Genomic DNA, 144,179 nt, shown 5'->3' with positions numbered 1-144,179 from the left:
TCTGTACACCTCATCCAGGGACTACTATTTTTTCTAACTCGAAACAAAGCCTGAAGTTTTTGAAAGTGTTAGAATTTAGGAAAAGTGCTAGAATTTAAGAAAATGAAGATAAAATTATCCATCTCTGAATTCTCTCTGCAAGGGCTGGGTCTAAAACTAGGCTCTGGATATGTCCAAGTTTAGGATGGCTCAGTCACAGTCCCTGAAATAAGTGTGCTGTTTAAACTCACATCAGTTTCTAGAAGCATTACTTTACAATGCTTTTAGTCTAATCAGTACAATTATGTAAAATTTGATTATATTTATAATCTCAAAGGAAAAAAATGTGATAAATGACCCATGTGGCTTTAGAGTGAAGGACATAACTAAGAATAATCAGTGCAACAGTACCAGTCTAATAAAGGGGGCCTACGAGAAAGCTGGAGAGTGATTCTTTGTCAGGGAATGTAGTGATAGGACAAGGAGTAATGGCTTTAAATTAAAAGACGGTGGGTTTAGATTAGATATAAGAAGAAAATTCTTTACTCAGAGGGTGGTGAGGCACTGGTACAGGCTGCCCAGAGAAGCTGTGGATGCCCCATCCCTGGAGGTGTTCAAGGCCAGGCTGGATGAGGCTTTGGGCAACCTGGGCTGGTGGGAGGTGTCCCTGCCCATGGCAGGGGGTTGGAACTGGGTGGTCTTTAAGGTCCCTTCCAACCCAAACCATTCTGTGATTCTACTACATACAAGAAAGATGCTAATAAGGTCTTGTAGGGCTGTTGAACACCACTGCCTTCACAGAGGTATGGCAAGGAAAGAAAATTACCTATCTTGGATAAATATAAATAACTAAATAGACAGCAGAATGAATCCAAATGCTTTTCAATGTGCTACAAATATATACATCAAAAGTTTATCTATGACTTCCCTCTAATGAGTTGTTATAGTCAGACATTCATAGGACTAATGACAAATGTGTCCAATCTGACAATTGCTTACCATGGATTTACCTATAGTCCTTTTGGTCCCAGAAGAACCTAATGATTTATATCTGAGGTATTTTTTTGTACATGAAACAAGTACAGTGGTACTTGTAACACATGGCAAATTGAGTCTGGCGTTTGAGGAAAGGAACTTAGGCTGACTTGCATGTTTCGTTGTTCTTCTTTAAAAACAAAAAAGAAAGCAAGACCAACACATTAGAAGACTTTTAGGGAAGAAAAATGCTTGCATTAAAGGGAACTGCTGGAACAGCTAGCCGAGATAGGACTGGGTCTGTCCAAAAACCTTGGTGTTTCCTGAGGTCTGTACAGCCAGTCACCTTGGACAGTACCACCATCTGCCCTGTGATCCTTCACATCCTCCCAGGCAACATGAATCCTGGTGAGAACTGGGTGTAAAACAGTGTCCTCTAAAAGACAATAATGGAAAAAAACAGGCTTCAGGCAGAAATTAGTTTTAATTTAGTCGTTGTAGCCCTTTGTTTTAGAGAACATGGGAACTGCTGTGTTACATACTGAAGAAAGAGACCTGATCTATTCTGATCACAGTCTGACTGTATAACTCACACTGACAAATAGATTCTTTTATACTAAACATCTGTGGGAAAGGCTGCTTCCCATGCTGGCCACATGCCTGCTAAATAAAACCCAGAGGAAATTGGCCAGGCAGTTCTGCATGCCATTGTGAGAGAGGTTAAGGTTCAGCAATGACCTCTGGTCTCTTGCCCCTTGAACTGATGGGGCTAGATGCACCATGAAGTTGGCTTACTAAGTCTGTGGTTTGCTATAGGATTGCCTTGACCAGTTAGGTTATTCTTTAAAGGGATTAGCTATCACAACTTTGGGAGCATGTTTCAGATGGTCAAAGTCCTGCTTTTCCTTCCCCGTCAATAACACAGATTGCAAAAATGCAGAGTACGAAAATATTAGAAATGTTAAAATACAGAAGCTAGACTGAAATATTTTTTAAAGCTGGTTGATTTATGGAAGGGAATTTTATTAATAGTAACTTACCAGTTGCATAATTGGTTGCATGCAGAAATCTGTGAAATTATAGACCAATAATCTTTTTAATAAATGCATTCATCCCCATAAAATTACCAGCGATCAACTGTGAAGCAAATACTAACTGTACTCTAAAGACAAATTTTAGTGATGAATGATCCAATTAACCATAGTGCAGAACTCTTTTAAAACTCCTTTTTCACTGTTGGTGAAGTATCTTGGTCCTTTTATTACATGTCCTATAACAAACCTATCAAAGGGACTGCAAATAGAAAAGTCACATTGCAGTATGATTTTGCAGTGCAGTATTTGATGATGGAGAACATGGCGTGCTCAGACACATTCAGCATACCGAGGAGGATAGAAAGAATTTCAAAGAAGTAATGGAGTATTGTTGTAAACTTAGTGGCAAAGCCTCTGATTCTTTAAATATTTGGAGACTCATTTAACTTTATACACCAGTAGATCAGTTTAAGACAAATATGCAATAGTTGAAGCTAAACTCTTATATATATTTTGAGATGATTGGGTATATATTTGTATGTGGTTACTCCCAAAGTTGGGTAGTTGGAGGTGGTGGTAAATGAGAAATTCTGCTTCATTTAATTCAAAAGATATAAATCAAATTTAATAGCTTACAGGTCTTCAAAGAAAGGAGGTCAAAAATTGAGGAAGGGACTGTCTTGTTTGAACAAAACAGAGATTTCCTTTGTCTGCCCTCGTGCACATTTACCTTGATATTAGCAAATTGTTTTTCCTGCAGAGAAGTGCAAAGAAACAGAACATTTTAAAGAGATTATTTATGGAAAGTAAATATTGAAATCCTTAGTACAAGAGCTTGCTGAGATGCTTGAGTTTAAATGTCACTCAGCTCTTAAAAGAAAAAGCCTGTTTTATATGTCATCCTAAATACAAACCAAAGGGTGTTAAGAATACTGAGTACTTATTAGTCGTTGCAAGTAATCTACTAAGAGTGGTTCACTTATAATATAATTGGTGATGAATTTTAGCTACACTTGTAAAAAGTGGTCCTATTCCAGGCAAATGAAACACCTAACTTGAGCAATTGCAGATCTTTGTTGGTTCAGATTAAAATGTAATGCTTCATTCAGCAGTGTTGTCCAATTCATAAGACACCAGAGAATGCAAAGAAATGTGAGTTTTCTTGTCCTTCTCTGACTGTCCTTGTTTTTGTGGGTATTAGTCAGACCTTAAACAATGTTTGCTTTTTTTATCAAAGATAAGCTCTCAGGCAAACAGGAAGAGAGGGTGTAGTAAAAAGTGAATGTAAGCCATACACTGGAACTGCTGGCATCCAGAGATTTTATCAGCCTTTTCTTTTTTATTATGTCTCTATTTGCCATGCATTTATCCATTGTTTTTTCTTTTCTTGCAGAGCTGTCCCTTAGTGCTAGTAAATACTGTATAACGCAGGGTATTTTCATGTCCAGACTGAAAATTCTTATGCAGCATTCCTTTTGTCTGCAGGGCCTTTATGAATTTGCACAGTTTGTGTCATATATAGTTGGCTTGCAGGTGATGGCTTCAGGAGAACAAACATCATGAGGAAAATTCAGTCTTTCTGTGCATTTATTCAGCCAAGTAACAACAACCCTCTGTGTGTGTTTCACATATGGTCTTACAGTAAAACTCTACTGTTAACACGTGTGATCTGAGGATTTCAAAGCAAATCAGCTGATACAAAAGCAAATATTTTAGCTTCAAAAAAGTCAGTGATATGCAGAAACACTCATTGAATCCATCAGTAAGGCACCTTTTAACTTTGGCTTTCCCATACAGACTACAGATACTGTGAAATAAACCAAATCCATCCAGAGGCTAGAAATAATTTGGCCCTCTGAAGAAATCACTTGGGTAATAGAAACATTCAGCACATTGCCATCTCTTAATTTGTGCCTAATTTTGGCTCATCCTATTTCTCTATGAACAAAACCACGCCATCTCCCAGAATTTTTTTTTGATTTAGATGCAAGACAACGTCTGCCGTAGCCCCTTTCTCTGAAGGCAGAGCATTATTAGTAATACTTTTTTCCCATCTTGTTTGTTCAGACTTATAATCTCTTTCAGGAAGGCTGTCTTTTATTCTAGGTTTTGTTTTGTAGTGTTTAGCACAGTAGTTCCCCAGGTTCAGTTGAAGCCAGCATATAGTATTGCCATATAAACAGAGTTCTGTGCTTTCATCTGCATAGTACAAAAGAAAAATTAAAAAAATAATAATAAACCTTTAAAGCAGCATTGGAATTTGGTTGTTTAAGTTATTAGCATCTCAGAATATATTAAAAAGTTGCCCAAAAATATTGCCTGCATTAGTTGTCTGAAAGTTGTCTTCCTGACCCATTTTACCTCAGTGGGAATTGTATTGTGTGACAAATTGTGCTCAGAAATGTCTGGAGCAACTTACCTTGATTTTGTTGTCCTGAACATGATTTTGCTCTCAGTGACGTGAGGTATCTGCAGGGCAACAGAACTGTACTAAGCTCTGTTGTCCTGAGGTAAGTCCTGAGGTCAGACCTTATATTACCCTTCATTTTCTAGCAGATGCTTTGTTGTTTTCTTGAGGTTGCTGCTACCACTTTAAAAACAAGCATCCCAGGAATTTTCTTCTAAAACAGGCTTTCCATTTCCAAATCCAATTATACTATTTCAGCTGGGTCATTTTCAACCCCTGATGCATTTTGGTTTTTTGTTGTATTGGGTTTTGTTTGTTTGTTTTGTTGTGGGTTTTTTTCTTCTGATTTTATTTGAAAAAAATATATATATATATCCCTGCCATGCGGAAAGCAAGAGGAGTTTTCCCAGAGCTGACACATGACTGTGCTCCAGCAACCCTCATGGCCACAGTTGTCTGTGGTGGGCTCCCACTGGAAACCAGCAGGGATGTGGCGCCGGCTCCCCACTGCTCAGCATCACCAGAATCCCCAGCGGCATTGCTGCCACCCCACCACCTCAATCTTTAAATTAGCATAAGCAATTTGGAGTTAAGGTTGACATTTAGCATTGCCCTTTGATTGACCTTGCATAGTTTTTGAGCAGAGGGCATGATGTCAGTGCGGTGACAACAGATGCCATAAAATGTGTCCAACAAGCAGTGACTCTGCGCTGTGACTGCAAAATGTAGTGCCTGCTTGAGGTGCATGATCCTGGGGAAAGTACCATCAGCAGCAGCATCAGAATTTCATAAAAAGGCATTTTGGTTTGAAGGGAATAATTGTAGAAGACTTTATTAATAAAAGAAAAAAAAAAAACTTTGAAGCATTTCCATACAGTTTTCCCTCTAGCAATATTACCCTCAAGTGTCAATTATCATTTGTGTTGTATCCATCTATAAAGACCCTCTTGTTATGGGTAGTGAAAGAGGACAATAATGAACCACGTCACTGTCTTCAAAAAAAGTGGACATCTGTTCCTAAATACATTTAAAAAAAATATATGGAATTAAATGTAATTTCTTGCTTCAAAATAAAGTATAACGTAGTCTTGTGCAATTTGCGTTTTTGCTATCTGCAGAAAGTTGTTATCCAGGATTTATGGGGATTACTTAATACAGATTTTTGTTTTAAAGAAACCCTTACATTTGTCTTTCAAAGGCTTCTTGGTCTTTCCTAACAGAGGCCTCTGAGCAGCTGCAGAGGATGTCACTGCCGCATTCCGCGCCAGCAGGCACGAAGGCACTGCTCATCTCCCGGCCAGGCAGGGTGACAACGAGCACTGTGCACAATGAGATATTGTGTGAGCCTTTCGGTAAGCCTGGAGGCGCCAGTCTGTGCCTGCAGAAGGACTTTAAAACTGGGAGGATGCCATTTCCCTACTTAGGTGTCCTTTTGTTGGAACGCTGGGCAAAGGCCTTGTTGTGTAACAGTTTGCATTGCAGCCTGGCTTTGCAGTCAGCAGTGTGTTGCTCAGCAGAAACAGTGAAACAAATCAAGTAGAGAGGCTTTCAGGACTGAAACATGTATTCACTTCTGTTGTGAAACACCGCATAAATTTTCTGAACGGTTGTGCCACACACAGTGACAGAGGGCGAAGATGTCTGTCTCTGACAGCTATCACTGTTTCTTGCTTCAGCTACAGTGCTTTATCTCTACAGCTGGAAAGAGGCTTGAGGTTTATAAAATGCCTGAATCTGGGTCAGGAAATATTTCTTCTTATTGCAAGCTGATTTCCTCATCTGATATATGCTGGAGGTGTAGAGAGCAAGATTTTGCTGCACAGTTCCTCTCCATTCTGATACTGAGCTGCTGGGAGGCCAAGAAGAAAATTCTGGGGCAAAACAGCAAGGCCAACCAGCAGCCTGCTCTATTACCTGATATTTTCCTGTGCTCCTATCATTACGTAAGTGTTTAACCTGAAGAAAAAGCACACATCACAAACACGCATATCCGAAGGGGCACCTACCAGCACACGGGACAGGAGAGGGACATGTAAAACACAAGGTGTGAGGTTTCCCCATCAGTTGTGGGTTGGAGTCCCTGGTGTCCCATTTCACTTGTCCCTTTTCTTCCTCTCTTACTACCACATGGCAGCATGGTAAGATATTGTCTTCCTTACCAATGCTATTTCTTACACTGCAGAGAAGTGGGGCAATAGATCCAGCTGGAGAGTGAGCTGGTGGGAAGGAGATATGGGTTATGGAAACCGCAGGTAGTGTGTGTCTTAGAAACATCTTCCAGGTAAGAGACCCCATTCTTTAGGGGTCTGGCACTCTCATTGTCAGGGGAGGTGTCACCCTCTGAGCTGTAGCAAAGCATCCCTAGGAGTTTCACCTGCTATTTTCCCAAGGAAAAGATAGTTTTGCATCTCTGTTCCCTAGCTAGATCTCACCATTGTTGGAGCCAGAACAGGTGCCAGATGAGGAAGAAGAGTTACTGGTTCAGGAAGACTGTCTGCCTTTGTCTCTGCACTGACAGTGTTTCAGGTTAGTTTCGGGCCTAACAGAGTCATCCCCAGTCCTATACCACAGAAGTAGATGTTGCTGCATACAACATCTACAGTTACCATCCCTGTTGTTCTCTGAGACTTGTTCTTACTGTCCTAATCTGCACTCACTGCTTCCCGTCTCAGGGGTAGCCGTATTTCACTACTGAATGAGCTGCATGTTTTTATTTCTGTTCATTTTGTACATCATTTACCTCTTGGGATTATAAAATACACCAGAAATCAAGATTTGTAATTGTTGTTTTGATTGTTTTCCTTCTTACAAACTGCAAACATTAAATCGCTTAGTCTCATTTAATAAATCATGTCATCTAAGTGTCTATTTTTTTAATGCTCTTTTTTAGTTCACCTTGACTCTCCTTTCTTTCCAATTGTATTAAAATATTTGAAATTATACACTGGCTTGAAAATAGGACATTTTTCAAAAAGAAATCTTTATTGTCTAGTCTAAGAAGAAATAGTGCTGCATATGGATGTTTGGTTGCATGTATATTAGAACATCATGTTGAAATATATTTTGAACTTAGGAGAGTTAAGAGTCAGTCTTTACAAAATCTTTTATTTTTTTTAATTATTATTACGTTTTAAGCAAAATTATCTTTTTAAAAATCTGTGGCACAGAAATGCAAGGAAGCTGGCTTGTTTGGGGGTTTTGGTTTTTGTGCTTTTTTTGGGAGGGAGGGGATAGGAGAGGTTGTTTGCTTGTCTGCTTCTGTATTTGTTTTTTTCTCTTCCTTTTGTTTCCCTCTGTCAGATATATCACACGAAATATGATTTTGGCTCAGTCCCCTTCACAGGTCTAGCGAAGTTAAAATATAACACAGGTTATCAATGGGATTAGGAAAGCTGTACTTCAAAGTGGTCAAAATATCATTAGGATACTCTCTAAAATATGGAAACCTCAGATGTAGCAAACGTGACAACAATATTTGAACACAAACTTCCCAGATGCCCTGCTTTATGTTGCAGAGGGTTGCCTCTTGTTTTGTGAATGGAATCTTAACTCTGAGCGTGTGGCCATGTGGCTGTGTCAGGACTTTTGTTTATGAGCTCAGTCACTGTTTCCATTTCAGAAAAAAATAAGATAAATCCTTTTGACATTCCAGCATTTTCTGTTCTTGGCTGTAACTCATGGTGAATAGTTCAGATTTGGCAAAGAGCATTGTCTGCCCTAAAACTACGTTTTTCAGCAAATAAATGATTTGCTGGTAGAAGTTTGCCAACTCTAGTCAGGATTGCAAAGTTTCTTATCCATTTCAAACCTGAAGAAGAGCCTGTGTGAGTTTTTTTTCCAGCTGTCTTTTGTTCTAGTAAAAGATATGGCCTCTTTCTACAAGCCTTTTATATCACCATAGATACTCATGGTTCTATATCTGCACATATTGTGCATGCCATTATTTCTGTAATGACCGCAAAATTTTTACCACGTACTTTGCTTCAGCATTTTAGAAAATTGTGGAGGTTTTGGTTTTTTACTTGTTTTGTTGTTGTTTAAGACTTAATAAATAAATAGATGAAAGTTTTTTACCATAATCTGTTAGTCTCAGTAAGTAAATGGCTCTTGAAAAATCATTCCTCTAGGATATGCATGTATTTTATGGTTATCTGCATGCTTCAGAAAGTTAATATGAGAGTTGCTCTTTGCATCACTAATAAGTTAGGGCAGGACCATCAACTCACCACTGTTAAAACACTCTACTTTGGGCAGCAAATTCTTCAGGCAGAAGCACAGCAGATCTGTATCACTAATTTCTTGTTCGTCTTTTTCTTCTTTCTTTTGGAAATTCCCATTACAGACTTTACACCTAGACAAATGCAGTGTTTTCCACTTATATTCTTTATGAGGTAGAAGACATTACCCATGTGATAGGAATAAGTTTTCATAGCAGAAGCTTATTCATTACATAAAGTTAAGGAATTTATTCAGAATGATATATTCTATGTTAGCTGAGGGAAAGGGGGGCGGGGGAAGAGGCTTACTTGCTTCTGCCAAACATTTTCATGCAGTAGGCATGAGGATATGAATGTGATAGAAGCAGTACACCCAGAGACATATCCGACATGGATTTTGAAGGAAAGTCCTACGTCATCATTTCTGTTTTAATTGTGACAGACTAATATCTCACTCGTAAATTGAATGAGGCAAACTGCAGAGAAAGAAAACAAAAAACTGGAAAACAAGAAACAGAGAGAAGGAAAAAAAAAAAAGTGCTGACTTCTTGGATCTGTTGAGAAATACCCACACATGCACTCATTTTTGTTCTGTTTCTTTTCCTTTCTTGTTCAGTAACAGGCTTCTTCCATTTTTTTAAGTGCATTTGAAAATGAAGATCCTAACTTTTACAGTAAGAGCCTTGGAGAAGTCTGTTTCTTCTGAAAGGAAAAATTGCATCTGTTAAAATCTAAGCAGTATTTTATTAGACTTCTCTATACAGCTATTCATCTGCAGCCAATAACAAAAATTGTATATATTATTTTGGATGTGAATATCAATTGCTGCAAAAGAGCAGTATAGGATGCTGAGAATGCATTGCAGCTTCTGAATGATTTAAAAAAAAAAAAAAGGAATAGATAACATCAACTGTTTAAGCATGGACTTTGAGTTTTTAATTTTGTAGATATAGATACTCATACATCAAGGACAAGCAAAGTCATCCATGCTCTCTTTTCAAGAGAGAGAGAAGAAGGAAAATAATGAGGGTTGTACTGCAGCTTTGTGTTGGTTTCTGTCACCTGCGTGCCCTTGCTCAGTGACTTTTGTTGGCTGTGTTACTGGGTAGTGAGCAGTGAGGGAGGCAGCAATGCCCCTAGTACAGGGAAGCCCAGCTGGCATCAAGTAATACATTCACTAACAAATGGAAGTTGGGGAGTGAGTTGTTCACCCAGGTCAGACTGATGAAACATCTGTGAATTGTACATAGGCAGCTTGCAAGTCCCTGAAGTTATTCATGTCCCTTCATTCAGGTGTGAGACAGGGAATGCCTTTACCTTTCTCTCTGGCTTCAAAGTACTTCTCAGAAAACCTGTAAACAAGCTGCTCAACAACTAACCTAAAATACAGGGATTCACGTGGGTTTGGGATGAATTTTCAGACCAGCTGTGGGTTTATCACACTGAACTTCAGTAGAACTTGTGGCTTGAGATGTTCACTCAAATGAAGGTTGAGCAAATTTGGAAATGTTGGTTGGTTTCCCCTCAGACAGCAAAACCCTCTCTAACTAACCAATCAACATGTGCATGGCAATCGTTGTCTGTTTAGGTGCAGTGCCTGTTTCAGTAGTGCCTTGGTCTTGGGTGCAGTTAATGATAAAAACACTGCTGTAGACAGGCTTGCAGGTTTTGAAAAGAGCTTCTGAGCTTTCTGAGACAGCTTCATCTGCTATTGCCAAACAGAGGATTTGTCATACTAACCACTATCAGCAACTACTGCTCTTTCTCTGTAGCTGTTGTGTAGCATAATAATCTGAATAGAGGGTATTTGGTAAACAACAGCATCAGCATCTGATATTTATTTTATCAAAATAAAAACTCCATCGTGAACTGTAAAACTGTAAATAAAGCAAAAGGATCCTCTGCATTGAAATTTGATTCATTATTTGCTTGAATGACTACACAAACAGTGCAAAACCCTTATGCCTGAACACAAAGCGTGTAAGACAGGCAGATGTTCTATTAGCTTCTGTTCATTGGCATCTAATTGCTGATCTGGTTGCTCTTCAGCCTCCGTTTGAGGTAGTCACAAGAAAAGTTCATGGCAGCAGTATGGCTTTTAAATCAAACACAAAAAATGCTTTACTTGCAAGGTGGGTATCCAGATTTTTCTTGTTAAGTTTCAAGTAGGTCCCTCAAATCACTGACTAGTTGTATATTTTGACTTATCTATTTTGATGCAAAGTAATGAAGTATACAGTCACAATTGTTTTCTGTTATGTTGATACATAACTAATAAAATATGTTACTGCAATGTCTGCATGACTAGAAAAGGAAAGTCCAGGGAAGTTCTCATGACAGATAGTCAGTGCACAGGTAATAAATTCTTACCCGGGGCATCTAAATGCACTGCAGAGAGCTTGCTGAAATGGGCCCAGCTGTTGTCTAGTCAAGTGTGGTTGCAAATGGCTGTGATGCATTTAGCTATGGGAGGGAAGAAAAAAATCCTAGAAAGCCACAAACACAAGCATATGCACACACACAGCTGTATTGGTGACACATTCACCGTTTTAACCTTCTTTAATCTGTAGAATAAGCTAGATATCTCAGCAAATGAATCCACTCATTTCTCTTTCTAATTAAATCAGTACAAATTTAATTAATCATAAGAAATTATAAAATACAACATTTACATGCAGAGAAGACGTTGATAAGTAACAGGTTCAGCTTAGAGATTTGACCGTTTTTTTGTTGGTGGTGGTTGGTTGGTTGGTTTGTTTTGTTCTGTTTTAACAGCAACAAACTTGTGCATATACAGCATTTTTACATTCCAAAAGAAGCTGCCGAGGAGAAGGCTGTGCATTCAGAGTTATATGATCAGTGTCCCTGGCTCCACATTTTTCTTCTTCAAAGTGCATTGTTAATGAACTAAAGACAACCTCAGCCATTCTGAGAGAGAAGGTACGAAAGCACGAAGGAGGAGGAGGAGGACAGTGCTGACTCATTCAAAACGTTGCTGCGGAGTCTCGGAGTACTCGAAGCACCGTTTTCCCGGGGAGGACACGGCAGCGGCCGCGGGGTGGCACACGGGGCTCGCACACGGCTCGGCACGGCACGGCAGCGCAGCCACCACGCCAGCCAGCAGAACCCGGAGTCCTCCAGAAATCTTCATTTGAAATAAAAATCGCACGGGGACTGTGACGGTCTCCAGCACGCCAGCCGCCAGCCGCATTTCAGAAGCTGTTGAAATGAAGGCTAGGAGTAATTTGAGTTTAGTCGATGTAGAAAATTGATAAACATCACATGCATTGAGTAAATTTATGTGCATGCTCACAAAGGATAAATAAATGAATTTGGACTTTCAGATGTTAAAACTGAAACTTTAATTTACTTGATGAGAAGGCAATCCATTCATTCTGCTCATAAAGACGTTTTTCAGCAAATCTTTTCCCACAACAATGAAATCTAAGATGTAGTACCTGGTATCACTATACCTTTGGGCATGGAAACAAAAATCCATTTTTATGTTACTTTGTGCTGAAACAGAAATGAATGAAATTAGTTTTCAAAAATGACTGACCCACCACAGGAAGCCCAATGACACCTACGTACTCAGGGCGCAAAATAGATGCCAAAGCACTGTGACCCTCCACACTCCAGGTGGCACCCTCCTAACCAGCAGCCTGACCCCTGCTACAATTTCCCTGCCCCAAACACTGCATATTGATGGGCACCAGACGTGAGCTACCACCTGTCTTTGCTAGAGACAGTTTGGAGACAAGGCTGCCCAGGAGGAGACCAGTGTTGTGGCTGGCCATGCCTATCAGCAGGTATCCCAGTATAGCCCCAGTCCCAAACCAGGTGGCTATGGTGGATGCCCTCATTTTGCTGCCAACTATGGGAGGCATGGGCCCTTTCCCAGAGAAGTAGATCCACAGCATCTTAGCAGGACAGAGGGAGCTGGTTCCTGTCCCGCTACTGGAGGGCAGAGGAGGAGGGCCATAGCCACCCACTAGAAGCTCTGGGCCCCAAATCCCGAGTTCATGAGGGCTTTGCCCTTGGTCTCTGCAGGACCCCAATTTCAGCTTGCAGTGGTGCAGAGGAGCATGGCAGGGGCTGATACAGGGCAGTCCTCTTCCATGTCCATCAGTCCCTTCAAGACCTTGACTGACATGTTGGGCTCAAAGGGTGATAGTAAATGAGGTTACATCAGACTGGTGACCAGTCAGTAGTGGAGTTCCCCAGTGCTTCATTTTATGGCCACTTCTCTTCAACGTTTTCATAAATGACCTGGACACCGGACTCAAAAGTAGGTTTGCAGACAACACTAAATTCGGAGGAGCTGTTAACTCCCTCAAGGGCAGAGAGGGCATGCAGCGAGATTTTGACAAATCAGAGGGCTGGGCAATCATAAACAGCATGAAGTTTAACAAGAACAAGTGCCAGATTCTGCACCTGGGATGAAGCAACCTTGGTTATACATACACAGCGGGGACAAGAGGCTGGAGAGCAGCCTCATGGAAAGGTATCTGGGGATTCTTGTTGACAGCAAGTTGAATATGTCCAACCATATCCTGGGGTGCATCAAGCACGGCATTGCTAGACAGTTGAGGGAAGTGATTGTCCTGCTGCACTGTGTTTACTTGGCAAGGTTTTGGTAACAGGAGGCTGCAGGGGCGGCCTCTGTGAGAAGAATCCAGAAAGTGCCCCATGTTAGGTAAGGGCCAGTTTCAGCCAGCTCCAAAGGGACCTGCTGCTGCCTAGAGCTGAGCCAATAAGTGATGTTGTTTGTGCCTCTGTGAGAGCAGACTTAAAAAAGGGGGAAAAAAATGTGGCACAGCAGCAGCCGGGAGAGCCAGGAGTGAGAACCAGCCCTGCAGCCCCCAAGGTCAGCGCAGAAGGAGGGCAGGAGGTGCTCCAGGCATGGAGCTGAAGTTCGCCTGTGGCCTGTGGAGAGGCCCTTGGTGGAGCAGGCTGTCCCCCTGCAGCCCATGGGTCCCACATGGAGCAGATCTCCACACTGCAGTCTGTGGAGGAGCCCCCGGTGGAGCAGGTGGATGTGGCCTGGAGGAGGCTGCAGCCCATGGAGAGCCCCTGCAGGAGCAGGCCCTGGGCCAGAGCTGCAGCCCGTGGAGAGGAGCCCACGCAGGAGCAGGGGGTCTGGGGGGAGCTGCCACCCGTGGGGGACCCGTGCTGGAGGAGTTTGCTCCTGACAGATGGACCCCGTGGTACGGACCCATTTTGGAGCATTTCTTGAAGAGCTGCTGCCTGTGGGAAGCCCACGCCAGATCAGTTCGGAAAGGATGGCATCCTGTGGGAGAGACCCCACATGGAGCAGGGGTAGAGAGTAACCGTGAGGGAGCGGCAGAGATTAGGTGTCAGGGACTGACCACAGCCACCATTCCCCATTCCCCTGTGCTGCTCAAGAGGAGGAGGTGGAAGAGGGTGGATGGGAGGAAGGTGTTCTTAGTTTGTTGGATTTTTTTGTTTGTTTGTTTGTTTTGTTTTGTTTTTGTTTTGTTTTGTTTCTCATTGCTCTAATTTGTTAGTAATAGGTAATCAATTACATTAATCTCCCTATGCAGAGGCTGTTTTGCCAATGATTATAATTGTTGAGTTATCTCCCTTGTCCTTATCTCAACCCTTGAGCCCTTTCCATCGTATTTTCTCCCCTTTTCCCTTTGAGGAGGGGGAGTGAGAGAGCAGCTGTGGTGGAGCTCAGCCGCCCACCCAAGTAAAACCACCACACCTGCTCTGCATTGTGCTGGTGCAGCCTCACCTCAAGCACTGTGTACAGTGTGTACAGTTTTGGGTGCCACAGTATGAAAAGGATATAAAACTATTGGAGAGCATCTAAAGGAGGGCTACAAAGATGGTGAGGGGCCTGGAGGGCAGGACATATGAGGAGTGGCTGAGGTCCCTTGGTTTGCTCAGCCCAGAGCAGAGCAGGCTGAGGGGGGGCCTCATGGTGGCCTTCAGCTCCCTCACGAGGGGAGCGGAGGGGCAGGCGCTGAGCTCTGCTCTCTGGGGACAGTGACAGGACCCGAGGAAACAGCATGGAGCTGGGACAGGGGAGGGTCAAGCTGGGGGTTAGGGAAAGGTTCTGCACCCAGAGGGTGGTCAGGCACTGGGCAGTGGTCTGGTACAGAGCCTGATGGAATTCAAGAAGTGTTTGGACAACACTCTCAGACACATGGTCTGATTTTTGTGTGGTCCTGTGTTGAGCCAGGAGCTGGACTCAGTGATCCTTGTGGTTCCCTTCCAACTCAGGATATTCTATAATTTTATGACCCAGTGAGACTCTTGGCCTGAGGTTGATGGCTGCTGCTTGCAACCCCCTCCCTTGACACCACAGGAGGTGAGGACCAAAGGGTTGGGCAGTCAGTTTTCTCTCCCACCAAAGGAGCAAACCATGGGGCTCAGTGACCTGGCAAGTGAGAGAACCAGGCAGCAGCTGGCCACCCTGTTGGCTTTAGGCCTTGAGGCCACTGGCCTGGCTCATCACACAGGTAGTAAATTACCATGGAAGTGTCTGGCAGCAGCACAGTCATGGCAGGATGCCTCAGTTACTCCCTGGCACAACCTCTCTCTTTGGCCACTTAGTGACTGCCTTTTGGATGATAAATAACTGTCCTTTGAGACAGGGGCTGCCTTTCTCTGTAACAGCAAGGCATGTTCATACCATGCCTGCAAAAACAGAGACCCACCAGGCTGCAGCTTCAAAAAGCTTGTTCAAGGCACACGTTGTTAAAAATAGTAGTGCTGAATGTCAATGCATATGGATTTAAGTTAGACTCATAAATTCATATCTTTAATACCGACCAGGATTTTCATGGCTAAATAACATGGCCTTCAGTTTAACACAGCTACTGAGTTCCTCTGAATTAATTTGTGCTTCAAGTACAAAATGAGGTATAATGAGATGATATAAAACTGCATAATTAGATGGCCCATTTCATCTTAGAGAAGCCTCCTTAGCCCAGCTGAGTGAATTGACTAATTAAGTATTATAGCTGATTGGCAAGCACGGACTTTTGGGGTTTAGTTTACTTTCTCCATGGGTCATGCACAGTAAAAATGTAGTAACTGTATACTATTTTCAATATTTTTGCTTTTAGAAGTACTAAAATCACTACTGCTGGGGAGAAGAGAAGTATCTAGAAGAGCAATAAAGTAAAAGATGTAGCAGTACCCACCTAGGAGATCCAAACCATATATGTGAACTTTGAAGGGGCTCCAATCCTAAGTGCTCTGACAGCTCTCTGTTACATGAAGACAGGGAAAGTATTTAGGGTAAAGGACCTACAAAGCTGAGCGACAACTCCTCCCCTCATCAGTTTTGGAGTAGGTTATGGATTTGTTTATTTATTGGTGCATCTGTGTTGCAAAATAATGCATGGTGGCATGTGCTATGGTAGCTATGGTTATGAGAAAGGCTCTGCCTTTCTGCCAGTTTATACAGTTTTCCAAGCTTGAATTTTATAAACAACCTACAGCAAGAGACACTTAAAATGTGTTTGTGGGTTTTTTTTTGCTGTTGTTGGTGTTGATGTTTTTTTGTTTTGTTTGTTTGTTTGTTTTTAATGATATTTGGTAAAATAATCTCAGAATGTTTTATTTTCACCTTCTCATTGGTGCTCCCCACTAACTGGTGGTTAGGTGCCCACCAGTCAATCTGCACCTTCCTTCCCCAGCATCTATTTCTGTCTGCAGATGATCTTCTCTGGAGTTGTAGGAAAAGGTGACTGAGTGATAGATGAGGCCTACTTTCTTGCTCGAGTGGTGATTTCTTCTATACAGAGATGTTCGGTAATAATTTATCATTGGACTAAACTAATCCATCAAATTCTTTTCAGCAATCTACATAAGGGCTGCCAGGCTCATCGCCGTGAAGGAGCTATCAGCATTGACACAAGGGAAACAGAACTTTTGCTAAAATGTATAAGATGCAAAGTTTGTCAATAGAGCTGGATGTCCCTGATACATACCCAGCAGTGGTAATACTCAGGGGACTGATGTGTTCTTTCTACAGTGCTACAGAGATCTGCAGGGAGAGAAAAAAAAAAAAAAAAAAAAAAAAAAAAAAAAAAAAAACACGTTAGCACTAGGGGGGATGGCTGCGAAATGCCAGAAAGTGTCAGTTGTCTACCAGGAGACCCTTTTACCCCTGCCCACCTCTCTTCACTGCCAAAAGCAATGCTAGTACCAATTATCAGTTATAAGAAAACTGTGTCATGAATTCAAGGTTATTCATCATTTTCCAAATATTTTATAATTATAGCATCCTGTCACCCAATCAAGAAAGTTTGGTGTCTTGTGCACTCTCAAGTGCTTGATTCAGTCTGAACTGGATGACTCTGGCAATGCCTGTTCCATTGGGGAAACTTCTCTAATTTCAATGTAATGTTTTAAGTTTTCTTATAATAATCACTTTTCTCATCTTCACACTCCAATTGTTTACATCAGTGGAGCTCAGAGAAGTCCTTCCAAATGTTTTTATAACTTTGCAAGTGCAAAGAGGCTGTTATATTCCAGACTGGGAGGAGCAATAAACTCTTTGCTCAAGGAAGAAACTGTCAGTTTGAAGCTGTCAGGTCACGTCTAGTCCTATTTAATAATTCAAAGGGTTGCTTGCATGCCTTCTAAACAAGGGGAGATGTAAGGCTCCCAGTAAAATTCCCACATGGGTGAGAAAAGACGATTGTAAACATAATGAAATAGATGCTAAAGATATTTGGGGGGGGAAGAGAATTTGATAGGATTGTGGAGGAGAGAAAGTTAAAACTAATTAATTTGATCCAGCTAATATTGAAAACATACATAAGGATATTTTTCACAGCTGTTTGTTAGTAAAATGGATGATTAATTTGATCAAAAGGCGAAGCTTAGAAGAATGAAAATGATGTATTTTATGGAAATGGAAGAAGTAGCATATACTTCTGGGGACGCATTTTCACAGGACAGTTAGCTGATTCTCTTGGAAAATCCTGAAAAAAATCCCTTGTTTATTTCTGAAAATCTTCATTTCCCGTGGTTTCAGATGAAGGTTGAATTTATTTTAGTTTACACACACACTGTGTGTTACAGGAAGGTTATTTTTATAAACTGAACTGATCTCTCATATTCAGCTGATCACAGGAAATGCTGTGCTGAGTCCCACGGCCTCCCTTGCAGAATGTCTAATACCTGCAATTGCTTTCTTCTCGCAGAGAAAAGCACGGTGGGAACTGTGGATTTAATGCTTGCTGAGATTAATGAAAACCCTCCCACTGATATCTGGACTAAGGATGAGCCTCCAAATGAGTTCAGCGCAATAAAAATGAACCTATATTAGTAGGTAGATGTAGTAAATTTCATGCCATATCAGTGGAGATAAACCAAGTCAAGTCTCTTTAATTTCATCAGCTTTCCATCCCAAAGAGTATATACATTTTCCAGCTTCACTGTAGCAACACCTTTCTGTGATATTCAGTGTATCACACACACCAGAGGATCAGAGCATTTGAACGCTAAGGTCCCAGCATTCAAACTTGGATGAATGCAGTGAAACACAATCCCATCACTCTCCCCAGAATGAGACCTGTTGCTGCAGGGGTCAATAGAGCATTAAATATCACCTCCTATCACAGTGAATGCCAGATAAATACCAGGAGTGTAGTGCAACCTCAGCTGGTAAATATTGTCCGCTGAATTCCTTCAAATGAAACGAGTGATCTCAGAGACCATTTTAATTATGAGATCTCTACAAGTGGTCAGGGGAATCAGCAATATGGGTAAATCGGAAATTAAAGGAGCAGAGAGAAGAGCTGTGCTGAAGGCTGCGCACGGCTATGGCAGCGCGTAGGTGTGCAGCATGTGCTGGGCTGCGTGACAAACGTGAGCACGGCTCAGGACAGCAGCAGTGCCCTTGCAAGCAGATTTCACGCTTGCTTCCATGCTTGATCTGCTGTATTCAGTGGGTGTGGGGGCCACCCCACATTTCAGTTTGTCAAGCCACGAAGGAAGTAATTTGAGTAGAAACAGAAGTCTCCAATGTTGGTAAATGTTTGCCCTTCCCTGTGGGGTGGGCTAACTACAGAGACTACAGCCTTATGTGAGCAGTGGCAAAACATGCTTGCCTGGCTCAGCCATGCTAGCATTTCTGTGCAGCCAGTCGGCATGACACAGCTTTATCCATACCTCTCTCCTGCCTGATGTTATACAGAGATTTGCATTCAAGCTGGCAGAGTTCTGTTCTCAGTGTTTCTACTGCTGTAGTTTCCCTTCTTAAAAATGGTCTCTCCTGAAATTACTGTAATTTCATATGGAAATAATTGGATTGATATTATTAGTACCAGAATATGTTCAGCTTTAGATATTCACTGCATTAAATGATAGCATTTAGCACTCGGTTGATTGTTTCTGAAGAGGCAGCTATCCTGTACTGCTATTTCTTCAAAAGATTGAATGTGTCTTTGTAGTCACCTCATATACATATTTTATAGTAAACGATAGTCTGTAAGTAAACATGTGGCAGTTTGTGCAATAAGGATGAAGAAACGCTTATTAAATATAGCATAGCCTCTGACTATGTTAGTCATTCAAAATTCTTCTTGCAAAATGGATCCTTTGTAAAATGTAAAGACACTCTTCCCTCTATTGAAATACTGCTGAATGCTCAGTGTTACCTGGCATTGTACTCCAGTGGAAAGCTACTGAACATTTCAGAGAGATCAGAATTTGGCCAGGGCTTAGAGTTTTTGAAAAGCTTCATCAGAAGAGACCCATGTACTATTTAGCTCATTTATAGCTGATACTGTTCTAAAGTTTCTGTTTAAAGAGGGGATGAGCCAGAAGCAGGTTAAATCTTGTTTTATGTACCTACCATTGTACTGAGGTATTTACATGCCTATCATTCTGATGTATCATTGGAGTTACTTCATTACACAAGTGCTTTACTTTATTCATATTTTATGGCCATTTTCTCCGCTTTGCCTGAGCATTGACAAAATGAGTTTGGCAAGTTCCTATTTCAAGGTGAGTTAAACATTGTAAAATGCAAAACTTTTAAATGTTTGGTAATGGGAAGTGCATCTGTTGGATGTTGCCTCTCGAGTGCCATCAAAAGTCTGTCCCTTTATCTTCACTGGCTGTGGGCTTTGGATGGACCTCCCTCACCCTTTTGTCTGATCCAGGGCTGGGCTGCACCTTCCTCCCTCCCCTTCTGCAGCTCCCAGCCATGATGAGCTCAGCTGGTCTGGCCTCAGCTGCAGGTTTGGCTTTTGGAGCTCTGACAATTGGCCAGGTGGCATAGACAGCTTCTTCAAAACCAAGCAGAACAAAATCAACCCAACATGAAAAAATAAGGTTAATAATTTCCTTTTCTTAAGATGAAGTCCCCAGCAATAGCTGAGGCAGGTTCTCCCTGCCCCAACTCTGCCTCTAAGCTCACAACTGCCTCCCCTGGCAAAACCTCTGCAATCTGCTGGATTATACCTGCATGTCCTCTTCTCTGCAGAGCCAGATTTTAATGAATGACTTTGACCTTCTTCTTCTCAGGTAAAACAGGATGGTTGCAGCACAAGACTGAGGTTTTCTCCATTGTTATAAGCAAATGGTACTATATTAAGGGAATGCTTCTTTTGGAGTCCATTGTTTTTTACTGTTCCAAGGGGTACACATAGGTGATCCTGCACAGTCTCCTTTCATTTAACTCTGTTCATTTTGGCAAGGGGTTGTACAACACTTAACAGTGCAATCAGATCAGATGCGTTATTCCTAAAAGCACCAGAGAATTACAGTACTTTTTTAGTTCACCTGAGTGCACATGGGAAATCACACTACTTAATTTTGTAAGTACACCTGCTGTTTGATTGACAGTACTGTGACTGACTGCCAATTTTACTGAGTTTTATGGCTTCACTTTTTGCTTTGATATCATACCTGCTGGATCATGTGGATATGAGAATCTTACTTATAAAAAAAAAGATAAATTTCCAAACCTCATGAGTCTGGAAGGAAACTGGAAAGTAAAAACATATTTCAATGTGTAAATGGAAATAGAAGTACCAGGAAGCTACTAATTTACCAAAAATAATCACATTTTCCTTTTAAAGACAATAAGGAAATGTGGCAGTAGGAATGCATATATTCATAATTTGGAATATTTGTAATAAGACCAAAGTAAGGTGTTTCTCAGAGCTGGGTGTTGGGTTTTATTTGCCTATTCAGAAAACAAAGAGAAAGTGGGATGTATGATAATACAAAGCTAGGTATGGGAGGGTTGTGTGTTTTTTTTTTTTTTACAGTGCATGTCATTCTTATGCAAGTAGCCCAAGATAAACTACAGATAGGATTTTTTTTCCTTTAGTGAGAGAGGTATCTGAGAAGACATGAAAGAGAGGTATCTCAGGAGGCTATGCACAGAAGACATTGAAATGTCTATTGATTGATGACCAGTCAGTCCAGAAAGTAATTGCATTGAATCCTCATAAACCTCCCGAAAATATCACTTGAACAGGGGGAAGAGACAATAATGATTAATATCTGGTTGTCCAGACTAGTATTCCACTGTAGCTTCTTCACTATTTTCTCTGGAGGTCTTACCTGTATTGGCTTGGGTTAAGGTATTGAAAAATTTTCAGATGTGTGTTATTACTTCTGCTAAAGGAAAATTGACTCTATTATTTGAAGGCTTCTTCCCATGACTTTTTTTACAGGTCATTAAAGAAAAATACAGGCAGAAGAACATAAATACTTATGGATACAACTTCAGAATACAAAACTGAATCTAAATAGTTGAATGAACAGAATTAGATGTTATGATTTAATTTTCTAGATGTATGCGAATTTCTCTGTAGTAAATAACATATCAAACTATATTCAAATCCCATCCTATTTTACAAGCATTGCAATATAGATTTTTTTCTTTTAAATGACTGTGCTGGCACGGCAATATAATCAAGTGCAGAAATATGTGAAGTTTACCAAAGATTTTTCATAACTGGGCATAAATAGAGCTTTTGGAGAAAGTTAATTGTGTCACAGACATGTCAAAAATCTGTGGTTTGCCTGTTAATTTTTATCTAAAAAATCAATTTTATAGACATAAGAAAATCCTTGCAGCATACATTTGTAGTATTATATGCACTGTTAGTGGTAAAAGCCAGCCTCTAGTCTTGCAATAGACTGTATCCAAGCTATTATATGATTTTTTCAGAAGAGCCTCCGTTTATCATCTCCTGATGTCTAAATCTAATATCACCATTTATGGCATTGCACATTTTTTCCAGGAGATACTTTTCCTGGAGGGAACTATCTCTGGCATTATCAAGCAATGACAGATTAAAAATCTTCCACAGTGTTTCTGCAAGTAACAGTCAGTGCGGTTGCAAAGATGAACTGATATAATACAACTGCCCCCCTTCTTTTTGGTTTGCAGAACTTCTGCTGTTGCTTTTTTTATGACGACTTTCATAATGAGGGTGAAAAGAAATAGAGTATGTGTGTGAATACAAAGCGGGAACGTGAAGTATTAGATTTTCACCCAACTCCACCTATGAAATGATTCAAAACAAAAAGGTAATTGTGTTTTGATTTGTGATGAAGATTCTTATATTCTGTGGCTTTGGTAATTTCAGTGCCTGTATGTCCTGCATTTCTGATAGCAACCAGTACCTTTCTGAAATGTGTGTGTGTGTGTGATTCATTTCTTTGCCGTTTCTTCTTGCTTTTGCTCTCATGCCTCTTCTTCCGCCCCCCCCCCTCCCCCCTCCCCACCCAAGGAAGTGAAGAGAAAGTGAGGTAGAAGGGAAACCATAAAAATGGACCTGTGGTAGCTAGCACGGAAAACTTGCTAATTTTTTCTTGTTTTCTCTCTAGTCTCAATTGGAAAAATTCGCCTACCCAAAATGTTCACAAAGATTAGACTAAATAGGATGTGTTTTCAGAACTCTAAAAACTTGGCTCTCGTTTCTGTCTTCTGTGGTACAGAGAACTGATATTACACACGTGTTCCATATGCTAGCTTTTCATTCATATGTTTTTCTCAACCCATTTTGGCAGGTTTTGAAATACATTCTTTAAAAGACCACTGCCATCAAATATGCAGATCTGTTCAGAAGAGAAGAAAGAATGCAACCTACATGATGTTGTTGTGTTCTTACAGTCCTAGTGCCATCTTTCCATTAAACAAAGTAAGATTCAAACAGGTGAGGTGATGTGGACATCAGTGGCTTGAAACTCCACATCTTTTTACCCATTCTCTTCAGAGGTCTAGTGAGGAGACACACTGGAAATCATTAAAAAAGGCCGAACAGACCTATGGACCCATTTATCAGCCTGTGATTTCTTGCTGCATTGAAGTTATAGGAACACAAAAGTTCCTTGTTCCATGCTCCCTAGAACAGGTTTTCCCAAACCCTTAATATGTAACAAACATTTTTAAAAAAAATTCGAGAGGAAAATTCAGGTCTTTCCAAGCCACTACCCAAGCTGGCTGGTGGCAGCCCTGTGCCTGCTACGTGCCATATACTGCCCCTCATCTTCCTACAGACTAAGACTTGCCAAACTCCCCAAGGTGGTTACTGAGGGTAAATGTCAGAGAACCGCCAGCTTTTTTTTCAGCAATCATTAGCAAAGGAGCACCATTTCCAGGTTTAATTTAAAGTTAGCTAGAACATACTGCAAAGCATTTTGTAGGAGTTCACATACCTATTGGTAACTTCACTGAATGCTCCATGAATTATCATCTGTAGAGTGAATCTCTGTTCCATATAGGCTAAGACTGTGATACCCTTAATTATATGGGAACGATGGGATATGACACACTTTAGTTGTTTTGTTCCACTATAGAGTAATATGACCTGGTTGGAAGTAAGTAACAGGACTCTGACCTGTAATTCATAGCAGAGTGTAAGTGTACACATATTAACTGGCATGTAAATAACCTTTTCCTAGCTTGGATGTTATGTCTCATAAGCTACACATATAAAACAATTCTTTTCCTGTGCAGTTATGGGGAAAAAAAAAAAAACTTCTGAACTTTCAAGTACTTTTTCCCATCTGAAATATTTGGATCCCAACTCTGGATGCCCCACATCACTCTTCCTCTATCAGACAACTCAGATGCATGGGATCAGACCAGGCTACACGGGTCTTTCTCCAGTTATCTCTTGAAAACCTCCAAGGATGGAGCCTGTGCAGCCTCTCTGGGCAACCTGTCTGACTGCCTGACTGTTTTTTGTGGGGGAAAAGTTTCTTCTTATATCCAATCTGAACCTCTCATTTCAATTTGTGTCCCTTTCCTCTTGTTCTCTTGCTGCTCACTGCTATGAAGACCTCAGCTGCATATTCTTGGTGGCGCCCCATATGTACAGACTTGCTTCCCCTGCAGCCGGGTTGCAGACAGGTTCCCCCACAGACACCCTTTCTCCAGGCTGAATGAGCCAAGCTGCTCCCACCTCTTCTCACAGGGCAAGTGCTCCATCTTGGTGGCCCTCTGCTGACCTCACTCCAGTTTAACAACATCTTTCTTGTACTGTGGGGGCCTAAAACAGATGTAGTATTCTATATGTGAAATGATAATTGCTAAATAAAAGGGAGTAATCATTTCCTCGGTCTACTGGCTAATATCCTGTTCATACAACCCAGGATGCCATTGACCTTCCTTGCTGCTTAGGCATGCTGCTAATTCAGACTACGTTTGTTGTCTACCCGGACCCCAAGTGCTCTTTCTACAGAGCTATCCCTCAGTGAGTCAAACCCCAACTTGTATAACTGAAAGGAGTTATACCTTCCCAGGTGCAAGAATTTGCATGTATCCTTGATGAATTTCATGAGGTTCCTTTCAGTCTATTCTTCCTGCCTTGAGCATATCACCTGCTCCTCTAAATTTGGCGTCATCTGAAAACTTGATGAGAATATACTCTCTTGCCTCCCCCAGCTCATTGATAAAGTTGTTAATCAGGACAGGCCCCAGGACAGAACCCTGAGGTACTCCACTTGTTACTGGCATCCAGGTGGGATACGACCCACATGACACTCTCTGAGTTCAACTGTTTCACCCATCCAGGAAACAAGATCCCAGACTAGATACTGGGTGATGTGGGATTAAGTTGATGAAAAATCTTGCTAAAGTCAAGATAAATAAAGTCCACTGTTTTCCCCTCATCCGTATCACCTTATCTGTCACCTTCCCATGCTAGTCATTTTACCACAGAAGCCATTCAGGCCAGTCACACACGACTGATCATACTCTTGTTCAGCCCAAGTTGACTTTTCCTTAACATCTTCTCACCTATGTGCCCAGAAAAGTACTTGCAGATGACTCACTCCTTGATTGTCCTGGGACCGAAGTGAGACTGACCAATCCATAGATCTCTGGATTTATTTTTGTTTGCTTGCTTGCTTCTTTGTTTTTTATTTGTTTGTTTTTGACATGTGCATTGTGTTTGCCTTCATAGTTTTTCATGGTTTACCTCTCCTGATCTCCACAACATTTTGAAGATGACAGAAAATAAACTTGCATAGACACTGGGCAGCTCCTTCAGCTTCCTCAGATGCAGCATATGTGTATAGTTCAAGTCCTGTCAGGTAGTCACTGACTTTACTCTCATCCACTGCCTTGAATAAAATTCAGGAGTTTGAAGAGAATTGACATTTCCTTTCTTCAAGCCTGCCTCTGAGCACAGATGCATAGGAGACCTTCCTGCTGGAAAGTGAATTAAAGAAAGCATGCTGTACCTCAGCCTTATCTATGCTTACAGTCACTAAATTACCGGTCCCATTCATCAATGAACCCATGTTTTCCTTGCTCATCTTTATGTTTCTTAATGCCAGCTACCTGGCCCGTCCCTTCTTCAGCTTCCTCTACACTCCATTTCTGCATTGGAGCTCAGCCATGAGTTCCCTGTTCAGCCAAACTGGTCTCCTTGTATGTCTACCAGGATCTGTGATCAAGAGACTTCCTTGAGTTATTTAAAGAAGGCTTTGTTAACCTTACCACCACTGCAACATACCCCTGCTAAGGTGCCATCCTTGCCAGCCTCTCCTGATCCTGACACAAAAGCTCTCATGCAGGCTGTTGTCTGGCCCATAGGAGAGTTCACTGCATCTGAAGTGCTCCCACACGTAGAGGGCAAGTCCCACTTGTCCTCCTAGCCTGTCTCTCCTGAAGAGCTGGTATCTGCCCATTGCAGTACAGCAGTCCTCTAAGCAAGCTATCTCATGACATCTCAGTTATCCCAATGACATCATAGTTTGGTGGAGCTCTGGTTCCTCCTACCTCTTTCCCAGACTGCAGATTGAAGTGGGCATCCTTTTGCCCTGTTTTACCACTCCTGAGATCTCCCCTGTCACTGTCACCCAGCACTCCTTGCCTTCCAGACCTGACCACCACTACCTCACCTTACAGTGAGTCTTAATCTCTCTACCTTGTCTTTCCTAGTATAGAGTCCCAGTAGCAGCAAACCTGCAAAGACAGTAAGTCAGTTCAGCAAATGAGTGTCTAACTATTACTAATTTGCATAAATGAAAATTTAAAGTTCCCAAAGCTTGTAAAAAGCTACAGAGAGAGAAAGCATTGTAGACACTTAATATGATTCAGGAAGGGAAAGGAAGTTTCCTACAAAAATGTCTTACTTTATTTCATATTTTTGCTCACATTATTTTTAAGATAGTGCTAAAACTGGGGCAGTTACACAAAGCAACAGTACACAAGGCCACCACAACACAGATATAAGTACTAAGACAGTCGGAGGAAATTACTTTTTTATCTGATTACTCTTTTTTTCCTCAGCTGGGTCAGGTTGTCACTATAATTCTGTTTCTCTCTTTCTCGGTCTCAAAAAGGAGCTTTGCTGATCACATATGATAGGATAATCAAACTTGTGAAACTGAGTTGTTGAAACTTATGCTATCTTCTGATAAATTTTACTTGAACCTGAAATGCTTCTTAAACAACTCGAGAAAGTCAGTAAGCACTGGATACAGATAGGTCAAGAAATCTCTAATAAGAGTTTAATAAACCATTGTTAGCTCATAGATGAGGTTTGATCTTGGACAAAACTCTTCTTCCCCTCAAGTAGAATTTTTCATACTAGTCTAATAACACTTCAGTGAAAATCAGCTCTTCTGCTCCTTAGGTGTTGGTCTGTACTAAAAGCAAGGCCGTGTTGAAAATGTAAATTTTCCTTTCAAGTTCTGCCATTAGCACTTCTCAAGTGTGGAGTTTCAAAGAAAAACCATCATGTTTTCCCTTGCAGCCTTGCTATGAGGACTCATCAGTGCTTGAGAAAAAGAGGGATTGATTTTAAATTTACAGGTAACAAGTGCTTAAAAGCAGAATTGAAAGCTGATTTGAAGCTTCCAGTTCAGCTTCCTAAGAAGACAAACTTCAAGTGAATTTCAATTGGCTTGCAGGAGTTGCTGATTAAATCTATAAATCACTGATTAGAAATACATAGGGATTTTTTTGTGTGTGTGTATCTGTTCCTCATACTCAGAATTTTTATATTCTGTCTGTCTGGGAAAGATGAAATGTCTTTGTCCCATGTAAAAAATGATGAACAGGTGTTCCAGAGCCTAACTTCTCTTCCATTCCTCCCATTCCCGGTCCAATAAACAGAACCAAAAAAAAAAAAAGGAGAGAGAGAGAGAGAGAAAATAATCACATAAAATGTCATAAATGATAAAAAAAAATATATGAAGAGAGATTGATGGTTCCAATATGAAATCACATGCAACTAATGCAATTTGCAAAGCCAGAACAAGCAAACAGAAAGATCAGCTGAGTGCCATTTAAGGTAAAACAACCTGGTTTAGCAGTGCTCAGTATGGTGCCATTTGGTTTGGATTTTGTTTGTCCAGACTTTAAGCATTTCATGTGCACTGTTTGAACTGTCTGGGGTTCTTGTTTTAGCTTTTCTTTCATCAAAAGCCTTCCATTTAGGTCATTTAGTACAGCCTGTACTGAAAAAAAGATACTAGGAAATGAAATGTATGGTTGCTGTAGGCTAGTGATTGCTGTGTGATCTTTTTCTGAAATTAGTGCCATAACTATTATTTGTGGGATCATGCCATGTTCAACAAGTGAATGTGTTTTAAGACTTAGTTGTCTGCACAACAGTGGCATAAGTGAGAATCAAATGCTGTGTTCTTATACTGTGTTCTTATACTAATGTGAAGGCAAGAGAAGGGTAATGAATATAGCCAGGGATGAAAAGACTCAGATCTGAGACTGCAGAATTATTATATTGTTTCTTTTTCCATTTTTATTTCTGAATCACTGTAGCAGAAGCTATTGCACCAGCAGATATTCATACAGCTATTTAGCATACGCAAGACCAAACTGTAGTATAGACAACACTTTGCATATGGTGATAATGAGAAATAAACATTAGTTATTTAATGTCAAGTCTCCGCAAATCTCTAACTCTTTGCCAATGAAATAATTTGGCATTTTGGAGATTTAGTCCACATAGCAAGAATGGGAATCTAATAAATAGGCATTATTATTTTATTCCCTGCACCCAAAATGGCACACAGGATAAGCAGTGCTAAGCAACGTTGTGCTGTTCCTCCAATGCCTTCCTCAAAGTAATTTCTTTCACTTTTCTTTCTTTCCCCTACTGCCCTTCCTTACCCCGGTGGTTTTCTATTGTGTGGTCTTTCTATTGCAGCAGCCACCCATGGGCGCTAATTGGTAGCAGGACCTACCGTGCTGGGCATGCTCATACAGGTGAAGAGCACTAACAAGTTAGTCCCTGCTCTGAAAAACTTGCAGTGTGTAGAACTGACTGTTCCCTATTTCTATTCCTGATTTCATTCACGTCTTTAAGAGTAACAGGGATAGCTGTTAAGGATGTGTGAGATGAGTGAAGCCCTGTATGAGCTATAAGGGATTTTGGAAATTTCTAGTATGCTGCTGGAACTCTTTTATAAACACAGGAGTAGAGGCAGCCTTTTTTGGATAGCCTTTGTTTTATGTGAAATTATCATCATAATAAATCACCTTCTGCATATTCTCCCATACGCCTTTCTTTTTCTAACCTGTCTTCCCCATTTTTCTTTCTGTCTGGTACAGCTCTAAACTTGCATGGTATGGTTAGCATGATTGCTTGGGGATTGTGTAAGGCGCTTTGCTTATGTAGCATGGAACAGATACTTGCTAGTAATAAAGCTCATGACAACCAAAGGGTTTAAACAGTTGAAAACAGATTTTGCCACAGTGTGCTTTTTAAAATATGTATTAAGGCATTGGTAACTACAAGTGGAATGCAGGAATGTCCGAAAGAATAATTTCTTCATCCTCCAGCTCTACAGTCTAAAAGTCAGTCAGAAGGAGAAAACACTCACCTTAAATGCAATTTCACACAGAGGACACAACCTTGTCTGTATCTTTCTGCACTCAGCCTGTGGTATCTCAGACACATAGAAACACTAGGGCATCATTGAGACAATAGTTAAGAAAGCAAATAAAAATCAAATGACTGAAATTACTTCTATTTGTGTCTGATGCCACAGCTCAGAGGACAGGATTCCCACTGTGGCTGGCTTTGTGTGGCAAAGAAACAGGACCCCAGTGATGCCTTCTAGTGTTTGTAACTCCATTGACCTGGTGGCCATGGACAACTTCTTGGAGATGCTCTGGTCAGGTCTCTCACACAGCAGGATCCCTCTCAGACAGGGATCACAGCAGAAGCAGGCAAAAGTGTGCTGAAATAAGACTGCCTTTTGATTCCCTCATCATATACCCATTATCTGTCTCTACTACCATCCTCATGTCCCTTCTACCTGGATGACCTTACTACATGAGATTAGACAGGCAGATGCCCTTACGCTAAGGCCTCTTCCCACCCACACAAACACCTCCCTTGGACTGTTAGCTTCAGTAGAGCTTCTTGGCCTCTCTCCTCAATTGAGATAAGAGATGTTCTTTGTTTGAGATCTGCATTTTGCGAATAAGCAAATAACTTTTAAGTAACTTTCACAAAATGTCACATAGAACAAAAGAAATTTGACCACCATAAGGCTGAGAGACAGCAAGTGAAAGAAGTGGCAGGGATAGAGGAGAAGATAAAATATAAATAATACATATACATGTTAATCAGCAATAGTCATGGGCAGAAAGTGACCATCCTCTCACTTTTCCCAGGGGAAGACCTCCTTGAAACCGTGTTTTCATACTGTAGTTGGACCAGCTCAGGCCTGCTCTGCTCCAAGGTTAGATATTCAGTTCCAAAGCTATTAAGGAGAATCTTTTAAGAGATTTTAATCTTAGCTGCTGTGTTTCCTGGATCGTTATTAAAACTTCTGTGACAGAGTTAATGAGAAAAAGGGGTCATCAACCTTTATGTTTGGTTCAAAATGATGATTTTCCTCCCACCTCTCTCAGTGTTGCACAGTGCAGTGATTGTCACAGTTAACTTTGTAGAGATATTGCCCTCCATTGACAGGGAGAAATTAGCCGATGGTAATAGTCCGGGACCTTCTAGGATGAACTGTAGAATTAGAATAAAGCATTGCGAGAGATGTATGACACAATCCTTAAAAAATAGACATGGCCCTTAATGATTTTCTCAGAATCATCAGTAATGCCATAGAGGTCGGTGATGTAAAGGAAAGACAATTATATTTGCAAATGACATCCTATTTTGTAAAAGGTATCAGTACTCAACACTGTTGTATTATAGGTTCGGTGTTAAAGTTCATGCCAAACTAGAACTCACCTACAAAGCTGACAAAGAGAGAAGATTGAAAAGTGAGGAAATTTAGTCAACTTTACAACTTTCCTCAGTCAGAAACACCTTAGGATACATTCAGTTCTTTAATTTGGGAAGAGGGCGTGTGAGAATAGGTTTGAAAGCAAAAATCATCCTAGCACTGACTGCCTGACTGATACTCAGATTAATTTCAGTAAACATAGTGAGCCTGTGGGAGAAGAGATGAAGTCAGGTATGACTAATCTCAATGTCTAGAGATAATAACTTGTCCCTAGTTAGAGGAGTGTGCTTTATCCATTCCTCCCTACGTGATGTTTTTACATCAACCATTACAACTTATTGTTATTATTATTATGCTTTTATATACCTGGATATGCACAAGACACCTCACACTATTAAACCTTCAAGTTGCTGCTGCTTGCCAATTCAACTGTGAAACACAGAGCAATCATATCAGTGATATAAAAATTATATGATGTTTTCTATAATCTATTTATATGGAAGAATAAAAATCTTCATAATAAAGTGTTCTGCTCTCTTCTTTCAAAAGACAATGAAGATCCCTAGCAAGAGGAAGGATTTGCATTAACAAACAGGGGAAAGAGATCATTTTGAAGATTTACTATTTTAATTTGGTTATTTTTGAAGACCACGAGTGAGAGGAAGGAAAAAAAGATAATGAAAATGGAAGTAAGAATGGAGTTCATAGCTCATGAATTGGTTAATACAGCTTTTAGATGTTTTTAATGAGGTGGTACCTTTAGAGATATGGCCCTTGTCTTCCTTCTTTCCCTCCCATCCCCCACATCCATAGGATTAGTTTTTTCTCTAACAGCCAAGGCCCTGATACTGCAGGCTCTTGCTGGCCTAGCAGTGGTGCGTCCCAGTGTGGTGCAGGCCTGGAGCCTTGCACAGCAGAGGGATGTAAGGAAAAGAAGGTGCAGAAGGCATTTGCTCACCACTCTCATAAGCTGGGAAGCTCAGAATCAAATGCAACATAAAAAAAATCTTGCATAGATGAGCACCCCAAAGCTCGGTACTGGTTGATAATTTCAGTTTCCCCCTCAGTGCGATACCAAACATTTTAGTGCTTATCCATTGTCAAATTACCAAATGCAAGACCTGGGAAAATCCCTTTCAAAAATGAAATGGCTTTACCTGCATTCTGATGTTTGCATCCATTAATATTCTGGCAAATGGGTTTACAAGTGGGAACAGTCACTGTAGCACTGCAGTTAAATGCAGTTATAAAAGATATCCAGAAAAAAAGTGATGTTTGAATTCATAAATGGCATTAAAAAGACCAAAAATTACACTTAACAGAAGAGCAAAGAGTCCCTGGGGATAAGCATCCAGTATGGACTAAGCAGTGTATGCCTTGATCCTGCATTCAAGTCTCCGTGGCCATAAGTGTTTACCCAAGTGGTTTCAGTAGTGAGATCCAGCACAACTGACTGAATTTTGATTGTAAGAGAGTCACAAGAGACTGCTTATAAACTGTCTGAGAGAAAGCTGAATAATGAACAGATTCAAGCAAACAGCATGCTGTTCTTAGAAAAAAGAACCGTTGCCTCCAAGCTGAGGTACCCTTGTGGCCAATGTTGCTTTTCGTTGGCTCTGCAGGAAAAAAAATAAAAAGATGATAGAAGCAGCTGGCATAGATTTTAATTAGTTAGATTACTCTTCGTTATTTTTACATTACATCATGAATAGCTTTTATTATTTTACAGACATCAGTATTTCTAAAACAGTATGAGAGCTCTTTCCTTATCATGTTTTTGTAATCTTCCCCATTGACTCCCCTGTTGTAACTCCAGCAAAATCGCTGCTGATTTCAGTGCGAATCTCAATAAGAACCCCTACATTTGGCTTTATTGCTTAGGGCTTAATCTGTGCTCTTAGAAATAAATATGTTCATTTGCCATTCGTATAATTAGTCTCACAGACTGAAAGTTGCAAGTAATTTCGATCTTACCACAAGTAAATGCTTTTAACAGTGTGATTGCCAAGTTGTTCAATCTGAAATACTAGAACCTGAAATTTGATGGCATATGCATGATTATGCCTTGCCTACATTAGAAGAAAAGACACATTATTTTACACCAATTCAATGTGCAAAGATGCTGCAAGTTTCTGGTGTCATGACTGTGAAAAGTGTATTATCTGGCTGTTTAGTTGCAAAAATACAACTAAATTCATGCCATATTTGATCATTTGCCAATTTGTTGTTGCCTTCAGCAATGAAGTGGTGTCAGGATTTTTTGTTGGTGGGGGGGTCTTTGCTTGGTTGTGTTTGGTTTTCGTTGTTGTTTTTGTTGTTGTTTTTGGTTGGGCATAGCCATGCATGTAAAGTAATTAAGAAAACAGGATGTCATGAAGTTGTGTTACAAGCATAAGACTCACTCTGAACTACCAAACTGCAAGTCTTTCTGGCATCCTGATGTGATGGCACCTGATCCATCTTTCCCATTTCTACTCAAAAGTCACATGTACCAGGGATGCACTTCCAGTCTGAAGAAAGAGAAAAAAGGCCACCTGTAAATACAGCTGCTCCTCCTGCCAGCTCTACTCCCTTCCCTGAGGCTCTCTTGGCCTTGCATGACTGATATGTTGAAAGAGAAGTCCTCACTTCTAATTCTGATTTTGCAGGAACACTGCAGCTGAAAAAAAAGAAAGCAAAATTTATGAAAATTAAGTTGACTTTAACAAAATGATGGTTCTGACCTTCTTTGTAAGGCTTACTCTGATCCCAGAGTGAAAACTGTGAAACAGTCTACAGAAATGGCTAGAGTGCCGTTAATGCTTCTGGCCTGTTCTCTGTCGCCGCTCTTTTTTTTCTTTTGAGATAATGTAAATCCAATCCTGTGCAGATACTAGTATCCAGTTCAAGGCACAGTCAGGGAAGGGTTAATTCAATTTCTGTTCAAACTACAGTAATGCTTTGTAACACTTCCCACTGCACTTTATCTGTCTCTGCCTATGCTAACCATGGAGCTGGGCATCCAGTGGAACACAGTGGAGCAAGAAGCTGTGATGCCTAAAGCAACTAGGATGATCCAGCTCTAGTCTGAGCCAACATTTTCATTTGCTGTTTGGCTTAATTAAGGTGATACATTGTGTTTTGATTATCAGATACCACACTGGTACGTATAGCTTATGAGCTCCTCACTGTTCCTAAAAGTAGCTGCATCTTAGGAGGCAATATTTGCCTATGAGAAGAAATGTCCCAGCAATGAAGTAGCATTTCAAAGTAAAGGAAGAAAGCATTTTTAAATGTTTATGTAATGTCATTTTAGTTGCAAAGCATAAACATACAAGAAACAACACCGTACTTTACAGAGTCCTGCTGCTTGCCCAGTTATGAAAGCCCCTCAGTAGGGACTCCGTGTTGTACGTGCAGTGAAGCTTTTTTTTTAAAAAAAAAAAAAACTAAAAGTATATTATGATGAGTTTTAAGTTCACTAGCTGACACATGACTTTGAGGTTAAGGAAAACGTTAAACTAGAGAACTGTCTGCCACTAAGTAGTAGAATAATCCCCATAGGATGCATTGCAATAAAGAAATATGAGAATACTTTATTCCCATCTGTCTGTATTTGGCTTATCCAGCTGAATTAACAGTTTACAGGTGCGTCTTTATGCACTCCTTATGCAGAAAAGACCAGGGGGGCACTCATCCTGCTGTGGCTATTACAAAGCCCTCATCATGGATCCTCAAAGTATAACCTGAAGATCAAGATTATTTGAGGTGAAATTATGCCTGTTCAGTGTCAGCAGCTGCCCTCAGACACGGGGCCCAGGGTACGGTGCCCACTGTCCCACTTGGGGCACCCTGAGAGCAAGTCTGTGCCCAGAGGATCAGTGAGAAGACCATGGTTTAGGAGGTGCAGCAGCCCCTCTCAAGCAAGCAACACCACACTCAGACTACAGCAGAGCAGTATTCCTTGTCTTTTTAATGCTGCTTCTTTCCTCTCAACTCCTAAACTTCTCTGATACCTATGAGAATTAACAGGGTACCACAACAGTAAAAGACGTCATTCTCAAATATTATGCTGACGGGGGGATTAAAAATATAAGGTTGAATGCAGAAGGAAAATGAATGAGGCAGACTGCTTAGTATTTGTACTTTTTAACTAGTCAGTCCTATATGGTTATGTTACAAACAAGCCCAAGTTTGATCCTAGGGTATGCGGACCCATGAGCTTCTCTCCCAAGGAATTAGCTGCAGATCACTTCCCTTTGACTGCACCCAGAGGCACATTTTATGGGGACGAGCCAGCAGGACTCTGGCACTCTTTTTCTCTGACGGCTGGGTTCTACACTCTTCATTCATCCCAGTAGTCCCTATGATGGATCAGGGCTTTAAACATTTTGTTTCAGTGAAAGGTTCATTGGGCACCTAAAAGACACATTAAATGACTAATGGATGCCCTTCTCTTCACGTCTTAAGGGTAGCAGTGCATAATGTTATCAAGGGCCTCTCAGAGTGTATCTTATTAGCATGGGCTTGTAATATTAAGTATACTGTTAACTTTGATGGACTTGCACCATTAACATTTACAGAAATATTATCAGCACTTTATCAGACCATATAAGGGAGGGTGACAGGGCCTTTTTACACCCAGGCCTACATTTTTAACTCATGATTTCCCATGTTTTTTTGTCACTCATTGACTGTGCAAGCCCAAGGCTTTTTTTGTAACATACATGGTTCTCTGCTATAAGCAGCAGGAGAGCGGCATTTTTGTTTGGAAAGTTTGTTTCTTTCACTCCCTAAAATACAAACCATTTGGCTTGGCAGATCTGGATTTGCAGTCACAAACAAAAGAGAAGAGGGGAAAAGATCTCTATCATGGTTGTAGGCAATGAGTTTGGGTTAAAAAGTGTGGCGTTGGGGAGGGAAGCCTTAGCTTTCTTCCATTTTATGGATTTTTGTCATCTTAACTGCAGGGTTCAAGGCAAGCAGAGGGATATCAAAAGCTGTATTTTATTTTCTTATAGTACATTTTAACAAGAAGAACCCGGAAAGTGTCACAGAGTAGCATGTTGCTTCAGAAATATCCTTTATTGGAAGTAGTAGCTGAAAAGAAGAGTCACCTGGCAGCTGGAGTTATGAGAAGGGGGCTAGAAGATTGGTCCATTTCTAAGATAAGGCACAAAACAATTTCATCTCTTAACCTTCCTTCCCCTTCCTTTTCTTTCAATGAAAAATAATGAAGAATAGAGGGGATTAATAACATTTTCATTTTATTGCTCTTGGAACCAGAGAGAAGAAAATGAGCACTGAAAGTTCATACTTTCTATGCTTTACTATATTTGTTCTCTGGTTTTCAAGCAGGATTTAGTGCACACAATCTCTGTCATAATTCATGGGACAGGAATAAATGCAGCTGGCAAGCAATGAGAAGGCCTGTGCTGTACTGCCATCCTTTCCAGGTCTACGCTCAGCATCAGCTAATCCTTCTGTCTTTTCACTAAGGTCTTTTTGTTCCTTAATTTCTGTGACTCTGGTTGGAAATTAACAACTTTAATTTTTTCTCAGTTTTGTAAATAAGGGCTTTTTGTAGAGAGATATTTGATGCCTGGATAGTAGAAACTGAAAACCAGAAGGCAAATAAAAATAATGCTGTATTTATTTTATTTTTTAACTCTTACCTTCTTGTGAAGGCACGTTTAAGATGTTTGAATAGTTGGGTTGGCAAAAAGCAAGAAACCTTCAAAGATTTTGAATTTTAGCCTACTGCCTCTAGCATGATTTCCTAAATACAGTGTACTTTCCAGGTACAATCCACATGACAAAAGATTGCAGGACTGAGTCATGAGCTGACATGCATGATTGGACCTGTTATTTCAAACAGAAATGTATGTGGGACAACTGTGGAGGGAGCAGGATTCCTTGGGAGGCTTTTCCTCTGTCAGCTCCATACAGGGTAGTAACAGAAAGATATAGTGTACCCCGTGTAATCTCCAGGCATGAGCCTTTCTCTCCTTCTTCATGGTTGACACTAATGGAGGTGTTAGTCTTCATTTCCTGGTTGATGGTTGATGACCTCCTGAGAACTTACAAAGGTTGACCCATATGAATTCTAGTGCTCCATCCAGATACCGAGTCTGCTCTAGTGAGTACTGCACTCTCTACTTCTGGACTCATCAGCGAGGTCTTCCTCTCCCCTCTCTTCCCCAGCCCTTCCTCACATTTAATCCCAGGCTCCTTTTGTGAGAGTCTTTCCCTTCTCTCTTATCTCCTCATGGGTCATTAGGCAGGTGAACATTGTCATGCTGACAGGGTGGGAACTGCTGAGAGCACAGAGCAAACACTTTTGCAGTCTCCAAGTTGCAGTGGGGAGTTTCATGCAGCACTTGAAGGAACTACACTACAGCATAATCTTCAGCAGATGGAATTAACAGAGATTAGAAGCAGCCAGGTGCTCTGATGAGCAATATGAACTGAAGTTCCTAAACACACATAATTTGGCCAAATTTGGGTAAGATTTTGCAGGGGACAACTCACAGTGTGTGAATCATTCCTGCCATGTTTCAACTTGCAGCTGCAGAAATACTAGAACTGCCACATGCAGTATTATATAGGGAATTTTTTGTATAAAACAGGAAATGTGTTTGTTCTCCATAGGAATAACTGACTTTTATTCTAAATGATCAGGTGTAGGTGATAGGTAGACAGCCAAGCATGTTTCAGCCCAGGAGGTCTAAATATGCCAATACTGTGACAGAAAATTGTCTTATACCTAAAAATCTACCTTTCTCCAACACTTGGACTACTGTATTCAAGTTTTTTGAATTTATTTACCTAATTACAAACTTCCTCTACAGAGTTTTTCTGCAGCTAAAAGTATGAATGTTTAGGAACCTGATCCAGTCCCTTGGTGTTCCCTAAGGTGGGATCCATCTGTTTGATTATACAGGAGTTAGGCATTGAATCTCAGTTAGTCAAGGGAGAAACTGGGAGGCAAGCATCCCCTCGCAGTATGTTATGTCTCAATGGTCAGCTTCTCCATTGCATGGAGTAAATCTCCATTGAGTGCTGCCTGTCTCTGCCAACTGACCAGAGCAGGTAGACAGTGGATAAGGTTAGATGTCCAATGTGGAAGTGTCTGAAGTGAGGTGACATAAATCCTGGCAGAGGAAGCTTTCTGTTAATATAATCAGAGTCAGAACAGGCACTACAATATATTCTGGCTTTCCATCTAAGTTTATAACACTTTGAATCTCAGTCTTATAACTAAGCAAATTAAAACTCAAAGCAGACTTTAAGAGAAGATGGGGAGAATGGGGGAGGCAGCCTTTCTGTACCAGAAGAAGCCTGATACCATCTTGTGTGATGGTAAACCCAAGCCAAGATCTATATCTGGCCTGATGTCTTGGTAGGGGAAAGACAGGAGACGATACAGGGGCCTGTTTGTCACTCTTCCACTGAAGAAGCTAATGTGGCTGAACGAACAGGAGATGGTTATAGCTTCTTCCTGGTATACAGTCAAAGAAAATTACCTTTCATAGAGAAAGTGAGAAAGACAGAGAAGTTTATGATTAGCTCCAAGAAGACAGTCACCACCTTCCCTACACAATTGTCACCATGGAAAAAGTGCAGGTCTGTAGGACTCCAGGGTTCAGGTGCAAAAAGGATGCTAAAATGAAAAAGACCCAGTAGGTTAGCACATATTCTGGGTGAGCTATAAAATACTATTTCTCAAAAGAGTATTTTTATGTATTTGGGGGGTTGATCTATTTTTTTAAAGTTTAAAACATTATGAAAGAACATTAATTGAGTCCAGAATACTTAATCTCTGCAGGAGGATGTACGAGTCATATTTACTTCCAGCTCAGAGAAACCCAGTCTTAGTACAGATAAAGATAAGCTGCTCTCAAACATAGCATGGGGAATACCATCTTTTTCCAACCTTTTTGGACAGGTTAGATTGAAATTGTTTTAATCTGTATTATTTTCTGAATATTTGAACACTCCAAAGGTTACAAGGGGTATTCCTGCCTTCTAATTTCCTTTATTCATATTCCAAAAAAAGAGTGAACTGTAAGCATAATGGGTCTATTAATGTTTGTATTTGTCCCTTCACAAAATTCATCCCCATATTTAACCCTCATACTGTAATGAACAGTGACTCAGCTAACATTTAGCAGAGCAATTCTTTCCTTTAGATTTATTATAATTTGAGAATCACAGGTCATCAGCCATTGACTGCTCATCTGCGACAGGCTGAATATCTTGCTGATGTTTAGTGGCAGACAGTATCTTCAAATAGTAAAACACTGATACCAACATTACTGTGACATAGTTGACTGCTCTGAGCACTTAAGCATTGCAAGGTTGAATCAAGGGCACACACTTTTCACTACAACAAGGTCAATTATCACTAATAATCTTTCCTAGAGGTTTGAGAGTGATAAACTATTTCATAGGGATCCTATGGTTTGGATCAGAAAATCCAATATTATCATCCTGATTTTTTTTTAAGGTAAGAAATTAAGATTAGTGCTTTGGGTAGATTCTGTGCTGTTACTTGTATATCTGTGGGTATAAAACCAGCATAAATTATGCTTTTGTTGCAATAATGATACTAAAGTAGAGGGATTGGCAGGAGCAGAGGAGATGAATGCACTGTGCTACAACGCCTCCAGGGGGTGGTCTCTACAGGATTATAATATTGGTCATGTTCTGGGAGTGTAATAGGGAAGTTCATAGCTGTAATAATTTTTCTCCTGTTCTCTAGAGGAGCTCTAAGGAATATGTTGAAAAAGAGAGGGCTGTTTTCCTTTCTGAGAATCTCCCTGCATTCAAGCACATCCTTTGAATTCTTGCTTGTTAAGCAAAGGAATAGTAGCTAGTTAGTTGTCCTTTATGTGTGCATCATCAACTGGGTATTGGTAGGATATAGTTTATTTGGTATCTTTAAATATAAGTATTAAATTCTTCATAATATGTATTACCAAATTCTGCTTTACTTTATTTTCTGGGCCAGACTGGTTCATCTTTTTCCTGCTGTGTGTTATTGCAGACCATGTCTGAACAGATTCTTTTAAATTTTGAACAGCATTACATTTAAAGCACATGAACTTAACACTTTATCATTTATTTTAACACTTTGTAAGGAAATATACAATTTTGAAGGCAAGTGGTTTGCCTGCCCCTGCAATTTTCAATGGAAGAGAAGATATACAACATCCTACATTCACAGCATTAATACAGCAATATTAGAGGTAGTTTTAGATAAGGTAGGGCAAGTTCTGGAAGCAGGCAACCATGGTAGCATAGAGGTTTGTGTGTTCTAATGTGGTTATTTTTTTTGTTTAAGAGTAGCCAGTGTCCCCAGTACATTGCATATACAACATGCTGCAACCTGTTGTATAGGTGCTGACTTCCTTTGACCTCTGAACCCCTTGCAAAATCAGATACAGTAAGTCTGTTTCTTTACAGTTTTTTAGAATTTATTTCCAACCTATAAAATCAGGAAAAGGTGGCCATCTATACAAGATACAGGATTTGTTAGTAATGTAGTTAGTAAGATGCTTTGTTATACAAGTTGGAAAGTTTATCAAATAGTAGAGTTTTGGTTGATCGTTTTTTGTTTTTGTTTTCTGTTCTCAATTGAATTTTGTAAATTGCATGGTAAGAAACTATTTTTTCTAGGTTGGTTTTGAAAGGAAACTTACAGGCAAAAAGAGTGTTAGAAATAATTAATCTAGAACTACGTGTTGTGCATGTAATTCCTAGAGTTTCAGAAATAAAACCAAGATCAGTGAGTACAGTCAAGATAACTTAATAATGTGAATTCAAAGTATATTTTTTCTCTCTAGATTACAGCTTTATGCTTCAGCAGATTAATAGGAAATATATAACTGAAATTAATCTCAAATGATTAGAAATGGATTATGAATTCTTATATCCAGTAAACTGTAAGATTTTACATTTTAATCTGACTTGTATTTTGGTGAAAGCCTGGAATCTTTTGCAATTTGCTAGATATCAAGGGATTTGGGACATTAAGTAGGCAAGTAATCTTTTGTGCTCATCATTTCTTTTCTTATGACAAATAATAACTTTATTATATTTTAATTTATATTATATGAGGGAATTTGATCATGCAAATATATAGCAATTCTCTTTATGTTTTCAACCAGTCAAGGAGCATTAATCAAAACTATTCAGAATGTCTTAACCTGCAACAGTGTCAAGCACTATATTAATATAGTGTTCAGTGGACATGGGCAGGTTTCCACATGACAACATGTTTATTGGTGTTTTGGAAGGACTGAGGTTTTGCATGATTTCCATTGTGGGAAAAAAGAAAAAAAAAAAAAAAAAGCCAGTAATAGGTATAGAAAAAAACTTGAAACAGATTCTGAACTTTCAACCCAGCACACAGAAAAAATAATAGGGCAGGAAAAAACATAAGCTTCTCTTTGCTATTGAAATTTCTTTAGCCCCAATGTAGTGAGGTTGGTTTTGAGACACATTACTCTTCCTACCTCATTTGGCAGGCTGTCAGTGCACATCTACATTACTCATGGACAGAAAGCTGGAACAGGCGATTTCTGTACAAAATACCTATCAGGACTTTACATGAAATGTTCATTTAGATTGCTTTTTGCTTCATTTTTTGAAAAAAGTGCTGAGCAAACAATTCCATTTTCAAGGGTGTTTTAAGAAGTCAAGTTTGGAAGACATAAACCCCAGGTTCGTTTTCTAGATCTGTTATTGATTTTGCTTATTAACTCAGTTATAATAGTCGGTGCTTCTATTTCTCTGCTTACTTACTCAAGATATTAAAGCATAGCTCAGAAGGGTAGAATAAGGTTACGGTACTTTTGAGATCCCTGCCTTGAGGGTGCTGAAAAAAATACAGCTATTGTTAAGGCCCATTGGCCTATTCCTGCTTCTTTATTAAGGTGTTATGATGTTCCTATCTGCTCTTTTGTGGTCTACCAAGCTCTTATTACGGTATAAGGAGGTACATGATCATTCTTTTGAACCTGCAGGGATGTATTTACCCTTGCGTGGTTGTTACTTCAGTCTCTGAGTAATTAATGACAAAAAAGGAGGAAATGCATTTACACTATTTTCTACCTATGGTCCATAACTAGTGTCCATACGCTCAAATAGAAAGGCAAACAAACCTTGCTGGTCTCCAAAGGAGGACTTATTTGGATCCAAAATATTAAGCTTGGTTTTGTTTTCCACCATCATAGTCCATTAAGTAGCTTATCTCACATGCACTTCAATATTTTCTCCTAGTTTTTTGTCTCCTATGAATGTATGTGGCCATACATATCAATGGCTCCTGGTGTCATGCACTAGCTTGCTAGTCAAAAACCATGTCTGGATAAAGACTATAGTTATACACAGAAGATTAATAGAGAAATGGGTTTACACCTTTGCCCACAAATTTTCTGATGAGATTCCTGTAAATTTTCTTACGATTTTCTTTTTGTTCATGAGGCAGGCTGTCCATCCTTATCCCAGCTGCCTCAAAGTCAGGTTGCGTCTCCACATCCCTATTTAAACATGACAGCTCCTTCCCATAGGCAATTTAATGTCAGCTTCCCTTTCATACCTGAATAGCCCTGCATGCTTGATTTTTTTGGTCGCTTTTCCCACAGATCTTCTTCCATCCTTGGCTAACCTTGTAGTTGATGTTCTTCAAAACAGTCTTTTGGAGGCATAACAGAGTCTGATTCCTTAGAACTATTGGAATTTAGTTAGTGGCCTTATTTATTTTTTTAATCAGTGAGGAATCGATTCCTTGTTCCCTGAAACACAGTATGATAGGAAAATAATAAGAAACTCTTACTAATATGAGGAATAGAAAAGTTGCTATTTCCTTCCTGGAACCATCCCCAAAGATTAAGGGGGTGATGAAGACTGGCAATATGTAGGTGTTTCCTCTCTAACAGAAAGAATCCACCATGAGGAAACGGCACAATGCTGTGCTCTCAAAATAATAGGGCAGCATATGTTTAATGTGCAAGCTCTGTTAGGTATTTCCCTTTCCAATGTAACATGTTCATGCCAAGTACACAATGAGTAAATAATACAAAGCATGACTGTGACTCCCCACTAAAACCATGAAATGCAAATAGGCATTTTTTCCTACGTTGTGCAATCAACCTATATGGAAAAACATAGTGCAGTGTAGCAAATGCTCTCTGCTTACACAGAATCATAGAATTTCCTCAGTTAAAAGGAATCCACAAGGACCATCGAGTCCAAGTCCTGGCTCCACACAGGATCACCCAAAAATCAGACCGTGTGTCTTAGAGCGTTGTCCAAACACTTCTTGAACTCTCTCAGGTTCAGTGCCATGACCACTGCCCTGGGGAGCCTGTTCCAGTGACCAACCACCATCTCGGTGAAGAACCTTCTCCCAGCATCCAACCTGAACCTCCCTTGTCACAGCTCCCTGCCATTCCTTCTGGTCTTATTGCTGGTCTCCAGAGAGCAGAGCTCAGCGCCTGCCCCTCCGCTCCCCCCGTGAGGGAGCTGCAGGCTGTTCAGCCTGCTCTGCTCTGGGCTGAACAAACCAAGTGACTTCATATATCTTGCATGTTTAGGCTTTGCTTAATTATATTCTTGATTATAACATTTGTGGTTGCTTTTCTCACTCAGACATCTACTACACATCTCCACAGTGTTTTTCATCCAGTTGAAATTGCACATCATTGGATCTCAGTTTGTTATTAGCTCTTTTACTACATGGATGCTTGTCACTTCATTAACAGACCCATTTCAGTATGAACTTCCAGAGAATACTATGCCCATGCAAAATCTTTGCGTTAAACCATTGCACACTTCTTTGATTTGTGGAAAGGTTAATACATAAAGTTAGAAACTGTTGAGTTACTGAAGTGTGCCCTGTGAAAACCTTTTCCTTCTCTCCAAGGAGCTATAAACCTGCAGGGAAGGGAGAAGTTATTCCAAACAGGGTTTAGACCTTATAAAGATTAATATTCTAATAAGAGGCTGCTGTCTATATAATCACCACTGTTCTGTGGGAGATTTTCCTTTCTTAATGTGCCTCTGCCTTACTGTCAAAGATTTTTATTGAGGAATACTTTTTATTGTTGGTTTTGGTTGGGCAAAAAGCAATTCCTATCACATCGTTCTGCAGTAGCGACTCTACGCTCCATTCTGCCATCACCACATGTGCGTGAGCATGCACATCTTAATGATGAAGTACACACTTCTGTTTACATGCTTCATAGTTGAGAAATGAGATTTATCCAAACATATGCAGTATTTGCATGATCTATCCTGAACAAGCACACTTAAGATACTGAAAAACAGTCGGATTGAAATTTTCCTAGACAGTTTGAAATAAGGTTTACAGACACTACTTCTTTTTTCCATTTTTATAGTTTCAGCAGTTCAGTGGTGATGACAAATTTCTGCAAATATTCATTAACTTTGAAATCGAAAAGCCTGGACAAAAACTGTTTTTAACACAGAGCCTTTGTTCATAAAGCTGACCCTGGGCCTACATTGCCAGAGCTCTATATGGGTCAGCAGCTCCCTGGGGACCAGGGCACCAGGAGCAGCAGCGGTTCCCCTGCAACACGTTTCACCACGCCATCCAGGAGCAGGGCACCCAGGGGCACTGGGCAGCCCCAGCCCAGAGCACTGGCACCTCCCTGGGACAAGGCTCGGACGAGGAGGCCTGGCCTGGATAAGGGCCCATCGGTGGGCCCAGCTGGGCTGGACCATGCCAGGCCGGGCAGGGCTGTGGGGAGCTGGATCCTGTCCCTGCTGCAGCGTTGCTGGGGCAGGGTCTGATAGCCCCAGGGCTGGTGTGGGGTCCTGGGCCCTGTGGCTGTCTCAGGAAGGGCCCAGACATAAATTTTCTGAGTGACTTCTGACAGGACTTACTCAGTACCTCTCCTGGATTTGAGCAGGAGTGGCTCAAAATGACAGAATCACGACTGGGATGGCTAATGGCTTCTACCTGCAGCAGTCAAGAGTTTGAATCACTGGATAAACTTGTACAAAAGCCTGTTGTTACAAACTGATATTAAATGAACAGCCGTGATCATGGCAATTCCAGTTGCTTCAAAACTTACATCAGAGGCAGCACTCTCTTTCTAATCATTATAGTATGACTCAGTTCTCTGCATTTTGTGTCCTGTGGAATCATTTTGAAGAGATTTTACTCCCACTAAAAATAGAATTATGGGGTTTTTTCAGTGTTGCTGTTATCACGATTCTCCTTTTGACACATGCTGATACTGTATTTGATATAACAACAGCTTTGTGATAAAAGAACTTAATATTAGCCCTAAAATTACATTTCTCTGGAAGCGTATCACACAGCTCAGGGAGGATGCTAAACCTAGCATGGGTAGACCTCTCATGTGGATCTGGAGGAACTGGTCATAGTTCCTCTGACTAGTGATTTACTCAAACTAAAAACTCAATTCAAAATTTTATAAAGAAAAAAAAAAAAAGGAAAACAAAATCCATGACCTTTCTTCATCTGTAGAAACGTGGCAACAACCTCTTCATCTCTGCTGGTACTGACTTGCAGTCTTTTGTGAATATGCTGTGTATCCTTATTGCTATTAAAAAAAGGTGCTGAAAGGCTTTCAGACCTATTTGGAGCCACATGTTACAAATAAGATATTTTATAATGGGTTTTCCTAACTTAGCTGTCAGTATTGCAGCTGGAGTTCTTTCCACTTAGCACCCTGCCAACAAGAGAGGCAATATTTGTATCCTACATGCATGGCTGGGAAACCAAGGCACAAAAAAGACTCAGTGAGATCTCTAAAACCTCCAGATCCAGGGAAAAACAGACAGGAAATCCAAATCTCTTGCATCTGAGACTAGTGTTGCACCTACCCAAAGACAAGAGTACGGCATGTTGTTGCAATGGGAACTGCGTCTTCCTCATCTCAACCCTCTTCTATCGCAATTATGGGAGAATCAAGTAAAGAGAATGATTGGGATGGTTTCCAAATTATGTCAGGGTGCTGAGCAGCTATAACAAAGCAAAACAGAAACTTTGTAGTCTGATAGCCTAATTTAGATTGATACAGGAATTTGCGTATGGCTGTCCTGTGCTGTCAGCATGAGAGAAAGTTTTCATATACTTTAGTCTGTGACCCATAAAATACAAAAGGATAATGTATTAGAAAAGGATAACAGCATGCTATCAGAATTGAACTGGCTGTTAAAAGTAATTTTGAAATAAGCATTGTACAATCTTTGTGATTAACAGAAGTAAGGGGAGATGAGAGCTTAAAAAGGACTTCTCTGTGAACATCAGAAATTCATCTCTAATCCTTCTGAGCTCTGTGGATTAATTGGAACAGCCAAAACTGTATTTAGCCATGTGTGTTCTTACCACTTTCAAGCCAATCAAATAAAATGTACCAAAGCTCAATTATCAACATTATTCTGTCACTGCTTTGTCATTGTCAGTAAGCTTTTTGCATTACACAGTGTCTGCTCAATAAAGATGTTCCTTGGATCTTGGAATAAACAGTCCAGACCTTCCTTTGCCAGAGAGACTTTGCTACTTGTTGGATCCAGCAGTCTCCTTCCTCCTCAGCATCCAAGAATGCAGAGCTGTGTCCAAGCAATGGGATCAATTGCACCTGTTTTTCAGAACCCCTGCAATGAAAGCAATCGTGTTTACTCTGCAACTATATACATAAGAAGGGAGCTGAAGAACAGGACCCTGTTGTGGCAGATGCTTTTCTCAACATCCTCCTAGGTTGTTCACTCAGTGAACCGTCCACTGTATTCTACTACAGTGACAACTCACTTAGAAAACAAAAGTCCAGATTGCTAAAGAAAGCAATAGGTATGGAAAAAAGCAATGGGAAAGTTAAGGAGGAAATTCATGGTGAGAAGAGCAAACATATAAAGCTGTAAAATGCAATGCATAGCTCTGGGAAAATATAAGATCCATATTGCATTCATGAATGCCTGTCAGCATATTAGAAACTGATTTTATCATTATATTTTTACTCATAATGATTGTTTCTGCCACAGAGTGTGCTTTACTACTGTCTTTTGAAACTATTTTGATGCTGTAAACAAAATCAAACAGCATTAGGAACTTCTTACCCCTATTGGTTTTTAAAGCAATTTTTAAATGGCTTATAGGTTTCAGCAGAAAATTTCAGCAGTGTTCCTCAGTTGTTTAAACTGTGGGAAGGAAGGAGAGGCAGGGGACAAAAAAGATCGGAAGGAAGCTTGATGGTTTCCTGAAAACTGACCCATCAAAAAAGAAAAGATGTTACTCCTGTGATAATACTAGTTGCTTCTACTTGCTGTTTGGCAAGTGACGGGTTATTGCTGTCATATACTTTCAATAAAATAGTTCAAATACCATGTGTATTCATATACCTCTACTATTTAGAACTGAATCCTGATACTTTTTCTTCCACTAAGTGTTATCTTAATCCATGAATTCCCCAGGAATTCAGATAAATACTTGAGAAATAAATGATTGTGAATGAAAGTAGCAGTATTGGGATTACACTTTTGAAAAGTAAAACCAAAATATCCCACGTCTTTCAGATGACCACTCTGTGCTTGGAATCTTAATATAGGTATATACCACAAAGTGAAATTGGACTAAATACAAATACAAAGATCTTGATAGGAACGTTGTCTTTAACCCACACCAGAAAAATGTGGTGTTTCTTTGAATTTTTGATATAGCACATGGGCTTACACAGGTCTATTTCTTATTAAATATATATATATACTTTTAAAGACATTATAAATATTGTTAATAACTAGAACATATGGAGGTAATGTATTTAGGCTTGTGCAATTTGCCTGAGTGGATACTATTCTGTATTTTGGTCAAGAAATTAGAATGATTCAAAATCAACCTGGTATTCACTAAATGGATAAAAAATGGCCTAAGTGACATATCTCAAAATGTAATTGTAAAAATGGATGACTCGTGGGGTTGCAGGTTCTCTCTGAAAACCTCTCTATCAATGGCCTTGGCTTTGTGCTATTTAACATTTGAAATGTGACCTGCAGGGGTCTATTAAATCATTGCTAACAAAGTTTGCAGTAAGCACAAGTGCTAGGACAGCAGCCAACAGCAAAAAAGACGAAGTCACTGATTCAGAGTTGCCTGGGTAAGTGGGAGGCAGGCTAGCAAACAACCTTCCTCTCAGTACAGCATAATGCAGTCACACATCTGTGAGACAAGACTGGAGGTCACACTGCAGTAAGAGGAGACTACCAGGAAGATAGCAGCTGATCAGCTGAATGTGCAATCATGTCAGTGATGTAGCAAATTCCATCTTTGACTGTATCATCAGGGATAGGGGGGAGCAGGAGATATACTTGATTTGATTTGATTTGATTTGATTTATTTTATATTTTATTTTATTTTATTTTATTTTATTTTATTGCTTAATGCCCAGTTTCAGTGTCAATGGTGTTTGCCAATGTGAGGTGATTTGGTGATTTCCCAGCACCCCAGCAGCACCAGGTCAGAGCTGGGCAGAGCCTGGGGCAAAAGCAAGGAGAGGCTGCAGTGCTTGGGTGCTTGGGAGGGGGCACCAGTGTCCGCAAGGGCAGAACTGACAAACACTGACAGCACTCAGAGGTGGGTATCTTCTGCTGTGGGGCATTTGCAATAGTTAACAGTTGTGCCAATTTTCCTTCTAAAAAGTCTGATCTGCCGAAATAGGGAATCATGCAGGAGAACCTAATTCAAGATTAGATTTAAAGCAGAGAGGATTTAGGTCTCGCGAGCATGATGTAAACTACATAAGGAAAAAGCTGGACTTTGGGAAAGCCATGGTCTCTCTGCAGTCCTACCTGATACTGACTTCTCACATCAGTCTGTATGACAGCTCTGGTTTGTTGCTCACAAAGTAAAATTTGGTGGCCGACACGGACTCCCTTTTAAAGTTCACTGGTATTATCTGGGCATTTGCAGTGTAATTGCCAACAGGCTACTTGGGTGCTGGAATGGTCATGCACTTTCCATGTGGCAATGAGAGGCACAAACTCTTGCTTCTCCTTCCCATTAACTTTTGTGAGCCAACAACAACAAAAAGAATGACTTGTACCACATAATAATCCATTTGCCCCCAAATTGAGCTCTCTACCTGCAATGTTTGGACAACAAATGCTGCTAATAACCTTTCTGTCTAAATGCATGACAAGAAGATTTGATTCTATTGACAACTTTTTCTTGCAAGTGAAAATGAAATCTCAAAACTCTTGTCAGTAAAAGTCCCTCAGATAGGAAAGTCTGTCCTATCACTTATTCCATATGGATCATTGTAATTAGTCTCACACGAGGTGCCAGACACTCTGTGGCTGGCTCTGGTTGTTTACCAGATCTTCTTGTAACTTCCTCCTCTGCAGTCTAAGACAGAAGGAACCTCAGAAATTAAATCAAAGATGATATGTAAATACAGGGTATGTACATTTTGTGAGAGACACTGGGTTATGACAGTCTGGGCAGGTTGCAGAAATATGAATCTGACGTTTTAAGCTTCCTAATGGCTACATCAGAAGAGCATCAAGAGCAAACAAAAGCTGTATGTTTGGTGTCAAATTATGGTTACCTCAACAGCACTCTAGTCACAGAGACACAGTCATGGATGCAAAGACACTCCTCCCCTCTCTCTCTCTTTCTCTCACTACCAAAGGGGTCCACAGAGAATGTAACTATAATATTAGGGTCCAGCACACCTGAATGCAGCTCTGTGTGGAGAGGCGTGACAGGACATCTAGAAATATTCATTTCCAGGCATTCTGTGCTCTTACAATACCATTGTTGCAGCCAACATAGGGGTCCCGTGCTGATGAGACACTGAGGCCACCTGGCTCACAAGAACTGCTATGAAGACAAGGAGCAGCAACACGTGTGCCAGCCACATCATCTGTGGGCACATCCAATCCACTAATTTACCCATAACATCAGAGAGCAGGGTTTCAGTTAAATGAAGTGCTCCTCAAGGTCCAGAATAGAGGATTACTCTTTCAGTCTTAACAGATAGGATGAACAAAAAGTTGAAAGCCAGAGGGTAAAAACAGACTCTCTGATGATGGGGAACTGCAGCCCAGAAAGCCTGGCGCCAGTGTCTTCAAGGTCTTCGGGCACCTTTATTCATTGGGCCCCTGGAAACTGAATATATGGGCCACAAGATGCCTACAGGAAAGCCAGAAGTTGAGATTGCATCCTCTGTTTTTCAGTCCAGCCCCTACTCAAAAGGCTTCTGTTAGAAAGCCATCTGTTACAGGGAGCAGAAGTGGCATGTCATCTCAAGGTACGTTTTTACTAATAGCCTCTTTGATGGGCTCTGCCTATGGCAGTGCTGTGGCTTGGTCTGGCCTCTCTTGTGGCCAGAAGTGCTAGAAGTGAGTGCTACTCCTGAAGTCTATTTCCTTCTAAGTTTACTTGATACATTTATTGTAGATGTAAAACTGGACCACACGTTGAAGGGAAAGCTGAGGACTGCTTACCCCAATTAGTCTCAAAAAATAAAGTTACAGGGATGGAGTGGCATAGCTTTTATCAGTAGCTATTTTTCCTGTATTTCCGCTTCAAAAATAGCAGATAAGATGGAAGTATACAAGCAAAAAAATAAATTTTGTGAATGCTGGAAGCTCTACTGAATATCAGATAGAATATCAAAGAGTTTGAAAGGTGATGTCTTCTAAGTTTTTTACAGTTGTCCTTAAAGTCTGCCTGATTTGTACCTTAGTTTATGTCTCCACCAGGAAAAAAGAGAACATTAAGTAAGTTCAGCATGAGAAGATTATCTTTCAGCATTTTAGCTGAGTTCATTAACATGAATTGAGAACATAAATTACTTTCTACTGACAGCATGCCCCCGAATGTATAAAACCAGAAATAAAAGGGTTTTTGTCAGGAGACAGTCTAATGGCTGTTTATTTCAAATTCCTGAGTAAAATGCTAAGGGTGTAAAAATTTTAACAGAACCTTGATGATTTATACAGAACATGAGGTGCTGAAATTAAATAGGTGCTAACAAAAATGAAACAAAAATTACTTTTAAACAATTGTGTTGAAACCCTATTTCTTTGTAATATCTCTTTTTCTTGTGTCTTGTGCAGTCATGGTTCCATTAGTTCTGCAGCAAAAAGAATCATCCAGTCCAGGCAGGATCTGAATTCCTAATGATAGACACGATGAAAACAAAACAAAACAAAACAAAAACCTAAGTGGCTTTTATATATAAAGCAGCCTAACTTTGGTCCAGTCTTAGAGAGCATCTCAAATGTAAGTAAAGTATCATCCAGAACAGCACAAGAATCTTTCCTATAACTTAAATTCAATATCCCCTTTCTTCATCCAATGGTTCTTAAATATCAAGCATTACCTTTTTTTTCCAAAACATTACATTGTCAATACAACATGTTGCTTTTGATGATAATGTCTAAACAACATGTTTACTTATGTCATGTTGGGTAAAGGAAATTTTCCAGGTCAGATATCGGTAGGTTAGGTAACTACTAAGCTATCAATGAATCAATTAAAAAGACATTTTCATATCATATATGACAAATTATTACAGACACTACAAGGAAAAGAAGTATGGGGAAGATGCCATTTTGTGATTCATCGTTTCCAGCTTTCCTCCTGCTTTGTATGCATCCTACCGTAAGTAGCTGCAATTGTGTTGCTACTGATGCATTTTTCATACAGGCTGTATCATGGTCTTTGCTTGCAGCAGTGAACACTGTATTTGTATATTTTCTGCATTGTTTCAGAGATCAGGAAACTTTACAGATTTGCATGCTTTGCTCTGTTACACAAGGCGTGCATATTTACCAGAAAAAAAAAAAAGAAAAAAAAGTCTACAAAAAAGAAGAGACTGTCTTGTAACTCTCATGCAGATAAAAGGAACTGAATTCTTCTACATTAATTACACCAGTATTCAAGGATGAGAAGTCTCCATGGCAACCTTATTGTCATATGGCACGCATAAGGCTCCAAGTATCCTACGAAACTAATATTTACCTTTTAAAAATATTGAAGTACAGGGGAAAAGACATATTAAGGTGTTCTTCAGTAAACATCAATACATAGCGGTGTCCATAAATAACAGAACAAATCTGAAGTGTTTGTTGTGTTGTTTGTTTTTTTTAATCAGTTTTCACATGTGAAAAACTTTTATTCGTGACAATGCAGTTTTGGATCTGCAGGAAGACTCTGAAATCAGCCATGTCCTTGGATGAGGAGCCATCTCACTCTTTGTATTAACTACATCTCACATTATCATGGTAAGGGAGAATAGCTATTGTAGCACACTACCAAATATAACACAAGGGATTTGATATACTGGGACAGAGAACTTACCAAAGATGAGTCAGAGCAGAAAACAAAACATGGCCACTTCTTTTCCCTAACTGCTTTTAGCAGCAGCATTTTTGTTGTTTCTTCTTTTTGTGCTGGCAAATGAAGACATGTAGGCCTGATAGCAGTGTAGGGGCAACTGACAGAAAATGTGTTAAAGAACCAAATTCATAAATGCACTGCCAAATATACCATCGGGAAAGATCATGTTATTTTATGTGGAGAGAAGTCATGCCTCACAAATCCATGAGTCCTCTGAAGTGGACTGAGGGGACTCAGCACACAGACAAGCATTACAGGCCTATGCCTGTCTGCTTCCTCTCCAGAAGGCTATCAGCAAGATTTCCTCCTCCCCAAGCAGAAAGCTCCTCAAGAGGCTCAGTTGCTAAGGACTCAAAGGAGAAAGTCCTTTCATGGATTTGTAATATGCTAAAAGGCATGAAACAAAAGGTAGAAACAAATGTAATTTTTGCAATCAGAAAGAGGTTACAGAAATTGGTGCTAGGACCTACACCATCTAAAATAACCCTAAATGATCTAAAAATAAGTAGAGAGTGTAGTGACAATTTGCAGATGATACTAACTTATTCATGGCAAAGGTCAAAAGAAAAGTAGTCAACTATGACAAGCTGCAGAAAGTTCTTAGAAGAATGATGGGTGAATAAAACAGCATATGAATTTCACTGTTTGTGAGGTGATTCACAAGAGGAAAAACAACCCTCACTTTGCATACAAATTGAGGGGCTCTGAACTAGCAATTACTGTTCAGAAAAGAGATCTTGGAATTATAATAAATAGTTCTGTGAAAATGTCAGCTCAAAGCTTGGCAGCGGTCAAAAAGGCAAATAGAACAGAGAACAAAAGAACAAACGTCACCAGGCTGCTGTATAGATCTAGATGGTAGCTGTATCCTTAGTAGGATGTGTAACCCTCACCCTCTCCATCTCAAGAGAATACCATACTGTTAGGAAAGATGCAGCAAAAGGTAACAAAGATGGTTAAGGTGTGGGGCTTCCATATATTAAGAGATTAAGCAGACTAGAACCATTCAGCCTGGAAGATAAATAAACTTTATGATATTTATAAAGCCATGATAATACAGAGATAAATAAAGGATGATAACTCACTGTTTCCCAGTATAAGGACAAAGGGTCAGCAAATGAATCATGAAAGTAACAGGCTGAAAGCAAACAAAAGGAGTTATCACCTGATACAATGCATTGCTCAGGAGTGGAATCCCTTACTGCTGGAGGCTGTGAGTGCCATAAGCATTCTCAGGAGTTCAAGAAGAAATTCAGACAAATTCATACACAAAAGGCCGTTCAAGAATTATCAAACAAAACAAGCCTGAGTCTCAGACTGAAGAAGCATTGCCGTGTGTTGGTTTTTTTCTCTTCCTTAGGCTCCGTTCTATGCATCCCTTGTTAGCCACAATCAGAGACAAAGTACTGAGCAAAGTGGACCTCCAGCCCCACCTGGACCAGGCATTCTTATTTTACCATTTGTTACTCCACCACATTAGAAGTGGAAAAATACATACATCCAGCAAGTTTTCTTCTGTACCGTGAATCTGTACTTCCTATGCAGACAAGCCAACCATCTGTATCCCAGTTTTGTGTATGCTTGCTCATAAGAGTTGTCAGTCTTCCCTAAAAGGTCTTAATCCTTGCACTGCAAATTCAGTTTATTACTTTTCTGGTTGGTGAAGGATATTCCTAAGTTTCTGGTGCAATTCTTTACCAAAAACATGGGAAGAGGTATTTCATTTCAACTTTGCATTCTCAACAGCTTGGTTGTGAGTGTAGAAGCCAATCCTCCATCCACTGCCTTTAGCCAGCTACTGTCAGTATTGTACATGTCATTCCACAGCAAACTCTTGTGAAAAAATAGTCAAAAGCCAGCTGAAAATATTCACCTTCTATTGCCCAAATGTATTTTTTACTTGACACAATCTAGATTTGGACTTGAAATTGGACTAAAAAAAAAAATCTTAGTGCATGCCTTCCTGATGATGATGGAGGGACAATTTCATCCTCCTGAGCTTCTGTTCAGGAGCTCACACTCTTGGTCATGCAGTAGTTTTTCATTACAGAAATGACATATGTCCAAGGTTGTGCGCTTAGATAGAGAAATGTACTAAATGCACAGGAAGGGTGGCATGCTGCATTTTGCAATTATAAATTGCTGCAAGGATTCTTTCTGTCTTTCTCTTCACATTCAGTATGAAATCATGGTATAGACTCAGGCTCTGTTAATGTGCCAAAAACATTTATGATTTTTTATCCTTATAATCAATTTGAAGAGTATGGACTGGGTGGATGAACTATAAAATGGGTGAAAAAGCTAACAAGAACATTGGGCTCAAATAATAGTAATCTGTGATTCAAAATCTAGCAAGCAGCTGATTTCTGGTACTGGTTCTCAGGATAGACTACAGAGCCCAACTGTTTGACACTTTGCCTGTGTGACAGAATTCAGCTTTGTAGGTAACACCAAACGAAGGGTAAGCAGTTGACAAGGTAGAGGGCAGCACTACACGCAGAGAGACCTCAACAGGCTGGAGAAATTGGCAGGAAAAAAAAAAAAAAAACCCTCCTGAAGTTCAACAAAGTCTTTCACCTGGGACTGAACAATTCCTGAATCAGCATGGACTCAGAACTTACCATGGATGAGGAGCTTTCCATGGATGACAGGTCATGCTCAAAGGGTGATAGTAATAGGGTTACATCAGGCTGGCAGCCAGTCACTAGTGGGGTTCCCCAGAGCTCCATTTTAGGGCTAGTTCTCTTCAACGTTTTCACAAATGACCTAGACCCAGGACACGAATGTGTACTAAGTTTGCAGATGACACCAATTTAGGAGGAGCTGGTCACTCTGTTGAGGGCAGAGAGGCCTTGCAGAGAGATCTTGACAAATTAGAGGCTGGGCAGTCACCAACAGCCTGAAGTTTAACATGAACAAGTGCCACATTCTGCACCTAGGATGGGGCAGCCGTGGGTATATGTATAGACTGGGGGATGAGTGGCTGGAGAGCAGCCCCACAGAAAGAGATCTGGGAGTTGTGGTTGATGGTGAGTTGAATATGAGTCAACAGTGAGCCCTGACAGTCAAAATGGCTACCGTGCCCTGAGGGTGTATCAGGCATGGCATTTCTAGCTGGTCGATGGAAGTGATTGTCCCACTCTGCTCTGCGCTGGTGTGGCCTCAACTAGAGTACCGTGTGCTGGTTTGGATGCCACAATAAAAAAAGGGCATAAAACTATTAGAGGGTGTCTAAAGGAGGGCTACAAAGATGGTGAAGGGTCTCGAGGGCAAGCTGTATGAGAAGTGGCTGCAGTCACTTGGTTTGTTCAGCCCAGAGCAGAGACTGAGGGGAGGTCTCATGGCGGCCTGCAGCTTCATCACAAGGGGAGCGGAGGGGCAGGCGCTGAGCTCTGCTCTCTGGGGACAGCGACAGCACCCGAGGGAACGGCATGGAGCTGGGACATGGGAGGGTCAAGCTGGGCGTTAGGAAAAAGTTCTTCACCAAGAGGGTGGTCAGGCACTGGAACAGGCTCCCCAGAGAAGTGGTCACAGCACTGAGCCTCACAGAGTTCAAGAATCATTTGGGCAATGCTCTCAGACATAGACTGATTTTTGGGTGATCCTGTATGGAGCCAGGAGTTGGACTTAATGATCCTTGTGGGTCCCTTTCAACTGAAGATATTCTGTGATTCTGTGATTTGCAGGGAAAGAGCTGGGGGTGCTGGTGGCCAACAGGTTGACCATGAGCAGCAATGCAACCTTGCAGCAATGGAGGCCCACCACATACTGGGCCATGTTAGTGAAAGTGTAACCAGCTGGTTACAAGAGAAGTGATGCTTCCCCTATATGCAGTTCCTTTGAGACCCCAGATGGAGGACTAATAAGAGAAATACCAACACGCTGTATTAAGTCTGGAGACACACCACTAGGACAGTAAGGGGCTGGAGCACATAATATACAAGGAGAGGCTGAGGTAACTTGGTTTGTTCCGCCTGAAGAGATGGCTTCAAGTGACCAGGAGATTGCCTTCCTTTGCTATCTTCTGGTATTTACAGAAGAGACAGAGTCAGAAAGGCTGGAGGTGCTCAGCAAAAGGACAGGAGGCAATGTTTACTAGTCACAACTAGGTAAATTCCAACCATAAACTAAAAAGATGACAATAACAGAGTTTACGCACTGGTACAGGTTGCCCTGTGGGTTATCAGAACCTCCACCCTTGGAAATATTCAAAACTTGACAGTATAATGCCTGATCAACCCGATCTGACTGTGAAGTTAGCCCCATTTGGAGCAGGGTGTTGAATTACACTTGTGGTACCTAGCTGTCTTGGGATGCAAAGGGATGCCAGGTATTTCTCTAGTGTATTCAAAGAGAATTCAGTGTACCTCCTGTGTGTGGCACAGGTTAGTGTGGAGCTGCTTATGCAGCTGCTCAGAGCATCTGGAAGTACTGTCTCCTCAAGTTGTCTCTTGCTGTCTACCCGAGCCCCAGAGAAATAAATATTTTGCATCTGGCAAGCCCATGTCTCCTCTGTAGCACAATTTGTCCTGTGAGGAAGGAAATTACTTTCTGGCTCTTGGAATGTAAAGGGGATTTCTTTCTCACCTGTGGATAGTTATAGCTAGAAGACTGTATTTGGGGAGAGCCTGGAAAAGTGTTATTTTAATGCTTTATTGTCTGTGAAATCTTTTTAATGTTTTTATTTTTATGTAGTTATTCTAGGAGGTAAAAATACCTTATTTTGCCATTTTTCTGTATTTTTTATTTATTTTTATTATTATTCTTTCATGCTTAAGTAGAAAGCAACAACTCTTACACTTCATTCAGGAGACTAGGAATGCTCCATCTTGGGTAAATACATATTTATTCATACTTAATAGAGCAAAATTACTCCCAGTGGAGCTATTAGTCTATCCACTAAGTATGTAATTAAGCTTTTTTAAAGCATATTATGTACTCAGCAGACCAGAATGACAATACAGAAGTTACTCTAGTCTATCTGGCAAATTGGCAATTATACCTTTTATTCAAATTTTTATTTACCATTTGTGAGAGTCATTCAAGTCCATTAAATTCTCTAGAGACAGTACTCTTGTTCATCTTTACATGTAACAACATATTTCATTTCTTCAGCTGAAGCAACTGAAGTGGGGTGTGCCTGAAGAAATATATGTTATCCAATCTGTCATGAAAGTCTTAGTCATACAAAAAGATTGCATCGAGGCTGCAACACTTCTTTCTGTTGCTGTCTCTCTTGGGGCTTCTCCAGGTTTTCCAAATCCCTTCCAAGAAGCATATAACAACATTTTGAGAGTTATAAAAATCTTCCACAAAACCAACTTGCCTTAATATGAGAATGAGATGTAAACCTATGGTATTCCTTTCCTGACTAATGATAGGATAAATATGCAATACCTAACAGCTAATAGGAGCTGGATGTGAATGTCTTACACTATGGAAAAAGGAACATACCTGCTATACCTCTGAGCTCTTCCATTTGTTTTCAGGACCATTTGGTAGAAGATTTTATGAATTAAACTCATCCTTATTTAGCAAATGCTTTCACACATTTTCTTCCTTTGAAATCAACCAACATTAAGCATGGGTTTTCTTAATATAGTTTCTACAGTTATTTTACCTACAAGTGACTAGCCTGGTAAATGAAGGGTGTGCTGTGGATATTGTCTAACTGGACTTCAGTAAAGCCTTTGACACTGTCTCCCATAAAATTCCCATAGATAAGCTCCTGATTTTTGGGCTAGATGAACAGACAATGAGGTGTACTGAAAACTGGCTGGTCAGCTGGTCCCAGGGGAGGTCCTCTGCTCAGCACTGATGAGGCCACAATGGGAGTGCTGTGTCCAGTTCTGGGTTGCCCAGTACAAGAGAGACATGGGCCTCCTGGACAGAGACCAACAAAGAGCCACAAAGATGATGAAGGGACTGGAGCACCTCTCCTACAAGGAATGCCTGAGAGAGCTGGGAGTCTTCAGCCTAGAGAAGATAAGGCTCTGGGGGGATCTTTTTGGTGTATATAAATACCTGAATGGAAGGGGCAAAGAATATGGAGACAGCCTCTTTTTAGTGGTGCCCAGTAACAGCAAAAATGGAAATGGACACAAATGAAAACACAGGAGGTTCAGTCTGAACATCAGAAAGCACTTCTTTACTGTCGAGGTGACTGAGCAATGGAACAGGTTGCCTGGAGAGGTTGTGGAGTTTCCCTCCTTGGAGATATTCAGAAGCCATTTACACAACCAGCTCCAAGTAGCCCTGCTTGAGCAGGGGATGGGCCAGAGGACTTCCAGAAGGCCCTTCCAACCTCAACCATTATGTGATTCTGTGAATTTTGAAAACATCAGCACTGAAGAACCTCTTTTAAGTAATTTCTAGAATCTTCTAAAAATGTATTAATTTTACTATTTTCTATATATATGCCTTTATATTAATATTATATATATATTTAATTAAAATGCCTTTAAATGACACTTAAATTAGTGTAATTTTCTATAAAATATATAGGACCTCCATTGTAGAAGGACTAGTTTATGAGCAAAATTTGAAAAAAGTAAATAATCTTGTAAAACTTACAACATTTAAGTGTTGATCCAAGAATGCTTTTAAGCACAAGCTTAACTTTACCAAAGAACTATACCACTCATACTACTGGAAGAGGTTGGACCACCCCTAGAAATATAAAAAATGAGGCTTCTTCATCTTTTTAGTCTTGTAGAGTATGCTCAAATCAATGAAAGCCTAGATTCATCATATTCCAGAGACCTGTAAATGGCTTACAATTAGACAAGGCATTTCCTGTCAAGAGTGAGAAAAGTGTGGGGATTTTTTTTTTGTCAAACGTGGCAAATATCATTATAGATTTTTTATATTGCCCTTTTTCAGCATAACCAGCTGCATTTTTTATAGTTATTTTTAAAGGGTTTTGTGGAACCTTTGTGAAATAGAATTTAAACAGGAAGGATTTTCAAAACTAGGGTAGTGGTGGTTGTCTTTGTTGTAGAATTTAAAGAGACTGAGCAGAAATCCCTGGGCTCAAAGTAATATGTTTTTTTTTTCCTTTACTCAACAGAGAGAATGGCAATTAAAAAAAAAAAAAAAAAAAAAAAAAAGCTCTCTCAGGAAACCTTTAAAATCCAAGCCTATTAAAATCTGTAAAATGACCTCTGTTCTGGAAAAAGTAGATGGTGCTGATTCTCTTTCTTCCTTCAAACAACAAATGGCCTTGGACATATTCAGCTGCATTCCAGCCTCAGCCTTCAGACACGGATGCTATCATGAACTATGCATTCACTTGCACAGCATATTAGTACATACTTCTTTTATCCAAATATAATAATGGAACAAGCAATAAGAAAAGTCTTAGAATCGTCATTTTTACATTCTCTGTTGGCAGGCAACCAAAATTTTTCTTCTCTGGATTTTGGTTATGATGTTTCTTGCTATAGAACAAGTTAATCAGTGAACTTTGTGTTATCAAAAAAGTTCTTCTTTCTTTTACTCTCATGCTGACAATGCTAAAAGTGTTATACATTTAATTTTATTACTTATTGATTTATTATTCCTGTAGAATTTGAGTGATAAGATATATCTCACCTACTATTGTAGATTCTATTGATGGTTTTCAATGGATCTTGCAAAACAAGATCTTGTGGGTAGCTATTATTGTCCAATTTAATTTATGGTTTGATAAACAAGGAATACAAAGGTTAGGGAGCTCATGAAGGAAATCCTTGCCATTTCTGAGAAGAGCTCTCATTTTTTGCTAACTTTCAGCCTTCTGTTCCTATTATTCTTTCAATTTCTCATTGTGGCTTCCAAAAGTTATTGGTATTTGATCTTGTGGTTCAATACCTTCTCAGTTTATGAGTTTGCATTTGTGTTCTCTGGCAGTTGTACCTTCTGCAAGCTTTGTGCATAAACATCATGAGCCAGATCCTTATTTGCTGTAGAGTGGTGTAACTGCTCAGATTTCAGTGGTGATACAGCAGTTTACAACAGCAGAGGCTCTAGTCAAAAATTACAAATGTAAATGGCATGTTTCAAATAACTTTCATGAATTCAGAGGATTTTTTTATCTGAATGCTAAAGTAAGATTTACCTAACCCTCAAGAACACTACTTTTTAATAAGCATTTTCTATTTCTTTTTTGATTATCCCATGTGCCATCATTCCATGTAAGGATCTCTCTGTCAAACTGGAGCAAGAATATCACTGTTTCCTGAAGAGGTCACTCCTTGACTGCTTGGCATATGGATACAGATAATGTTGACCAATGGCATTACCTCTAGGAAGCCAAAACAGTATTTATTTCAAGAGTTATGGTTATGAACACATATGTATTAATTGTGCCAGCTTCCTTCTTATATGTTTTAGTAAAATTGTATTTGGCCAACTGGTATAATGCAGTGGTTATAATTAAGATGTCTTTTTTTTTTTTTTTATATATAGGTAACAATATTTTCTGCTCTGAATAGAGAAAATATCCATCTTTGTGTGATAACTGTCTACAAATCCTAATTTTCTTTGACAATCACTTTATTGTAACTGATGACATGTTAACTTATGCATAAGCTGTGAAACGTCTTTGAGATTACTTATATTCATTCCTCTCCTTTTTTTTTTTAATCAGTATTACATTGCTAGCTGAGTACTGAGTATGCAACTAAAAAATAAGAGACCTTTGGAGATTTTCAGGAGAGGAACTGATTAAAAATGACCTTTTAAAGCTTGTGTTTTCCAGCTGATTTCCTTGAAGTGACCCTCATTGGTTATCAACCAGTTACAATAATTACCTCTGATCACCACAAACAAGTGAATGGAATTTTAAACTCATGCTTTATCACAGGAATGTCTGACAGGAAGAGAAATTATGAATACCATGCAGAGGGCCAGTATCTTAGACAGACAGACTCCAGATACAACAAAGGAAATGGATAAGGATATGGTCATTATATACATTGTGCCTTGCATAGACATCTGACAGCATCTTCCTCTCAGAAAATCACCCAACCAGAAAAGTTAGAAATACATATATAAATTAAGAAGGAAGCAATGGTTTACTCAGAGCAGTTTCCCAGCTCTGTTCACCAGGCAATCCAACCAATTCCCAAGCCAGAAAAAGTGAAGGGGATACAAGGAGCAGAATAGCAGCACAGGTGGATAAAGAAGTACCTTCATTTGGAGGCAATTGTGGTGATAGGTATCCGCAGGACAGAGATCAGTTACGGATGTCTGTGTTGACATAATGCCACTGTTTTTCACTGGAATTGTCCTGAGCTGCTAGGAAAGTCTAGGCAGTTCTCCTGCAAGTGAATTACATGACTGCATTGGTGTGTTCTTCGGAAAAACCATACCTCCTAGGTTTGGCACATGGACAAGCTGGATGCCTAATAGCTGTAGAGACACAATTTTCAACACATGAATAAAGAGCTTCACAGCGTCCTTTCATCCTCCATCTCCTACCTTCCTGGCACCCTAACTAAGTGGACGGACTGTTCCTTTGATGACATAGGGAGGACAAAGCCCCATACTGGAACTGTTTTCATGAACTGACCCATTCAGATATCTAATAGGAGCTTCAGAATGTCTCTAGTGGTGAGGGTTGAAGTACTTGATAAAATGTTGCCCCTGCAGCACCCAGTGCATGTGGATTAGTACAGGAGGAAAAAGCTCACTTTTTCTGTACTTTTTATAAAAAAATAGATACTAATTGTATACCAGGTAATCCATTGTGTGATGCATTATAACAGGATAACTCTGGATAGATGCAACTAAATCAAAATGAGCACAGAGATGCCTTCTCTTTTGATTAAGTTAGTAATCTCTTGGCTTTACTCCTATAATCCATTTTACTAAGTATTTCATCACTCTGAAAAGATAATTTTTCAGTTCCTAAACTGAATGTATTTGGCTTGATTATAACTACCCCCTTGTGATTATACTCCTGTGTTGTTCCAGCCCTTTGCTTTTCAGTTGCACATCTTGTGTCACCACATGACGAACTCTACAGAATACAATTAACAGCTGTTGTGCTGCTGGCAAGGGGGACATCACATGCAAGCTGCCTCCCAATTCAAAAGAAAAACCTTAAAAAAAAGTCAAGAGATTGAAACCCCTCAAGTTAAAGCATAGCATGAAAAGTGGAACATTGCTTGAAAATGGGTCACCTGAACTATTATGGTAACTGACCATTAAATCTCTAGAAAATGTTTTCTGCTTCAGAAATTATTCTTTAAGCAAAAGCATCCAAGGCTCAAACACTACAGAAGAGAGCATGACCTCCAAAGACCCAGTGTTTGGGAAGAAAGTACATTTGTCATTTGTTAGACATTTTGTTTTTAACAGTATTTTTTAATTGTGTTAACAGCTTTTTGATTCCAGTAAGTCCTTCTTATGGCAAGAAGCCATTGTGAGATGTCTGTGGGGCATTTCTCAGAAGGGTGAGCTTTAATCTCCCATTTATTAGTCCTTGGCACTTACTTCCAAATCCCTGGACTTAATCTGTGTCTCTAGCCCCAGGACTTGATGCCTGTCAACTGTGTCAGATCTCAGGGTTTGAGAAGGAAGTCTTTGGATGTCTCATGTAAGGATCAAAACACAGTGCCACTATGGAAGAGCATAGGGAGAGTCTTTGGTAAATGCAGTTTCCTTCTCTGAATCCAGTGCTTCCCATGGATGTTGCCTTTTAACCTTAGCTGGGAGCACTGGGTCTCCACAACAAGCATCTTGTGCTGCTCTTTATCAGAACACAGGCTCATTGCCTCTTGATGTATTTACATGTATGTGTGTGTAGGTGTGAATATAAATATATAGATGTACACGCATATATAGGTACGTATGCATGTATGAGTGCATTTACTGTATCACCAAGAGCAACGTGCATATAGTTTTTATAAGGAGTTACAAAATCTCTGCATTTGGAACCACAACAGACCCATAGTTCTTGAAGCAGCTTTTAAAATGTATTTGTGTGGCCAGAGTGTGATGCAAGATACGGCCAGATTTGTCTTAAGTTCTTCACCAGTATCTGTTGATGAAACTCATGTACCTAGTATTTCTAATGCTGTATGCAGGGCATCATTTATGACTGCACTTGAAGGAGGGGCTCAGGATCATTTAGGTTCAAATCTTGACTCTGTCACTGACTTCTCATGTTGGGTTAGAAAAGTCAGGTAGTCTCTTACAGACCAGGGAGCAGAACACCACAGTAAGAGTATTAACAATATTTTTATTATAATGTCCTATATGTCATGGGGATTAATACAAAGATGTTTGCATACAGCATGGAAAATAGAAGACACAAGTTGTTCAGCTGAGCTTTTTTGGGAAACTGAAAAGATATCTAGCAATTTTAAGGATGGCTTTTTGTATGAATACAAAGCACTTGTTTCCATTGCTAGTTCTAGTGAACTAGAAAGCTGCCAAGGTGCTAATGAGTGTGCAGTCTGAATAGTAATTCCAATGTCACTGGTGATGATGATTAGGAACATTACTGAAAATAGATGGTGCTGCCTTGACCCCTATCTCTGCCTCCACTTTGAATGAGTTCTACCCTGCTCCAAAAGATTTTTCATCTTCTTTAACTGAAGAGTTTAGAACATTTTGTTTTGTTTCTCAATAAAAGCATGCTGCTGCTGCTGTCCTGCTTATCAATTTATGTGAGAATTTGAGGTGTGGCCATACAGGACAAAAGAATTTTGAAAGGTAAGGCACTAAGTTACTGGACTCAGGGACTGGGTTCTTTCTTGTGAAAGAGTTTAATAAATGTTAATATTTTATGTTTTAAATACTATTCTCCTGTTTCAGTTTGTGGAACAGGATACCGAAGAGAATGACACAGGGTCCATTAGCACAGGGTGTCTGATAAAGGCATTCCATCACCATTTCCATGAGCAGCATGTCAGACTGCTCTCTTTTCAAGCCAGCAAGGTCTGTATTGCCCTAGGCTTCAAGTGGAAGAGTTATGTTTTCTCCAGTATAATGGCTCCTGTCAAGTCAAGCCACACTGACAAAGCAAAACAGAAATGTGTATTTTTGTAACCATGAGGATTAAAAGGATGCTATAGAAAAAATAGCACATTAAAAAACAGAACATAGTTATGTTTGCCCAAGCAAATAGATAAGAACATAGCATTATAGAAGACTATCTGTTGAAGTCTATCTGTTTCAACCCTAATAACTGTAGAACAAGGACTAAGGGATCAGCAGAATAACAATTTCCTCCCTCCTAAATACAGCAAGCTACAGTTCCTACCTACTGTGCTCGTCTTCATTTGCTACCCATCTTTGCTGGTTTCTGCTACCTTTTATTTCATTGTTAGTCAAGTAAATAAGTGTAGTTATTTGTAATCCAGTTTATCCACAGACTGAGATGGATAAACCACAGTCTGGCATTTGTTCGTTTTTGGTTTCTATAAATTGTTTTCCTACATAGATCTCTTTGGCAAGAAAAGTAGATTTAGTGACATTTTTCACAAAGTCAAAGTTCTCTGAAGGTCACAAGTACCAGCCAAGCATCAATAATTATAACAGACACTGATAGGAGAACTTGAGGCTATTCACCCTGCATGCTGGATGCTACAGGAAAAGGTGACATTTGGCTGTTTACACTGTACATTCCTCAGGAAAAATCATTTTAGTAGGTTCATTATATGAGTGGGAGGGGAACAGAAAGAAAAAAAAAAAAAAAAGCCCTTCCTAGCACCCCTTCAATTCTGCTCTTATCATAGGTGGTAAATAAAGACAAACTGAGATAACACATGATGTGTTAGGTAAACACAAGACAGCGGACTTTGTAAGAGAAAGTGTACAATAGAAGACAGAGCTCTTCTTTAGATACGAATGCATCTTTCACCAGCAATTGCTGAACCAATGAGACTTTCATCTACCTATCCTCAACACAAGCTTTTAAAACCTCACTCAACTTTGAATGATAGAGGCATTGTGCACGTGCTCAGAATGATTCTGTTTAAAACTAAAAACGCATTCTGCCTGGAGCAGAAACTTGAAGTTCACTGAGCTCATTGTTTCTTTAAGCAGCTTCATCTGCTTCTTGAAAATAGTTACTTAATTTTAGACTCTGACATATCTTCAGGTTTTGCTTTGTTTGCATTGAACCTAAGAGAGATGTTCACATGCACTTCCTATGAAATTTACAACACTAATGTATAGTTGTATGCAGTCAACTTCATTAAAGGGGAAATAATATTCAGTATTTTCTAAATATTTTCTACCTATTTCTATTTTTATATTTGATACCATTTAAAAATTCCAGGACAAAATCTTATGTCTAGACATTCAGCTTTGAATCAACACGCGAGAGAGCTGTAAGTCATATCCATGGATCCCTGAATCCTGCGCTGTTGTTTTTTTCTAAGGCTACAAAACTAGTTTTAGAATAATGGTAAATCTTGGTTACTGGTAATACCCCCTGACAAACTATGGAGATTTACTTGGTTCCTGGGTTACATTGCTTTTCCTTGCACTGAGATAACAGGGTACAGAACTCTCCATCCTATTTCAGTGTTTTTCTGTTTAACCAGAGATTTGCCTGATCTGCAGAAGGAATGTGAAAAATAACAGCAACTAGGCTGTTGAGAACAAATTTTGGTTTGGTAATCTCCAGCTGGTTGCTCATCCACTTACATATCTTCCTCACCTACTGTCATCCTAAAACCAGATACTACTCACAAAAATTTAACATTGTCCCCTAAAACCATGCACGGGATAAAATTTGCAAATTCCAAAAATAAAATAAATAAAATAAAATAAAATAAAATCTGAAATTTTATTCAATTAATAGGGAAAAAAAAAAGAAAAAGTGGATTATTAGTCAGATGATAAACTACCTCTCCTAATACCTTTTACTTCAAGTTAACTCACTTTAACCACAGAATTTATGTCATAGACCAGTGTTTAATGGCTAATGGAAATGAAAGTCTAGTTTAGATCAACTAATTATATTTCTGATCTTGATCCAGTCAAATCATACATCCTCAAATGCTATATCATTATTTAAGAAAGACTATTTATTACCCAGATTCTAAATTTTCATATTGAATTATGAAAAAAATGATTGTTTGTAGAGAGAGGGTGTTTGGAAGACAAAAATCATCAATCTTAATGGCTAAATCCAAGACTTCTGCAGTTAGTGAATTTTCCCCAACGTTGTTATTGTTTGCTAAGCTTCACCAAGCACTACTAATTAGTTTATTAAATAAATGTTTCGTTAAGGAAAGCAATAAAGCACACAAGTGCCTGTATTTTTAACTAGTGTTGTTCAAGTCTGAATGAGAGTTAGCCTTTCAGCAGATAGATGCTGCCTGCACAGACTTATAAATCACTGCCTGGTGCTCTACCAGAAAGGAAACAGCATTTTGGGGACACACTTTGCTCTTAGTAGAAATAATGCTAAAGATATTCCATTATTTCCTTTTCTGTAGACAAATGCTTGATGTGGCATAAGAGATGGTGTGAACAAGGGAAATGTCTGATTTGCAAATATTAAAAAACAGCCACCTATTTTCTCTGCTGCCCTGAGCTTTTCTGTGTGCAAAATGTAGGCAAGATTTCTCTAGCTTTTACACATGCTTACAAAAATAAAGAATGCGTTTATACCTGAAGAATAGTTCTGTTCCACAGAATATGAATATACTCTATAAAGTAGGGATTATATCTACCTTAACATGGTAGGTGTAACTGAAGGGCCCATGTGATGTGTTGCTTGCTGCATCTGAATTACAGCATTCCTGCACCGTGCTTTCTGTGAGCTTCACACAGCAACACGCAGGAGTGTTTGCACATCCATCATGTGACAGAGATTGCTAGTCTGTGTGGAGAAGAAAAACAGCCTAGTAGCCCAGTCTAGGAGCTTTGTGATAAATTCTCCAATGTCACAGATAGTGGCAGAAATCTGAAACCCTGAAAGAGATAATAAAGTGGCTTGTGTGGAGATAAGTAGCAACGTAATCATAGACAACACTTTTGAAAAAGAAAGCAAGTATGTACTTTTTGTGTTAGAGTCATTAATAGTGTGAGACTAACTACCTGCCAATACTGCAGTAGACCTAATGCATGCTAATGGAGTGGTCAGGAAAAGATGTGGCACTTTGTCAGAGAAGGACAGAATTTGATATTGAAAATCCATTTTAAATATTGCATTTAGTGTTCATGCCATCCTCAGAAAAAGATTTAGCAGAAATTGCATCCCAAAACGGCAATGAAACTGATTAGAAGTGTGAAAAGATTTCTATTTAAAGAAGGATAAAAGACTAAGACTTTTTGACCAGCAATGAGATAAGTACAGGGAAGCAGAACATAACCAGAAATTAAAAGCCAGGTCTGGCTAATGTGGAGTCACTGGGAGGCCTTTCATTAACTTCAGTGGAGGCTGGACGACGCCCTCTGTCAGCTAATCCTGGTTGTACTTTCGTGATTTAGGAAAAGAGAAGGTACTAAATGAAATGCATATTTGTAGTGGCAAGGTTTTGGTAGCAGGGGGCTGCAGGGGTGGCCTCTGTGAGAAGAATCCAGCAGCTGCCCCATGTTAGGTAAGGGCCAGTTTCAGCCAGCTCCAAAGGGACTCACCACTAGCCAGAGCCAAGCCAGTAAGTCATGCTGTCTGTGAGAGCAGATTTAAGAAAGGGGAAAAAAACTGCTGTGCCACAGCAGCTGGCACAGAGAAGAATGAGAAACACCCTGCAGCCCCCAAGGTCAGCACAGAAGGAGGGCAGGAGGTGCTCCAGGCATGGAGCTGAAGTTCCCCTGCGGCCTGTGGAGAGGCCCCTGGTGGAGCAGGCTGTCCCCCTGCAGCCCATGGGTCCCACATGGAGCAGATCTCCATGCTGCAGCCCGTGGAGGAGCCCCCGGTGGAGCAGGTGGATGTGGCCTGGAGGAGGCTGCGGCCCATGGAGAGCCCCCGCAGGAGCAGGCCCCGGGCCGGAGCTGCAGCCTGTGGAGAGGAGCCCACGCAGGAGCAGGGGGTCTGGGGGGAGCTGCCGCCCGTGGGGGACCCATTTGCTGCTGACAGATGGACCCCGTGGTACAGAGCCATGTGGGAGCATTTCTTGAAGAGCTGCTGCCTGTGGGCAGCCCCCGCAGGCTCAGTTCGGGAAGGATGGCATCCCTTGGGAGGGACCCCACATGGAGCAGGGGCAGGGAGTGACCCTGAGTGAGTGGCGGAGATGAAGTGTCAGGGACTGACCGCAGCCCCGATTCCCCATTCCCCTGTGCTGCTCGAGGGGAGGAGGTGGAAGAGGGTGGATGAGGGGAAGGTGTTTTTAGTTTGCTTTATTTGTTTCTCACTTTTCTAGCTTGTTAATAATAGGCAATAGATTTCCCTAATCTCCCTATGCTTAGTCTGTTTTGCCCATCATGATAACTGTTGAGTGATCTCCCTGTCCTTATCTCAATCCCTGAGCCCTTTTCATCATGTTTTTCTCCCCTTTCCCTTTGAGGTGAGGGAGTGAGAGAGTGGCTGTGGTGGAGCTTGGTTGCCCACCTGAGTAAAACCACCACAACAGTGAAATCATATTTGCTGTCTGATGTACATTGACTAATTGTCTGGTCCTTGAAACAAGGAACCTGCAGGAAAACAAGGGTGATAGCTATTCTTCTGATAGGTACCAAAGTGTATGCAAGCATCAATCATGACTGAGAACCAGTCACTCAAATCTTGCAGAGCAAGGAGGAGAAGGAGCTCAGAGGTGGCTAACAAACAGAAGTTGAGACCATGCCTCAATGGTGTTACAGGATAACATGGGGCAGAGCTCAACAGGAGTGCTTCTGGCCTCCCCTCGTTTCAGAAACAAGAAGTTTGGCTAAATCAACGGCTCTGCTGCTGCCACAGGGAATGTCCAGGTATTTCTGGAGGTGCTGAGAAGCTGCATGGCTGGTTACATGCTGGAAAACATCTAAAGGACTTGTCATTCCTCATGCTCAGCCAGCTTCAACAAGAAACATCTTCAGCATGTGTAAACGATATGCTGGTAAGTGTTCTGAAGTGATTTCTCTAGAGGTAGTCTAGAGGTAAAGAAGTCTAAACGCTTGCCTTAAGCATATGACTTTTTCTCTATTAAGTTTCCTCTAGTGCTCTACGTGTGATAATTACTGTTTCTAAACTGCTAATTAAGCTTCTGGAGACTGAAATGCCTGATTATAGTGAGTTTCAAAACACTAGTGCACTGGGAGTGAGATTTTCTCCTTGAATTGTGCCTGAAGATTAACACTTCAGGGCTTGTACACATCATTTTATCAATCCCACATGCTATTCAAAACCGTATTCCAAAAAAACATTTCTGATAAAAAAATGATTTTGTCATCACATGTTGCTGAGTTTTGTAAGACGTATCGTCATGGCTAGGGCCTTAGTTCTCATCTTTTGCTGTTCTTTGCTGTGAATCTGTCTTCCTTTAAAATCTCCTTCTGAGCACATGGAACTGTTTTTGGTCCCAAAAGGCCCTTGCCTTATCCCAGCTGAAACAGAAGTTACTGCCTTGGCATCGTGCTTCCTCTTCTCAGCCTTCTCGTAATTTGGGCTGGGGAGCATTAGAGAGGCTCAAATGCTGACATAAAAAAGTGGCAACTGCAGAAAGTCCATAAGCTTATTATGTGCAAATCAGTACTGAAATCAAGCATGCTATGTTGGTCTATAAGCACTGGGCAATTTTACCCAGCATTTTTGGGTAACAGTGAAATGTGACTTGCTGTGAGATCTGTGAAGGGGAGGGGGTTACAAGGGAAGGAACCAAGAAATAACTGAAATTTCCTTTTATTCATTTAATTCAGGCTGTTACATAACTAAGGGATACACACTGCAGGGTAGTTAAAAACATAAAAAGTTGTTTCTCTTTGTTGATGATTAGATTCTGGCATATATTTTTAAAAAATAGCTGTGTGCTGATAAACAAAACAACTGGCATTCAAGTGATTTGACTTGGTGCTTTGGGGTTTGCTTTCTGTTGCCGCAGTAGAATAGCAAAATCCTTTAAAAAAATGTCATTGTATGTTTTTGTGTCAGCCCTCCCTTCTAAGCTGCCAACAGCAGGAAGCCCTTTATGAGCAGAAACACCTGTGGATTTTTCTCATTTTTGCGTGCATACTTCAGTGCTTCGAAGTGCATTCCTTGACTTGTAACTCTACACAAGGTCAGAGCTGGCCCTATTGTTTTGTGAGAACATAGGGAAAACATTCTGGCCTCTGGGCCCTGTCGATGGGAACTCTGGCACAGGGCTAATTGCCGCAGCATTTGAACAGTTATCAAAAATCTCCCTTGAAAAATACTTTAGAGAGTATGGTTCCAGCCGGGTCACGGAACAACTTTAACAGTGGACAACACAGACAGGTTGGCTCAGGAGGTTTTGCAGGCTGCTGGCCGTGCTGTACCCTCTCTGTGCCAGCTCAGCGAAGGCTGTGTTCCCATGGGGCAGCAGGGAACCTCACCACGCTTGGAGAGGTCCCATTTTGCTGTTGGAGAGGTCCCATTTTGTTGTCGCTTGTGTAGATGGTATCTCATGTTCACTAGGAGGTGCCATGCTTTGATGCCACTCTCGTGGTTACAAACAGGGCATTTTAACCCCAGAGGAGAGAAAGGAAGAAATGTAACAACTCGGAAACTGCGCTTGCTGAAGGAAGAAGGAAAACAAGCACGGCCGTCCAAACCCCGTTGGGGGAATGCACACTAAAGATGCTGCTCCCAGCTCGATCTGGCCCCAAGGCAGGAGGCAAAACTCTGCGAAATCTTTGGGAAAGGGAAATGCGTCTGCCCCTGGGACACCCGTCGGCGTGTGCAGGGGGCCGGTGCGAGAAGCCTTCCCTCAGCGCAGGGGGCCGAGGGGCTCCGCCGAAGGAGCTCCCCCCTTCCCTCCTCACACCCCCGACGGCCGGAGGGCCCGGGGCGGACAAAGGCGGGGAAGGGCCAGGGGCCGGGCCGCGACGGGGCGGCACCGCCGCCACACACGGCGCCGCTGGCCCTGCCCGAGGGAGGCCCCGGCTCGGCGGGGGGCAGCGGGCCCGGCCCGGCCCGGCCCCGACGGCGCCGCCCGCCCCCGGCCTCAGCCCCGGCCCCGGCCCCGGCCCGCCTCCGCCTCCACGACGGGGCGGGCGGCGGCGGCGGCTCCGCACCCGCTGCCGGCATGGAGGCAGCGGGGCGGCGCGGGCGGGCTCGGGGGGCGCTGCTGCCCTCCCTCCTCCTCCTCCTCCTCCTCCTCCTCCTCCTCGCAGGTCAGCGGGACAGCGGGCGGCCGTGTGCGGAGCGGCGGGGCTGGGCGCTGCGGGGCGGGCTCGGGCTAAAAGCAGAATTTCCCGGAGGTTTTCCTTTGTGTCGCAGGGGGTTGGGGGTGTGCGGAGGGGGCTGCGCCCCAAAAAGCACCGCCGCGGGGGGGCAGCGCCAGCGCCAGCCCCGGGACGGCTGGAGCCCGGCCGGGGGCTGCTGGTGCTGGGGGAGGCGCTGCGGGGCAGGAGCCTGACCCCTCTCGGCGGGCTGGCCTCAGGCAGGGGGTCGGCTGTGCCATGCTGTCGTGCACATGCCTTCCTCCAAAAAGGGGCATTTAGGGTGCAGGTGTGCAGCCGCACGAGCCCTCGCCTACCCTTACCTTGGTGCTTGTTCTTACGGGACCAAGCCTGAGCAGGTTGAGGGAGCTGACCTGTTGAAACGTAACCAACAAAATGAAGGTGATGAGCTTCAGGATGGACCAGCAGCATGAGCAGTTTGCCACACGTTCACACGCAGGGGAGCCTCAGAGCAAGGTGGGGGCTTGCAGCCGGGGATGGGGCAGGAGGTGGCCGAGGAAGCAGCTGAGATGAGGTGGGCTTGCCTGGGTCCCAGCAAGCGGGGCCAGTGCAGGTGAGAGGTAGGAGTGGGAGTAAAACCTGCAGGGAGAGTGGGAACCCCCCAGAGAGGTCTGCTGCCTGGGGAAGAGGAGCCACAGCTGGTCAGGAATGCAGAAGCATGGTTAGCTGTCTTCGTGTCTAGGTATCTGCTGTGGCAGCAAGCGTGTCACCAAAAAGGTGAGGCTATGTGGGGCTGAGGCTTCATTTGTGGTCATAAGGGCTACAGGTGAGCTCCTGGCAGTCGGGAAGGAGAGCCCAGGATGAGACACAAGAAATATGGGACCCATGTGGGTGCTTTTGCAGGACAGTGCCAGCACACAGAGGCTGTACTGTAACATTTAGCTGGGGGGACCTGGCTTGGGGCTTCCAAAACACAGAGGAGCAACAGCTGTGCTGCAAACAAGCGATCGATAGTTTCAAAATAGCTCCTCGATACAATAAAAGGACGTGTTCTTCCACACCTCTCACTTGTAAAGAGCTCCCTTATTGTTATTTTGCTGTTGGAGTTGCTCATCAGTCCTGAGGAGCATCACTGCTGAAGCCATTCCTGGCCCGTGCTAGGCAGAAGAGCCCTTGGGGCAGCAGGCAGGGCAGTGCCAGGCAGGGCCGTGCTGTGCAGTGCTGGCCGGGGTCCAGCTGCAGCCGGAGCCGGATCTAGAGGTGGCACAGAGCGAGGGCAGCGCTGCCAGCTGGCCAGGGCAGCTCTGAGCTCCAAACCCTGGTGGGCTGCGCCAGGCAGGGGTCCGGGGTCAGCCAGCTTGCAGACAGCTTCATTCTCCTCTCCCTCTGCCCAACAGCACGGCACAGGAGGCAGCCTGGCCTCAAGGTTTTAATCTGGACTCTTTGTTGAAGCATAAAAAAGATCATCCGCAGTGACTTGACATTTTGAGATGCTCTTTTTTTATTTTAAGCGATTAAATATGAGAAGGAACTGATACAGCCAGCTACAAAGTACCTGTACACAAAGCACCTAAATCTGAACTTCTTACTGAAATTTTGAATGAGTGGGAATTGGCTGCCATTTGGATTACAGGGTCAGGTCAAGCCTCAAGTGAAGTCCTGTGATTGTATAAAATTAGTAGATTGCATTTTCTTTAAAGCTGTGCTGTACAGATTTTTGTTGTTGCTGCTGTTTGACCGCGTGAATGTTATTTTTATTCAGCAGAAGATTGTCTGGCTCAGTGTGATAATGACTGCAAGGCTTACTGCTGTGATGGGACTACTCCCTACTGCTGTTCATATTATGCCTACATTGGGAATGTCCTTTCGTAAGTATATTTGCTCTTCAGAAAAGCTGATGCACTGTGTTCACGGACTTGGTGTAAACTCAGGTTTCTGGAAACTATGTTTTGGCAAGAAACAGTGGCAGGGTTTGGGTTCTTGGAGTTTTAGTTCTTTTTTTTCCTTGCTAGTAACAAATATTGTTATTTCTGTAAAGTCTCCAATTGCATACCTTTTTGAAGCATGCTTATACCTAAAAAGCTTGCTAAAATTGAGAGTTAGCTTGTGTACATTGGTAGAGCCTTTCGAAGCAAGCTGTAGAGATGCTGAGAACTTTGTTTCAAGCTCTTCAAGTGAAGAGGACTGTGAACAGAAAGCTTGTATTTTTTTTGTTGAAATGCTTTGTTACAATACCTGAGTCAAGCCACTATTCAAATGACTGGGATTTGAGATCCTTTTTGCTTTGGGTACTTTTTTTCTTTTCTTTTTACTGACTTGTTTGTTTTTATTAAATGGCGTTTTGGCTTTTGGTGGAATATATTGAATGGATTCTAGGTGAGGGTAATCTGATCCTTTAATACTGTGGTATGAGTAGCACCTTTCACAGTGCTTAAAAAAAAAACCACAGCAGGTGGAATGGAATGGGTATGAATATTTCCTGTCTAGAGAAAAGTATAGAGGTGAACTATTGATAAAAAACATGGTCTCCAGTTCAAGTGTTAGCTCTGTATCGATGAGGAAGAAGAGAAGCCTGCACACTAGTGGACTTGACTCCAGGCTCTGGGCTTCATTTAAGTGACAACTCATAAGAATTACATTTGTGCGTGTGGATAAACCTTAACAAAACATAAAATGTTCTAAAGGTAGGGCATCTTAAATGGTGTTTTGTCAACCCCATCAAGTACTTTCCTTAATCTTTAGCATGCAGTCCGTGATGTGGTTTTGGTTTGTATTCTTGGCTAAAACCAGAGAAGGAAGATGAGGCGTGTCATATGAACTGCCCAGTGCTTGAGGAGGAGTGAGTGCGAAGGTGGTAGTTGCCTTTTCTAAAAAGATTCTTCTGTTGCAGGTTTTGTTTTAGCCAAGGTACCTGGGGAATGTGTTAGTGTTCCCTTCAGTGTATTATATAGCACTTTGAAGGAGTAGGCATAGTGACGGCATTTTAATACAGAATTGATCCACAGCATTTATACCAGATCAGAACAGTTCTTGGTTTAAGGTAAATGAAATGGTGATAGAGCGCCAGAATACTTCATTCCTCTGGGAATAAGAAGGCATGCATTCAAGACTGATTACTGTTGGAGAATGACAAGTGATTTTGTTTTCCTCTCACTTAGGGAATGTCTGCTTTGATATTTTTTTTCTTTTCTCGTTCCAAGATTGCTTTCCTATTTAAATGCATGGAAGGAGGTACTGCTTTTGAATAGCTGATTCCAGCTCATGTGCAGTTAGGAATGATGGACTCAGTAGCATAGGATATTGCATTGTACAGAGGCTTCCCATAGAGCATTAAAGCAAGTGGATTTCGTCTCCCACTTCCACATGCACATCATTGGCATTGGTGTAGCCTGATGTCAGAGCGGTGCTGTGGAAAGGATCGGCCAGGGGATTCTTTAGAGCTGTTGCTGAAATGTTCAAACCATGGCCTTAATACCAGGTTCACACTTAGTCTTTTGTATGCTTATTTAACCAAGGTAAACAGCTATTGAATTAGAGCTGAAGTGGGAGTGACACTGGCATGTTGGAAAGGTTTGGGTGTATCTGGATGATTTTGAACACCGGAATGGCTCTTACAAATGCTGTTTTTTGCAGCGTGACTTGAAGGAGACATTTGATTCTTCTGATTTTTTTATGGTTAAGTACTCCAATTCATAAACTCAAAGACCAGTCAGGAGTCATTATACTCCTCCGACCTGACATTTTGAACAACTGAGCCACAGTTTTTTCCCTGAAATCTGTGTGGGGTGTGCCTTCTACAAACACGTGTAATATCGTTCTGAAAACTTCAGCCATTAATGAGTTCACCGTCTGCCCTGGTAAACTCTTCTGTAGTTCATTTACTAATGTTGCTGGAAAATTTTGCTGGGAAATGAAGGCTGAAATTCCTGATGTCAGCTCTTAACTTATCTGTGAGTTTGAAATGTGGTCCTAAATAGTCATCATGACAGCCTTCAACCTTATCGGTAAGTTGGGCGAACTCTGTCAGCCTCATATGTAAGATTTGCTTTGTTTTGCTTTGCCTTGCCCAGGGGTCAATTCTTTGGCCTTCCTTTGAGCACCCTCTAGTATTTTCACTTCCTTCTAAAAATGTGTCTATCAGAGCTGAGCACAAGGTTTTGACAGAAGCCTTACCAAGATTACTTTTTTTCTATATCTGAGTATCTAGGTTTGGGTACGTATTTTGAAGCACTTGTCTATAGTGATCATCACCAAAGACATAAGTGAACTTAGCAGTTTGTTCCAGGTCTAAGTCCTTAAGTCACTGTCCTCAAAACATGTCTGCTTCTTTAAGCTTACAGGTTGTTCTTTGCTAGGGGTAGCAGCTTTAGTTTAATTACAGAAGAGTGATTTTAGATTGCAACTTCGACTATGCTCCGTAACAATAACCATCGCTTTTCATTATTTGGCACTATACCGGGCTTTGTTTTATGCGACAGCATATCCCACAAAAGTTTCATGTTGCCTCACCCCCAAAGGACAAACCTGCGAAATTACACTGTGAGATTCTGTGGAATCTGGAAATCACCACTAGTGACCTTTCTGCTTATGTCTTTCTGTGAACAGCTGTGTGTTGAAATCTTTCAAAGAACTGTTTTTAATCCAAAAACATATGTGCCCTGATAGTTCCACATAACGATGTCCTTACAGTATCCTTGTTTTCTTGTATCATCATTCTTGATCTTACTGCCTGCACCAAACACCAAGCGGACTTGATCTGCTCGGCTGCTTTTAGAAGTGCCTTTTTACTGCCTGAACCACTGTTAGTAATCCTTAGTGTTTTATTGGCTCCTCTGCTTCTCTAGAGGTTCCCTATGCTTCTTCATTTGTTTACCACTCATTTTTCTCCTCTCTCCATTCTTTATACACTGGCATGTCTTTCTGAGGTTTCTGTTCTTTATCTTCTGCGGGATGTTTTTTTCACAAGCATAACTCTGCCTTGCAGTTTTGGAAAAGCATTTCAGCGTGTGGTAGGTTCCTTTTAAACAGCTCAGTGTTTTGCTTTATGTCTCTCACTGTTCTCTTTCTAGACCCATATGCCAACGATTGTGCAAACAGAATATAAACTCCAGGCAATAATGCACATCCTAATTTTAAAACAGAGTCACTGTGACTAGATCATGATCATTGATACTTAGGCAGCTTTTAGCTGTTCGGTGATTAATTAAGTCTCTTCACTCGTTAAAATGAGATTCAACTTTGAGATATTCCATGTAGGGTTCTAGAGTTTTCTGTTTTAAGAAGTCATCATCTTTTTAGGACACCGGGGAATTTTTTTTCTTTAGTCAGATGAGGTTTTCAGCAAACATCCTCCAGGCTGTGTGCATCTGTGATTAGCCTGTTTTTCTTTCTGCATATGAAAAACAGATGCAGAGTTATCAGCTCACTCTAGTATTAGGACTTCAGGGATTTTAAGAGGTGTTCCCATAACACCCTCTTTAGCTGGACCACAGGTATAATCTGTAAGTATTCAAGGTCTGTGACTGAGTCACTTGTAATCCCATGAGCATCTCTAATGTAAAGTAACACATCCTTCTTCCTCTTTCTCCCCCTGCTTTTCATGATACCGTTTCAGAGCAAATTGTTATAACATTAATGTTCCAGCTATATTTCCCTTCCCACTAGTTTTCAGTAGTTAAAGCCTGTCATTATTTCCTCTGATGCATGTGCATTTCCTCCTGTTTATCCACTAGCCATCTAGTGCTCAATAGTTGGCCATTCTAAAAATGTTTTTTTCTTGGACAAGTTATAGATTTATGTTTGGACTTGTGCAAGGTAATGGAGCTGTTTCTATGCAATGAATGAAAAGATGCAAGGATGCTTGAGTGGTCAGACTGATCCTCCTGATCAGCTTTTCACTCCTCACCAAAAGGCAGTGTGGAGGCACCCTTTCCAGTCTTCGGCACCATCCCAGCCCTTTGAGGCAAGAAACTCAAATTCCCCTCCTCCTCAGAAGCAAGTTTCTATGCCTGTTGAATCAATGGTGACTGACCTTTTATCAGTTTCCCTGTGTTGTGTCTACTTCCGCAACTTGCTGCCTGGCTAGGGACTGAGAGGACTGCAGTTGTGTTTTCTCTGTGACAGATGCTCCAGGTTTGCCCCCAGCAAAAGTATTTTCAAAACCAACCAACGAGCAGCGTTTTGCATTCTGTCACTCAGAGGAGTTGGAGACATCTGGTTACTGCCTTCAGCTCCAGCCTCAAACCCCCGTGCTCCTCAGAGGCTCCAAATTTGCATCTGTGAGTGTTTCTGCCAGCGCTCTATGTATTTTCTTCTAAGGCCCCAAATTGTCTGGTCCACATGCTTGGCCTGGTGGCTGCTGGGTTTTCTGTGGGCTAATTTCCTGCTTAATTTTCTCACCACCTTGTGCCTTGTGTTTATGGTGGCTCACATGTGGCTTTGGAGCCGCAGGGAGGTCCCTGGGAGGAGATGTCAGCAGTTGCATGCTGACAGGACACGCCCTGGATGCTGCTTTGCCCTTTCACCCTTGCCAGCAGCCATCAGTTGGTGTGGGATAGTCCCAGCCTCCAGGTGAACAATGAGGCAGAGAGGACAAATAAACCAGCTCTTATTTCAGATGAATGTTGCTGGGCCAGTTGGATATTCGGTGGAAATGAAGGGACTTACACCCAGATTTGGCCCACAGTATTTAGGAAAACTCATTGCTAAAGTATTCAGCCTTAGTGATTAGGCCGTATTTTCCTGGGTAAGGCTTGAAAGGGAATAAACTGGAATATTGGCTAAAATGGAAGAAGGAAGTTAAGATGCAGTGGTGCTGCACTAAGTCACAAAGTATATGAAGTTTCTTGGTAAGTGTCTTCACAATGACTTACTCTAAGGGAACTTTTAAAAAAAAATGGTTCTAAGGACTTTGAAAATAACTGGGGGGAAAAGTAAATAAAAACTTTAGGGAACTGTGATCTCATTACAGGTAGTGGATGGCAATTTGTAAGAGAGTAGGTGGAATAAGTCTTACCAGAGATAATGAGGAAGCAGCAGCCTATTCAGTGACTGCTGAAACAGGTGCTATTTACATGAACTTAAATGTATGTTGGAAAGCATGATTTTTTTGCATGTTTTTTTTTGTTTTGTTTTAAGTCCAGGAGCTGCACAATGTGGCCAGGAAGGAAGGAAGGCAGACAGGGAGAATGGGAGGAAAAGAGGCAGAGAATATATTTAGCATAAAAGTCACATGCAGGCCTCAGCCTGTAAAACTGAAGAAAAAGGCGTGCGTAGTGTATGTCAGTGTGGCATTTGACGTGAAGTACTTCATATCCAGTAGTACTACGAGAAGTGCAGATGACCTCAGAGAATACCAGTTTTGTTTGTGGAAGAAAGAATGTCCCTTAAGCTGATTCACTTAATATGGCAGTTTGAGATGGAGAGTGGGTATGGAAGAGGAGTGCACTGAAGGGCAGAATTAACATTTTAAGAGTTAGGCATATAGAGATGTAGCCTCTGGGCTTCATAGTGAATAATAAAATAAAATAAAAAAATCAGGAAGCTTAGCATTCACTGTATATTCCAAATAATTAAAATTAGATATTTTCAGGCATCCCACAGTAAATATGTGAAGCAGCATATGGGTTGGGGATGGTTCTGTGTCTGCACTTCAGCTGTTTGGTACTCCGCTTAAAATAAAACTGGGTTCCTCTTTGTCACTGCAATGTTCAGAATTTTCCACAATTAGAGCGCTTTTGGACAATATGTAAAACTGCAGTTCACTTGACAATTACCATGGCATTCCTCTGGCTCTGTGACTTCTGATGCGACGCTGGAAGGAGAGACAAAGGCCTGTTTCAGTAACTATTTTTTCCATTTGGCTTGACTTGTGGCTTCTGGTCAGGAGAGCCTCCCTGAATGAGCATACGGAGTGCAGTTTGAACTGCGAGGTGACGCGGGCAGAGCCTGAGGACACTTGTGTTGAGCGCTGGGGGCTGGCTGTAAACACGTCATCGGTAAAGGCAAGGCTCCCGTGATTGGACTAAAACTATTTCCCTTTCATTCTGTGTAAGAGGAGGATAGGAGTTCAGCCCTTTAATCCCTGTCTTCAACATCTGCAGTACCTGGGGAAGTGTGCTATTCATGCTTCAGCTTGGGAAAGCCTCCTCAAGAGAAGCATCCAGCTTGCTCTGTGCAGGGGGTTGATTAACTGCAGCTTAGAGAAAGACCTAGGACCACGTTTTCATTGTAAGATCTGCTGGAGAGGGAGCTGATATTCGAAATGTGACCTTTGCTAAGCAATTGAACTTCCAGTTGTTTTTTGTTCCATGCCTATTGTTCCAGCTCATATCCTTCAGTGGAGAATGTGCGATCAGATTTACGACCAGAGCAGTATCTGCTCTCGACGACGGATGCAGAGGAAACCCTTGTCAGCACCAGAATTAAAACGTAGGGCGTCTCTTCTTTAGCCCTTTGTGTTTTTATTTCTGACCCTGTGTTGCAGCTCAAAATGGAAAAAAAAAAAAATCTTGCCAAACAGAAACTCTCAAAAGATAGCTCCCACTTCAAGTTTCCCACCTCTTTTTCTTTTCTTTTTTTTTTTCCTTTTTTTTTTTTTTTGCACAGGGCATCTGACTAACTGTTTTGAAATGTTTAAGGCCAGTGGGACTGGGACTGGATTCTTTTGGCTGTTTGTTTGTTTTCAGAAGTTTAGCTGTTGTCATTTATTTATTTATTTATTTATTTATTTATTATTTAGTAAGTAGCTGTAAGAACCAGAATACCTTTTTAATGAAAACTGGAAGCCTTTGTAAACATGAAAGATCTGCTGTTCATGAGAAAAAAGGCTACACATGGTTGTGTGAAGCCCTGAGTTCTTGACATCTCTGTGGATCATCTGTTTTTCATCATTTGGAAGATTGCTAGAATTTGGCCTGCAAATGGATGCATTAAGGTATAAATCACTGAAATGCTGCCTGTGGCTTACAGAAAACTCACTGGAGGGGGGGAAATAAACATTCTTAAGGAATTCAGTGCAATTAACTTGCCTTTACTGCGCTGTTTGCTTTTAAAAGATTTATTCAGTGAAAGGTGAGATAATTCTGTATTTATCACTTGCAGTTGTCTGTTTTGGAAGCTTGTAGGATTTTCCCATAAGGTTCGGTCATGTAAAAGATGAATTTTCTTAACACTTATTAAGACTGGCATAAAGACTGGGCCTGGGGATTCTGTTGATCACAAGCACCCTGTCCTTTCTTATAAGAATTTTATATATAAAATATATATATAAATATATATATAAATATATATATAAAATAAGAATTTTACCTTCTGTCTGTTATTTTGTACCCCTCCCCTTTTTTTCCTTTTTCCAGTGGGGGAAAGGTACAGCCCTGAATTTGATATGAAACTGTAACTTTGTTAAGCCATCTGTACATCCAGAGCTTTCAAGATAATTCAGATAGAGTGCTAGGCACCAGTTCAGCAACTAGTTAAACGCACGTGTAACTTCAAGGCAGCGAGTAGATGCAGTGTATCATTCACCCTGTTGAAATCAATAAGCTAATTACTTCAGTGGGGATTTCATACACTGGCTGTAATGGGACAAGTTGTAAGCTCAAGTACGTTGTTGAATCCAGCTGTTAGAAAAAAGACATTTTTCTTTCTTTTTTTTCCATTACCACGGTACCTTCCATGCTCTCTGCCACTTCGTGCTCCCTTGCTCCCACTTCAAGTGGGGGGAGGTCAGGAGATACACAGGACAAACCCCACCTCCCTGCACTAGCTCCCTGCATTTCTCAGATAAATACATGCCTTCCCTACCCTTGGCTGGAGAATTTCTGTTTTATTGGCTAATTCTGAGATTTCACTGAGCTCGCAGGATTCTCAGGGGATTGGTCTGATGAATTTTGTACTGGTTCCTCTGGAGTAAGTAATATCAGACTGACTCAGGCTAGGGTTATTAATGAAGATACTTCTGGGTCAAAAGCTGTGCAAGAGGGCCATTTGATGCTGTGCACACTGTAATTGCAGCCAGTCCAAATAACACCTGTAGCACTGGTTCAGTATTTGAACAATATTGTCCTAGAAAGACAAACTCTCTAATCTTACATGTGCCTCTTTAAGGGACAGAAAGAAAGTTTGGAGTATATAAGTGAGTTATTAAAAATTAAAGGAAATGAACTATTAATTCACAGGGCAGCCACAAGTTCCTTTGAGATTTATAACCACCACGTAGATGGAAATTTCATAGTTAATATGATCTTTAGAACTTCAGTGAAGGTTTCTTAATTTTTCTCTATTAAAAAATAATAAAAAAGTGGTGACATTTACTTTTGGAATAACCTATGCTATCATAAAATCCTTTTTTTTTTCTGTAAAAAAAATCCTTTTTTTTTTTTCTGATTTATTTTTGTAAAATACAAGATTTGTCCTGGGTCTTACTCTATATGTGTTTAGTATGGGATGGCAAGGCAGTAATACCGCACACTGGGCAGGCATGTTCCATCATCCTATCTCCCTCTGTTGGCTCATCCACACAGATAAGAGGTTTTTACTGCTATCATTAAATGAAGTTATTCCTTTTGCTCTCAAGGGAGGCTTGGTTTAATGCTGAATGTTCCAGCTTCTCTTTCTTTATTGAGGACCATGGTACAGTTTGTGACAAGCACAAGAGGAACTAAGGATCTACCGCTATTGTTGAAACATCTGTTCATGAGCCAAGATGCAGAGAACCTTATTTTTGGATACCTTGTGGACTTCCTACACTAATTTTGAAACATAAAGGGACTGTATAAACTCTCTGTATTCCAGTCCTTCTTACAGACCATAGTCAAGGTGATCTAATGAAGGCATAATCTGGGTACTGCTGATCTGCAGCTATTTCCAGCTGCTGTGACTTTGGTTATGATTGTGAGTGGGGAGAAGGGAGAAATGCTGCAGAGCTCATGTTCCGGTATCATAACACCTCTGCAACAGGCCCCTTGGCGTGGAGCAAATGAGAAACAGAAATACTTTGATAACATACTGAGGAGAATTCAGGGACAGAAGACAAGCATTGGAAAGACCCCAAATTAATTACTCACTTAAAAGCAGTGCTTATAATATTATAGTGTTTATATGATACATGATAGCAACTCTTAATGCTGTTTTTTGGATAAAATCCTTCAGCAGGTCCCTGAGCTTTAAGGCCTCTCCTCATCTGCTGCTTTGGAAATGTAAAACAACAGGAGAGAAAATAAGCAGCCAGCATAAATTTATCACTTACTTTTTATTGTTGGGACTAAAGCAGTGCTACTCATATTTTATACCAGACATTGGTGAAATATATCTCATGGGATATCTGAGATTTTCCTGGAAGAGTAACAATAATTTTGTTAGTGCATTTTTTGTATAAAAGACTGCAGCTTTTTTGTAATCATCTTTGCTTTCCCCTTGTGTAGCATATTATCATCCAAAGGCTCCAAAACACAGTCTTATCCTGTCAGGCAAAGAAACAGTGTCTGGGTATTGCTTGCCTGCCATCCACGTGGCGGTGGGCTGGTGATGGGCTAGTCAGTTCTGAATGATCTAGTGGTGTCAATGATCACAGACAAAGGTAAATTATTTGGGCTCTGGGCAGAATTTTGATTATTTGGAGCCAAAGTTTGACATCTAGATGTGGACACTGAATATGTCATGGATGAGCACGTTGAGATGAAGACCTGGGATAGAGAGTGTGAGGAGCCTTTTATTGCCATGTCCAGCACAAAAGCTCTTGCAGTTGTGAATGAGATGCCTTGGTGCTGATCTAATCAGAGGAATTAGTAACCTATTCTGTCAGAGCATCCGATGTGCAAATGTTGCGTTTTTCTATGGCAGCTGTTATTTTTGTCTGCCTTTCTGTTTGCCGACAGCTCTGCTCCAGGGCACAGCTTCTCCTGCACTGTAGTGTGCCAGCCGCTTGCTATGCCACATAGTCCTTGTCCCCACAGACCTCAGTGAGGCTGTGTCCAATGATAGCTAATATATTGACATGGCTGAAAGCTAATAATGCTAACTCAGCCCACTGTGGTAACTCTGTGTTTGGCTTGGCAATAGATGGCCTATTTGCATAAAGTGAAATTATGAAAATGGCTGACAGAATCGCCAGGCTGCTTACCTCGCATCGCTTTCCTCATGTGGCTCCTTGCAGAGATAATGCGATATTAAATTCTGGTGGAGAGCAAAAGGATAGAGCTTCAAGGGGCGGGGGATGGATGAAAAGTTATGGCCCTCATTCTCCATTTAAAATTGTTTTAAGTAAAGTGCAATGCATCTTTGTTCCTGAGCCTTCATACTGTTGAATGAAGCTCAATGATTGAATTAGCATATTTCCAGAAATGTAATAAAATGTCAGCTTGACAGTAACGCTTTCAAAATTGCGCTATGACGGGTGCTGTAAACATAGCGGCATGTCTGGTGTGTGTTTCAAGTACTACACTACATCAAGATAATAAGATAATGTGCTGAAATTAAGAGGGAAGCTATGGTATTTAACATTTGTATTTGGTACGCTTACATTGTTGCTACCTTCTAACATAAGCCATTTTGCATTAAAATTCCATATCAAGAAAAGGGATTTTTCCATCTCTCTCCCCACAGCCTCCCGTCACCCTTCCTTTCCAGGCAGGTGTGTGAGGACGTGTGGCCTGCTCACAAAATGGCCGGAATGGTCTGGCTGCCTGGCACAGCAGCGAATGGATCTGATGACCTAGGAAGGTCCCTTTGCATTAGCCACAGAAGGAGGAATTTGGGATCTGGACTGTTCATACCATCTGAAGCTCTGGGCAAACTGCTAGATAGAGGGACCCTCTCTTTCTCTGAAGTCAGAAGCTGACAGTAGCTATTTACAAGCCAGCCTCCAGGTTGGCTTCAGCGTATGGCGCTGGTACTGTTTATCTAGCAGGCAGAATTACCTCTGAGGGTGAACTGGCCTCTGCTCCGCTCCTGTGGCAGCCCTGGCTTGTGTCACTCCTATTTAGCAAGTCATAAAGCAGCTTTGCTTTGTTTTTTGAGTAGTGCATCCTTCTTTAAAGGAGAGCTTGTTGTTTTTTTCCTCTACACGGGAGGTTTTGTTCTGCACGTCCATGAATAATTACCCAGAAGGATGCTCAGGGGGCGTCTGAAGAGCCCGAGGTCCCCTCCAAAGGGCTGGGACTTGGTCCTGAAGGACCCTATGCAGGCAGGGGGTGGTGGGAGGCTGCAGGGAGGCTGCTGCTATTGCGAGCCAAGGAGTGCTGAGTGTTCACTGGATTGTCAGGTATTTAAACGAGTTCAGGAAAGTAACGTCTGCAGCTTATCTCCATGTAATTTGAAATCTGTCTTAGGTTAAAGTGAGGTTATTTTGAGACAGCATCAATTAAGTTGCTGTATACTTCTGCTTTATTTTCCTTCCAGAGAGGAGCTGTCATTTGCAGAGCTACTTGAAATCCCAAATTACCCCAGGAACTTGCAGTGACTAGGCTAGGCTCTCATTAAACATTGACTCGTCTCTTCTACAAGAAAGTTGTGTTACTTGGAGGTTCTTGGTGCTTAAAGTGTTGGGAGGTTACTCCTCCGTGGGGACATTTGGAGGCTCATCCAGAAAGTCACCATGGTGCAGCTGTCTGGACTCTGTGTGGGCACGGTCCTGCCTCTGGTGCCGTGCTCCATGATGAGCACCATGTGGGGCCTGTGGGCCCAGCCTGCTGCTCAGCCTCTTCGCTGAGGTAGGGGTGAACAAAATGGTCCCCGGGGAGGCTGGGACCTCGACGGGAAGGACACAGGCCTTGTGGGTGGCAAGGACATGCTCTCACAGCACAGGTGCCTTCTTGCACCTTCCCAGTAGCCTCCCAAAGCCACTCCGTGAGGACACAGCCTTGGTGCTGAGAGAAGGCGCAGTACCTCTTCTAGCCAATCTGAAAGCAATTACTTCTCTGCGAGACCGGTAACTGGAAAGCAAATTAGGAGTTAACAGCCGTTGTTTAAACCTGAAGGAGCTGTGCCTCCAGTGAGGGTTTTCACTTCAGCTTCGTTACGTGTTGGCAATTTAATCTACGTTTCAGGTGCCGATAGGGCTTGGAAATGAGATGTCATTGTTTTTCTAGGCCGCATATTTGCTGTGCTCACACACACAAAAACATGATGTGTGGATTTGTGAAACAAGCTAGATGATTTATTGCTGTTAGCTGTCACTTGCACTGAGTGGTTTTAATAACTACCAGAACTAACATCTCCTTCATAACCACCAGTAGCACTGCTATGGCTGCTGCCATATTTTTATCACTGTCATTGTTTTTTCAACTCGTGTCAGGAGATGCAGACCGCCAATTAACTGATCAAAATCATCAAGTCACTTGATTTGCACTGACATGCACTGACTGAAAACAAAGTCCAGTGTGAGAGGGGTGACCAGATTTTCCTCCCAGACTGGCCAGCAGCATCACTCGGGCCATATCTCCATGGCCATAAGGATTCCTGGTGTTCCACTGCCCGCACTCAGGCTTGAGAAGCACTTTTTTTTTTCCTGGTAGTGTCAGCAAAATCCTCATACCAGCTTCACAACAGCAACACAAGCCCATCTGTCCAGGGGCCTGAGCTATAAAACAGAGATTGGAGGCCCTCACTCACCCTGTGAGTTCAAATCTTACACTTTGGATTTTGTGGTCTAATCTACTTAAGAAGTTGCTTGAGGCTGAACTTCAAACTGGCCCCTGCTCAGCAGCCAAGTGTTTTCAGTCCTGTTTATTCTGAGGATTTTAACTGCTTCTTCCTCACAAAATAGCCACCTTATTTTACCTTTATCTCTGTCCACCTGCCTGGCCTGCCAGTGGGCTTGGAAAGCTCTCGTGACAACTGCAGTGACACAAAAACCTCGGCAGTGAACACGTTGCTTAGAAGAGCTCCCCTCACCAGGCTTTTGCTCTTCTGCTCTAGCAGCTCCACACAGGCCCAGAAGCCAAAATAAAAACAGTTTGGGCTAGACCGTGCAGCTGTTCCCCAGCGGAGACGATGCTGTGCTTCTCGTGCTTCAGGGATGCACGCGGCTGTCCTGAGGCAGATCAGGCCTCAGCCCCAGGTGGGAGCTGTCGCTGCTCCCGCCAGCAGATCTCTTCAGAGGAAATCCTGCACTGCAGCAGTGTTACTCCTCTGCCCCCAGTGCCTGCAGCTGCTTCTCCCAGCCTGAAAGCCCCATCCTCCCAGAAGGTGTTTGGCCAAGAGCTGCCCATCCCCATGAGCAGGATCCGAACCCTCACCTCCCTGCCGCGTGCCAGGGAAGCGCTCTCCAGGGACAGATCGGTGACCTTCCACGGGATGACGCCGTTGTGTAACTGCTCCTTCATTAAGAAGTTAAAAGGATTAAGAACTGGCTGACATGTCAGAAAGTGGAGGCAGCAAAAGAATTACTGTGTAATAAGGGTTGTTTGCAGCAAAGTTCATTGGGGATTAGCACTAGCACTGAAAATTTTCCGATGCCAGTCAGAACCTAGGATGTAAATGCAAAATCCCTGGTCAAAAGTGTGTGTGCATGTGTATGTGTGACAAAGCTACATCTTAAACGAATGCACTTTTTAAAGTTCTGTGACCTTAATTTGTTCCTTTTCAGTGTATTTTTGAGGTGCAGGCAATTACATGGTTTTCACAGAGCAGCAGGATTATAACATTTGAATGGCTTTCACAGAGGTATTTTCAGTGTACAAGGGCATGTACCTCTCTATACAAATTTAAACTTGGCCCCTTAATGCATATTACTCGCAGTAGCGCAAAAGAGCCCCTCTCTGATCTTGATATGGGAGATTTCGGAGCAGTAAGTGGCTCAGGCCAGTAATGGCCAAAATTCTTCACCAGGTCTTGACACTGGCATCCAGCTTATTTGGAGTGCTGTCCTCATTCCAGCTATTACTGATTACAACCAAAATTTGTCACAGCTGATGCCAGATGAGATATTAGGTAGATAGCTCAAAAATGGAAATGCAAGGGACAGGGAATAGCTTGTGCCCTATCCCTGCAGAAGTAGTATGTCCTGGCCAGGGCAAACAACACCTAGCAAGACAGTGCAGGAAACAAGTGATTTCTTGTTTTCTGAAACATACATTTTTTGAACACAAATGAGAGTCCCTTCTCTTATGATGTTAGCACGTTAAGAAAGGACGATAAAAATTTCAGCCTTCTAATTCAATGCCATTTTTATGGTGGTGTTTCAGGAATTCAGTGACAGTACAAAGAGAGGTGATCTATGCAACCTAATTAAAAACATAACAAACTGCTTTACAGCCCCTATGTTCAGAAGTGCTGTGGGATCCCTGATCCTGTTTTCATGCATCCAGCAAGAGGTTCACTTCCAGAGAAAAGGCACTGGGAAGTCTCAAAAAACTCAGGTTTTTTGCAGGTGGTCTCCTGTGGGTAAGGACATCCAGAGCCCCCCCTGGCTTTTGGAGCACTTGCTTTCCATGACCAAACTCCCTAGTGTTGGAAAACTGAATGTCTTTGTGTACGCTGACTTTGGTGCGCTTCCTGACTTTCTAGTCTTAGCAGCATGGTTCTTTCCTGTTCCTCTTAAAAAAAAAAAAAAAAGAAAATGCACACACAAGTATCTCAAAAAGTCCTTGTATTCTCTGCTTGCTCAATTACTCTGATTCTTGATCCTTTCAGACTTTCCACTAACATTGTTACATTATTTCTGTTAAACCATGAAATATAATAAATAAGCTCTTAATCAGATGTGACTGCATTTCTATTTCTGAAAGCTGTCCAAGATGGCAAATTAAATTGGGGGGCGGGGGAGAGGGCATTGCTCTGTGATCTCTGATAGTTGAATATAGGTTGAAAACTCCTTTGAATTAGTGCCATCAGATACAATACAAAATATCTGGAGTTTCAGGGCATCTTCTCAAATAAAGGTCAAGAAGAGAGTGAAAATAAGCTCTATCCTGTTTGAAATAGATTTCAGTAACAATATATTCATTCTCTTAAGCTAGTTAGCATATTTTTCATAGCAAGTGTTATATTTAAGCTATGAAACAGGATTTTTTAGTTGCATTTTTAGCAAGATATTTTCAAGACTCTTTAAAAAATGAATCTGCCTTTATATGTCTGTCTCAGGCTTAATTTCTACAGTCTGAAAACAGATTTGCAGTGGTCCTGAAAATGCCAATTTGATTTATCCTGAAGTCAGTAGGAGTGTTGTTGAGGCTATAGAACCGGACTGGTAATAAATGCTTCTGGTCTGTGCGCACAGCGATGGTTGATGCACGGTTCGCACGTGCCATTTTAATCTCCAAAGTAAATAGGCAGGAGTGATGGTTGGAGCCCGTTTGTTGCAGCAGTGCAGTATCAGTGTAGTGTCTTATGGCATTCTTCCTTCTCTTTGTGAAGCAGGAGGTCGTACCATCCAACTGAGTGCAGGGGAATGGGCTGTAGCAGGTTGTCCAGTGCCCATCTGGTGGAGTTTGCTCCATGATGCAAAGGTGCTGGCAGGGCTCAGCAGGCAGGTATGAGAAGTGAGGGGTGATGGTGGCACATATCTGCCCCCTTCAGGGGTGCTTCGCATTTGAGGAGAGGCAGGAAAGGGGTGGCAGAAGTTGTCATCCTTCAAGAAAAAGGAGCAGTTCCCAGGGATGTTTGTTCTGTGTTGTGGAACAACCTGCAGAGTGTGGGAACGGAAAGGGGTGGCGGAGGAACATCATCTGCTAATCCCTCTCCTTCTGGAAGCCTGGTCTGTTCTGGGGCTAAGAGAAAGTGGCCGGAGCTGTTTTGTGAATCAGCTCCTTGTCCTGCCAGATGGCTGGCATGCTACCTGCACAAGCAGCATGTGGTGGCATACAGGAGGGGATGTTTCCTGATGGCCCATTGGGGTGGCTCTCACAAGGAACGGGACATAAGGAAGAAGCATTCACTGCTAAATACATGGTGATGTCTGGATATAAATGTTACCTTTCCAACACCGGTACAAGCTTCTGAAAGAATCTGTGGTTAGTGGGAGCTGGAGTAGCTTTATACTAAGGAGTGTTGTAGCATTTCCTGAATCGTCTTACAAGGGCCAAAGTGTTGTTTACAATAGTGTTTATTTTGTAAGTACAAGTGGTTATGCTGAGAGTGTATGGATTTGCTGTAAACCATATAGGCTATTTCTTTTTTTCTTTTTGTTTGTAATGACCTTCTCTTGAAAAGTGCCTATTTTGTAACCTGTGTCCCAGTCCAGGCCCCCGGGGAATTCACCAGAAAGTTTCACACTGTATTTCATGGGCTGTGATAGAGGAGATCAGAGGACCATCACCTTTGTGGCGGTAATGCTACCATCTCCTCCTCCACCCACACAGCAGTGGCATTTCCTTCTCAGTCTTACTGCTGAGCTGGCCAGTCAGCATCATGGCTGGCACTGGTTGTGGTGGCTTAATAGCTGGTTATGGTTGTTGGGAGCTGGATCTCTTTCAATTCAGGAGCAGACTGAAGCCATCAAGCAATTTTGCTGCTGGTCTTACAGCAGTGGCTTCTGAACTGATCACGTGGAAGTATATTTTATTACAGCTCTCTTGGATGTCTCAAGCCTCCCTTAAGCAGCACATTTAAAAATCAGTGTAATCTCCATTTAGAACCTGAAGCAAAGTCATACGCTGAAAACAGGGCTGCGGAGTTTGGCTCCAAGAGAAGTGCTTTGATGTAAAGCAGATACATTTTGAATCTATTAGCTTAATGTCAGGAAGCAGGACGGTGAATATTGCAATGTATAGTCCATGTCTAGAAGTTTCCAGCAAATTAGTTATAGTGCCACGAAGAAGGCAATGTGTAACAAAGACAACGCTTGCAAAAATAGCTAATGTGCCGTCAGCTTTAGGGCTCCCTTTAAAAGGCAGGGTGATAATGGAAGCACATAATGTTGCTCAGGCATGAATATCTACTGCTGTGATCTGTAGGTCATACTGTAGCTGCTCTCTAAATTTAAATAGGTACTTACTGTGTGCCTCTGCACCAGATGGCGTAGGTTTAGCACAGCCTGTACTGCACTGAGTGAAATGGAGCCTTTTGTGTTGTAGTTGGGAAGGATATGTCCAATAAGATAGAAATACGTTAAGTACAGGCTTTTATTCCCCACAAAATGCCCTTTGCTGCAGTGTCTGTCAGTCAAACAGACAATGCTCCAAAGGAATGAGTAACCACAGCGGGGGCCCAGGTGGGGAAAAAGTTATCAACTTGAGCAAACGCTTGATTTCTACTGAGATACCGGGTTGTAGCCAGATCAGCTACCTTTAATAAAGCATAATCTTTTTGGCAACTCACTGTAGTGGTCTCCCATTATCTCTTTGATAGGGAGATACATATGAGCGGTCTGTGGTGCATTTATCCTGATGTTTAAACAGAGAGTTACCAACCCAGGAATTTATAATTCCACAGGCAGTCCGTGTAAGTAATTTTCAGCATTCTCACTGGATTTAAGCTCTTTTTGTAATCTGTTTTATCCGGGACACTTAGGAATTGTCCATGCCCTCGGAAAGCTCTGCCCTTAGCTGGCAGAGGCTGTGTGGCACGCTCAGTCACTCAGCTCAGCTTCGTGCATGTCTCTTGGCTCCTGGGCTGGATTCACAATGGGTCTGGCATTTATAAGTATCACTGCACACACAGTACCTCCACAGACGTCTATTTATAGTGCAGGCTTGAAGGAAATATAAATTAAGGCATACACACTAGCTGGTGGCAGAGATGGGACGTGTTTTAGGGCTGAATGGAAGGCAGGTCAGCTGACCTCTGCTTTGCCAAATAGGAAATATATTTTAAAAAAAAGGAAAAAAAAGGAAAGAAAGAAATCATATGTTTCATGAAAATAAAAGTAGCTAGCTATTCTCTAATCAGATGCCTTCAGAAATGCTAAGCAGTAACAGCCACCATTTTCCTGCTTGCAAGGTGCTACATATCCAGCGTTATCTCCTGATGTTTCAAAGGAAGCAAAATTGGGTTTGTTCTCCTGAGAGTCAATTAGTTGTCTACTGGTAAATATTACTAAATCTGTAGGTAAAAAAGAGTAATGCTTCATCTGCACTACAGAGAACGGGTCAATTGTGTAACTGTTTCTGCAGAATTCATTAGCGAGTTACACGTCAAACAGAAGGTTAATTTGCAGAGATTTGTGCTCTTCAGCCCCAGGTCCTCCAAGCTATGAAGCTGCTGCCCTTGCTGAGGACTCCAGTGCCCCAGGGGACCCATTTACCTTCTGCCTTTTTTAAGTCCCAGCTTCCGATTTCCAGCTAAAACAGGAGTTAAATTTTACAGGTGTAATCTGGTAGAGCGAGGGGATCTCCCTGTCAGAGGCTTTTTCCCTGTCTGCTTCGTATTACGGGGATACTAGTTTGACCCTTATGTTGTCAGATCTGTCTCCGTCACTTCCCTGTGAGCTTCCAAGGACCAGCTTGGTGACAGCGTGTCACTCTAGACTGTGACCACCACTTTAATTACAGAATACAAACTGCTGCTAGGGGAAAGATAATTACGATACAAATAGTGTTGTTTTCTCTACAATAAGATATGCAAGTGTAGTGTTGAGAGCTAGTGTAAAGACAAGCAAAATTAGCCCTAAAACATAAAAATACCTGCTTATTCCAAGATGAGTTTTTAAGGAGAAGTCATTTGCAAGATGAAATCTCAGCTCCTTTTGTATGGATAAGAAGTTGGGAATTGGCTGTTAAGCCCAGGATATCATAAGTTGCAGATTGTTACAAGTTACTCTCATACATTATAAAAAAAATTCATTATACTTTTCGAAGAAGGAGCCTGCCCCTTCTCTCCCATTTATAAATATTTCATGCTGAAATAATGCATGAGGTAGCAGAGCTCACACCATGCTGCAGGGCTGGCATCTCTCTTTTCAGATTCTGATTGAAGTGGATCACTGGGGAAGTGAGCTTATGCTGAAGCCAGCGTACCCAAATCTGCCTCAGTAGAAGGCAGTTTGCTTCTCAGCAGAAGTGTATTAGGAAAACAGTTTGGCTAACCAGGACTAAGTGCATCTGTGTTACTCGTTCTTTAGGCCGGTATAGAAGTGGAGCTTTAAGAAAATAGGGGGGAAAAAAAAGTTGCGTCTAATGTTATTCTGTAATGCAATTACAAATGCATTGGCCTTTTCACCAGGTAGCGGATAAATGAAATCAGTGCGTGAGTCATTAAGGAAAAAGCTGTCTTTTTTCATCTTCAATTTTACTTTTCTGGCCCAGAGGTTGAGATTTTGGGCTGCTAGTTAACTAGAGTAATTAAAGAAGCAGTCACAGGAGACAGCTATGGGAAAGAAGGAGAAAACCTCCTTTCCTCTTCATGGCTTTGGGGAGGAAAGGTAGATTCCCTGAGCATCAAGTCGGGAGTGCTTCATGGAAATGGGGTTCGGCTGCACCGGCGTGTGGTGGTGGAAACCACAGGCGGGTGAGCAGTGAGGTGGTGAGGGTGCCAGACGGACGGTGCTCCCTTCTCAGAGCAGCCCCTGGACCTCTGGGAAATTGAGTCTGCCAGCCTCTAGGCAGGACATGGGGAGAGGTGAAATGAAATTCTGAGGATGCTTTGTAATGAATGCATGAATGCCCAGTGCAGCTTGTTATTTATCATGGAAATAAAGTGTACAGGGCACGCTATGTAGTGTAACTCAGTACTATTTATATACCCAAAGTCAGCGCATTTTATCTATGTAAAACACTTAATTTCCTGTGCTCCATCTCTCATAATGCTCTGTTTTGTCATAAACCCCACAGAATATGGGTATTCCTGGAGGTCATGTGTTTCCAGTTATCTAAGAGGGAAAATGTAAAAGAACTTGAGCCGAAATAAACACCCTGCCAATTAAAATATAATATGCTTCCTTTTCTGAATCACTAGCAATTTGCATGATCTGGTCAGAACTACTGGGAAAAAGTCCTTGGAGAAATATTACAAAATGCCCAGATGATTTGCATATTTAAACAATTTATTCAGCAATCTGTTAAATCTTAAACGATCTGTTGAAATGGAAAACATAAATCATGCAGTATTTTAGCACAAATGAGGTTTCTTCATCAAAAGATAAAACTTAATTGTACACTGCGTTTTTCTGTTAGCAGGACTTTTTTATCCTGTTAAACCTTTATAAGGTCAGTAATTAATTGTCTTACCAAGCCAGTGGTTTGTAGGGGATTATCGGCATCATCCCTGTTTCTGATGTGTGGGAGAGAAACACATGTTCCAGCAATACTGTAGTTTTTGTGATTCATCAGAATTATCTCAGCTAATACTGGGATCTCCTTTTGGTTCATTTTGTGAATGTATCAAGGACAAAATGAGGGTTGAATTGCTGGATTATTGACTAGTAAAAGTCATAGGTAAATTCTCGGCTCTGGTGCTGGTGTCCTGGGCAGCCTTGGGCAATCTGTCATCAGTTTGGCCTGTAAATGCCTTGCAGGAATCGAGTGTTCCCAATTCTGTGGGCATGTGTGTATTCTTTTCAATTTTTTTTCCAGGCTCAGTAAGTTAATAGCCTTGGTTGAAACCCTGTGGTACTGTTAGTCATAATAAAGCATATTCCCTATTTACTAGATGCACTTTGACAGAATTTAGGAGTGAAATTAAATCAGAATTACCTCCACATTTTATACAGCTCGCAATCCCAAAGCTGCTAGGAACCAGATACTGCTTTACAGCTGCTTTTGGAGGTAACAGAAAATCATTTTTCCCCCCCCGTGTTTGCAGTAAGGCACCATGAGATGAAGTGAGTTGTCTAAATATTTTAAATGAGCAAGGAGTAGAATTATACCGCCATGCACAATCCAGTCCTCCTCATATCTGGTCCCTTGCTGCAATAATTGCATCTCTGTGCAAATCTTTACCAGATGCAAATTGGCAAGGTCTGGCTCAGCTAATGTACTCAGTCCCTGATCTCACCCTGCAGGCAGTTGGCCCTAAAGTTGGAATTTGGTTTCTTTAAAAGTCATTTTCATTGTTTGAAGAGACACAGGCCGTTCTAGCTGCTGACCCAGGAGACTTACTAACTAATGGGCAAATCTGAATGCAGAAAACAGGCCCTGGTTAAAATCCAAGTGCATATGTGATACCAGTTGTTTTAACATTACTATAATCAAGTAATTTCTTGTGGATAATTAAGTACTTGGAATTCTTTTGTCTTGCATTAGCTGTTTCAAACATCAGGAAGAGGGTGGTTGTTCTTATGTAAAAAAAGCAAACGCATAATTAGGTTAAGTAAAAGTACTGACAGAGTGGCAAGGACGAATTACAAAATGCAAAACTGCAGTGATGGAAGAAGGATAGCATAGGTGCTGCTATCTCAGCAGCCAGAATTGTGTCAACATTTCTTGTGTTTCTGTGTTGGGTTGACCTTGGCTGGCAGGCAGATGCCCACCCAGCTGCTCTCTCACTGCCCCTCCTCAATAGGACAGGGGGAGAAAGTGGGATGGAAAAGCTCGCAGGTCGAGATAAGGACAGGGAGCTCCCTTACCAGTTACCATCATGGGCAAAGCTAGACTCGACCTGGGGGAAAACTAATTTAATTTATTTCCAATTAAAAATAGAGGAGGATGGGGAGAAACAAAGATAAAAACTAAAACCACCTTCTCTTTGACCTCATTTTCTTCCCAGGCTGAACTTTGCTCATTCCTGACTCCTCCACCCATCTTCTCAAGCAGCACAGGGAGATGGGAAATGGGCTCAGTGGTCAGTCCACCTCTTCTCTGCCATTCCTTGCTCTGCACACTTTTCCCCTGTTCCCTCGCCACAGGCCACAGCTTCCTTCATGGCACAGCCACCTGCTGTGGTGTGGGGTCCTCCACAGGCTGCACTGTGGGTATGTGCTCCACTGTTCTCTCTCTCTAGATCTGCTCTGGCGCTTGGGGCACCTCCTGCCCTCCTCCTGCTTTCCCCTTGCTGTCTGTACAGGGCCACTCCTCACACCGTTCCCCTCAAACACCGTGTGGTGTTTGCCCTCCCTTCCCCAGGCTGCCCCCGAGGCGCTGCCATCTTGGTGCCCTGCTGTGGGGCCATTGGGGCCGGCTGGGACCAGCACGGGGCAGCCCCGGCATCGCCTCACTCAGCGGCCCCACAGCACCCGGCTATAAACACCTTCACACCTACAGCCAGTAGAGTTTCAAAATCTAAATCTGTTTAGGATCTAAATTAGCTTGTATCCTCAAAATAAACTCTGCAGAGATAATGCACTGTAGCTGCTCAACCTTGGGATAGCTGGGGTTTCAAGGATTAATGGTGTCCAGGACTATGGTCTCTCAGGTAGCAATAAACTTGAAGGTAGTGTCATTACTCAAGCACAAACTTCTCTGGCATGAGGATGTGCCTGTGGGGGCCAGTGCAGTGAATGCTGTGAGCTGAGCCACCACTCTGTGTTTTGGGGTGCCCTGACCCAGACAGGGATAGATGCAGAAGAGGAGTCTATCAGAGTCAAAGCTTTGGGAGGTATCATGGGGTTTGTCAGTCTGGAGATAGCCATGCCCTGCAGATAGATGTCCCAAACTATGGGTTGATCACCTACCAGATCCTTTCCATCCCTGGAAGCTGCTGCCCCCAAGGTCAGACAGCTGAGCCAGGATGTGGGGACACAGCCAGGTCCAAAGGAGGAGATCTCCCTTCAGCCTCTTTGGGGCTAAAAGTGCCTCTGTTTCCCTGCTGTGGTCCCAGGAGAGACAGTGGTGAGCAAGCAGAGGAGGTACTGAGACAAAAGTTAAAGACCTGTCTGCCGTCAATGTTTCTTCTCCAGTACCCATGTGGCTGGAAGCCACGCTCCTTCTGTCCTGTCTCCGTTGTAGGTAGGCGAGGCTTTTCCAGACAACCTCACTCAATGGCAGGGTCCCCTCACTATTCCAGTGGGTTGCACTGACATGGTTCAAAATTGGGGCACAGGGCTGCCTGATTTTTAATCATGACATTAAAATTATATTAATTGGATTTACCACACAAATATCCTCAAAAGCCTTTATAAGTGAAAAATTAGATTTACAAATCCTTCCATGCCTTTACAGTACAAATCTTGCCAATAAATCCTAAATATGCTTTCAAATATAAATCCTTTCTTTACCCTTGGGATGGCAATCACTGATTTATGAATCAGAACAGTAAAAATCATGAGGTTGTGTAGGGTTTGCAAATCCTGGAGTATTTTTAAATGAAAAATTCTGGTCTTGAATTTCTAGGTTTTGTGTCACATTATCCCTGGAAAAATACTGCATGGTTTATGTCTGCTTCTATGTTTTCATGTGCTGGCATAGGTCCTGAAGTTTTATTCCACATGGATCAGCAGCAAGAAACATTCTAGTGAATGTGGTAGGAAGGAGTTTTTCTCTCTCTCTGGAGACCTTAAATGGTTACAGCTCCCATGTCAACAGGAGAGTCAATGCAGGCACTTCCTGGCAGTAGCATGGCTCCCTTTGGTTGGCACATTTAGTGGTCTCCTTCTTCCAGGGCTGACTCTGTCCAGGCCACCCTCTTGATGCTGATCCTGGGGCAAGTGTCAGGACTAGCAGAGGTGCTGTGAGGATCAGAGGGCTGGAGAGTTCAGCAGCAGCCCTTGGCAGGAGATCAGCCTGGCCAAATGTGGAAACCAGCAGGACAATGATAATCCGGAAAAGCTGCTCAGAAGAAAAAGACAGTTTTGGCAAAATGGTAGGTGACGCTGTCACATATTTAAAGTGTTTTCTGATGTAAGACTAAATCTACTTCTGAACAAAATTGACAATAACTAATACATGCAAGAAGTTCTTTTCTTCTGGCAATCATGTTTATGTCTTCCTGCATACTGTCCTGCTCTCCATCTTCTCCACTGATTTTCTTCTTCCTCCACAAAGGCAGACTGTTTAGACCAGGGCTAAAAGACAAACAAACACAGATATGCTGGATCATTAGAACTGTATGTTCCACTCTGCACTTACACAAGCTGCTGCTCAGGGTTGTGTGGATGACCCTTCTTCACAAGTCCATCACATCTGACCATTTTCATTCAAAAAGTTCTTTCCCCCAAACTAAGGGCACAACTACAGTTCAGGTAACATGACTAGGGGTACCAGCTCAGCAGCAGCAGCTTTTTTATTGTTGTTTCACCCTTTGAAAAACTGAGTAACTTTCTGGAACAGCTCCAGAGGCTCTCCATAGGAAGCTGCCTTCTTATGGATGTTTGAGAGGTGGCAGGTTCCTCAGTCAGCAGTAACTTTTGTTGCAGCCCATCCCTATGTGGGAATAGGTGCTTTCAGTTGCTGATCACATTCCTGTCCTGTTTCTCTCTGCTACACCATGTCCTGAGCACAAGGACTTCTGGGGGATGCCACACTTGTCTCCAAACTCACCTTATGTGGAAGTACTCAAGTATGGACAAGGCCTGCCACAGCTGTGATATGCAGACTCAAGAGGACGGAGGTATAGTGAACTAAAGAGAACTTAAGCAAAGCAACAAGAAGTTCTTTGAGCCCTGTCATATGAGATTCTGAAGTGGAAGTGGACTGGATTTTGGCAATAACTATGTTTAAAAAAATCACAGTGGTGAGATGGATAGATACCTCCCTCCATCAGTGGAAGTATTGTAACTAATGAAAAGCTATGCTAAAGACCTCTTAGCTCTATTTCCTTATTTTGAAACTGCCAAGAAATTGTTACACTATGTTTTGTCTAAGTTGCTACTACAAATGTTCTCATTGATTCCTTTAAGTAGCTATTGTTTCATTCCATGTATTTTTTTTAAAAAATACTGACTCAAACGCGATTAACGATGAGGGGAAGGACCTGACAGACCTGGGTCAGAGGCTCGACGTTTGGTAGGTCCATGCCAACAGCCATTGTCAGCTTGACTTCTGCTCTACAATTTAACTCTGCATACTTCTCGTGCTATTAGCTAGAAGCCCAGAGTTTAAATCATACTGAATTTCTCAAAAGCACCTTCTTGGAAACACCTTAGAAGTAACTTAGATCAGGTGAATAGTTGCACTCCTAAGTAGCCCATAAGACAACTTTGAAGAACCTGATTACAGGTAGTTTTTAAGCATCCCAAAGGTTGAATTTCTTTTAGATCTGACCCACTGCTATCCCCTAGAAACTAGTTCAAGATATTTATCTGCAAAAGCTATCTGTGACCATTCTTCTGTCATGGTCATACAGATGAAGGGTAGGGACGGGCCATCTTAGTGTGGGCCCGATGATGGGTCCTGGGATGTCACATAACCAGGGAGCTTTCCACTGTGAACACCCCACTGGTCAACCTCTGATCATCTGTACCTAGTGGTAAGAACTGCATACAGCAAGGCCAAAATTTCCATAGTCTGCAAATCTGATGTGGAAGGCACTGACACACACAGAGGCAGTTAGTCTAATATTGTTTGAAGTCATCTTTCCAGCAGCCCAGTTGTGGCCAGGATGCACTGCCCTTCCAACATGCATGTGAGACAGTGTGTCACACCCATTTCGTCCTGGGAACAAATACTTATTTTCAAGGTGGTTAATGAGATGCTTAGGTTGAAAAAGATGAAAAAGCAAAGCTCAAATGTGATTCCATGTTGCCTTATAAAATTGTGAAGAATATTAGCAAAATGTAGACTTACAGCTTTCAGAGGAAAATTACTGGCTTACCTCAGCGTTGCTTCATTTTTCACAGGTAGATTTACCCTAAAGAATGACTGATATGCACCTTTTTTATAACACATGTTGTTACTTGTACTGTGATTGTGCTTGTTGTAAATTCTCTGCCTTAATGTCATTTCAAAGACGGTTTATGAACAATGCAAACAAATTCCAAACTTTATGAAAAGGAAGAACAAGAGCAACTCTTACACTGATGCCAAACTTTGAGTCAGCGCTCAGCAATGGTAAATAAAAATATAGTTGACGGGTCTTTTTTATGTGAGACATAAGGCATTTTTTTCTGTTCACCAGCAATTCAGAGCTTCCATGACAAAGGAAATAGGGAGTAATATAATGTCAGTAATCTTGTGTCCAACTCCAAGATATGTATTATGCATGAATAGTTTTGCCTGGCAGGCAATGAATTTCAAAAAGGGTTGGATTTACACCACACAGATAACATTGAAAGAATTACATTGCCAATGCCATCATGGCTTCCAAAGCATTTTATGTTCAGGCAAACTCAATGCGGAGGGAAAATAACTGTTTCCAATCACCAGTTCCTCAGCCAAGAGCTTGCCTGGTTCCTGAAATGAAAGCAAATGCATTAATAGTTCCTGCTTTATTTGAAACATGGGAAGTTGACATAAAGATTAAAAGAACAGAAATGTTGAAAAGGGAAAAACACATTGTTGGGGGTTTTGATAGGACTTGTTCTACAAAAGCTCACTCATATTTTATTACATACCTTCTTGATTTTTCTGCCTGGTTCAAAAGTGCACAGAACTGCCATTAAGATTCCCAGGGGGACAGGTACTGTCTTCTTATATTACATTTGTGCCAGCATTTCATTCCTGGTTTTTAGGTCTGAGCATGTAATAATGATCTGAGGAATGTATGTGCTTGTCAGATAACTCACTCTCTGCTACTACACCAGTTGTGTGAAAGAAGGAGTGTCACATAGATTTATGGGGACTTAGGGCCACATATAGCCTGCAGGGCATGACAGGGTCTCTGCAGAGCAAGGTCCCGATGTAGTGCTTAAAAGGCTCGTATACAATCTGACATGAGGATTTCATGGAAGCAATACAATCTTGTTTTTCCTACCATAAATGCCAAATTTATGTGTTTTTTTTTTCTCCACTGCTTTTCAACTTGCATGTTTACAGAAGAGCAGAGTGTAATCTCCTGTCCTTATTTGCAGACCTTTTACTGTCATTTCACATGAATGTAAATGGACACACTAAAGTGTGTCCTGTGAAACACTATGAAGAATGGGATGTACTACCAGATTTTCTTCCTGATTATTAACAGCGGACCTGTTTCTTTTCTCCCTGTTCCTCCTCTATCAGGAAGAGGGGAATGACTCCATTCCACTCAGCTGCTTGTCTCATGACTTAGTCCTAAATAAAAGTATTCTGTATTTACCTCAGCCCCAGGAAAGCTGGAGGCCTTTCCCTCACTACTACACAACAAGCAAATCTACAGCATAACTCCTCGCCATGGAACCACTCATTCCATTAATCCTGCAGTTGAAGGGGGAGGAAATGTCTAAGAGTCACTGTAGAAAAGGGTAGAAAAGTGCCCGAAGTTGACTACTTCCATCAGCTATGTTCAGCTTGTCTGCAGCCCTCAGTGCTTATGTATTGAGCACATTAAGTTTTCAGTAAGCGTTCTGTTTGCCACCATGCCTGAAGCAGGAGAAGCACCCAATAAATCCAAAGTCTGTTTTTGAGATGCCTGGATGAGATCAAAACTGCCTGTAGTACGTTCTGGGGGTGCTCCTTACCATTTGTTGCCAGCCTTGCTTATACATCAGTGCTCTCACCTGTAACTTCATCAGCTTTGGTTTGCATTTAGCCTAAATACAAACTAACGGATCATGGAAGTTTGCTGGTAGATACAAATGGTTGCACATTTATTTATGACTGCCAGCCTACCTGGGTAAGAACTCCTTGTGAGTACTGAAGGAAATTCAAGCCTACAGTCAGATTGAATCACTGGAGGGCTCTTTGGCTCAACACCAATATCTCAAACACATTCTTTAATTTTAAGAGTCTTTGAATGTGTATGCGAAGAGAAAGTAAAGGATCCTACAGCCTGCATCAGACTCTGCATTCTGCACTGATCCTTGTGCTCTGACTGTTGAGGAAGCTTCTAGCACTGCTTTTCAATATCTCCTTATCACGTGCAGTAAAACATTTGGAAATTATAAAACTTTATTTTGCAAGTTTGCAATGTGAAGCAGCTGATACATATGACGATTGGAAATCCCTGCTTCTTTTTCAGGAACTGCTGGAATTCAACCTCTTATGTCTCCTTTTCTCCTTTCATAAAATAGGGCTGTTGGTTAGTTACCTGACAGGAGTGCTTTTGTAAAGCTAATTTGCTGTCCTACACAAGATTTGTAAAACCAAGCTAGGGACACCAGCATCAACTTCACAGCTTAAAAAAATGTGATTCCTATTGTTTATCTTTGCAAAGAAAACCTGCTGCGTAGGAGTAAGTGTATAAAAATTCCATTTGTCTTTTCAGATAGCAAAGAGAAGACATGCACTGAAGGCAAAATACAGTCTGTGACCTCTAGTTTGTCCAGGCATGCTATACCTTCCACCATGACATCTCCATTTCATGTGATTGATTCAGCCAACCTTACTGAGATCCTGTCCCTAGGAGCTGAGACTGGTAGGGCAGGAAGGGACTAGGTATCATCCACTTTTCCCTGTTAGCCCCAGGACAGCAGCAAATCTTCTTTCTGCCACCATGGTAGCTTCTAGGCTATGATTTTCTTGGCTGCATTTCCCAGCTTTGCTCTTCTGGCACTGACTAATTTCTTTACAGCACCACATAATACGAAAGCAGCACACATCCTAAAATAAGCGCCTCAGGTTTCTCTGTGGGAGGTTAATAGGGTGGGCACCGGTATTTGTGAAAAGTGTGATTTAGCTGTATTTTCATAAATTTAGAGGATGATACACAGGTGTTTAACAAGTTTACTCTTAAAGATAAGAATGCTTTTCCTTTAGTTTTATAGTACTGAGACAATGTTTATTTTGTCCTTCCACATTAAATCATGGAGATTGTTGTTTTTCTGGAAATTATGGCTAACCAGCTACTCTCAAGTCTTTTTAAATATTACTGAACTGCTAAACACGGATTTTTTTTTTGTCCCTCATTCTACTTTTTCTTTCTGTTTAAACTATTGTCACTTACCTGCAGTTTTTCGGTACGACATTTTAATAAATATCCTGTTCCCTCAGCTCGGATCACAAAAGCTTTTCTCCTTATGATTTTATGTCATGTCAGCTTGAGATCAGAATAGGTGAGCTTAACCTCTGAGCACCTATGTTACATTTTTAAATATAATGTATTCTTTGAAGGTCTGTGCAAGTTCTGGTATTTCTACAATAGACTGCTTCGTGTTTGGTCTCACCAAGCAGAAATGTTTGGAAGGAGCAGAACTTTCTATTGCCTTGTTTTGGAGGTCATATTAACATTACACCACACACCCCCAAGAAAAAACAGCCTACCTTTCAATGAAAAAAATAAGCCTTACCACTGCCTCCTGCCTCAAAATGGCAGTCAACCTCTGTGCAGTTAAAGTAAACTCCAGTTTCATGTTTTCATAATATATCAGGCTGTTATTTGTTGTGGGTGGGTAAGTGATTAGCAGAAACCTGAGTGGTCCCTGCAGCAGGGATCTCTGGGGAGGTGGAGTGGGCAGCTAAGTGACAGTCCTGGGTGTTTCTAAAATAGATCCTCCCTGATAATGAGTTGAAAATCTGACTTCTCCTGGCATAGGGATTCGGTACTTAAGATATCTTAGGACATCTGTGTCTGAGAGCCTGAGTCATGGAAGAAAATAGCTCTAGGATGCTATAGTATTTATTTGCTTGTGGTGGCTTGACCTTGCCTGGCAGCCAGACACCTACCCAGCCGCTCTCATACTTCCCCTCCTCAAAAAGACAGAGGAAGAAGAGAAAATGGCAAGGCAATGGTCAAGATAAAGGCCAGGAGATCACTTTACGGGTTACTGTCATGGGCATAACAGACTTGACTTTGGGAAAATTAGTTTATTGCCAATTGAAAATAGAGAAGGTTGTTGAGAATCAAAGACAAAAACTCAAATGCCTTCCTGTTGCCCCCTGCCCCCTTCTTCCAAGTCTCAATTTGTCTCCTGCATTCCCAGCTCCTCTGCCAACACCCTCACCCCCGACCCACCAAGTTAGGAAATGGGGGGTTGTGGTCAGTCCATTACAGTTCCTCTCTGCCACTCCTTTCTCCTCACACTTTTCCTCCACCGGCTGCAGGGACATGTCTGCTTGGGTACCTGAAGCACCTCCTGCCCTCCTCCTCTCTCCCCTTGCTGTCTGTGCAGGACTGCTCCTCACACCGCTCCCCTCACCGTCCCCTGCCATGTGGTGTTTGCCTTCCCTTCCTCAGGCTGCCCCTGAGGCACCGCCATCTTGGTGCCCTGCGGTGGGGCCATTGGAGCCGGCTGGGGCCAGCACGGGGCAGCCCCGGCATCGCCTCACGCAGCGGCCCCCAGACCCCTGCCACCACCTGGGCACCCTCCCCCCATACGGGGCTGTACTCATCGGCAGAACTATTTCATCTCTCATTGACCACAGTTTTACATGGAGGAAGAACAGAAATGGTCATCGGATTGCTACTGAGGAAGAAAGTATTCCAACACTTTCTGAGCCAGGTCTTGGGCTGGTGAATATCTGCAGTAATGTTTGTTAAGTTTCATAGATCTACATCCTCTCAAGCCACCTGGGAATCTGAAACAACTTTTTTGTCCTCTGGAAAGAAGAAATGAGAAGCTATTTCCCATATTGTGAATAGTTTCATATACAGAATAGAACAGTTCAGCTGGAAGGGACCTTCAGAGATCGTCAAATCCAACTTTGTGATCACACCAGGGCTAACCAGAAGTTAAAGCATATTATTGAGACATTATCCAAATGTCTCTTGAACACTGACCGATTTGGGGCATCAGCCACCTTGTTAGGAAGCCCGTTCCAGAGTTTGACCTCCCTCCTAGTAAAGAAGTTTTTCCTAACATCCAGTCTGAACCTCCCCTGGTGCAGCTTCATGCCATTCCCTCACATTCTATCATTGGGGTGTCTGGGTATAATATGTCTGGTGTCAGTCAATTAAAAAGAGATGAAGATCCTTAGAAAGCTGAGAAAGAGACTTTCTCCTTGCTCCTTGCTTTCTCTCACCCTGACATCTCTTGCTTACCTGAGGCCGAAAGTTGAATAGCTGGACCCGAAGTGTGTTGCAAAATGGCAGTCAAATGCAGTCAAAAAACGATACCTTTGTTGGCATCTTTGGAAACAAAGCACAGCTGTAAGGCTAGGAAAAGGGGAGTATTTGATCTTGACTTATGTATTGGATATGCATTTAAATTTTCCCTTACTTCAAATCAGACCTAACTGCTTTCTGGTAGCCTAAACTGTCACTGATTGAGCATGATTTACGTTTTGGTTTTGTAGAGTTTAATTCTGTAAAGGGCTAAATAAGCTAAATGAAATAGCTTTCTGTGTAATTAGTAAATGAGGAAAAGGCAAAATTAAAACATGACTTTCCTTTGACAATTAAATAGGAACAAAGGAACACCATCGTTTAAATCACATGAGCTAAGCCTGTCATTAGTGGTGAAAACCTTTCTCCTGAAATCTCCTGAACCCTGTTTTTGAGGAGGGAAATAGGAAAAAGCACTTTACCAAATTGCTGTTTTGAAATGGAAGGATTTAATTTATCTGTTTCTCTGCTTCCCAAAAGTTAGTCTTTACAACAGGGTCTCCAGACCACCCATAATCTGGTAATGGGTCTAGCACAACCTTGAGTCTCCAAACAGATGTTTATCTGAGCATTATCTGATTCCCTGGTGGTGGGAGAGTCTGTTCATAATCCCCAAACCCATTAAAGAAATGAGGGGGTTGTAAAAACATTTTGAAATAGATGAAACACCTTTCAAGAGAAGTTGCTGGAAAAGGAAAGCCAAAGCACCATGGGACTGAAATGATTCTGCGGATACTTCATGCTACTTCTTTGGCAGCTGCAATATTTATCTCTTACTGTGATAACTGCACTGTGTGGTATGTACTGAACAACAGTTCTGCAAAAAATAGCTTTTAGAAATACAGTGAGGCTACTCTTTATTTTACTCTCTTATATGTGCTTTAAAAATGCAAATCACTTCTTAAAAATAATGGTGATTATTTGGTCATTGATGCAGTCCAGTTAGAAGCTCTGTTGTTTTTGGCCAGTGCAGGACTTGAAGGTTGAAAATCAAGTGATAGCCTGATGTTCGAAATTACAGTCTTATAAAACGTGCAAGAATGTATGTTTCTTTTTCCATCTGAGTTCTCCAATCAGGGAAAAAAAAAATGGAAGCTGTAAATCTCTTTCTTTGTACTTACCTGTGTGATAAAGTAGGTAGAAACATAATGTGGAAAAAGGGATTATTAAAGAATTCCTAAGCAAAACAACCTACAGAATCATTACAATAATTAGGTAACTAGAAGATCACATACTTCATTACTCATAAGCTGGCAGGTGATAAGAAAGGCGCAAGTGCATTTTTATAGCAGGAAATACTTCCATTAAATTACACCATTAAGTCGTTTATACCATTTACTGTATTCTCTTGCTTTATGGGTTTTGTATTGACTTCAACTTCTATTCAGTGCTGTAAGACCAGAGGGCAGCATTAAAGATAGGCAGATAAAAATACCTTTACCTGATTGTTAAGTCATGTTTTTTGTTCACACAAACATGCATAAAAGTATGAAATAATGAAACTGGAAAAAAATACTTTCAAAAGTGTGTAAGCTCTCCATTGCAAAAGGCTGAAAATGAGAACTGTATCATAAAACATTATTTTCCCTTATTTTCTCTGGTTTCTTCATTATACTCGGTAATGTTTTGCTTTCTGCCTTTAACAAGTTTTAAAAATCGTATTTATTGTTCCTGGTGGTGCTATCCTTTTGTGTGGTGATTCAGTTTGCTCCAATAGGAGTTCCTAATTTTCTAATTAATACAACTGGCACCTTACTCACTGCTGTTCTCATTCTCTGTGGCGCTTCCTGCAGTTTGTGGATGGATGTACTTTCATCTTGGGCCAAAATGTAGCAGCTTCCCATGGCAAGATCTCATTCTGCGGTGTGTATGCCAGGTGATACAGCCACAGGTTTCTGGTGCAGTTCTCCTACTTCTGGATGTTCTCATGTCAGGCAACCAGAATTCAGATATTCCCGTCACCCCCATCCTTGCTTATTCACATGATCCATGTGTGCCATTGCTGTCACATCCCTAAGATGTGCCATTTGCAACTGCAAAACTTCAGTCCAGTTGCAATGCTGATTACTTACATAAAGGGTGGGAAGCAGCAAAGTTGCCATTTGAAAAGCGAGGCACTAACCAGAGATTTGCTCATAAGACTTGGTTCTGTTTTAGAGAAATCGGTGTGCCTCATTAGTTTCTCTTAACTTCGGGGTTAGTCCTTGCAGGCCATTACATCATCTGGGCCATTGGTACTTAAAAGCTTGTTAATTCCTAACTCTATTCCCAGCCTTCTTCCGTTTCAGTTAATGTCACGTATTAGATGCAGTGCATTCTGCTACTTCTGCCAAGTCCAACATACTGCCACTTATTTTTTTTGTTCCTCCTTTCCTCATTCCGTTTAAGTGCTGGAGTCCCAGTGCAATAAAGCATTTAAACATATGTTCAGCCTGAAGTGATGAAGTGTTTTGTTGAGTCAGGACCTTTCCATTCTACTCTGCTTGTTTGAGTGCCGGTATCCTTTGAAGTTTGAAAGGCACATGGAGAGATTCTCAGTGGCACAGAGAGGACCAATTAATTCTTCCTTTTATTAGTCTCCTTGGCCCTTTAATGTAGTTGCTCTTAGCTTCCCATTTTTTTTGCTTTCTCTGCCATATTGTATTGTCTGCCTTTCTGTTTCTCATCGCTCCGCTCTTCTTTTATTTACCACTTGTCTTCCCCAGCGCTGGCAAGCATGCTTCTATTTTGAACTTCAGAAAATGTAGTGTATGCTTATTTAACTGAGTTGGCACTTGAGGTTGTTTGGTCCATGACATGCTTCTGGTACCATCAGGCGGCTGTCAATGCATGCCACTCTCATGCCACAGTGAGACCGGTCTGGGGGTACTATCTCACCTTCATTTGTCCTGATGGGATAAAAATATATGTGCTGGCCTACATGTTTGCTTGGTACAAGAGTGTTCCTGGGTTTTGTAAGCGAACAGTTGATGCGTGCAGCTGCTTCAGAAAGAAAAGATTTGAAAATGTGGAGAAGTTGAAAATGGGGGTTGCTAATTAGATCCTTCTCTCAATCTGAGCCCAGAGCTTTCCCAGAGTGTTGGTGACTTAGCACTGACTCAGAGAGGCATGAGTCCTTTTGATGTCTTTGCATTTTTTTTAAACCTGCTGCAGCTTAGCTTTGAATTCAGAACTTTTGCTTGCTTTGCACTCCCAGGTCACTGTGACCAGGCTCCTGCTATCACAGGCAACACACCACGTGGTTGCCTTTATAAATGTGCCAAGCTCAATATTCACACCTCGTAAGTAGCTAACCCCAGCTGTATCCACCGAAAAGCTGTTCCAGAGCCATACTCTTTGGTTTGTTGAAAATCTTGATTTTGCAAGCTTCCTCTACAAGTGTGTTAATTCTGGTGATAAATTTCTAAACTGACCCTGCATATGCCATGTTGCAGTTGTGAAATATCCTTTTTTGGTCCCTTCTTGAGTGGTGGTGTCTCCAGACTGGAACTGCTCTGGGGAGCAGCTCTGGGGCAGAGTACATGTATGTCCTCACGTTTCACTGTGTTCCTCTTCAGTATATTAGTCAACTGTGTAGGCAAATGTGCATTTCTTGATTAAGGGATGTAATTCCTGTTTAATCAGTGGGGTGCATGGTTTGCTTCCAGCAAGGGCCATAATTCGGTCTGCTTTCCTGGGAAAATATTTTTGTGTTACTTCACCACAGCGTTGACCAACCCGGCTGTTCTATCCAACAGATGCACACAGGTCTGAAGTGACTCTAATGGACTGTGACACTTGTCAAAAAAAAATCGACCCGGTGAACATATATCTTAATTTAAAGCTGTATTGATATGTGGTTTAGCGGTGGTGGATGCTTTTGATTTTGAATATTTTGCAAGCCATATAATGGTATTCAGTCACTTCCTTCGCACTGTTGCAAAACTGTGTAAAGTTTAGATTAGTAACAGGTCGTGGCATAACAGCAGTACTTAAAGCCTCGAGGAAAACTTCAAAAAATGTTATGTTTACAGATCATCCTGTCAAAATAGCTCAGACTGTCGCTAAATCTCTATTTCTGCTGCCAGAGATACTTGTGTGGATATGAGCTCCTCTGGCTCGCGGATGCCGCTGTGGTTTCACAGGGTGATGCTGAACGCTCGGCCCCGTGAAGGAGCACAAACCTACTAGAGCATGCAGTATGGCAAAGGACACCTGAAGGTTGGCTGTGCTTTGGTGTTCCCGGGTGTGTTTAACTACTGTCAGATATGATAATCACAGCACGGGAGAGCCTTCTGCCAGGCTGCCTCGCCTTTTGGAGAGGGGGAGCAGAGCATTTATTTTCAGATAGTCAAGCCAGCCTCAAAGCTGTTGTTACCTTAGGCAAAACTAAAACGGAAGGATAACATTTTAATTGTTTGACAGGCAGCGGATTTAGGCTTTTATTTAGCAAAGTACATGGAGTCTGTCGGCTTCCTTGGGAGTGTTACATTTAGACCTAAGCATATGTTTAAGTTCATTCCTGAGGCTGCCGAGCGGGGCCTTCAGGGAGAGAGCTTCTCACCTTCCCTGCATGGGAGGGAAAAGGCACCGGGTTCTGTGCCTGAAGACATCAGGGCACTATGCAGCATCTCATTGGTGTAAAAACCAAGGTGAAGTGATGCTGAGAATGGGGAGGGAGGGACCCGAGAGACATCACGGTGTCCTTTCTGCATGGCCCTACAAGATTAGGTGATGTCTAGTCTCCTGGGATAGGGGAAGAAGAGTCCTTGGTCTGCTCCCCCTCGCCCAGTGCAGGGGTTCCCTTCGTTGGGGCCTTGCAAGCAGGTGAGCAAGGATCTCTCGCATTTACAAGGGAAGTTGTTGCTGAGTGATCAGTAACTGGCTCTTCTCCAGCCCCCAGAGAGCTCCCGCGGTGGAAGAGGTCAAGTCTAGCTCGACGTTACTTAATGTAGTGTGTGCATACGGTTTTATCGCACAGCGATTTCTGCATCCTCCGCATAGCTGCCTTCAGATTCAGCAGCTTTCAACATTTTATGCAACTTGTAAGAGCCACAGAATATTTTTGTAAATACAGCTTAATTTTCAGGTTTTTTTTTAGTTTTCTGACTCATAGTCCCTTTCTTCAGAAACAGAAAATGATTCATATACCCAAGCACTTAACTCACTTTAAATTTGTAAATGGCACTTCATGCATGCTTAACGAGGGTATTCCAAACCACTAAAACCATAATTTGCTTGTGCTACGTAATAAGGCTCGAATCCTGCAAAGACTTCTGTAAATACTGCCGTTCATTGTAGGTTTCTGCAGATGGTGACTTACAGCCACAACCTCCACTGACTTGGGTTCAATGCATCTTTATCTCTGTGGTCCTCATAAGCTCTGACACAGCACCTGGGAAGAAAGAACGAGAAAGAAAAATGAAATTGGTGCTATAAATCTGATGCAGAAAATAATGCAGGAGAGGCTCTTTTATTGCTTTCACAGGAGTAAGAGAGTTGAATATTAAAGTGCATTAGAAAAAGGAGATGGAAAGAGAAGATGAAAAACATTTTTTTTTCTTTCAGTCTGCTCCAGAATTTCTAAAATTAAACTCTCAGTGTCTTATTATTTTTATTGGAAGATATGAGGGAAAAATCCCCCTATGCTGGATAATTCAATGCCCAGCTAGATTTATTTAGACTCAAGAAGTGCAGTACTGCCTTTTTTAAATGCTATTTCACTCAGGCAGTGCACATAAATTATGATTTTCCTTTTTAAATGGAATCAAATAATATATGAAGCTGACTAATCTCTTAATCCAGACTCTTCTCCCAGATCTTCCAGGAGCCACTTCAGATTACTCAATTTCTAAAAAAAAGGCCTACATCTTTTTTGTTTGTCTGTCTACCAGGCGGAAGTCTAAAAGCAGTAAAGTATTCCATTTTGAAATTTGGTAAATCATAAATGTATTTGGGGGGCACGGCTTATGTTGTGGGAATCAAATTTCTGAAAAGGTCAAAAGCATTTTTTTCAGGTACATTGAAGGAGAATTGTTTGGAGTCATCTGTTCATTTTCAGGTATTTTATTGCTTCATCTTTTATTCACTTTGTTGTTGTGAAAAGGGGGTTTTGGTTACAATCTTCCCACTCTTCATTGCATAAAAAGGCAAAATACTCTGCTTCTTCCTCCCCCCGATCTCGGGGGGGGGGCGGGGGGGGGGGGAGAAGAGAAAAGAAGAAGAGTTAACAAGCATCTGTTCTGGGAGTAATTTATAGCTCTCTAATGTCAATGAAAGAGTACAAATGAAACCGTGCTGAGGACCTATATAGGTGAATGAAATGAAATGAAATGAAACCGTGCTGAGCACCTATATAGGTGCTGAGGATGTATCCTAGGATGCCAGAACAAGGTCTGTGATGCCTCTTGAGGGGGAATGATGAGCTCATGAAAAATGTGCTGAATGGGCAGGGGACGTTTCAGGGATGATGGTCTCTGTGATGCTCTTCCAGGTCAGTTGGCACAAAAAAAGAGCTGCCATTAGCTTTGTAATATCTGGTCTGTGGGCATTTGCTTGCTGGCTCCTCCCTCTGCACAGCACGGTCTACGTTCCCCTGAAAGCTCACATTTGGATTTGCTGTCTTTGTCGGGAGCTGACAGTGCAATTCTTTGCAGTGATTAGCAAGTGTGTATTTAGGGGCTGTGTTGCATCTAGGCAGAAATCTTTCAATATTAAAAATATGTCTTACTTAGCAATTTACATAAGCTACTAGATTTGCTACTAGGTTACTTTTGTCTTCAGAGCTGACCACAAAGGAGGAAAAAATGTTTCAGTTGGCCTCAATTTTTCCGTAATTGGGAAGAAGACCTTGAGTCAGCAGTGTGCAGTTTTGTATGAACCATGGACCGAATGCAAGAAACCAAGTTTGGGCTTTTGCCTCTTTCAGAATATTTTGAGACAGAATGCTTGAAGCACGGCCTGGTTGGGAGCCCAGGAGGGGGACCTGGAAAGCCCAGGGTCACAGCCTGGAAGAGGCACATTTACATAATGCAAACAGGTTTCTCATTAGCAAACTAAATAATAACCTTGTCTGGGAGTTATATTCAGTGGCTTTTTGCCTCTCAAAGACAACTCTGTCATGAAAAGTATTTAACTGGCAAGGAAAAAAAGTGTAATTTTCTCAGTTGACTCAGTCATTGAGTTTCGGCCAGAGATGCAAGGTCAGTTGAGTTTGGCGTAAGTTCATGCTTCCACTGGTCATGGAGTAGGGGAAGTCCTTTCCAGCGCTGCCTTCCTAAGCCACTGGGTCCTGCTCTTTGCTGTGCCAGCATGAGCATTTCTGGGAAAGCCTGGAGGGTGCCGTGTCCAGGAATCAGGTCCCAGCTCTTAGCAGCTGAAGAAAGTCACCCTGAGGCCTATCTTCTTCAGCCCCATTACCCAAATGAAACACAGAGAGCACTACTTCTGTTGTTGTTGTTTTTCAGAAAGTTAGAAATGGTGGCGTGGTTGTCAGTTTAAGGGGCGGAGGTGGTTTGTGTTTGTTTTTTTTTTCTAACAACCAGTTTATTCTCTTTCATTGGTTTCTGTTCAGCTAAAGGAAATGTGGCAGCAGAGGATGGTTAGCTCAGAGCTCTGCCAGCAACTCCAGCTTGTGCCGCAGTGCTCAGGGCTAGCGGCTAGATTGCACACACAGGGCTGCTGAGAAAGAGAAAGCATTGTGTGGAGAAAATTAAATAAGGTAGGGGCCAGCCTTCACTGTGCACAATTTTGCAAGTGAAGTTGATCAGAACTGAAAGAGTGGTGTGAAACTATGAAGACAGACATTGAGGCCAACAGCAAGAAAATGAAGTGAGTTCACAGAAGACATCCTGGACTGTGACAGAGCTCTCCTCTGGTTTCCATATCTAGCGTTTCCTTCTCTGTTTAGCCAATTGACATGAAAATCATGAGAAACTGCTCTTTTTAATAACAGCCACTTGAGTTCTTTGTCTTTTAAAATTCATTAATCTATGGGTCACCTCCATCCTGCCTTGATGCTCCTCTGCCTCATGGAGCAAGAGTTTAGGGCCCCGTCTTATGGCCCTTTCCCGTAGTGCCTGCTCACTTCATTCACCAGCCAAGTAACAGCCCCATGTGGGATGTTCCCTGGCAGATCAAAATCCCATCAGAAGCTGGCTTTGCAGTTTGTTACAGCCTCAGAGCGGGGAGTAAGCATGCTTAAGAAGTGCCGAGCTATCAACCTTTCTGGCAACAGGGTAAAAACAATCTGTAAAACTAGGCAGGTCTGACTGCAATCGCTCTGAGATTTCAGGATCCGACAGGCAGGAGGTCCAGAAGTCAGCACAGTAAGTCGGGCTCTTAGAGCAAGAGCTTCCCAGGAGGGGAGCTGCAGGATTCTCCTGCGCTGAGCTCATGGAGTGTGCAAAGGCATTGTTTGCAGAAGCTGGTATAAATAAAATTGCTGTCAGAAAGAGTATGTTAAGAATTACCAGTAAGATAATATTCCTGGGATTCTCTGAAGTGTTTATACCCAGTAAACAGGTTGGTGCCAAAAGTGAGTTATTACTGGGGCTACTAACCTTGTGATCTTTGTGGAAACCCACCACGTCATCTTGACAGCACATACTTTGTCTCTCAGAGGGCTGCAAGTTGGGCAGCAATTACAGCCTCTCCCGTTGTTGTTGATTCAGAAAGCGTTTTAAATGGCAGGCTCTGCCAGCAATGCAAACTGTGGGCATTATGAGAATAAAAATGCCTAAAATAAGGAAGGTCTATGTTAGGTGCAGTTACGCCACAATTTTCTATTTAAGACAACACTGGGTTGGGCCTTGGATTCATAAACACAATGAGGAGCCTTTTGAAAAGTGGAAATTGCATTATGGCTTCTGTTTCCTTTCCAGAGAAGCATGTGAAGCACATTACAGAGCAATGGAGGGTCATGACTGCAGGGAACAGGAGAGGATGTCTGAGCAGGGAAAGGTAGAGCAAGAGGAGCTGCTAGAAAGCGAGGGCAGAGAAGCAGCAAGAGAGCATGAGGGTGGAAAATGGTAACTGGAAACTTTGGCAGCATCTTAATCAGAATTCATTCAGATAAAAAGTCAAAAAAAAAAAAAAAGCATTTTCTCCCTGCCCCCAATTACTTCTGTATTTCTGACTTTTTTTAAATCTCTTGTTTTAATCTAAACACACGTTGATTTTTATTATTTTCACATTCTGGCAGTGTTCTGAAATTTTTGAACTGCCAGACAGGCTCAGAGTTTCAAAGCCAGCATCTGCATATGTGCACATATCAGTCTTATGAACATGCTGGGCAGGCTGAGGCTGATCAAAATGTATTTGCTTAACTGTGATCAGTTAATAACACCACTGTGCATTAAGTGTTGTGCTTGTTAAATTGCGGCGCGCACTTCCCAGCTCCATTTCATGCATCATTCCCTCTGTCCATAAAATTGTTTCTGAGACAGCCCTGCTCCTGGCACTGACTCTTAAGCAGGGTGCAAGCAATTTGATCGCCGCCTTCGCCTGCTCTGCGCAGGGCAGCAGGAGGATGTCAGGCCCGTGGTGCGCAGGCAGAGGAAGGCAGGGCAGTTCAGGAACCAGCAAGAGGAACACTGCTGCCGCCTTCTCTACTCTCCCATTGCTCTAGCAGCTACATTGGGCCGTACACACCTTTCCAGGATCATTTATTTGAAGCACTTTGCAGCCTCCCTGGCCAAGCAGCACCTCCAGCAGAAAGGTCTATGGTTTAGCATAAAGGAAGTAAGCATAAAACATCCACATATTTCTCAAAGGGCAAATTGTCCAAAGAGTCTCCCCAAGGATAGCGCAAACCAGAACAAGCTGTAATTACTTGTCCTTTTGTTTTGCACTTTGTATGATTTTCTCCCTGGTTTTGCAAGGGTGCCACAGTTACACTTCAGTGGCTCTGCAGCTTTTTAACAAACTGTAGTAGGTACCCTATTGCTCAGGCACTGGTAATACTAAAAGACAGAAAGTACCAGCCTTTAACCCTTTGCAAGGTTATGCAGCTTAACGATACGGAGTAGTCTTAGATGGTGACCTGCCACAAGTAGGTGGGAGGAGGGAGGTCAGGAACTGGGATGATTACCCACTCACTACCTCTCCATTGTACACCAGGATTACTCAGAATATTTTGCTGCTTGAGTTAATAATGTCGTGAATATAGCAAGGCAGAGAGAGAAGGGCACAGAGGAAACAATTTTGAAGGAATTAAACATTAGCAGCACACCTTAGATCCAACTGAACAGGAACAAAAGAAGGGAATACCATCCAAGTACAGTTTGTACTCAGTTGTAATAGGCAGACGGGTTTTGTTTACGGAAGCAGACAATCATTGCCTTCCTCTGCGCTGTAAAACATGCCTTAAAATGAAGTACTAGTAGGAATTTTGTCTAAGTAGAGCTTGCAAAGTAGATCCTCAAAGGCAAGCCTGGTCCATTTGAGTTGCTACTCCATAAACTAATTACTTAATTTAAAACAGGAGGCAGCAGCCAGCTGACTATTGCACTGATTCCTGAGTTAGATGATTTTGCAGTCCACATTACCCTGGTTTCTTCATTCTATGGCTGTAAAACTGTGGCTGCAGGCTCAGCTATGGGGTACCTGGGCTGCAGATATAATCAACCATTGCTCCATCAGTTTTAGCAGTGGGGCTTTCAAGTGCCCCAGCCATAAAACCAAACTGCCCTGAACAGCATAGCCTCTTGGACGGGCGCTCACTACGTGGTTTTGCCCTTATTTGAACAGAGGGGCAACTGCAAAAAGGGGAAAAGCCCCCAGAGCAGGTCTGCATGCTCAGTGCACTCAGGAGAAGTGCATTTCTGCTGTCAGTCTGAGTAAACCAAGGTTTGCTAACCAAATTATATAAACAGCCCAGCACCCCCTGCCTGCAAGGAACATCGAGTCTGATTAAGAGTCCGAAGAGTACATTTTTCAAAACGTCAGTGGCTGGGTCGGAAGATCAAAGATCATTGATTTCTTTTTATTTTATTTTATCTCAAAGAATGATTTTTAAAAAATCCTTTATCAGCCTCTTTTTGAATGCCCAAAAGACGGAAGAAATTAAAGGGTATTTATTAGTATTAGCAGTAGTATTCCAAAATGTATTACATGCATTATTATTCATATTATTCCGGAGATGCAGTGCCAGCAAATCACAGATACAGAGAATTGGCAAGAAATTAATTGGAGGACTAAAAAAGTACTGGAAATTAGGAAAGGCGATGAGATAGAAGAGATCAGCTGACCAAAGTGAAGACTGAAAATGGCACGTCATTCTTGCAGTAAAAGGGTAATGAAATACAGTGAAGGCAGAGTGGGAATACTGATCTTCACATGCTTCTAACCAACTTCTTGCCATACTCGGTCACATTTCTGTAAGATTGCTGACGTAAGCTATTACAGAATGAAAGGACTTTTATGCCAGTATAAATGAATCTCTGGTGTAGAGCGCTACCACTTCTGCAATGATAGCTTCTAAAATGATAGGATATTACTGAGTGAGCTGGGCTTTTGAAAATCCAGTGGCTTAAGTTCTCTTGTGCTAACTTTAGTCTCTGTCCTCCAATAGAGGACACGTGTCCAGGCATCATGGCAGGAAACCCAGGGCCTGTAAACATTATCTAATGCATATTGGGAAAGACCGTCCCAACTCCCACATGAAATGATGGGCTCTGAGCTGATGTTGCCTTTCAGAAATGAGACTTGGAATTATGGTAAATAGTTCCACAAAATCTCAGCTCCCAACTGCCCCCCCAAAAAAAATTAAAAAAAAAAAAAATCTAATACCATGGATTATTTTAGAAAAAAAAATAGAGATAAGGCAGCTATCATTATGCTTCTATGTAGTACTGGCATCAGCTGCAATCTGAATGCTGTATGCAGCACTCAAAAACCAACAGAATAGGATGAGAATAAGTACCAGGACAGGTGACCAGAGCGATTAAAGGTATAAAGCAGTTCCCATACACAAATCAATGAGGTAGGACAGGGATCTTGCAGGATGGGAGGGAGTTGACTGCCAGGCGTGCTGCTAAAAAGGTCTTTAAAATCATGGGCAGTGCAGACAGGGAAGCTGGTGACAGAAGAGCTGAGAGCTAGGAGGCTTGGGGAAACTGCCTGTTCAGTGCAGAATAGAGCAGAGGAGGTGGTTCTTCAGGTGTGTAGTTAAGCTGGGGAGCTCCTTGCCACATGAGGCTGTGGATGCTAAAATTTGCATGAGGGCAGAGAGAGGCTGGGCAGGTTTGCAGAGAAGTGCACTGAGTGATACAGTTAAAAAACAAACAGACCTGTCTGGGTCAGAGTTGCTGTGCTGCAAAACATTGGAAAGAGCGAGGAGAGAAATGCACATTTTCTTCCTTTTCTTACGGTCTTCCCTAGGCATCTTTTTGGCTACATGCTGCTATTGTGTTCCCCAGTTTAAGAAAGCCTTTAAAGGTGTTCCAGGGAAGGAAATGGCTAAAGGAAAACAGAAATCAAGAGAAAACACCTGCTTGTGAAGGACAACATGCAAGCCCCCATGCTGAAGGTGCCTTGGAGGCAAGAGGAGGCCAGGGGTGACGTGCCAGGCAGCATCCCTTGGGCATGGTGACACGGGGAGTTTGGAGACATGCACCTCCCTGGGCATCCCCAGGCGAGGAGCAAGTGATATAGGGGGGAGTCGAGGGAGGGACTGTCTTGGTGCTGGTGGGATTAAGAAATTTTGTATTATGGTCTGTGGGCATTCTGGAAAAGCTGATTGAAAGGTTTTTCTTCTTTTTGTATTAATAAACCAGGCTTCCAGGCAAAGTTTTGTGCTGCAGGCAATACCGCATGTAAAGTTAGGATGGAACCAAAGAAGGAGAAACTGCAGCAGTAGAAGGATGCCAGTGGACTAGGCAAGTCTCTGCCATATCACACTGCAAGCTGTGGAGACTTGGCTCCAAAATTTTGGCAATACGTTTAAAAATCAATGCCTATTCAGTAATCATTCTTCCTTTTGGAAACACTAACCTATTGAGCTGTAAGGTTTTTAGGCCTCTGAGATCCATTGGCCCCAAAGTGGAGATGACCACAGAGACAGTATTAACCTGAGCAAGTTTGGCATCCACTTTGCTTGCCAAAATCCCAAACTACTGGACTTCTCAAGGGGAAAATGGTGCTAAATGAACTTGGCTCCCACTCGTTAAAACCTGAAGGAACAGGGCTGCTCTTCAGTCCCTCTCCTGTTCTCTGGTCACCTCAACCCTAGCACTCGCAGGTTGGAGCGGCAGCTGCTGATAACCGAATCACGGTACAGCTGAGTTTGGAAGGGACCTCTGAAGATCAGCTGGTCCAACCCCCTGCTCCAGCAGGTGAAATGATGGCTCTGACACCTGAGTAAAACACCCAGCTGGCCGGTTACACCAAGCTACGGAGTGTCTGACCCCAGGCACCGCGGCCATGCCACCTGCTCAGGCAGCGAGGTTCCTGCCCGGCTGATCCCTGCACGGGGCACTGTCTGGCCAGAAGTGTAAATCAGATTTATGTTCTTTCAAGTGGGATGTTGCTAAAGGCACCTCCAAAGCTGCTTCTCTCTATCTGATTTTTACCCTGGCAATTCCTCCTGACATTTCCACCATTTTAAAATTATTTTTCCCCTCTCCCTCTTTACTTTCCCAAGCATTGTTTTTCTCTGGTGCTTGTTCTCTCATATGTCTTTTGCTTCTGTAAATGACTTTGCATAATGTTTTTCTTTTAAATTGTTCTGTTTCAAAGTTTTCCCTCTGTTTCAAACTTCCCAGTTGCTATGTGACTCTGCTGTGTGGTTTGTAGGTCTCCTTTTGCTCTTCTACGGTGTCCTTTATCTCTTAGGCAGCTTCCCTTGAAAAGCTCTGGAGTGGAGATAGATAGAATGAAAAATATCTGTATCCCTCTGTGTCACTACATAGAAGTCTAAAATATCTGTGAGACAAAGAGAAACAAAGCAAGCATTTTTAAATATAAAATAAGGGTTCCTTATTTATAGGACATTTATTTTCAAAAATTCCCTAATAGCATGAAATGAAACCCAGACACTTTATTAAAAAATGCATACTTTTTTTTTTCTTCACACATCCTAGTCATACCATGGGCTTTCCACAAAAAGCACAAGTCTTAGTTTTTGTGTTATATCCACAGGACTGCTATTACATGCCTGTGACCGTGCCAGGACACTCAGACTGCTGCAGGAAGGCAGAGTGCCTGTAGCTTTACGGGAGCCATTGCGGGCGTAGCAGGTCCCTGCACCAGGACGTGTGCCAGGGAGTGTCCCCGTGCGCATCTCCCCACGTCCTCCCAGCCAGCTCCTTTTGAAGTGAAACACTCTGTCCCTTGTAGCAGCTCAACGTGTGTGACTCTGGCTCTAATCTGAAGCCCACAAAGGCCAGTGAATGCCTCTCTGCTGATGCTCAGCCAGGCTGCAGCCAGATTTAAAAAGTGACCTACATCTTCTGCTCCATACCTCAGGCTCTCTTTGCGTAACTACCCAGAGGTGGTCTAAATTTACCATTGCAGTGTGAAAACAAGGATCCATGAACAGCTGTAGGTCTAGCTATTTAAACCACTTTCTGTCCTGATTTCTGAACCATGAGCAGGACTTGCATTTACCGGCTTTGTCGACAGAGCTAAGCTGGTGGATATTTTCTTTGGTGACCATTTTTGTTTCCAGCTCATGGCTACACCAGCAGGAGCTGTGGTGGATACGAGCAAAAGAATGTGCTAGCTGATGCGAGCTAAAACACAACTAAAGCTAAAACACAACTCTAAGCTAAAACACAACTCCTCGTTTTGCATAGTGAACCTGGCAGAAGGTGTGTTTAGACTGAGAGGCCTTTTCAAACTTGGAAGTTTTGCCAGTGGATTTAAGACACATGTATATACTAGCCAAATCTAGCTCTTTATGAATTTCAGATGCAGGCAGATGCCGATGGGCTTTCTGCAGCTGTCTTGCCCTGCCAGTGTTTCCTTGCAGAGGCAGGATGGTGCCCGTCAGCCAGCACCATCCAAAGGTCACTACAAGAAACTGCAGTACTGCAAGTAAGGCCTCAGATCTCACTTCTGTCACCCAAAGTAAGCTGACAAGTATACAAGCATCTGCATAATATCTCAGGAACAGTGGAAACTCCTCTTGAAGACAGCATCAGACATTTTGTCATGTTTTTTCCTTTCCTTATGAACACTCTTCTTACGTAGAGTATCATTGAATCTGCATCTGAATTAATGGAGAGACACTGCTTTGGAGCAATAGCTGTTCATGCAGGAGGGGAAAGTGGGCTTCGGATGCAAGCTGTCTGGTGGGCACTGGTGCATGAAGAATGCTTTCTGTGTTGCTAGTGCAACCCATCGCTTGGGGCAGATAACCAAATGGCATCCAGCTGAATGCTTGTGGAACAAATGGGGCACCTTTGCCTTTGGAGACAGCTGAGTTAAACTCTATTCAAAATGGGCTTCATCAATATAGAAGTTTTAATTTAGATCTTGGAAAGTAATTGTACTATGTATTAGCTATATGTGTGTGCAATATTGTGCATTACCCACATCTGTCAGCCTTTAGGATGGAAGTCACATTTTCTTCAGCTTGCTGCCGATTATGAGCAAGGGAAATTACTGTAGTTTCTGGGATTTAGGGAGATTTGCCTGGCAGAGCCTACCTGGATTGCAAGTGCTGTGCAGCGAGCCATGCACAAAGAAGAAATGCAGCCCAGGTCCTGAGGCCAGCGGTGGCTGCTTCTGTTTCTTCCACCTGGAAGTGGGTGGAAGAAATTCGGGTGTAAGAGCATTCTCTGTGACCATAGCACAATGCTCCCAGCGAAGGTCATGGTGAAGCAGAGGCAGGGGAGGTGTTTTTTAAGTTATTCATACAGGTTAATACCAAAGTACTTGATCACAGCAGTGCTCCAAAATGACTTTTGAGCTACTGGTTTTTTGGCCAAGTGCTTGCTGCCATGAGTTAGCATTTCATAAATTCGACCTTTATGTATTCTGCAAAATATTAGCAGGTTTACTCTCCCTGCACACCCTTCATTCATTGCTACATAACAGCAGAGAGCAATTTAGCTCCCTGGCAGTGTATTTTACTAAGACAGCAAATTGTCTGTGTTTACTTATGCTATACAATTCAGTATTACTGCAAATGTTGGCCAAATTCCTGCAAAGTTGGTAGCTACAAACAAACTCTTAAATTCGTATTTACGTTCCTAAATAAAAGGTCTGATTTTTCAAATACTGTCTACTCTGACTCCTGTTGACTTTTTGGAAGCCAGTAGATGGCTTCCAAAGAGAAAGAAGAGGTGCACGAAGTAAGAATATTTCTGGCAAGTCACGGGGTTTGTTTCATAAAAGGGGAGGCTGTAAATACTGTCGTTCATATAACGTTTCATTCCCATTCCTGACAACAAGCCCAAGTGAACTACAGGGTTCATCAGAAAGGCTAATTTTGCCCTCGGTATTATTAGGAGTTCCTCAGTCCCTTTTAGTGAGGTTTTTCTCCTGTGTGTCAGCGCAGTGAGGCTTCCTGTCCTTTCTCTGTATGATTTCAAGGAAAGCCCGATTCATTACTTCAGGGGCTGAGCTGGATTCCATCCCCTGGACCATTTTAAAAGAAATCATTTAAGCCTCAAATACTTGCACTGGTTGCAGCAGCAGATGTGTGAAAGGATAGGCACTTGCTTTGCTTCTTGCTGCTCATCCTTGAGAAGAGCAGGCTCTCCTTAATCTGTGGGCCGAGAAGCAGAGCAGGAGGACTTTTTGACCAAGATAAAACAATGACACAAACCTTCCTGTGGAAGCAGGCTGCGCTTCTGGATGCTTCTGGAATATATTACTGGGGGTAGCTTACACTGCCTTTTAAAAAGAAAATCATGCCAATGCCTTTAGAAAAAAAAGGTCTCGTGTGATGAGGAGAAAGGGAGGAAGTTATTTTGGTAATATTTAGAAGTGTTTAAATGCAGAAGGCCCTGGAATGGAAGGATTTCACATACAGTAAATCAGGAGAGTGATCTGGCATAATTGCAAAGGTGACTGAAACAGTCTCCATTTCGGTCTCTGAGATCTTTCATTTCTTTTATTCTCATGGGTCAAAATTTGCAACATTTTCAATAGCCAGTATGCACTTTTTCTGCTCAAATGAGGCCACTCCTGAGGAAAGAATTTATTATTTTTTGTAAACGTTATTCAGCTGCCACTGATTGCGTATTTCCATTCCCTTTGCAGAGGCACAGCGATAGCCGGGATCGTTTTTGGCATAGTCTTTATAATGGGAGTGATCGCCGGGATTGCCATCTGTATCTGCATGTGCATGAAGAACAACCGTGGGACTCGAGTCGGGGTCATCCGCACGACGCACATCAACGCCATCAGCACCTACCCAGGTGAGGGGGCAGAGCGGGGCCAGCAGGAGTGCCAGCAGCCCCGGTGGAGCCATGGCTGTGGACAGCCCCGGCCCCACAGCGAACGCGGGTGTGAGCGCTGCAGGCTCTCCTGGGCCTGCAGGGGAGAGGCACGACCACGACTCCCTGCCAAGAATCGCAAGACAGCCCGGCCTGCACAGGGCTCATTAGTGCAGCTCTCCGCCCAGGCTCATTTATTCTGCTCCTCTGTGGGCTAACGAGATCTGGCCGGGCACCAGATCATCAGCATGGCTGCACGGCGGCCAGTGCCCGCAGCATCATGTCCAGGCCTCGCTGCGCTGTGCGGGACCGGCTCTCTGCACGTGCCAGAGGCTCTCCAGTGACAGATCGGTTGGTTTTCCTTTGTGCTCTGGTTCTTGTAGTTGCACTGGGTCGCGTGCAGTCAGCTCCCTTTCATCGTCCTGCACAATGGGAGGCCCAGCATGCCATATGCCATTTTGCCATAATGGTTTTTCAGGTGCAGGGCAGCACCAGGGGAGGCACCGAGCCAGGGTCCTGGGGCACCCCAAGGGGCACTAGGGACCCCTTATACTTCTGCTGTAGCGTAGCTGTGCCCATCGTGAGCAGGAGCTAATATGTCTGGTGGTACCTGAGCTAGCTCTGTGCAGATCTGCTCTCTGCACTGCACCTGTCAGCTCGCTGCACTCTAGGAGTGCGGTACAGGAGCACCAAAGCTGCAGGGGTTGTTTTTCTGGGGTCCCTACCTGATGAAAATGGCCACATTGTTGAAGAGCAAAGCTGGCCCCTGGAAGCGGCATTAATGGTGTTTATGCATTGCAGCTATGTCTCTGCTTTGGTGATGTGATTAATTACACATCCAGGAGCAACTGCCTAGGGATAACTGAGAGTTCACTGTCATAAAGGGCAATGGCGTTTCACAGAGCATGTCCCCCCATCCCACTCTTAGAGATCCCCTGCCTTTATATTCCCTCCTGTTGAAAAGGTTGCCACAAACCCCAGGTGCATTAAGTATACTTCCAGGCAAGCTATGCAGTACTTGTCTTCCTCTGCCACATTCACTGCTCTTAGTGTCTGTTCTCTCCCTCATCCTCTGACTTTCCAGTTAAACTAAACCCAGCTATAATCATCCTTATCACAGCAACATTGTTTTGCATAGAGAGATGAGTAATGAAAGAAAACTGCAATACTCTCAGCCATGAATTGCTGAAGAGCTTCTTTAGAATCTAACAGTGACTGCAAGCTGTAAAAACAACAGCAAAATGAAGGCTCTGGGGCTGTAGCCTTTTCCTCCCCAAGCAGGCTCCTGCAATGACTCACCCCCTATCTCTCCACCTCCAGGCAGTTTGACTCTGCACGCTCCCTGTTCCAGGTCCAAATATTTGTTTGAGCAGTTCTTCCTCTCAGCAGCAGCACTTTTTGGAGGACAGGGCAAGCCCTGAAATGATTTCTGTGTTCCCCATTGTCATGAACACTTCTGGAGTGATGACTGACCCGGCTTTGGCTGTAAGATTTGTCCTCCTGCCGCTGCCAGTTTTGGAGAGGAACAGCAAGTGAGGAGGTGCCTTTCCTTTGGCCTCAGCCGCCGTGGCAGCCAGGTTTTCAGAGAGCAGCGAGTGCTTTTCCTGCCATACCACGACTCGAGTCTCTTCCTTCCATCACAAACATCCCAGGTTTCTGTTTCCTCTCCATTAAAGTGCTATTTTGATGCCAGTCTGCTTGAGATACCTAGGCAAGGAATAGAAAGGCCTCCATGGTGACACGAACTGAGAAGAGGCAGACTCAAGCTTAAAATTTGTAGACTGCTGTAATGGGGTTTTGATACGGGGCTTTCTGTTCCTACCATACATACAATTTTGCAACATTTACTGTCTTTGTGATCACTGAATTAATCTTTCTCTGAGGTTAGCAGAAGTAATTGAAGAAAAGCTTTTCAGCTGCCTCTTTATATATGTATATATATATATATTTTTTATTTTTTTTCCTAAATGTCTGACCTGGTTTACAAACATAGGGCTCTCCTCAGGTGTCCCTTTTGGGGAGAACAAGATGAAAGCTCTGTTATTCCTCAGCCTGAGACCTGGGAACGTCCTGGAAAGATGTCCAGCATTTGCCCTAGCAGGTGTGACACTGCTGTGCTGCAAGGAGCTTTCCACTGTGTTTGGCATGGCATGGCATGGCATGGCATGGCACACATCTCCTGGGGACCCAGAGGGTGTTCCGATTATCTGTAGAGATCAGCGAAGGCCCTGGCTACACCACCATTTTGAGATAACATAAGTCTGTGTTGCTGGTGAAGGGGGTGAAAGGGAATAGATCTGATGAAAACCCAACCTCTCTCCTCTGAAAAAGTGTAGTTCTCTGCCACACCACCCTGGTATCTTTTGCCATATGGCCACTCAAGCCCTGTTAGCAGCACAACATGTCTGTGGCATGTCTGTGGGCATAGGGATAAGCAGTAAAGGAAAGGGCAATAAGCAAGGGTTGGCATTGACATAAAGTGACTTATAGCAACAGTCTGAAAAGAAAAAAAAAGCACGTGTGTTGTCAGGAGACTTTACATCTGTTCTATGGAAATCTTAATGCCAACAAGAAGATACTTAGGGGCCTGCATATGAAAAAGATTAATTTTTAACTCTTTCTTCTTCCTTCTCCCTTTTTAGTGGCTCCACCACCGTACAGCTATGAATATGAAATGGAGTACCCAGTTGATTTACCTCCACCATACACTCCAACTCCACAGACTTCAATACAGTATCCCCCACCCCCTCCTTACCCTGGATATTCAGGGAAATAATTACACGGCTTCACCTGGATATTAACTACCTGTTGAAACAGCCAGCACTGTTGGAACAAATATTTTTGGCTCAGGGACAAGTAGGATGGGGTCTGCATCAACACACCTGATCAGATGATGAAATAACCAAGGAGGGTTGATGTGTCTCAGGACAAAGAAAAATACTGTCCACTCTGGACCATCACATTTCATGATTAAACGATGTGTGACCAAAGTTCCTCCAAGTCAGTGCCTAATGAGTAGCCCTTGATACCAGTGTTTAGCCTCAGCTGCAGCCTGTTACAACACATGGGAGCCACGGTCTTCCCATTTAGGAACATGTAAATGTTGCAAATGGTTCAACAAGGTCTGTTTCAAATGCACAAGAGACAGCTGCTGGGGCTTATTCTGGGAGAAAATTCCAACTGTGGTCTTCAAACATGTGATACACCTTTCCGTGAGACAAGGGGAATAAGGAAGAACAAGGAAGACTGAAGCTATTTTGAGTTTCTACTTCAGGATGATAATAACTGATGATCAGCTGTGCATATTGACCTGATAAGTGTATTACAAAGAGAAATGCTGTTGGGAGTTACTCAGTAACCAAAAAATGATGGATGTTATTTTTGGCCAAGTGCAAGCTGTTTTAAGTGCCTACTTTTAAACAAGTTGAGACTAGTTTGTGGCCTAAAATGTAAACATAAAGAGCATTTTTATATGGGAATTACACTAATTTATAGCTGATTAACTTTTACCTGGACTTAGATACTGTATATATTGGACAATGCCACAATGCCTTTTTTAAGACCAAATGATACTTTGATTTTTTTAATAAAAAAATAATTCAGGAAAACTCACAAGTGGGAGAAGAAAAATCAATTATTAAAACATCATAGATCTGTGTTTCAATTGGATTGCGTAAAGACCTTTTTTAAATTAAAAAAAAAAGTCATAGTGTTTTCCAGTAGTAATGAAATTCAGCCTAAGCAAAGAGATGAGAAGAGAGACTGTGAGCATCAGATTACTTTTGAATGTTGTCCTGGGCGTTCTAAAACTCTAAGTCACCAAGTAGTATTTTCTGCATTTGTCATGCATACTGTTCAAAATTATTTAATCTCTACTATGTAAAGTACAGACCTTCAGGATTTAAAATCTTCCATATACTTATTGGCCTAACTGTAATTCAGCAGCAGCTATTTCAGAACAGAGTATCCAGTTACCTAAAGCATCATTCATCCTAAAGCATCATCCTTCAATGACAAGACTGGTTTTATATGCAAACCAAAAGGCAATGGTTCTCTTCAGGGATTTAGAAGTGTTGAACTCACTTAGTTTGAGTTGGGTAGCTGGGCAGTTGGAAAACTGTGCAGTCAAAATACTGGAAGGTGACAAAATACAACACCTGCTTCAAGACAGTTCAGGACAACTGTGGCATCAAGTTCATTTCAGAGGAGAAGCTTCAGGTTACCACTGATTCCTGGAGATCTGAAGGTATTTAAATGTTTTCCAGTATAGCCCTCATCTTTTTTTTCAGATGTTTCAGCGTGTTAATGAACTGAAAAACAGCTTGCAAAAGGTGGTATCCATATCTCTGTGAAGCCAGATAACAAACTTTCTCGTCACCCACTAAGTGAGAAATTTTTGGCATTCAGTCCTAATTCAGGGAAGAACTCAAGCAACCTTTTAACTCCAAGTACAAAACTTATTCAGAAGCTTTCTTGCATCCAAGACCTTATTGACTGTTCTTGCTCAGATTTTGTAATTGTATTTATCCTTTCCAAGACGACTGAACTTACCCTCTTGAAAACCGCACTAGAACCTTAGATCTGAACCTGACCACTCTAGGTTCAGATCTGTGCTGTGGCCCTTGGCCAAACTGAGCCTTGAATCACCGACCTATTAGCTATCCACGCATTTGTAACCCGGTCAGAGGAAAACAGCTGTGTTACAGATTTTGGTTGCTGTTGGTTGCTTGGAGCCTTCACCAAGGAAGGAAAGTTACACTTCTCATTTCTGTTTTGCTGTTCTGAGGTGACAAATCCTAAACTAGGTTATCTTTACACTTACTTCTCTGGGCTTTGTCCTGTGACATCTCTGCTGCTAACATGACCTCTCCTAAGACGGATGTTCCTCAGTTGAAATCCTCCTGTGAATTGTAACCTTCTGGGTTTTGGCACTCCCTTCTCAAAACCATCTGTAGGGGTGCTGGTGGGCCTGCCAAACTTCCCATCTGAGCTGGTGGTCAGTGTGAAGAACAAAATAAGCATGGTGTTCTGTGTGGGAAGTCCTGCTTCTACAAAGTTCTACGCTACTACCTCAGCACTTTACCCTTGATTACATTGGATGATATTTCTGTGCCAAAAAATTACCTGTAGATAATGAGTATTTGTCATTTCTCCCATTTGTGTATCTCATGTCTTTGTACTGAGCATGTGGACACACCAATCAATGAGTAGTTTGTATTTGATGAATCCAGTCTCCTGAAAAATACAGAGAAAGAAAATGATCCTAAATCTCTCCTTAGAGGAAGAATTTCTCCACCTGTGACATTTGTCAGAACAAGTTACAAAGCAGATTCTTAAATAAAAAGGCATTTCAGGAGAACAATTAAAAATCTTTGGTAATGGAGTCCTCTGTTTTTCAGCTTTGAGATTGCATGTTGCCTCTAATGATATTCCATAAAAGTCATGGTGACCTAAGTAACTGGAATGTATATATGGCTTAATCCAGGGGAAAATTACAGAAATAGAAATTTGAGAATTTTGTGGTGATAGAGAGCTATTTGTTTGATATGAAAAAACTAGTGAGGATGTCGACTTTAATATGCCAGTTTATGTTCTGCAGACCCATATGTATTGGGCCGTACCAGACAATGATTTTACTTCTCAAAGGTCACCACATGTCTTGTCCTTGCTAAGAAGAGAAAACATACAGGAGCTGCCCTTCCAGCAAATCAGGTAGAAGTAGTGCCAAGTCGCCTCTTTTCAAAAAGAAGTGAAGATTGCTTCAAAAGTAAGGAAATAACCAAAGAAGAGGAGGGAGTTTGAGAAATTTATAGTAAACATAGACTGCATAAACAAATGGGAGCACTTGCTAATACTCAAGTTGAATCCTGTTGAAAAAGTTGAAGTGTTGTTATACCTTAGGTGTTATTTTCTTTGTGTGGAAACATGTAATTTATTCAGCATCTCAGTATTCAAAGTTCCTGCAGTTCGGATATTGCTGGCCAGTAGTCATTTATTCTGTCTCACATGAATAGCTTGCAGATGAGTGGGTTAGTACAAAGAGTTTTTACTTAGTCATAAAGATTTATTTCAGTCTCCTGCACTGCATCATGTCACAGAATCACGGAATCACAGAGTGGCTGAGGTTGGAAGGGACCTCTGGAGATAACCAGAGCCACCCTTCTGCCAGCTCCCTGGGCACAGCCTGACTGCCCAGCTCTGCAGTCGTGGAGTCACATCACACTCTTGCAGGTCCAACACAACAGAGAGACGTCCCCATACTCCCATGTTTTGGAGCAGGGCTGTGCACCACCCAACATGCATGAACAGCACAGATACAAAAGAACATTACACTGCAGATAATACATAATAAAAACACTTTAGTCTTACCGTAAGTAGATCTCTTTTCAATGCAGTGAGGACATCAAGACCCAACAGCCGTACTCCATGCAAGCAAAATGAGGCAGCATCAATTGTAAGTAATTATTGTAAATAAGAAAAAAATACCAAAGTGATCTTTTGCTTCTCTCACTTGGCAGTGGACAGAATAACTAATTTAGTTAATGAATATAGCATTGCCTTGGGTGATTCAACTACTTGGACTACATGATACTGACTGGCTTGTGCTCTCAGGTTGCTCTGCCTTTGGCTCATGATTTCTGGGCTGGATTGAGAAGGCAGAAGGAAGGTTATAATATCAGGAGTACAGAATTTGGTCCCATGAGCCTTTCTCCTGGGTTTCATAGCTTAGCATGTTAGAAGATTACCTGGTTGCATGAGTGTTGTTATGGACTAGAAGTAGCAGGAGTTACAAGTACTTGCAAAAGCACATATGCTTGCATATGTTCCAATGCCAGTCCTCTTTTGTGGAAAAAAAAAATTAATATATATATAAAGATATATATATATATATATATATATACACACACACACACGTGTGTGTGTAGCATCTTAGATAATCATGTATTGGGGATATTTCAAGCCATGATTCATTTCACAAACTTAGTGTTTGTGTTTGGTATTTTGTTAACCTTTTTTTTTTTTTTCCTCAGAATAAGCTACTTCCAAAACAGTTCTCTCTCTGACAGTCTACTTTTTCTAGGATATGTAACAAACAGCAGGAGAAATGTATTTAAGAGTTAATGCCCCATTTGGGAGACTTTACAAATTAGTTAATAATCAGTTGGAGTAGTTACAAGGCCAAGGCAAGGGAAGTTAATATGCTAGGCTGCCATTACCTAAACGACACACTCCAATGAAAGGATCGTTAATGCAATTGTAAGCCCTTTTTAATTAATGTAAGGATTTACTTTTTCATTGTTGCTAACTTTGAAAGATGCAGTATCAGTGGTGTACAAGACCAGATTTTCAATAGTTCCGCAATGAAAAGATTAGATTGCTCCACAGAACACCTGGATCAATATTAACAGTGTTCTTGGTACTGTAAAAATACATTCTTTCAATCTAAAGCAAATGTTCTCAAGACCCTTTGTTAAGACACAATGATTTTTTTTGATGTAATGGAATAGTTCATAAAGCACTGATGGCTATCTACTTGAATGGTAAATGTTCTGCATTTCTGTATTCACTTTCATCCTGGAAGCTCACCAAATGCTTTAGTAACTAGGGAAAAAAAAAAAATATATATATATATATATATTTTAGTCACCTTGGAATAAAACACAACAGGTATTTAACAGCAGACAATAGCAGTGTGTAACACCTTGAGGCAGAAGTTGCAGTAAAAAAATTTAGATATATTGAATATATTTCTTCAGTTTCACTTAAATGGCAGCACTCAGCGAAACACCTTGAGAAAATAATGACCAGGACCCTTTATCAAAGTGGTCCCAATTGCTACTTTCCAATGGATACATCCAGTCCAGCGGCGGTTTTTATATTGCAGCAACCTCTGAGGTCCAAAAAGCTGAACACCAGTCCAAGTGTAGATTATAGTACATCTATTGTAAAAACACCTCTCCCACTCTGCAGTGAGTTTGGTGTGAAGTCAAACTAGATGAAGAAGTGGAGGGCTAGAAGAAGAAGGGGTGACGGTCCCTCATTTTACAGACAGGGAAAAACAACATGATCGAGACATTTTGCTTTTCTGTGACCTGTGGAGGATGGATTGCTACTGCTATGGACAGTAGCTATCACTGTGGGAAGACTGAGAGGTATGAGTAAGAAGTGTGCTAAGGAACTGACGTGCAACCAGGAGGAGTGCCCATAAAAGATCTCAGGAAGCTCATACTCGGGGATAATGTTATTCAAGGTGCTGGCGTCAGTAACCAGAGAAGCGGTGTTGGTCTGTCCAGTTTGCTGTGAAGATTAGATGCTCAATATTTGCACAGTACTGGAAAGGGAAACATTAATTAGTTTTGTTATGCTGTGCATGATTAGTATTTTAGTGGAGATTAGGAAAGGGCAGCCTTTGGATGCCACTGCAATCACAACAATGACTAAGAATAAAGTAAAGCCAAGAGAAACAAAAGGAAAGCCAAAGACTGAGGTGTTTCTGAAGTGTTCTTTTTTTGCTAGCATGTAATATGGAGCTGTCTCCTTAAGGAGGCGAGCTGGCAGGCCACCTGCTCGGGCAGCTGATGGTAAGCAGCTGATGCCAGAAGGAGCGAGGCTGAAGTGGGAGCTGGTGCTCTCTTCCCGGAGGCCTCGGTCTTTACCTGAGCTGCCTGCTCACTTGCAGGAAAATGTCTGTGTGGGCGAGGGCTCAGGGCAGTGGTTGTTTCTTGCACTCTTGCATAAATGCAAAGTTGGCTATCTTTGTCCATAACCTTCACAACAGATTTAAGACATGTTTGTTTTCAGTAACATGGGCAAAGCCACTTTTCCATGGCCAGGAAACAATCCCCCCACTTTCTCTCGATAAATGCCATATTCTATTGATAGAAAGTCCTCCTTCACAGAAATTTATCTGGACACCGGTATTGTCTTTCACCGGTTTATCCGAATTGCCCGGTCTTTTCTTGTTACAGTATTTTTACCGGTGACTCCTCTCACTGTCCTTATTCTACGTGCTCCCTCAAGATCCCTCAGGGCTGTGTCCTTATTTTACCGCCGCTTGCCAAAGAGCTTTTCTGAAGAACACTGATTGCAGGAAGACATTTTCCAGACCGCTCCCCTGCCCCCACCGTGTTACCACCTTCAGTGTGGGAAGATCAGGCTCTACAAGAGTAATCCATAGCCCAGTTTTAAACATCACCTCCTCCACAGGGGAGGAATGCCAGCTGTTCACCAGCTATCCTGAGATCACCCTCAGCCCAAGCTTTAGCCCTCCACTTTCTCAGTTTTCCCAAAATCTAAATATGGTCATTAAATTTAGAGAGAGTAAATGGCAGTGGAAAAAGAAGTCACGCCCACATCTGCCCTCAGGTTTAGCTCACCTCTGAAAGATAGATGCCTTTTGCTCTGTGTATCCCCAGCTATCCAGTTGACAGGATGCTTCCTGGTTTCTGAAGAGGGATCCAGTCCCTTTCTTGTACAGCTGCCTTTAACGAGGAGGGTGTGCTTCAGCAATCCACGTGGCTGTGAAACCCAAACCTTACCTGGGGCTGCACTCTGATTTTGGCACCTGTGGCCCTCTGTTTTTTATCTGGATCCTTGTGAACAATCACTCAACTGGGAAGTTTTTAATTTGTTGTTGTTGATGATGATATATAATACTCTTCTGGGCTTAATTTTTAGATATCTCATGTATACCTGTGGTAACTTGGTGACTAGGCTGAGCTTAATTGCACAAAATGTTAACCTAAGACTGAGAATCCAGTCAACCCATGTAGTGGGACTCAGAACTTCAGTGTATATTTCATTATACCCTGAAACTTGAATAATAAATCGACTACTACAGATTATATAGCTTGTACGATGGGATATGCATAACACATGCAGATTAAACCTGTATACTTGTGACTGGCCCTTGTTTGAGACAGGCTGTCATAGCAGTGAGCTGCTTTGTTATGATAATAGGCTTGGGGTGGTTGATTACTTGCCAAGGCATGGAGGGATACCACGGTACCTGCCGTTTATTGACAGCTAAGAGACAAGGTTGTTTCTGATGCTGCTATCTCGCATAATGAGAATTTATGAAATCATCTGAGGCTGCCCTTGTCAATTATCATCATCATTATTTCTGTGCTTAAAAAAAACAAGGCAGGGTTCTTGTGGGCATTCATCAAAGAAGTGCTGTGGTACTGCAGTCTCCACTGATGTGCCTCAGCCAAGACCTAATCAGGTAAATTCTTGAGATTTAGGAATGAAAATAAATACATGTGTGTTGCACTGCTGTTCCTCATTTGGTGGTGCTCTTCCTCTGAGGTGAATGGCAGGGGATCAATGATCTGATTCAGGATTAGAAAATCAGCATATATATTTGTGCATAAAGTGATGAACTGAGAGGTAAACCAACCCAGCCGAGTGATAAATTTTGGTCTCCTTACTGACAAATTGTGAACCCATGTTTAAGATACTTACCACTGTCCTAGTTAGGCTATCGCTGTATATCTATCTTCATAATCTACTGGAGAATATGGAGAAGAATGAAGAGTCCCTGTCACAACTGAGAGGCTGGTAGAGTAAAACAAAGTTACCACCAGCTGTCACCATGTAATTACAACCAAAATAGAGCAGTTTGGTAAGCCTTCCCTACTGGGCATGTGTGGTGGTTTCGTACTGATGGGTAGCTGAGCTCCACCACGCTGCTCTCTTATTTCCCCTCCTCAAAAGAAGAGGGGGAGAATGATGAAAAAAGGCTGATGGGTTGAGATAAGGACAGGGAGATTCCTTACCAATTATAATCATGGGCAAAACAGACTCAATATAGGGAGATCATTGTAATTTATTGCCTACTAATAACAGACTCTAGCAGTGAGAACTAAAATCAAACTAAAAACATCTTCCCCCCCCATCCACCCCCTTCTATCTCTTCCCCCCCAAGAGGTGCAGGGAAACAGGGAATGAGGGTTATGGTCAGGCTGGCAAAAAGAATGAGGCAAGAGTGAAAAGTTATTTTCATTAAAAAAAATCTTAACATTAAAATCCATGTTTACTTTTGGTGCTGGTGTTCACTGTTGATTATAACTTCTGGCCAACTTCAGTGAGTGAAATTGAGGACAAGCTGTGACTAGCGATGTGGTGCAAAGAGGTGAAACTATGTCTCAAGGATTGGAGTCCTGCAGAAAGGTAAGATTGACTTGATAATCAATAACTCTGGAAAAGTCCCAACACAAATATGAAGGTTTATTGATGCTTGTCTTTAAAGCCTAAAGGCTGACCTACCTATCCCTTACATGTGTCATATTCATTTAAAAAGGAGTAGGAACCCAACATACATTCTTTCTCTAGCTGATGAGTGCAGAGAATTTCCTTTCTAAGCCTGATATACTCACTGGTAAGCTTAGACAGTGATCCTTCTGATACCAGTAAGGATAATAAATGGGCTTCATTCGGATCTTAGATCTTGGCTTGTGGGAAGCGAGGGAAAACAAAGCATTCCACTAGTTGGAGCTCAAGATTCACTGAAGTTTTAAAGCACTTTTCCATCTGTGGGTTGTTTTGATCATGATAGTCAAGGTATCTGATGAGAAGTCCCATAAATGAAATAGGACAACAGCCATTGGTTCTGTCTGCAGCAGCAGAGTAACTCTCCTGGTCTAGACAGTGTCTGATTTTCCTGTGCCCTGTTCACCATGACCCTCACATAAGACATGCATGCATGATGAAGGTGGATTAAGCAAAGTGGGATCTACATCCGGAAATACAGCTATGCATTTTATATCAGTTTGATGAACTGGTATTTTTGACCATAGCAATGGAAAAAGGCAAGTAAGTCTTTGCCATTCACTTCTTCCATGCCTCAAGAGTGAGAAAGTGGGGTTGGCCCTTGGCTGTAGCTCTGCCAGTCACTGCCCACCAGCAGAGGCCAGTGACAGCACAGAGAGAGGGAATGGATGCGGCTCTGAGCATCTCCAAGGGGTGATGTTCTGCACCCAGTCTTGGGTACTGTTAGACTGTTACTTGGCCAACTATGCAGTCTCTAGACTGCTAACGTTTGAGAGATAGTATAGCTTCTTTGGGTAAGTCTTCTTCATATCTGGGTGCCTACAGGAGAAGTGAGAATATTTTGTTCAAATTTCCAGCTTCTAAAAAAATTCTTCCTACACAGATGTCATACTCTTATGAAAGGCCAATTCCACTAAATCTAAGGGCAAAACTAAAAAAAATGATAAATTTTCCCTGGACTTCACCTGAAGACTTCCTCACTTGGAGGTAATTAGTTCCAGTGCACTCTGAGTATGTTTTCTGAGCTGGAAAATGACATCCAAAGATTTCTGTTAAGGGAAATTTCTCATGCTGGGTAGTAAGAATGACTTTGCTGCTGCTTCTTTAGAATATGCTTAATACAATCTGTAATTTCCATCATTTATTGGCAGTCCTGGCTATCAGGAGAGGTCCCAGTCGACTGGTGGCTAGCAAATGTGACGCCCATCTACAAGAAGGGCCGGAGGGTAGACCCGGGGAACTATAGGCCTGTTAGTTTGACATCAGTGCCAGGGAAGCTCATGGAGCAGATTATCTTGAATGTCGTCACGAGGCACTTGAAGGGCAACCAGGCGATCAGGCCCAGTCAGCATGGGTTTATGAAAGGTAGGTCCTGCTTGACGAACCTGATCTCCTTCTATGACCAAGTGACGTGCCTGGTGGATGAGGGGAAGGCTGTGGATGTGGTCTACCTTGACTTCAGTAAGGCTTTTGACACCATTTCCCACAACATTCTCCTCAAGAAACTGGCTGCTCATGGCTTGGACTGGCGTACGCTTCGTTGGGTTAAAAACTGGCTGGATGGCCGGGCCCAAAGAGTCGTGGTGAATGGAGCCAAATCCAGTTGGAGGCCGGTTACTAGTGGAGTCCCCCGGGGCTCAGTGCTGGGGCCGGTCCTCTTTAATATCTTTATCGATGACCTGGACGAGGGGATCGAGTGCACCCTCAGTAAGTTTGCAGATGACACCAAGTTAGGTGCGTGTGTCGATCTGCCCGAGGGAAGGAAGGCTCTGCAGGAGGATCTGGATAGGCTGGACCGATGGGCTGAGGTCAACTGTATGAAGTTCAACAAGGCCAAGTGCCGGGTCCTCCACCTGGGGCGCAACAACCCCAAGCAGAGCTACAGGCTGGGAGATGAGTGGTTGGAAAGCTGCCTGGCCGAGAAGGACCTGGGAATACTGGTTGATAGGCAGCTGAAGATGAGCCAGCAGTGTGCTCAGGTGGCCAAGAAGGCCAACAGCATCCTGGCTTGTATAAGAAGCAGCGTGGCCAGCAGGTCTAGGGAAGTGATTGTCCCCCTGTACTCGGCTCTGGTGAGGCCGCACCTTGAGTACTGTGTTCAGTTTTGGGCTCCGCGCTACAAGAAGGACATGGAGGTGCTCGAGAGAGTCCAGAGAAGGGCGACAAGGCTGGTGTGGGGTCTGGAGAACAAGTCTTACGAGGAGTGGCTGAGGGAGCTGGGGTTGTGTAGCCTGGAGAAGGGGAGGCTCAGGGGAGACCTCATCGCTCTCTATAGGTACCTTAAAGGAGGCTGTAGAGAGGTGGGGGTTGGTCTATTCTGCCACGTGCCTGGTGACAGGACGAGGGGGAATGGGCTCAAGTTGTGCCAGGGGAGTTTTAGGTTGGATATTAGGAAGAACTTCTTTACTGAAAGGGTTGTTAGGCATTGGAATGGGCTGCCCAGGGAAGTGGTTGAGTCGCCATCCCTGGAGGTCTTTAAAAGACGTTTAGATGTAGTCCTTAGTGATATGGTTTAGTGGAGGTTTTGTTAGTGTTAGGACAGAGGTTGGACTAGATGATCTTGAAGGTCTCTTCCAACCTAGATGATTCTGTGATTCTGTGATTCTGTAATTTAGAAAGATTTCAGTCATCCTGGTTGTGAAAAAGAAATAGAACAACAGGAGTTAAAGGAAATTTTCTAATGCAGATAAATCTTTCTGATCTTTTTATCTTGGAGGTCAGTGTTTAAAAGTAAGAAGCTGTAGATAAAGATCTGCAGTAATTTTCAGTCTTCTCTTGCTTATGTATTTCCCATGTGGCTGTCAAGTGTTATTTCTTCCCAATGTTGTCACCTTCTATTGCCTGGTACATGATATATATTTTAATTGACAGCCAGGAACGGCCATTCCAATCATAGTGAAAATGGTATTTTATAGCCAGTGTGGATGGAAGTCGTAACTTGAGGATGTGTCAGTTACTTGGTGGAAGTGTGAATAATTGATACTGAGCATAATTCTTTTTCACAGTTCATATTTCTTAGAGACAATGTAATCACAAAATAGCATTTTTTTTATTGTTTCCTTTATGTATGCTTTGCTAGCCTCTGTGTAATTCAGGAAGAAAATTATTCATCTAGTTAGGGTCTGGGTAAAGACTTGAACTTAGAAATTTTGTCGAGCATGACAAAATATTCAGTTCTGCCCATGGAAGCATTGAATACAAGGTCAACAATTACAGTGTGTTTCTAGCATTGTTCATTGAAATGTGCCAGCAAGACTTTGGGTTAAGTCTGCGTGGCGACGTGGGAGTGTGATTTTTATGGACATGCAGATCAGCAATCAGAGGACATACAGTTGTGGAGAGGCTGTACCACAACCCAAGACCACTGCTGTACGTTCCTTGCTCCCACACCTTTGTTGCTGCCATTACTCATGTTGTTACTGGTAAATTTGAGCTGATTATGTTGAGTTGAACCAGATCTGATAACCCACCAAAAGTAGATATTGGAACAGAGGTAATGCTACTTAAAGAAACCTTTTGGTTTGAGCATCCGCTCCCATGGAGTATTTGGATTCAGTGGTGATTAATGTGTTTTCTGTTACCTGTGTGGTATTTCTGAGCTTAGCAAAGGCTCATCATTGGCTCTCCTCACAGATCTTGAAATTTATTTTTTCCTAAGATGGAGTGCAACACAGAGATGTAACTATCAAAACTTTTTGCTAAGATCATCCCACTATCATCTCTTGTGATGACTACAGACTACCAAACCTGCCCTAAGTCCTTTACTGAAAGGAAATATTGTTACCCTCATACATGTTGCCGGGATGTTTTCAAGCCCAGAGGGATTTAAAACCAAAAATTCAAGATCAAAGTGATTTGGGAGGCGCACTTTTTTTTACCTATCTGCCTGATATTGTAAGCTATAATTTGCCTTAGAAGAGAGCCTGGAAGAAGGTTATCTTGGTGAATGAAGGGTGAATATCATCTGGAGATAACAGTTTTCTTTAACTGGGTTTGTTTACCCTGAAGGAAGCAGCTGACTTGTGGCTTTGGGAAAAGTTGTGGGTTTCTTGCCCTTTGCTTTCCACTGTTGTTGAGTGCTGAATAAATTTTCATGACCTGGAGGCAAAAGTAATGAAATCATTTCCGACCTATTTTGGGCTTGTAGCCCATTTGGGCTAAGACTGCCTTGTCTAGAAATTTTCGTGTATTTTTGTCTCTTCTTTATCCATCAAGAAGGTTGTGGGTTGTTTTTTAGTTTGTTTATTTGGTTGTTAGTTGTTTTGTTGTTGGTTTGGTTTGGCTTTTTTTTTTTTTTGGAAGATTTTGAGGACTTTCCAAGTTTTTTTGGGAATACACAGCAGATCTGTTGGTGCCACCATACAAGAGCTGTTTAGTCCTGGGCAGAAAGGCTGCTGCTGTTAGGAAGAAATGTCATCTGCTGTATGATTGCCCACACGCTGCTGTAGGCCTGATGGGTCTGGGAAGGGGCAGACAGGTCTTCAGGTCAGATGGTGCCAATTTCCTGTTCACTGTGGTAAATTAAGTTTGTATTTGAATTAGATTTAAAGCATCTTCACAGAGATTTCTACATAATTCAGATTTATTGTGCATGTGTTATTATTTCTGTCCAGAAAGTCTTCAGGCTTAAATAAAGGGTACTGGGGGGGTGGCAGGGGTGAGGATGAGTGGGGGAGTAAGGAAGAAAAATTCTAAAAAAGGTGTTTTACCACAGGCTAAGCTAATGACCAGTACTAGTTATCTTACTGTAAAATCAAGTGTGAATAAAAGTCAGGGTTGGGTGGTTGTTTGTTTTAATATTGACAGCAGCTTTCCTTTTCTCAACCTCACTGTGCAAACAACAGGAATCCAGCCCCCTAAACTTTTTAAGTAAGATAATTACCAGGTATTAGATGTCTCAGAGCTTTAAAAAATAGGCAAATACCCATCCTTCACATAAGGAAGAGAGAGTCTTTTAAAAATCTTTAGTGACTGGCACCTCATACCCAGCTGGGATATGCCAATTTCTTCATGAAACACTGCCAGAAACGTGAGTTTAATGACACTGAAGGCAGCAGATAGTTTGGCAAGTTATCTTTTTATGTCCATAGATGAATTTCACACACCAGTACCCTCTCCTTTTTCCTCTGAAGGCTGCCTCTTGAGCAAAAGTGTGAGTAAATAAGTAACAGTCCCTTGGCCCCAGCTCTTCTGTTGTGAGTGTAATTCTTCTTCTCAGTAAGGTGAGCAGCACTGAGCCCTTTGTTTCTCTTTCTTGTGAGAAGTCAAAGAATAATGCCCTGACAGGTGAAATCCCAACACAAGATGGCTAGATCATCCACGATACAGTCCTTCACTGTGTCACTTCAAAGCAGGTGGAAGAAAGCATCAGTAAAAGTTACAGGTGGAAACATTATGCCATGAGACCTGGGGTCATTTGCTGTCACCAGGCAGTTTGCTCATGGGTGCCGGAGCCTAAATTGTAGCAGTCCCTGAAAGTAATGACAGCCAACATGTTTGCTATGGCAAAGAACCATCCCCTCAGTGGAGCAGGGGCCCCTGGTCTGTGATGTGGGGGCTTCCTGGAGTCCATCATTCAGTTCTTCATGCAATCAAGTATTTCCTTTCTGACTTCATGCTTCATCTGGAGCTGAAATACTCCTATTTTATTTTAAACTGCTTTAGTCAATGAGATTTGTTTTCCCCTTCTCTCTGCTCCCCAGTATATTATTAAGATTTTTAAGGACACGGTTATATTGGTATAAGGACGCCTCATTTGGCTACTTCACACTTTTTTCCTGAGTGGGAGTAACTGTATTGGAATTAAATACCTTATACCATAGTTATATCAAAGGAAAGCCATGCTGCTTCAAATGTACTGTCTGCCATGTAGTTTTAAATGCTTACCAGAAAGACCATGAAACTCTGTACATCCCTTATAAGATACTCTCCAAGGCAAAGCCTTTGCCCTTTTTTTGGAATCTTTCAGACACAACCCTAAAAAACTCCAAGCTAGCACAAAAGCTATCTCATTGTCTTAAAGATTGTTTGACTCTTCTACTGGGGAATAGATAAATAAATCTCAAAAATGTTCTCTTACCCATTTTTTAAATACTAGGTAAATACTTATTAAATGATATTTCGTAAAGGGCAAAGTGTTATGTCATTATCTCTAGGCAGTAGGTGTTCCTCTGTTACATGAAACTCTGGAGTACACCTAGGGTAAATAACAGTTCTTAACAGAAAAACTGTGTCATGAATGGACATAGGTAAGTTTCGCCACCTGGAAGAAGTTCCTTCTACAAGGCAGAGAACAGCACAGTCTACCCGACAGCTCTGAAGAGAAACACAGCACATTAATTCTATTCATCTTTCGATGAGGAACAGTTAAATCCAGGCCTTTAAAATAGCATCCCTAAAGTTTAGAGGTGGAAGAGCTTCTCTCCTGCTTGGCCCCACTCTTGTCATCAAATAAAAACGGTGTAGTTCAGGATCTCCACACAGCTCTGCAAAGCAAACAGTTTTTCAGCTAAGAAAAGGACAGACAGAGATTTTCATGAACACCACATAGGCATGAGGTGGTGTAACCTCACTACATTTAAAGGAAAATGTTGGTACTTCAGAACATTTTTTTTTTTAAGTATGGATTCCCCGCAGGATTTCTAGGATAAGAGGCATTCTTACAAATACACTGTGAATGACAGGCGTCCTTGACTCAGTGCTTGTGGGCAAGTGTTCTTGGCATCCAGGGTTGTCTGCCAGAGTGGTGCTCATCTCTCCAGCCCTGATATACAGGAGCCCTGGGGCAAACATCTCTGCTCCCCGCATCTGAGTCATCGTTGCATCTGGGGCTGCCTACTTGCTCCTGTTTGGGCTGGTGCTGCTGCTTCCCTACCCATTCCCTGGGTGACAACCCATGCTCCAAGAGCATCATGCTCTTGGTGGGGTGTTTCATCTCTCCTCCCTCCCACCACCCCGGTGCAGGGCCGTAGCCCCAGCGCCAGAAATCCTTCAGGTACTCCAGCCGACCTGGGATGTGTCTCAGTGACGTGCACCCCCCTGGGGATTTCCAGTCTGCTCCTCAGCAGGCTGGAGAAGATCATTAAGTGAAGTTTGAGGCATTCAAAGGCATGAAGCTGGGGGAACTACTGGGTTATGACTTCAGGAGAGGCTTGGGAAGGTGCCTGCGGGCTGACAGGCTCAGGCATGACAGGCATTAATAGTTTTCCTCTCACTTCAGCAGGAAACAGCTCTCTTCAGAGGCAGCCTCCAATAAATTCCTCCAGAGCCCAGAAACTTCACAAACTTTGTTTCCATTAGGAATGAAATGTGTATAGGTTAATTAAAGAATCAGCTCCTAAGAAGAAGCACAACTGGAAGAGCAGGAGAAGGGCCCAGCCTCCGCAGCACTGGAGGGCTGTGCTGCTGAGGGCAGTGGCCTGGCCTGGACAGGATAATGGCTGGGCCCACCAACATCGGTGGAAATAGTCTCACTAAAACACATAATGCATTTACCTTGGTCTTTCACATATTGGAACCTGTGGTTATTACACAGCTTTCTTGATGGTGACCTTACTTTATATCAATTATTTGAAATTTATCATTCCTCCAGCAGCAGCATATGAAGCAACCTCTTCTGTATGCCATTTCTCTTTCTTTCATATCAAAACAGCTTTTGTAATAGGCAATTATTTGTTACATACACATTACATTCTGATGTGAACTCTATTTTTTTCTGCAGCACAGGGAAGAGGTGGAACAGTTAATATCCCCCCTTTCTGAGAAAGACTGCAGAGTAATAACACAGGAAGCTGAAATAATCATTCTGCCATCAGTTGTTCTCCCCTGGGCCTGCCCACAAGAAGTCATATGGAGAACTATTAGAGGCAGGCATAGCTGAGGGTTGTCTGCTAATTTAACTCTCTGTAACATAATCTGTTTATTCAGAAGATGCACTCTATCTTCTCTGCTGTGATTCAGAAGAATCTCAATCTGACATGATTTCTTCCATTCTCTCTCCTTGGTAATTAATATTGCTGCACCAAATCTGAGGCTTACCCTTTATTGCAAGCAATATATTATGAAGCAATTCTTTCTACCCAAGAAAACATAATCCATATTTTATTATTAACTCTCTAAATCTGCTGCTTTTATTTTATAATAATAATGTTGTCTTGGGAGATGGTAGTTTAATGCCTAGATTTTTGTTTTTATTGCAAAAGAAAATTTGATCAAGATGAAAGCAGGAATAGTAGGAAACTAGCAGGAATATGGGAACACTATAAAATTATAATGTACATAATTATTTAAATACAGCCTTTGTTTGAGTTTCAAACAGCTTCCCAAAGGTGAGTTGATCACCCTACTTATGAGGGTCAGTGGATCTCTCTTATTTCGCTCACTTTGGAGAATGGCTGTTTTTCCTCCATCCCCCCTCCTCCCCTGTTCAAACTGCGTTTGGCTTGAGTTTCTGAAACTTGAGTGCTTGAAACTCTGAGCCATTTCCTCAGAACAAAAATCTGACCCCAAATTGCCTCAGTTTGAATAGCAAGTATCTAGTGATGTATTTTCTTACAGTGTTGAGAAATACCTGGCCAGTGGTCAGTGTTTAACCTATTTGTGAGATGTTCTCAAAACGGTAACCAGGGGTTTTCTTCTCACTGTTCTGCTTTTCTCTTTCCTGCCTTCCCCTACGTTCCTGGGTCCAAGCAGATGCTGCTCCCATTGTCCTTTGTCATTCTAAAACATCCCACACTCATATGAGCAACAACTGAAATTGTTTTGGTTTGCTGATGACACAAAGCTGGGAGGAGTGGCCGATACCCCAGAGGGCTGTGCTGCCATTCAGAGGGACCTTGACAGGCTGTAGGGTTGGGCCGAGACGAACCTCATGAAGTTCAACAAGGGCAAGTGCAGGGTCCTGCACCTAGGGAGGAACAACCCCAAGCACCAGTACAGGCTGGGGGCTGACTTGCCGGAATACAGCTCTGCAGAGAGGGACCTGGGAGTCCTGGTGGACAGCAGGCTGACCATGAGCCAGCAATGTGCCCTTGTGGCCAAGAAAGCCAATGGTATCCTAGGGTGCATTTGGAAGAGGGTTGCCAGCAGGTCGAGGGAGGTGATCCTCCCCCTCTACTCAGCCCTGGTGAGGCTACACCTGGAGTGTTGTGTCCAGTTCTGGGCTCCCCAGTACAAGAGGGACTGGAGCAAGTCCAGAGAGCTACAAAGATGATTAGGGGACTGGAACACCTGTCGCATGAGGGCAGGCTAAGAGAACTGGGCCTGTTTAGCCTGGAAAAGAGAAGACTGAGGGGAGATCTCATCAATGTTTATAAATATCTGAGGGGAAGGTGTCAAGAGGATGGAGATGGTCTTTTCAGTTGTGCCCAGCAACAGGATGAGAGGCAATGGGCACAAACCGAAGCACAGGAGGTTCTGGCTGAATATGAGAGGGCACTTCTTTACTGTGAGGGTGACAGAGCACTGGCACAGGTTGCCCAGAGAGGATGTGGAGTCTCCTTCTCTGGAGAAGTTCAAAACCCTCCTGGATGCCATCCTGTGCAATGTGCTCTAGGGGACGCTGCTCAGCAGGGGGATTGAACTAGATGATCTTCAGAGGTCCCTTCCAACCTCGGCCATTCTGTGATTCTGTGAAATGTCCAAAATGCCATTTTAGTTATATGACGGGACATTCTCAGGCAGTCAAAAATGGAAAACATTTGCTTGTTCCATAAAATGTTGATGATAAATCTTTCTTTCCCACAGTTCTTTTCTTTCTATTTATGTCTACTTCTCTCATTATTCTACTCTCATTTTCCTTTCCAAATATATAACTGTTAATAGGATGGTTGAATGAATAGGACACTAACATAGGATGTACCTTGCTTTTGCTCATAACTTCACTGCAGCTGTGATTTTTCAACATTTAATCTTTGCTATGCTTCAGTTCACTGTAAGGTAGAGACAGTATTTTTCTGTTACACAGGGGTATTGTAAAATAGAACCACTTAAAGTCTGCAAGTGGTTGAGATAGGATGCTGGTGAGGCTGTTAAAGGACTTGAATAGATTAGGGAGTGGTGTGCTCCTGTCTGCTAGGCAAAAAGCTTTCAGGAAACTGACAGTCGCATCATCTATACAACCTGTAACAACCAGGGAAGAGGATGTGTGTGTGTATTCATGAAAGAAAGACTATACAGAGGTCCATGCAAAGCATAAAGGACCTGTGTCTTCAACCACAACAGTGGATTGTCCTCCACAGAAATTGGTTTGTGGGTACAGATGAAGTCATAATGATTCTGAGAATTTTTAAAAATTGCTTTTGACAAAAGGAAAAAAAAATAAAAAGTGAATTTCCCAGTCATGGCTTACAGACAGAGGAATTTTGCAAGAGAAATAATGATTCCCAGTGAAAACTGAACCACACTCTACAAGCTCCCCTGAAGCTCCCTCTTCCCCCAAGATGCTCCCTATAGTATGGATACTTCTTACCTAAAGGAGTGTTAGAAGGCTGGAAGAGCCTGGGTCTAAAAAGGCTTGCCTAGGCTGTACATGTAGACAGTAAAATGAAAGATTTGAGTATCAGTGTTGGAAGAAATAAATGAGACCTGCCCAGTGAAAAACTTGTAGCCTAAGGAAACCCATCACCAGCAAGGCTGATTCACAGGTCAGAAGTCCCTGTCATGGTGAGCTGTCCCCTCCTTCACTTGAGAACAATATGGTCATTTACCTCCTAAAAATGCCCTTCTCTCCTTCTCAACACTTCTGACATAAATACACACCTAAGCTGTTTTTGTTTTACATTTGCTCTATGTTCTGCAGAAGCATTGCAGTGGCAACACCAGGGAGCTAGTATTTCAGCCAATCCAGGAATAAATTACTATTTGGGACTATAAAAGGGACAAACATCGGTAGTTTAACAAAAGATGGTACAGCTCTGTACTATTCTGTATTCTTTTGGGATAATTGCTTGGAGGGCAACCAGAGAGATCCTTTTTTTTGCTTAACCTTAAGAACCCTACTGGGGAAAATTGTTCCCTCATCTTTCTAGTTCTATGCCAGTGCTTTAATTTTCTGATTTTCCCTAATTTTCCTTCAGAACTAAAGCATTCTGCATAAATGATGGCACGGCAGATAATAATAAAATTGTGTTTTGTAGGACATATGCCCTAGGGAATTGGGTATTGCTCTCTAACAGTGTATTAACACTGTAAAATGGTTTGCCACATGACTATATTGGATTAAATCACACAAAGAGTACGAGGAAGCAGGCAGAAAAGGGATAAAAATGTCTCTGGATACTGACTGAGTCTCCTTTGAACCTGCAGGAACTCATTACTTGATGGCCCAGAGAACAGAAATAGGGAAGAATATGAGGGCTCTGGCAGATGCTAAAAATTCATCTTCCCTCAAAGGTGGCCAGTTATGGGACCAGACTGGTGCGTCATCTAATGATGAGCTTCTAAATACGAGAGCAATTCATGTGGACAATTTGTACTCCAATCTTCTCTTTGTGTATCAAGATAGGTGGATTCATACTTTTTCCAACAGTTCTTTGAGTGATACTAGACCATACATGGATTCTTGTGGGGAATATGAGGACATGCCTGAATTCATGCAGATCCAGTGGATCAGCACAGTGAATACACACCACACCCACATCAAAAGAAAGGCCAGAGTGGTGACAGGTGTGAGATTGCTCCAAGAGACGGACCTTGACAGCTGAGTGGAGAGGAGAGACCCGTGTGAGTTAATGCTGCCATGGTGGAGTTACACCTGCAGCCATGCCATGCGGGTCTGCATGG

The 144,179-nt window shown here is 42.0% G+C and overlaps 1 protein-coding gene across 1 annotated transcript; it reads left to right on the top strand.

The window, feature by feature from the left end:
- The first annotated feature begins 70,802 nt into the window (after positions 1-70,802).
- On the top strand, positions 70,803-126,368 carry CYYR1 (cysteine and tyrosine rich 1). Its single transcript, XM_050713635.1, has 4 exons — positions 70,803-70,890; positions 72,662-72,767; positions 120,952-121,109; positions 123,770-126,368. Exons 1-4 carry the CDS (start codon positions 70,803-70,805, stop codon positions 123,901-123,903), a joined length of 486 nt encoding a protein of 161 aa, XP_050569592.1. The 3' UTR covers positions 123,904-126,368.
- The last annotated feature ends 17,811 nt before the right edge of the window (positions 126,369-144,179 follow it).

Source organism: Cygnus atratus, chromosome 1 (genome assembly GCF_013377495.2).
Source record: "Cygnus atratus isolate AKBS03 ecotype Queensland, Australia chromosome 1, CAtr_DNAZoo_HiC_assembly, whole genome shotgun sequence".
Taxonomy (NCBI): Eukaryota; Metazoa; Chordata; class Aves; order Anseriformes; family Anatidae; genus Cygnus; species Cygnus atratus.
Note: the sequence above shows the minus strand (reverse complement) of the source record. Positions and strands in the feature narration are given on the sequence as shown.

Coding starts and splice junctions, on each gene's coding strand:
- CYYR1 (XM_050713635.1), top strand. CDS start 70,803: ATGGAGGCAGCGGGGCGGCGCGGGCGGGCTCGGGGGGCGCTGCTGCCC. Junction 72,768..120,951: donor TACATTGGGAATGTCCTTTC/GTAAGTATATTT, acceptor TTCCCTTTGCAG/AGGCACAGCGATAGCCGGGA. Junction 121,110..123,769: donor CGCCATCAGCACCTACCCAG/GTGAGGGGGCAG, acceptor CTCCCTTTTTAG/TGGCTCCACCACCGTACAGC.